At 36.7% G+C, this 101,507-nt stretch overlaps 7 protein-coding genes across 11 annotated transcripts; 4 read left to right on the top strand and 3 right to left on the bottom strand.

Moving 5' to 3' along the window:
- Positions 1 to 2,664: 2,664 nt before the first annotated feature.
- Positions 2,665 to 3,179, top strand: LOC117333309 (dynein light chain 2, cytoplasmic-like). The gene has a single exon (XM_033892546.1). The coding sequence runs from the start codon at positions 2,680 to 2,682 to the stop codon at positions 2,947 to 2,949; it is 270 nt and encodes an 89-aa protein (XP_033748437.1). The 5' UTR covers positions 2,665 to 2,679; the 3' UTR covers positions 2,950 to 3,179.
- A 7,323-nt stretch (positions 3,180 to 10,502) lies between these two features.
- On the bottom strand, positions 10,503 to 16,326 carry LOC117333308 (dynein light chain 2, cytoplasmic). Its single transcript, XM_033892545.1, has 2 exons — positions 16,141 to 16,326; positions 10,503 to 11,640 (listed from the first exon to the last, which is right to left on the bottom strand). The coding sequence occupies exon 2, from the start codon at positions 11,633 to 11,635 to the stop codon at positions 11,366 to 11,368; it is 270 nt and encodes an 89-aa protein (XP_033748436.1). The 5' UTR covers positions 11,636 to 11,640; positions 16,141 to 16,326; the 3' UTR covers positions 10,503 to 11,365.
- An 84-nt stretch (positions 16,327 to 16,410) lies between these two features.
- LOC117333307 (serine/arginine-rich splicing factor 1-like) lies at positions 16,411 to 32,555 on the top strand. Of its 4 annotated transcripts, XR_004533878.1 has the most exons (6): positions 16,411 to 16,676; positions 25,741 to 25,955; positions 26,070 to 26,242; positions 28,826 to 29,032; positions 29,814 to 29,973; positions 30,689 to 32,555. XR_004533878.1 is itself a non-coding variant. In XM_033892544.1 (5 exons), exons 1-4 carry the CDS (start codon positions 16,507 to 16,509, stop codon positions 29,027 to 29,029), a joined length of 762 nt encoding a protein of 253 aa, XP_033748435.1. In that variant the 5' UTR covers positions 16,411 to 16,506; the 3' UTR covers positions 29,030 to 29,032; positions 29,814 to 32,555. The 4 variants fall into 4 exon arrangements, 2 of the variants coding, with proteins under 2 accessions (XP_033748435.1, XP_033748434.1); XR_004533877.1 differs by having other exon boundaries at positions 28,826 to 29,973; XM_033892544.1 differs by having other exon boundaries at positions 29,814 to 32,555.
- Positions 32,556 to 40,145: 7,590 nt separating this feature from the next.
- LOC117333306 (serine/arginine-rich splicing factor 1-like) lies at positions 40,146 to 50,491 on the bottom strand. 2 transcript variants are annotated; one of them, XR_004533876.1, is made up of 6 exons: positions 50,248 to 50,491; positions 49,429 to 49,652; positions 47,787 to 47,959; positions 46,449 to 46,579; positions 45,814 to 45,987; positions 40,146 to 43,356 (listed from the first exon to the last, which is right to left on the bottom strand). XR_004533876.1 is itself a non-coding variant. In XM_033892541.1 (5 exons), exons 1-4 carry the CDS (start codon positions 50,406 to 50,408, stop codon positions 46,472 to 46,474), a joined length of 666 nt encoding a protein of 221 aa, XP_033748432.1. In that variant the 5' UTR covers positions 50,409 to 50,491; the 3' UTR covers positions 43,414 to 45,987; positions 46,449 to 46,471. The 2 variants fall into 2 exon arrangements, 1 of the variants encoding a protein (XP_033748432.1); XM_033892541.1 differs by lacking the exon at positions 40,146 to 43,356 and having other exon boundaries at positions 43,414 to 45,987.
- Positions 50,492 to 53,618: 3,127 nt separating this feature from the next.
- Positions 53,619 to 72,052, top strand: LOC117333642 (TNF receptor-associated factor 5-like). The gene is made up of 9 exons (XM_033893045.1): positions 53,619 to 54,850; positions 55,256 to 55,405; positions 57,448 to 57,499; positions 64,027 to 64,131; positions 66,956 to 67,195; positions 67,582 to 67,659; positions 68,004 to 68,231; positions 70,671 to 70,776; positions 70,933 to 72,052. Exons 1-9 carry the CDS (start codon positions 54,777 to 54,779, stop codon positions 71,259 to 71,261), a joined length of 1,362 nt encoding a protein of 453 aa, XP_033748936.1. The 5' UTR covers positions 53,619 to 54,776; the 3' UTR covers positions 71,262 to 72,052.
- Positions 72,053 to 78,264: 6,212 nt separating this feature from the next.
- LOC117333304 (fatty acid-binding protein 9-like) lies at positions 78,265 to 85,212 on the bottom strand. Its single transcript, XM_033892539.1, has 4 exons — positions 85,045 to 85,212; positions 83,489 to 83,658; positions 81,665 to 81,781; positions 78,265 to 79,963 (listed from the first exon to the last, which is right to left on the bottom strand). The coding sequence occupies exons 1-4, from the start codon at positions 85,124 to 85,126 to the stop codon at positions 79,904 to 79,906; spliced, it is 429 nt and encodes a 142-aa protein (XP_033748430.1). The 5' UTR covers positions 85,127 to 85,212; the 3' UTR covers positions 78,265 to 79,903.
- A 1,907-nt stretch (positions 85,213 to 87,119) lies between these two features.
- On the top strand, positions 87,120 to 94,354 carry LOC117333303 (fatty acid-binding protein, liver-like). The gene is made up of 4 exons (XM_033892538.1): positions 87,120 to 87,308; positions 90,143 to 90,312; positions 91,414 to 91,530; positions 93,722 to 94,354. The coding sequence occupies exons 1-4, from the start codon at positions 87,266 to 87,268 to the stop codon at positions 93,773 to 93,775; spliced, it is 384 nt and encodes a 127-aa protein (XP_033748429.1). The 5' UTR covers positions 87,120 to 87,265; the 3' UTR covers positions 93,776 to 94,354.
- The last annotated feature ends 7,153 nt before the right edge of the window (positions 94,355 to 101,507 follow it).

The following is a 101,507-nucleotide window of genomic DNA, read 5'->3' as shown; positions in this document are numbered from 1 at the left end:
CTCATAACATCAATGAAATAACGCAAACTTTACACCGATTTGTTAAATTATACCAAACCAGAAATCAAACGTGTGACTTGCGTTTAATGTCGGTCTATTTCGCCACAAAATAGGCTTTAAATCCCAGTGTGTTTCGAAACGCTACGAGGCGATGCAGCCAATATGGCGGCGAATTCGGTGTCACCTGGGTTTCAGAACGAGGCACTCTGATACTTCCGGGCATGGGTGATATTTGGTAAGATATATAGACTGTTACCAGTCTCCCTGATATACAAGTCTCTGAGGTAATCCGCTAAATATTTTGTTTTGTTTTTTGTAATGCGTGTGCGTTGAATATAGTTCATTTGATAAAATGTTGGTTAGCGAGGAAATATGCTGATATATATATTGTTTTTTCGGCATAGCCGTATAATATTCTTTTGACCCCGGATATGACGCGACAGGTGGCGTTACTGGTCAAGATAAGTATGTGATTGGTCAATGTAGCGGTAAATTATAATGCAAAATGCAGATATGCAGTTAAAAACGAAACAAAGTATCTTTTCAAATGACACATCAATAAAATTATATTCCTGATACACATGCATCCTATTATCACCAAAAATGATTCAAACTGATATAATTTTGTTATCCGTGCTGAAACGCATTAGTTCGTTAATTAATTTCACCAGCAGTTTTACATTATAACAACAAGCATTAAAACTATGACGTTGATCTTTTTTTAAAGATATTTGTTGATATGAATGAAAAATGAAGGATATCCTCCTGACAGTCGAACCGATTTCGTGTTTAATCTCATCGATGATAAGTTACCATTTAATTGCCACGTCTGATTCCTCTATGTTTGTTCCATATTGGAATTTTCCTCGTCTGCATTCAATGCTGACAGAAGAAAACAAGCATTATTCTAGTTGGACAATATAAACATGTATAGATCATAATAGGTGACGCTTATTACAGGCATAATGTATCGTTACTATTTTATGCAAAGCTCTGTTAACTTGTTAACTATTATGCGTTTTACTATGGTAGAGATATCCCCCGCTAAATATATATACATGTATATATATACGTGAACCTTCAATCAGGGGAATCTTGAGCTTAGATAATGATATCAACTCCTATACAATTACGTGTACTACGGAAACGTATATGGACCTCTACTTGTTGTGATAAATGTTACTTTGTCGACAAAAGGTATGTCGACTTGACTAGATCTAACTAAAAATGTCGTCAATTAAACGTCGACATCTTTAGATAATATCGCAACTTGTCGTAATAATTAAGTCGTAAAACAAAAATATTAAGGTACAGAAAGTCAACTTGATATGATGTCGATAAACCGAAGTCGATATTTTGCATCATTCATAACTTATCGGAATATTTAAGTCGTATAAATAAAAAAAATAGTCGCGAAAAATCGATGGTGGATATTTGGAATGCAATGCAATTAAAACATTAACTCATTTTGAATATTTAATTTTGACCTTGACTTGACCTCGTGCTTAGACCTTGACCTTGACATATTTTCTGATAACATGTCACAGAGAAAAGTAAGTCCCGACTATGAACTACAAGATGCACTGATTGTACAAGGAAAAAAAAACGAACGAACAAAGAGCCTGATTGAAAAGTTGTTTTTTTTTAATTTAATTTTTTTGGATTATTGACCTTGAATGAAGGTCAAGGTCAATGGAAAGTAACTTATTTTGTAGCCACTCTTACATGCGATTGTTGTGCCAAATATAAAATCTGTATGTGCATAAATGAAGGAGCTGAAATTTTCTTAGTGCATTTTGCCCGATTTTTGAATGTTGGCGGGGAAAACTTTGATTTCAAAGTGCCATATCATCCGATTAATTTTTTTTTCACATTCCAACTCAGTAGCGTTTCTCCGTAACAGATCCGTTGTTACACAATCGCGCGCACTGCCGATCAGCTAGTCGTCACTGTATCAAGTGTTATGATCTCGACATTATCCCACTTTCTTTAAATTGTATCCGTTTTCGTGACTATAAACTCTGAAAAGTAAAACATCAAAGTAAAGAATATATTTATGCGTTTTACTTAATGACAATAATACTAGAAACAGACAAAAATATTGTTTTTATCAGCTTATGAGGATTCGATTTTAATCGTGACCGACCATAGCTACATTTATCGTTTTCAACTCCAATTGTTAATATATCGACTCATTTCTTTTACATATTTTGTTTATTTCAAACACATGTTTACTTACCATTTATTGGTACTAACGATAATTTTATTGTTGATGTGCCGTTAAAATGTTATTATGGCAACAATAGTTAACTCCTACCGTTGTAAAGGGGAAGCCTTTATATGATATGATTAATCCCCGACGATGCCAAGCGCACTAACTTTATACAAATTCATTTGATGTAATAACGTTAACAAAATCCTCGATATACTTAGTATATGATTGTGCTATATGTCGTAAATGTTTATTTACTAACAGGTTATCAATGTATATATCATTTTATTAATATATACAACAGGTTATTAATATATATAACAGGTTATTAATGTAAGGTTATTTAATGTATATAACAGGTTATTACTGTACAGTACTAGGAGGGTGATTTGGTACTCAAACACTCACGGAGCGTTGACCCGCGCAGCCGTATGTATATGTATATTGGTTTCAAAATTTCAGTAAACATGTCGGAGAGAAAGGCCGTCATTAAGAATACCGACATGGCTGAAGACATGCAGCATGACTCCGTAGACTGCGCAACACAAGCTCTTGAGAAATACAACATTGAGAAGGACATCGCCGCCTGCATCAAGAAAGAGTTCGACAAAAAGTACAACCCAACCTGGCATTGTATTGTTGGACGTAACTTCGGAAGCTACGTAACACACGAAACCAAGCATTTCATTTACTTCTACCTAGGACAAGTCGCCATTCTACTCCTTAAGTCTGGATAAACATTTAAAAACATATCATAAGTGCTACACGTTAGCTGCTGGACGAAGTCTTATTTCTGTGACGGATGTATTCCACACTTGGACTTTTTGTGTCATAAACACAAATAATACTTGGGGTCAAACAGTGCTTACTGGTGAATTACGCTGTCAGGTTTTGTCATAATTTTATTGCTATGATATTATAAATATTATAAGGACACTTGTTGAAATATACATTAACACCAAGAAAATATGTTGTTTTGTGTTTTTAGAATTATCATTTTGCATTCTTTAACGTTTCTGATGATGTAAAATCTATGTAAACACCCCCGCCCAACCGGTCTATCTATAATTTATATATTCAATATCACAGAGATCTCGAAACAATTTATGGATTATGGAAGCTGACTAAAATTGATGATGGCTTTATCATACAGCATACTATGTTCACTACATCTGCCAACTTCAATTCGCATTATACGAGGGTTGTAAAACAACAAGGGAGATGTCACAAGACCTATGGAAAGCGTTGGCAGTAAGAAAGTATGTGAAAAGACATATCGAGGTTGTACTTGCACGTAAACCCTATTTTATGACAGGTTGTCACTAAAACGAAACACGTTTAGCAAGTCTAAGCATGCATATAATTACTAAAAGGTAATTTTGTGGTAACATCATATTAAAATGTTTTAAGTCAAAATTCTACCGGTTAATTGTATGTCGAAATGGGTCTAGTCGATGTGTGAATTTGAGCTTAGATTAGTGTTTTATTCATTTGTCATATTATTTGTTGTTTTGTGTTTTATAAGTAATAAGACACGCCTTCGCATACCTTCTGGATATATGCACAAATACAGCATCATGATTAGTTATGGAAGAGTGACATCATGGCATGAAAGGGCTCCCGGGACACATACCTTAGAGGGGACAAGATGAAACTAATCATATAACGTGATTAATGAACGAAATAAAATTTTACCACATAATGCATGGTGCTGAGGAATTTAGTTTTGTTCTCTAGATCAGAATATTTAAACGTTAGCAGAGGTTCAGAAGAGACATTTTGCACTAGAGCTCTCACTGTATAATATCTTCAGTTTGCAAATTAATAGAAAATAATGGTATGACGTCACAAACTGTTATCTATTATAATCATTATTACAAAATTTTACAATAAGGTTACATATTTATATCTAAATCAGGTTTTTAAATGTTGATGATTTCAGATTATTTAGCCTTTCTTTGTATCCGATTGGTTTCGGATGAAAAAGCCGTTATTGCATTATGCTATAGGTCGGCTTATTGGTAAATGTCTATCCTTCGTAGGATATTTGATCGCGATACAATATGAATGTTTGCGGAGGTTTTCAGTTTCAGTGACAATGCGGTAAATAACGTTTTCTATTCATGTTCCTTTTAACCTCCTACTCTTTTCTACTTTTTAATTAGATGGATCGCCCTGTTAATATTATTGGCACGTTCCACATCTTTTCCTGATAGTTACTAACTTCTGGTAAGTTGGTTTTTGAGAGAATGATGTTAGATATTTTTTCATTTTTTTTTAGGTTGGCGGTAGCTTGCGATAAATTTATTGTTTTTCATAATGTTCTCATTAGCTCTGAGCCATCTAATATGTTCATATGCTGTTTAACCGGTTATTTGATTTGAGGATTGCTGAGGTTGTATGTCATGATAAGTAGCAGTACATTTTCATCGCTTTTCTTTTTAGGTGTTTTTAGTTCCATTATACGAATTTCGGAGGCTTCTTTTGTCAGTTATCAGATTTATATATATTTTACTTTTATCTCGTCAACTTCAACATTTTCTATATATATATATAGTAACCGGACAAACCTATTTATGCAGTAACCAAACACGGAACAACACGTATTAATATAGTGACAAGTTATGGCAGTTGTTAGTTGAGAGGGACAAGACCTTTCGTTACAGGAAGAAGACAAAAATATATCTGTGCCTGTAGTGATTAGTTAATTAATGAGTGGATTCTACCAGAGGTATACAACTAATCATCCGTACAATATATACGATAATACTCCCTTTCGGTATAGGTTAAGATACGCGATAAGATTGATTTTACAGCTATGTGGTCCAACACAAATAACAGAAATGACGCTTCGTCCTACCAGGGCATATCGGTGTGGCTTGGGCTTAGTACAATATACAATACAGGACCCGTCAACAATGCCAGGGATCAAAACAAATGTAAGATACAGGCAACATCACCGAGGCTAGAGACCAATACAAATATACAATGAAGGTCACACCACTGATGCTAGAGACCAATACAAATATACAATACATGACCTATCAGTGATTCTAGAGACCAATACAAGTATACAATAAATGGCCCAATAGCGATTCTAGAGACCTATTCAAATACACCATGCATGACCCATCAATGATTCAAGACACCAATACAAATATACAATAAATGACCCCTTGGTGATTCTAGAGACCAATACAAATACAAAAAATGTATACGATACATGACCATCAGTGATTCTAGAGACCAATACAAATATACGATACATGACCCATCAATGATTCTAGAGACCAATACAAATATACAATAAATGACCCATCAGTGATTCTAGAAACCAATACAAATAAACAAAGACCCATTAGTGATTCTAGAGACCAATACAAATATACGATACATGACCCATCAGTGATTCTAGAGACCAATACAAATAAACAAAGACCCATTAGTGATTCTAGACACCAATACAAATAAACAAAGACCCATTAGTGATTCTAGAGGCCAATACAAATATACGATACATGACCCATTAGTGATTCTAGAGACCAATACAAATATACGATACATGACCCATTAGTGATTCTAGAGACCAATACAAATATACGATACTTGATCTAGAGACCAATACAAATATACGATACTTGATCTAGAGACCAATACAAATATACGATACATGACATATCAGTGATTCTAGAGACCAATACAAATATACAATACATGACCAATTAGTGATTCAAGAAACCAATACAAATAAACGATAAATAACCCATCAGTGATTCAAGAGACCAATACAAATAAACAAGACATGAACCATTAGTCATGCTAGAGCCAATACAGATACCAAAATCGTTCAGAGATGGCGTTTGCAAGGTTTTGCATCGTGTATTCACGTATCACTGCGTTCCTTTGAGGAGCAGACTATTTTCTGTGAAAGTTATGCACGTTTTGTCTAGAAATTAAAAAAAACTGCCTTTCACTTTCAGAGATGATGTTCTGTTTTGATCTACTAATCAAGGAAAACAGCAACTACAGGTATGCATCATGGAAATTAAAGCTATTGCTTGCTCCTCCCAAACAGACGCCATTTTCCGGAATGTTTGTAAATTCTTCCAGTAACGTCGCAACATTTTCCTCTATTAACCTGTCAGTCCGAGAAAAAAATAATTCAATAGGTTGACAATTCACGAGTTAGGTTCAGAAATATAATTTGAAGGGTTTTCAATGAATTAGTATTATACACCCTGTTAAACGTTGCCATCGTATTTTCGCTTATTCGATTTTGGAAGTTCAACGGAAATTTCCATTTAGGCATGCTCAGTCAGTCGATCTTGGTACACGTGCTATCAACGCCTAACGCTGAAGAGAAAATGAAGTTGAATTGACTAAAGATTAATCACTATGTGAGAAATGAACCCATAGAAAACAGAAAAAAGATCAAGATAATTCAGATCGAAAAATTGTGAAAGTTTTCAGAACTAAACAAAATCAAGTTTTCTGTAATTCTTGCTCGCAAACTTTGTGACGATTTGATCTAAATCTAGCTCCACCTTCTTGTAGAAATGTTATTATAACGTGGTAATGTTTGTCACAAATATGCTGAAAATCGATAGTCTACAACGTATCATGAAGTGTTCGATGGTATACAGTTCATCGAATGCATTTTTAATATACAAACCAGACCGAACAAACCTATGATGTAGGTAAACAGTCTAAAAGTAAATGAAAGCGATTTACTCTCACCTAGATTGATTATGGCAAAGTATAATGTTCCGGTGATTAAGTTACTGAAAATGAGCCTTGAAACACTTTTTTTGTTTGTTTTTATAAATGTCAAAGCATTGTAATCCCATGCCTGAAGTTCCAAGCGATAAGTAGTGTAGAAGATATAGTCCGGATAAGTAAGCGCGGAACGTCTGAAGGCACAGTAAAACTAACCCCTCCCCAGTTCATGGCACGAGGGGAGACTAAAAGAAATATCAACTGTCAAAAATTAAAGATGGCTGCCTATCGGCCTAAGGTATTTTCTTCCCAGACCCGAAATAAGTCACAACTAGGAACAAAACTCAAGCTTTAAAATATCCGCCCAGCAGTTCCCAAGAAATAGTAAAAACATAATCAATCAAAAACCAAGATGGCTACCTGTCAGTCATTTTGTTTTCCTGATCCCACTTAAATTTGGTTTGGTCCATTGTTAAGAAGTCATACTCAGTAGTGTAATGCAAGAAATAAAATCCTCTAGTTCATCTCAAACAAGAGGCCCAGAGGTTCTATATATCACTCACCTTGTTGGATTTGACCAAACGTAACAAGAGGCCCAATGGGCCTGTATCGCTCACCTGGCTCTACAGCAAAGCAGTTGATTGAGGTCATTTCTACAGATACTATGCTGATAACCAATATATTCAAATATCAGAGTAAGCTAGGTTTATTCATGTCAATAAGTTTTCTAGTCCTTCATTCCAGCATACTATTGGCCTAATATCGGGTCTTGGTGACTCTTGGCTATCACAAGATTTATAAATATTTCATACCTGTGACCTTGAATGTAGGTCAATGTCATTCATTTGAACAAACTTGGTAGCCCTACATCCTAGCATGCTACAGACAGGCCTAACATCAAGTACCTGAGCCTCTTGCTGTTTGAGAAGTTGTTTGAAGATTATAGCCTATTTGACCCATGTGACCTTGAATGAAGGCCAAGGTCATTTATTTGAACAAACTTGGTAGCCCTTCACCCCAGCATGCTACAGGCCAAATATCAAGTCCCTGGGCCTTTTGGTTATTGAGAAGTCGTTTGAATATTATAGCCTATTTGACCCATGTGACCTTGAATGAAGGTCAAGGTCATTTATTTGAACAAACTCCATAGCCCTTTACCCCAGCATGCTACAGGCCCAATATCAAGTCCCTGGGCCTCTTGGTTATTGAGAAGTCGTTCAAAGATTATAGCCTATTTCACCCATGTGACCTTGAATGAAGGTCAAGGTCATTCATTTGAACAAACTTAGTAGCCCTTCGCCCCGGCACGCTACAGACCCAATATCAAGTCCCTGGGCATCTTGGTTATTAAGGAGAAGTTGTTTGAAGATTATAGCCTGTTGGGCCCATGTGACCTTGAATGAAGGTCAAGGTCATTTATTTGAACAAACTTGGTAGCCCTTCATCACAGCATGCTACAGGTCTAATATCAAGTTCCTAGGCATATTGGTTATTGAGAAGTTGTTTGAAGATTATAGCCTATTTGACCCATGTGACCTTGAATGAAGGTCAATGTCATTTATTTGAACAAACTTCATAGCCCTTGATCCCAGCATGCCACGGGCCCAATATCAAGTCCCTGGGCCTCTTGGTTATTGAGAAGTCGTTTAAATGAAAAGTTGATGCCGGAATTCTTAATTCATTTTTAATCCCCACCACCTAGGGATTCTACCAGTCAAATATGAGCGATATTCATCGCTTCTTTACAGCAAAGCAGTTGTTTAAATCAATTTAGCCAAATCCACAACTTTTAATATCCGAGAGGTCAGTCCCACCATTTGTACAATTTTGGATTCTTACCCCATAGGAGTGCTACCAATCAAATATGAGACACATTCATTGCTTAATTTCAGAGAAGTTGTTTATATATCAATTTTGAAAAATTGAGCTCGCCCCTCAGGGGGGTCTGCCATTATGGCATAAGCTCACTGTTCTGCGGACAAATACTCTTTGTCGGGACCACATCTGGATAGAACTAGGGGAGTGTATCATGCGATAAAATCACTTGTGTCTGCCACAAGGACTATAGGTCAAATGCCATAAAAACTATATGTATATATACAACTATCAAGATACCTATACATGTTGACACTTGTTTGTTTGTTTATGTTTTACGGCCCATCGACAACTAGGGTCATTTAGGGCCAAATATACTATCGTTTTTCCTATTTTTAACGTTAAAATCAGATAAAATTTGTCATTCTTAAAAGCATTCGAATTGTATATTAAGATTATGATAAAAAAAGTTGGTTAAAAATCGTAAAATATATAAATGTACGAATAGATTATGTCAACTTTGTGATATAAATAGAACGTCAAGGAGAGTAACGTAAAAGACATCAAAGTCTATAAAATGGATCGATTTCTTTCAAGTAGCTAAATATTGTTTTCGAATCCACGGAACTGAAAAGGGTTCTCATATCCGGGACTCGAAAGTATTTATCGCGAATGTGCTTGAAATCGGAACATTCTATTAAAAAATGCTCCACTGTGAATTGAGCATCACATGCGTAACACACCGGTGGATCCTCTCGTTTCAGAAGGAATGAATGAGTAGGATATGTGTGCCCGGTACGAATTTTTTTTGTATTTCCTCGTACCTGTCAGTAATTAGTATCACTCTATTCACGTTAAAACCGCGCATTCTTATGTTGTGTTTCTGTCTTGTTCTCATTATGAACTCAATTATCTTCACAAATTATCATCAACTTATTGAATCTATGTGATGAAGTTAAGCAAAATTTCGTATTAAGATATAAATATTGACTTACCAGGCTATTGCAGACGACCGACACACAGGTCTGAGGATTGATATACTAGTATAAAAGTCGGAATGTTCCGGATGTACAAGATACAGTTTTTATCGTTGCCTTCAAGAAAACATTATCGGTTCGAAAATATACAGATATTTATCGAAATGAATATATAAATTCGTATTTTTCCCCTTTTTTAGATTTTGGATGTCAAAAAGTGGGGGGGGCAAAAAGATATGTTTGCCCCCCCCCCCCACTGAAAAAAGTGGGGGGCAATTGCCCCCCCTGCCCCCCCGCTTCCTACGCCACTGCCTCTCATGTAGAGTAAGGTTAATATCAGGTGTTTCGACAAGCCACAGTGGTACATCAGTTACGGTGTACTCGCCTATGTTGTCTAAACTGATGTTAAGTTCCTGAAGAAAGTTAGAAATTCTAATGCCAAATGTTGGTAAGAGTTTTTGGTTTTGAGTAAATATGTTTTGGTATTGCGGATTGACAACAAGGTCAAAAGCCGGATTTTTCGGGTTGGATTTCAATTGAAGAGAAAGTTTTTTCCTTCTGTCATTTAAGGATGGTTCATTTGCCTCTACATAAAGGCTCTGCACAGGTGTTGTTCAAAAAGCACCAAGTACTACTAGACGTAGTCCTTGGTTTTGGATAGGATCTAGCCGATCCATAACCGATGGAGCCATAGTCGAGTTTTGATCGAATAAGTGCCCTGACACTGTAGAATAAATCGCATTCATAACAATAGTCAAATATATAAAACTACAAACTCTATGTATGGTAACTAACTTGTATTCAAGACCTGGTAAAATACACTCAATTTTGAAGCACCAAATAAAATAATATAACAATCACAAGTGATGAATTTACACATTAGTATAATTAATAGAGAACAAAAACTTAATCCGAGTTGGCACGATTGATCAATACACTTTACAAAATAAAAGCACACAAATGTATCACTTCTAAGGGCCAGACTACATGTATTTAATACTGCACAGAACTAACTGATATCTCACATTCAAGAAATTCACTCATAATCATCATCCAACCTCACATAAAACGAAATTCACTCATAATTGTCCTAACATTCCAATTGAATTGATACAAGCCAAATGCACAAGGTAAAGCAAACCCCCTGTACTGTAATACAATATCAGGATGTGCAGTTATTTAATACATCAGTCTAGCCCAATCATAAAATAAAATATGCTGGGTACATAAAACATTGTGCACAGAAAGTTTGACAAAAACTCATTTTGGTCAACAGGTTGATTGTTTCATGCCTAATGCTGAGTCTGAATATTGAAATCATGATATCATAACCTTCACTGTCAATGAATAATGCAAATAGCAGTCAATGTCAACATATATCTTTGTAGTAACTTTATCGGATACAAATATTATTTAATAAGTGTAGGATATATCCTCTCAAATTTGAATACTGGTACTAAGAAAATGTTGTTTTGCTGTTCACATATATTATGAACTTAAATTTTAGGCTAGCAAAGTAAACATGTCAACTTTACACATAACAGATGGTGTAGTCATACAAAAATCTATTGAGTAGAAGTCGGTTGAAGAATAAAACACTAGGGAGATTTTTTTTCTGAATCAAAGTCAACAGATTTCCATATTTTCAGCCTGATTTGAAGAGTAGAATGGCGACTTGTCCTAGGTAGAAGTAGATGAAATGCTTGGTTTCATGTGTTACGTAGCTTCCAAAGTTACGTCCAACAATACAGTGCCAGGTTGGGTTGTACTTTTTGTCGAACTCTTTCTTGATAAATGCAGCAATATCCTTTTCAATGTTGTACTTCTCTAGAGCCTGTGTGGCACAGTCCACTGCATCTTGTTGCATGTCTTCAGCCATGTCAGCATTTTTAATGACTGCCTTTCTGTCAGACATGGTGACTGAAAAATAAGGAACAGTTTCCACTTATATACGGTATATATGAAGAGTAATATTGCAAAGATAATAAATACACTACAGTATGCGAAAAAAAGTCCTTACTCCCTAACATTCTAGGTGAAACTACAATCTTGAACTTGGTATAGCCCAAGCCCCTTCATAACTAGATGATTGGCCCAATATCATGACCCCATGCCTCTCGATTTTTTTAGAAGTTGACATCAGATGGACAGATGACCCAGATAGCAGACATACCTTGGCCAAATGTTATCTGTTGGTCAGTCTGTTTGGCCTTGCATTGGCCCAAGACATTGGTTGAACATTATGAACCCAACTGTTAATTTTCATGTGTTGGGCCAACACTGGCCAAATGTATTAAACTAACAATCATTTTTTCCATGCATTAACCAAAAGTTGATTTGTAGTAAAACTAACTGTTGTTGTAAAAGTCTTATTACTTGACCAATTATAAACAGGCTTTGTAAAGAAAAATATTGGTCAAAACAAAATTGATGAAGATTGATATCATTTAAAGAGAAAAAATATAAGCCCCTTCTCCTACTACACCTAATGATGCAGATCTATGCATGTACTCGATATATGCTCAACTTTCTGGTGTTTTATTTCTACAGCTGACTTAAGAGTTTGGCTAAGACCAATACAATTTAATTTCTCGCTCCCTTTTTTACGCTCAAGGAATCTGACAAACCCAGACTTTTTACAAGGTTCAATTTTTTATAATCATCGTTTTCTGGTCACGCGGATGTTTGAAGCAAACGGCTCAAAGTCTGTTCAAGCTTGCAAGCGGTTTTTGGAACCATACAACAACAAACACGAGGAAGGAAGTGATAAAGATCAAGAGCGGCACTTTGTGTGCTCGTTGTATGCGTCACCATTCATTACAGGGTCTGGTTTTACAAATTTGATGCAACATGGAGGTAGAAAGTAATGTTACTTTCATGCAAGTATACGATGGGTTAAATCAGCAGTATCACATCCAAGAAATTCTCATTTTTTCTTGCCTGCCTTCCTCCCAAAATAACTATTTTATCCCCATCGATGTCAGTTTTAGTATGCAATGAACTTGGAATGCGTTTTATTGTATTTCTAGTTTAAAAAACAACATCAAAACAAAAGGCAAAAACCCCTTCTCGATTGTATAACGAAATATAAGGAAGGCTTATGACAAAACAAAACGAAAAATGAAATTCGCAATTTTGGTAAAAAACCTAAGACCTCTCCATCTGTGAAGAGTATTTGATTCTTCCATATTGGAGAGTTAAAGAGATTTTTGAAATTTTAGTCAATTTGACCATGTTGGCCCCGCCCCACAGGGATCGGGACCATATAATTCACAATTTTGGTTGACCTTTGACCATGGAAGCTTCTTGCCAAATTTTATTGTAATTTGTTCAGTGGTATTGGGGTCGTCGAAAATGTTAATTGTTTATGGACGGTCAGGAGGCTAGAATAGGTCACTTGAGGCATGGCTATTTTTCACTAGTTTGGGATGGGGCCTTAATTTTTGTCTCATTTTGGGAGGAAAATTGGTGAATTGTGAAGGATTTTTTTAAGCATTGAACTGCTTTCATTTGGAAGTTATGTGCTGATGAATGCCAACTGGACAAAGGCAAATTTAATGAAGCGTGCTAGCTCTTCATGTTGAATTTGTCTTTGTTCAGTTGGCATTCATCAGCCCATAATATAACTTCCAAATGAAAGCAGTTCAATGCTTATAATTACATTTGACAGCGAATTTGAAAGACTATATCCAGGAATTTTACTCTGATAATGAATGAACAACTTATTATCGTCAAAGACGGAACAGCCTTTTCAACAGCCATCTTTCGTTATCGCCAACATGACAATTATGACGTCACTATAATAATGACTTCATAATAAAGATTTGGAAATTATGGACTCATAACTTCCAAGTGAGCTTGGTAAAGTTATATAGTGGGGCTGCAGTGTAAATGTAAATATTCAGGAATAAACTGCAAATTTTGGGAATTTGTCCTTAAAATGCAATCTTTTCGATTGGGAATGGGGTCCATTAACGGCCCCCAAAAACCTCCAAAAAAAAAACTTTGAGGCTTTGTCTTAGCCTCTCTTTTGACGCAACCTTAAAATTGAAATAGTTCAAAGAAGGGCAACACAACTGGTCGTTAAGTAAAATATCTATATCCTGATAGACTGATGTGACTTCATTTTCAAAAAAATAGCGCCAAGAAGATCAAGACAGCAAGGTTATGATATGATCGAACTTTATTATGTAGATCTAATTCATGGAAAATATGATCCCGATGCAACTGGCTTTTTAAGAATATATCCTCAACAGTGTTCACTGAGGAATCTTTTTTTTTACTACGAACTGTTAATGTGTAGAACAACAAACTATGAAATGTTGTGTGTGCTAATAATTCAAAATGTTTCAAAAAAGAACTGAATAGTCATGATCAATTAGGACAAACGTTGACTTTTCAGTCATACAAAAATATTACCGAATTGCGATAACAATTACGTACTATGTAACGAGTCTGACATAGAGGAAACAGAATCCTGTACCAGTGATTTAATTATCATTGACTTTTGCTATAAAACGATTTAATTAGATCTACATTCCCGACCAAAATATGATAACACATGTGATCTTCACATGTGACGTACCTCAGTTAGCAATGCTCAGGCAAAGGGAAGGTAACTCGTATCAATATCTTAGAAACGCTTTAAAACACGTACCCCAATTATAGGGTTTAGTATCCGGAGGATTTAACTGTCTTTATAATTCTGTACAAACGCACGAATTACCTAAAAATATCCATAAGGAATCCTATTGATTTAACTATGTTTCGTATGTTAAAATTGGCAAAAGGGTAAGGAATGCCAATTTTTCGAAAAACTGAATTATGAATATTACCGTGATTCCGGCCGAGTCAAACGACGTGACCATACTTAACTGGCTGTATTACTTAGGCATTTCTGATTTTTTGGGTATATAATATTATGCATGACAATCCCGGGAAACACATGAAAATGTCATTTATTCGAGAAGGGGGTCAATGAAAAACATCGTAAAATCAAAGATGCCTATATGGCGGTCGAAAGTAGCGCCGAGAGACCCTGATCACAGAGGTACAGTACCATACACATTTTGCCTCTAGTTTTGTATGGAATCCATTAGTTTGAATTAAACAGCAAACAATCAAATCAATTTAAGCATCAATATTAAACAAATGAAACGTTTACAATAACAGATGAACACACCACTTCATTGACGAAGACTCAACGTCATATCGAAGTCAACTTGACCTAGTTTTGAATATACGCATTTACAGACTTATTTTTTGTGTCAACTGCAGTTTATCACATACCAACATTACTATCATTTGTTTATATATAAAACACAATTAATTAAATTGTGTTGTAGCTACACTGAGGTGTTATTACTACCTCGTTAAGATATTTGAATCTATATACTTTCAGTTTCACTTGTTAAAAATTTAAGAAGGGGAGTAACTTCCACTTAGAATGGTCATAATGGAACATTTTACCTAAAATATCTTGCATAAAAATAGAAGAATGTTCTGTTTTTAGCTTGAATATTACAATTGGCCAATTCTTACACCATTTATACAAACAAAATCATATTCAACTTATCAAGATGCATGGAGTACGCGTTTTTTGTATATTTGAAAAAAAGGGTTGAACGATTTACCCAAAAACTACCCAAACACACCCAAAAACATCTCACAACATCAACACATTACATGGAAACACTGTTAGAAATTAATATCTATATATTAACGCATCAAATACAGCTATTGATAGCTTCTTTCGTTGACTTATCGGCGAGTAGGGTTTTGACGACGAGGGAGATAACTCTTACAAACAGTCATACAATAAAACCGACCACGTGGAAATAACTATACATATCCAGTTGATATCATGTTTATTCAGTACATAGTATGCCATAACAATTATGACATAGGTGAATTGCCAATAAATTGGCACAAACATATATAGTTACTCATAATTATTTTAGTATGTACAATTGTAGATATCGGTCAAGATCACAATACAGAGTTATCTCCCTCACCGTCAAAACCCTACTCGCCGGTAAGTCAACAAAAGAAGGTAACTGTATTCGATATGTTTTAAATATATACATACATATCATTTTCTAATGACGTTTTCATGAAATTTGTTGGTGTTTTTGGGTAAATCGTTCTGCCGAAAAAAAATGCCATTTCAGGACAGTGGATTTTCGTGTTTTAAATATCGCATAGAAAATTTGTTTTTTAACCGATTTCCAATCTGTTTTCTGTTTTGTAAAGACAAAACATAGATAAACAAAATAAGATACAGTTTATATAAACACATATGAAGGAAAAAAATGGTTGAGCATTGCTACCTCAGTATTGTAGCCTATGATTTAGATACATACATGCACATTGTTATATTTAAAAAAGAACTTATTAGTGGGGGAATTCGTTCATACAAACCTGTCCTTTCAGATTTCAACAGCAAAATTCGTCACACAAAAAATCGTAAGCTAAAAGTTTTGTCACTTTCAACTTGCCGGTTTTGGTTCTGCGTATGATGGAGATGATGCTGACATTAGCAACGTATCCACAAGGACGCTGAACCAAGACATTTCATTGGATTATTCCACGACATTAATTGGTTCAAGTAATAATAAATCTCTTGAGGCATATATCATCCCAGAAGGCACTTCTGCGGAAACATGCAATGTCAATTGTACGCTTTGATATTATAGCAATGCAATCAAACATTTGAAAGACCCAAGCCGGTCGTTGACGCCACGATCAAGGAAATCTGACGAATTCAGCAATCAAATTCCTTATAATATGTCGTCTAGAAGCGGATCTGATTCCAGAATTTATGTCGGCAATTTACCACCCGATGTAAGACAAAAAGATATCGAAGATTTATTTACAAAATATGGAAACATTCGTTACATTGAGTTGAAAAACAGACGTGGCCCACCTTTTGCCTTTGTGGAGTTTGAAGATTCAAGGTATGCACGTGCTAGCACAGGCCTACTAATAAATATAACCTTGTATCAAATTTTTGTATTTCCAATTACTCGAAATAGTTTAACTTTATCATTTATTCTCGAGACATTTCATCAAGTCAGAACATATTCATACCCTGCGGCAGGGTAACTCCTATAACATAAGAGGCCGCTGGTCGGCTCTTTTTCTATCCGATATGATTTTGCCGACTGCGCCTGTCAAAAGTATCTCGCAGTGTAAAACCTCTAACATTGTTTGAGTACGGCATGGTATGAAGTCCCTCACATTATCGACTGTAGCAAGCCCCAGCACGATATGATTTACACCGGGCAGTATATTACTATCAGCTACATGATTATAATTTTCTCGAATATTTTTGGTTGGTTTTTGTTTAACGTCCTATTAACAGCCAGGGTCATTTAAGGATGTGCCAGGTATGGAGGTGCAGGAAAGCCTTAGTACCCAGAGAAAAACCACCGTCCTACGGTCAGTACCTGGCAACTGCCCCACATAGGTTTTGAACTCGCAACCCAGAGGTGGAGGGCTAGTGTTAACATGTCGGGACACCTTAACCACTCGGCCACCGTAGCCCCTTTTTTCTCGAATAAAAAAAACAACATTAGGCCTACATGTATATAAGATATCTTATAACATAAACATATAAGATGTCTTATATAAGATTATATAATATATATAAGATACGGTAAACCTCAGATTAGTTCAAACACATGGATAGTTCGAACACACATTTTTTTTCTAGAAAAACAATATTTTTAGCTAGTAATAGTTTGAACTCTGGTTGTTTTATAACTGACAGTATTTCGGATAGTTAGAACTTGTCAAATGAGGAACGTAAAGTAGGATTTTTTTCAGCAAACTCCATTGAAAGCTCGCGACGACCGGCCCAGAAAAAATGCCCAAGACTTAAATTTGATCAACAGGCACGTTTAGGCTATTGGATTAATTTGTATGCGTGATCATTAGAATGCGTCTGATTTAATATATGCCTCATATTTTAGCGTTAATTCAGTTGTTTTTCCATTGCAAAATACACCACGCACTAGACAGCTGATTGCAAATTTAGGCCCCAACAATGTGTAAATAACCTGCAATATTTGTATTCACGCTGTTTGGCAAACTAAGAAATCATCCATGTATTTTCAAATATAACTAGTGTTACTTAGGGCGAATTTGTTCTCCTAAAACCAGTTTTAGTTTCGAACCGGTTCTGTAAACTCTCCATTTGTTGAGTAAACCAGTTTCAAACCACATTTAAACTGAAACCGGTTCATTCATTTGTTTCTGATAAACCTAAACTAGTTTATTAAACCATTCAAACCACCACCGGTTGTGGTTTGGAAGGTTTCGTTTCTGAAAACAAGATGGCGAATGTTGTCAACATGCAGAATGTGCTCTTGAAGTGCGCTATGTACTCCAAACTTGTCAGCTATGGCTTGTAGTGTCATTTGACTGGACAAATAAAATATAAATTATAAATATTAATAATTGTTTTCCCATTGGTATGACAGTGTTCCCTTGTGTTTGTCATTGCATTGAATTGTGGAAGTATGTCTTCAACATAATTTGGGATTCGGGGAATTTTTGTGCGTTCAGGAGGTATCAACGTTTCAAATACTGCTCTGAAGCATTTTCTCCCAAAGACACCATATTGAAAACTAGAATTTCGCATTTGTTTCTCAAGAGCAAACCAGTTTTAGTTTACAAACCGTTTTGAAAACCAGGTTTAAACCATAAACCCAAACCTAAACCAGTTTATTTGCAACAAATTTGCCCTTAGCATTATGATTATTTAATTGTGACTGGACATCTCTTAATTATTGCCAATCAAGGTATTGCCTGAAAACCTGCGACCTCGCGCTAGGTAAGCAGGCCACGCGAGGTGTTGCTTGCGGTGAAGTTGAAAGAACCTGCCGCCAGGTCGTGCTGAGTGACGTGATAAGCATTCATATCCGGATATGGCCATATTTAAAAGCAGACATGTTCTGACCTAATTTTACAGTAGTGCTTTCGTAAACGCAACAGGTTATGTAGACTATGCTTTCGATGTATTAAAGAGACCATTTATTACAATAATATAGTGATAGTTTCCGATTCAGATAAAAAATATAACCATGCAGAGATTATACTGTACAAATGGTAAACTTTTGTGTCACAAATAAAACGTGTACTGTACTGTTTTGGGGCCTATATAGCTACGCATTGCCCGAGCGGCTTAGCACAATAATCATCATAATTTTCACAGATATCGGCTTGGATAGTTCCAACTCGCGCTTATTTTCTGAAGCATAATTTCGAATAATTCGAACAGGTTAGTCAATATTTATTTAATTTTGTTCGAACTAACCGGAGGTTTACCGTATCTTATTTTGGTAAAAGACTGGATTGACATTGCTCCGCGAATAAATGACAACTTGGCTTGCCATATACATCACATGCATTTATGCTATTCTGTGACTAATTAAAATGATGTGTAATATAGATTACAAATAGTTGATATATGAATGAAAATCGAATGAAAGCCTGTGTACTGAAAAATTCCCCGTCGAAATCAGATATTGGAGAGAGTTTTTCCCTTTTGGAATTTTTCGTGCCATTATAAAATAGCAAATTAAGGTACTTTATATCTGTAATCCAAACAAATTGTTGATTACTAATAGTTTATTGTAGTCAATCAGGGCATCCAGTTGACCCTTGAATTTTAGCAATTTCAAAAGTCAAATCACTATTTGTCAGAAATATGAAGTGTCAAAAACTGTCAAAACATTATATCAAATAGACATGCTCCTTCAAAATCAAGAGTCAAATTTGATTTTGTAGAGTCAAAAACATACTCTCTAGGGTCTACTGGATGCCCTGGTCAATGTTAAATGCCAAAATTCTGTCCATCGTGTTTTGATCGCGATTATTGGGTATTTTTGACAAAAATCATAGCAAATTCGTCGTTTGACAGTAGGGCAGCCGGATAATATTGAGCATCAATCAAACACAGCAAGTTTATGAGATTAACGAATTACTGATGTGTATAAATGAAATTGCGTAAAATTCTGTGGGTATCATCATATTTGCGATAGTATGTTAAAATGCCATGTATCACTATAACACATACCCCACTGCCCAGCCATTTTTTTTTCTCTATATTTTCAGTGATTAGGTCCAAGTATTTACCTAGAGTGAAAGCACTCTAGGTAAATACTTGGACCTAATCACTGAAAATATAGAGAGAAAAAAAATTTAATTTTTGGTTTTATGATTAAACAAAGTCACTATATATTAGTCAATAATGTAAAATTTGGAAATAATACATTTTTTAATCAAGTATCAACTATTAAGTTTGTTTACATTAAATATGTATAGGCCTATAAATCAGTCATATACAAACTAGCCAATAACATTTTAAAAAATAATTTAAAAATTATATTTTTTATTATGACATGTAAGAGATTTATATAATACAAAATACATTTTAGTAACCATTTGACACCTAAATAACTTCATCTTCGTGGTACTTTAGCCATAAATATTTCTTCATTCAGTCGGTAAAAATGACGATCTGTGTTTTGACTTTGTCGGTGAACAGACCGGGCTAAGCCTTCTGTCGTTTCGGCGAATTCTCGAAAAATGATTCAATAGACTGCTGCTTTAGTTGTCGCTTCATGATTACAGAATGAAATTATAATCATCGGTCTTTTTGTTCTACAGTTCATGTTACTTTCGTTTTGCAAACTCATCATTTCTTCACAAACGCAACATCCATGTCACGTGTGTTATAAAGTAATCGGGGTCATATATGAGGTTGACTTTAATCGTCGAAGCCATTTAAGCCTTTATTCGACACATGACCGTTTTCAAAACACAAACACGCGGTTCGTGGCCTGATCAATTAAGCCATCAATTAATATTGGTATGATTGATATAATTACATCGGTTAATTCGTCGGGGTATTGGACGTCCAGGTCATTGAATGAAGTGTCAAAAGTCGCCCTGGCGTGTGAACAGGTAATTAACTGGCCTCAAGCTCTTACCTGTGCAGTAGTGCTGTGTATCGGCAACAATGTCACGATACGATACATATTGCGATACAGACATCATGATATGATACGTATAGCGTATACGTGAAATTGTCATAAATTGAAACAAATCAAACAATATTTAACGTTCAATCTGAAGTTTTAATGACACTCATTGAACACATTTTTAACAAAAACAGTAGAATTAAACAGATCTAAATAAATGTCAAATATAAACAGGACTCTTGAGACTTGTCACTGAAACATTGTCGACTCTGAATGTTATACCTTGGGTCAACAACGTGCAACAAGTTACAACTCATGGAAACATTCATTTCCACTGCCGAAAAAGGGCGCAGATCATTTATTATAAACTAGTTATCGATACATCATGTAGCATGTTTGCTATCAGCTTTTAAACATAGTGGTTTTCGGCTTTATTTGTGTTTAACCTGTCCACGGTTTTCGGTTTTCAATACTTGTCTTGCTGGTGGTGTAAAATTGTCAAATGAGGGTGATACCGATTTAACCCTTTGCCACATGCAGGTTATAACACTTCAGCACTCTGTGCTGATAGTGCAAAGATACATTGTTGCAATGCAACATTATTGCGCTGACTGAAATATACATACACCATCTCAATGGCAGTTTTTGAGAAATTAAGCTTTGTTTTGATTAATTTTTCTAAACCTAATTTTGATAGTTGTTTTAGGCTTTTTTAGTAAGTTACAATTATGTTCAGAATTTCTTAAATGTTAATTCTGTGCTATTTTCTTTATAAAACCAACAACACATAACCACGAAATCAGCTGTATACAAACAGAACAGAAAAATTTCAAAATATTTTGACAATGTAATTTATAATTCATTGAATTCCTGTACATGAAATGATTCAACATTAACTCCCAAATGAAACAAACTGAATTTTCAAAGTTTTCACAAGAATATTTCAACAGTTCAGGCTTAAGCCTAGAATATTTTATATCCGATGTCGCGACGAAGGAATGTGTATCCGACCATTTCGGGTCAAATCTACCTTCGTTTTTCAAATGCCGGCGAGCGTAGTTATTAGTGTGTCGAGCTATGGTGGAAACTGATTCTCATTGAAGAAAAGGTAGAAATAATCAATGGGACTTACAGTATCAACATCTAAAGTTTCTGGAAGTACTGGCCCCGTTTCCCTAACAAAATCATTTACTGTGATCGGCGAAAAATCTCGGTCAACATTACCTAATGGCGGCGGTACAACTAGTCGCCGTTCGTCCTCATTTTCGGACTCGTTATCTGTTGACAGTTCATTTAGAACATCGTTAAGATCAATATCTGACTCAATGTATTCAGGTCTAAAGCCATCGAACTCTAAATTATCATCATCGTCGTCAAAAATGTCGCGCAAAATCGTAGCCACAGCCGCCATCACGCCTCGTTGTTGTCACACTTTTCTACACTCATGACTCACACTTTCTAGGTTAATTTATTCAAAAACTTTCGTATGAATGACGTGTACAAATCTGATTGGTCGATGCATTGATATCTTCTTAAAATAGTATCAGGGATTTCCAGATAGGTGTCGCTCTCAATCACGGGATTTTCCATGTCTAAGTTTACCGAACCGGCATGGCGTCGAGAGGCGCTTACATTGAGATAACGTAGAGGCGTCGAGAAGCGCTTACATGGAGATAATGCAGAGGCGTCGAGAAGCGCTTACATGTGGCAAGGGGTAAAGGCGTCCAGAGGCGCTTACATGTGGCAAAGGGTTAATGCGAATTCAAGTTATTGTGTTCCCGAAATACGTTAACTCCGCCTCCCATTCTGTGAATACGGCAATACTAAATACTCTACTTCGATAGGTAAGTTCCATGTGCCGTGGACCCTTGACTTGTTTCAAGTCAACGAATATCTTTGATTTACAAGTCGGATGAGGTTAAGTACTAAGATATAGATATAGATAGAGAGATAAAGTAAAAGGGAATTACACATGGCTGTCAGCGTTAGCCATCGTCCGTATTTATTCATAATCATCAAGGCGCTCTGCATTGGCGACTTCATACAATCCGGTTACAAGCGTTTTACTGATGGTGCGCTTTGGTGCGCTCGATTCGCTGTATCAAATGTGTTACATGAACCCGCACCCATGCCGGCGATATTACGATACAGGGATGACTGTATCAATGTATCGTATCGCGGCACAAAACGAACATATATCGATACGTATCGATGTATCGTTACAGCACTACTGTGCAGTCAGTAAAACACTAAACAGTCGGCAGTATCTGGGGCTCACCACGGGTTAACAGAGTTTTGAATTCGAAGATCGGCGCCGCGGGGCAGATTTTTTTTTACTATGGCGGGTAGACATTTTACTATGGCGCTGCTCCATAGTAAAACAGCCCTTGGTGATCACTGCCTTGGTGAGCAAGGTCAAACAATCTGAATTTGAATAATTACACCAAGTAAGATTCACTTTCTTCACAACCATTACAAAAAAACTGGTTAAATATCTTTGATAATGTTTTTTTAATCGTAGTAGCTTCATCCATATATGGTCATAAATATCATACCGTATTTGGATTAGCATCCTCGCGAGTGTTATCCGAGAAGTATCATGGCAGATTATAATTACATACAGAGACAACTCTAAGTAGTATAATATTGGAATGTACAAATCAAAGATTTCCAGATGTGACGGTAGGCTTATGTTTAATTATACTTGATTTTACTCCAAAGTCACACAACATCCGTTATTTGTAGCATTTTTGAGGTTCATGGTTTTGCAACAGTGAACACTGTCGCATACTTGCCAACTTTTTAAAATTCTCATGGGGGGGGGTGCGTGAGAGACATTTTTGACCGCAAAACACATTTCACGCGCGACACAGTAGCCAAGTGGTTATGGTGTCCCGACACTTAATCACTAGCCCTCCACCTCTGGGTTGTGAGTTTGAAACCTACGTGGGGCAGTTGCCAGGTACCGATCATGACCGTAGGCCGGTGGTTTTTCTCTGGGTACTCCAGCCTTCCTCCACCTCCAAAACCTGGCATGTCCTTAAATGACCCTGGCTGTTAATAGGATGTTAAACAAAAACAAACAAATGATCAGTGAACTTCAAAATAAAATACCGAAAATGTCACAATAGATATCTATAGAGTACAATATAATTTCTGAATGAAGTATCAAGTGTTTCTTTTGATTTAAATTACAAAGACAAAAATACAAAACATTAAAAAAAGTCTGTATTCTATTAGCAGTGTACTCACTTCAACTCGGTGCTTTGTAGGATGGGACTTATACTTAAATTCTTAGTTTTAACATGACAGTATTTAGTTTAAGAAAGTGAGTATTTGTGGACATGTTTTTGTCTTTCAAAATGTGAATTGGGAAAGTTTCTGCCACAATAGGTCTCTGCTAATTGACACTAGGTATGCTGATGATACGGTAATTGAAATGACATGTAATTACCTACCGGCAATGCAACCAGGCCTTTGGTCTATATGGTCATTTAAAAAATATTGTGAATTTATTTCCTTGTGCTAATTATTTAAAGATCAGCCAATGTTTAAATGTAGTTAACATTTCAATAAGTGATCATGTCACATTAGACACTCGGTTGATATCTTTGCAAGTGTTGTTTTCACTTTTTCTGTCCAAGATATTACTTTGTCTGTTTACTGTCAAGTAGAGGACATTCAGCTTAATTGGTTTTAATTAATTGTTTATTTATCGGGGTACTGCACCCTTGCAGTCAGTGAAGTGTCAGAATTTCGTTACAGTCTGTGAACAGGTCAGTTAATTGACCAATGCCCCACACATACGTCTTTCACCAGCCAGCAAGCGTTACCTGTCATAGGCCTAAGTGACACTAACAAGATGAATAGGGGCTCCATACGGGGTTATCAAGACATATTCTCCAAAATCGGGAGCATACCCTATGTTTTATCAATACCATCAGGAGACGGGGCAGGGGGAGTCTGAAACCAGGAAATTGCCAACTAAATCGGGGAAGTTGGCAAGTATGCTATCGCCAATGGAAGGGAATCGTAGCTCTGACAATGACCATCTGTCAGAAATTGCCCCCCCCCCCCGTCGTCGTCGTCTAGAGCTACGTTATCGCAGCTTGTTAAATTATCACTTTAATCAGTTTGGGGAAAACTGCCAACTTCAATAGAATACCCAGATTCGCGATGGATTTTCTACTGAAAATAGACAAAATCGATTAAACAGTAAATTTTGAAATATAATTCTTAATGGCGATTTAAGTTACGACAAGGTAAATAATATTTTACTATATTGTTTGTTTATTGAAAGAAGCGTTGCCTACCTAGAAACTTGATGTTTCATTCCCGGAAGTATTGCATCAATTTTTAGCTCACCTGGATTAAAGGTCCAGTGACCTTATGACATGGCGCGGCGTCCTTCGTCAGTCTGTCGTCCGTCAACATTTGCATTAAATTGCTACTAGTCATAAAATACTTAGTGGATTTTAACCAAATTTGGTCAGAAACATTCTTCGGAGAAGGGGAACAGATTTTGCATTAATGGTGATTATGGCCCTCAAGGGGCCAGAGGAGCAGGTCAAATAGGGGAAATAGAGGTAATTCCTTTAAATCACTACTAGTCATAAAGTTATGAATGGATTTGAACCCAATTTAGTCAGAAACATCCTTGGGGAAGGGGAACAGATTTTGCATAAATGGTGACCAAATGGGCGGGGCCCAATAGGGAAAATAGAGGTAATTTCTTTAAATCGCTACTAGTCAATTGTAGTCATAAAGTTATGAATGGATTTGAAGCCAATTAAGTCACAAGCATTCTTAGGGGAAGGGGAACAGCTTTTGCATAAATGATGACTCTAACCCCCAAGGGGCCATAGGGGTGGGGTCAAATAGGGGAAATAGAGGTAATTCCTTTAAATCGCTAACAATGACTTTCTGCTTATTTTTTATTCTCTATGTTAAAACTACAAAGTAACTCTTCTTTAGAAATTTTCCTCTCCGTTCACATTGATACAAATTAAATTCAACTTCAATAAACCTTCAGGGATGCTGAAGATGCAGTTAGAATGAGGGATGGCTACAACTATGATGGATACACACTAAGGGTCGAGTTCCCTCGAGGATCAAGAGGTCCCCCAAGTTTTGGTGGAGGCGGCGGCGGCAGGGGAATGTTTGGTGGTGGTGGTGGTGGCGGAGGAGGAGGAGGAGGTGGCCGAGGTCCACCCTCCAGAAGATCCGAGTACCGTGTCCTTGTTTCAGGTATATAGTGGCATGGTAGAATTAAAGAAGAGCAATTTACTGTATCTCTTTGAAGAATTGTTAAACTATGAACCCATGAATTTTATGATAAACTATTAAAATGATTACTTTAAGGACTTCCTGGTTCTGGCAGCTGGCAAGATTTAAAGGACCATATGCGTGAGGCAGGGGATGTGTGTTACGCTGACACATACAAAGATGGCACTGGTGTGGTGGAGTTCCTACGGAAGGAAGACATGCAGTATGCTGTACAAAACCTTGATGACTCAAAGTTCAGGTCCCATGAGGTATTATCATTTTATTTTTTAGCTCACCTGGACCGAAGGTCCGGTGATGAGCTTATGTCATGGTCCGTTGTCCGTTAACATTTGCTTCAAATCGCTACTAGTCGAAAAGTTCTTTAATATTGGATTTTGACCAAATTTGGTCAGAAACATCCTTGGCGGAAAGGGATCAGATTTTGCATAAATGGTGACTGACCCCCAATATGGGAAATTGAGGCAATTCCTTTAAATTGCTACTAGTCATCAAGTTATAAATGGATTTGAACCCAATTTGGTCAGAAACATCCTTGGGGGAAGGGGAACAGATTTTGCATCAATGGTGACTCTGACCCCCAAGGGGCAAAAGGGGCGGGGCCCAATACGGGAAATAGAGGTAATGCCTTTAAATTTCTACTAGCCATAAAGTTATGAATGGATTTGATCCCAATTTGGTCAGAAACATCCTTGGGGGAACGGGAACAGATTTTGCATAAATGGTGACTCTGACCCCAAAGGGGCCGGAGAGGTGGGGCCCAATATGGGAAATTGTGGCAATTCCTTTAAATTGCTACTAGTCATTAAAGCGACTATTCGGGGAAGAAATAGGTCAAAGTTGAAAAAACAGCAAATTAATAAAGAAAATACTCTCTTATGAAAAATTCCGACTTAGTTTTGGCGATATGTAACCCCTAGAATTAAAAAATAATAATTTTCAGGGGAATCCTCTCACTGTCGAATGACGAGATAAAATGCAAATTTCCCGCTTTGGGCGCATGCGCAAGAATCTAGGTTTGTAGAACGTAAACAGAAGCGACAGAAACATGGCTTCCGAAGCCAAGAGATATCGGCCTAAAACTGTTACGACTTCGGCAACAAAGCGCCGTATTTGAGTTGACGTTATATGCATGTACACATGTATAACATATTTGTAGTTGAAACAAGTCATTACTGTAAGCATTCACCTCATCTACTCATATCCTGTTAAATCAATAACACTATGTCATGATTGCTTCGCTAATATATATATATATATGCCTAAACAACTATTATTCTAGCCTAAAGGAATTGATCGCGATATCACCGGTGACGATGACATAAAGATTACCCCACATTGGCCCCCATCTCGGCATCGGACGCCGATTGACACCGATTTCAGTTTTTATTGTTGTTATTGCATGTATTAAGTCATATGAAAAAAATCCTTAGGTATAAATCCCACACATGCATCATATTTGACATGTTAATGAAGTATTTACGTACCGTGTTACTGCTTTGACTGCTTGATGAATCGGACATCTCTAAAAATTCACATGTTTCTGTTGATGTTTTCTCACTGCCTCGTTTTCGAAATACCACGTGACTTATAAAAATAGATATATGTTATATTAAGACGGGGCTTTTCCCGAATTAAATTGGTCAGAACTGGACAATGCAAGCAGAACTTGACCATCGCGTTGCTGTGATAGAACTTTTGGAAGACCAAATAATGTATCTAGACTAAGTTTATTTCCCCGAATAGTCGCTTTAAGTTATTAATGCATGTTGTAAACTTAGAGAGTCTGGACTTCATTATTTCTTAAAAGCAGTTGGGATCCCCAGACTATAACCAAATATAGCATTGTTTGAGGTTGACAAACAAAAGGAATTGAACATGAACATTATTTTGACATTTGGTCAAATCCAACCAGGTGAGCGATACAGGCCCCATGGGCCTCTTGTTTTTTTTGCCTATTGCTATTACAACCTGGAATCCTGTTTGATTTTGATTTCACCTACAAAAGATGCTTTATTTGAAACAAAAGTAAAATTGAGCTTTCTTTTTATACGCCCGACGAAAGACGAGGCATATTATGTTATCATGTTGGCGGGCGGGTGGGTGGGCAGGCACATATGGTGTCCGGACCATAACTCCAATACTACTCGACCCAGGCTCTCCATACTTGACACAAATATACATATTGATGAGCCGGAGTGTCGCATACCAAAATCATGCCCCTTACCCCCATATTTGCGGAGTTATTCCCCTTTGATGATTTTACTTGTCCGGACCATAACTCCAGTACTACTCGACCCAGGCTCTCCATACTTGACACAAATATACATATTGATGAGCCGGAGTGTCGCATACCAAAATCATGCCCCTTGCCCCCTTATTTGTGGAGTTATTCCCTTTTGATGATTTTACTTGGACACGTATGGTGTTGAGCTCTCCATACTTAACACAAATATACATCTAGATGAGCCGGAGTGTCACATGCCAAAATTATGCCCCTTACCCCCTTATTAGCGGCGTTATTGCCCTTTGATGATTTTACTTATCCGGACCGTAACTTAATACTACCCGACCCAGGCTCTGTATATTCTGTATATAAACATGTGAACTAATTATACTTCATTTTAAAGCATTACAACCTGTGAAACTACCCCCCTTCCAAGTGTCAAATATTGCGGGCGGATGTTGTGGCTCTCCAACGGGCCCTTGTTGTATATGGAATCTGATGTATTGATTAGTTTGGTAGTATTGATATCTTAAACTGTTCAATCTAACCCTAACAATAGTTATGATATATAAATACAATTTCAGAACAATGTGTTTTGATGTTTCAGGGTGAAGTGTCATACATTAGAGTGAAAGAGAATTACAGTAGTAGTAGCAGCAGCAGCCGTCGCAGTCGGTATTCAAAAAGCCGCAGTCGAAGTTTAAGCCGCAGTCCCCGCAGAAGAAGGTCCCCAGGCAGAGGGTCCCCAGGCAGAGGGTCACCTGACTACTCCTCTGTACAGCGAAGGAGACGATCTCGGTCACGATCTTGAATGGTCTGTTGTCTCATATCGTCACCATACTGCATTAACAGGGTGTGGTCATTATGTAACTTCATGAAAACCATTTTTTGTCAGTAAAGTATGTATTAACATTTCTTAATTGGTGACTTTGGCATCAAGTCATTACATTTTAATATCTGAAATAAGTTCACAATAGCATTCAAGAACCTGAAGATGATTTATGATATGTTGTAATTTTTTATTTAACCTGATGAGAAAGGGAATCCATCTGTAAACAGGCCATACCAATTAGAATCCTGCATATATCGTGTTTTAAGCTCCCAAAAATAAGGAAGGACAGAAAACAGTCATTTTACAAATTATTTATTTGGCAATCATCAAAAAGTAACAAATATCATTACAAAGGGCATTCATCTAAATAAAAGGAGAGATATATATCTCAAAATTTGGAAGCAAAATGTCTCCAATACTGTTTAGTACTATGTTTTGATGTTTTACAGGAGCAATATGTTTTTTCTTGTTTTCTTATCCAACATCAAGCAAAAACAAAACAAAACTTTTACCCCTGAAATTTGTGGTCTGTTTGATAGTGTCAGAAAAGACCAGTTTGAAGAATATCAAAAGTACTAGTGTTGCATAAACTAACAATTTACAAATTTGGATTTCATTAGAAGTAAAAGTAATGCACTGTATGTAGGAGGGGGGATAAGCGTAATCATGAGTGTTCTTAAAGGAGGAGTGCCTTATGAAATTAAAGATTTCACAAGTGACTGCTACTTGTACAATATTTCACTATTAATCATTTCTTACACAGTTATGAGTTAACAGTCCAGCTGTCAATTATATGCCTAAGGGTTGTCCATAACCGTTCTGTGCGATCAGGGATGTGGATCATGGAGTTGGTCGCTTCCAATTGGATATGATGGAGGCAGGGAGTGACCTTTTTCTCCAGACATCCATTTCAATTATTGGAGGTGATTTTTGTATGCATTATTAATTGGTATTGTGTTGTTTCTTGATACAAGTTGCTATCTTTACGTTTATAAAATCATATTTTAAATATTCCATTGAAAATAGTTGACTGTCCAATGATTCAGACAAAAATATTGAATTAGTCATCTTTAATTATGAATTTATCATTAACCCATTCAGTTCAATATTAACAAGTTTGTATATTTTGTAAAAAGCAAGTAGGTAAACTTTGTGGTCTTTGGTGGATAAATTTCTTATTTACTGGTATAAATGGTATCATGCATTTGTGAAAATAGTGGAAATTGAAGGACATAGTTTTGACGATAGATGGACGTTGATTTTATTTGCTTGAAACTTTATCAATGTTTTGTTAATTATTACACACAAAAACTCTTAAAAGCTTTATCTTCAATTTTTTAGGATAATTTTGAGTGTGATGTTATTCTACATTGTTTGCAGGAAATATAAATATTAAGAAATTTAAGATTGAATAAATAAGAAAGAATGATTTATGACAAAAATAAAAAAATATTCAAAGTGTTCAGACATTTGAGCCCCTATTAAATGCTCGATTTCCCTTATGAAAAGTAGAACAAAAATTAATTATTAAAATTTTCATAGTCAAATATCTTTGCATATTATAATTCCAATGCTCGCTCTGTCATACATTTTGTAGCATTGTTAAAATGTGTCTCTTTGTATTTTTCAACACTTAAGGTTTTGAAGTTGGAAGGAATGGGATAAATATTGGATTGGATGGATTTAGGATAGGGAAGTTGGATAAAAGATGGATTTTGGACCGAATGGAGATGGGAGGAAAATAAGTTATAAGATTTTTCCCCTTGAAAATTTGGAAATAATTTGGAAAGATTGGAAATTTAATGGATATGCCCATAGGACCGAATGGAGATATTGGAAAGTAATTAAGGATGAAAATAAGTAAGGATTTGGAATTTGTTTGGATTTAGGACCGAATGGCGATGGAGGAAAATTAAAGGATTTTTCTCCCTAATTTGGAAAGATGGGAATTATATGGATATAATAGGACCGAATGGAGATTGGAGGAAATGATATAGGATGATTGGTAAAGTTCAAATAAATGGATTTTGGACTGAATGGAGGTTTGAGGAATTATTTGAGATTTATTTCTCAAGTATTGGATAAAGTTTCAAAAAATTGAAAGTAAATGGATTTGGGAGGGACCGAATGGAGATTGGAGAAAATTATTTTAAACAACTTTTATGTTCTGAAAAAAAAGGTATGGAAAATATGGATTTGGACCGAATGGAGTTTGGAGGAAATGTTGTTTTTTTTTGAGAATATTGGAAAGACATGGATAAATGGACCGAATGGAGGACATTGAAAAATTGAACATATAAGTTGAGCTATATTTATGTTGATATTTTATATGTAAAAAGAAGTTCAGATGGAAAGAAGATTGGAGGAATTATTTGCTGGGTTTTATATACTGATTGCTGCCATAGGGATAGAGAAATATTGTAAAAATTGAAAATGTGGATTCCAAATTGTGTTTAGCATGAGACAATATTTAGGTTTATTAGAAAAAGTTTTTCCATTTAAATCAGAAAAATAGAGGTTAAGGCATAAAGCGAATGTTTTGGGAGGGAAGTCTAGATACAGATACTTTGTGGGCAATTCAGAGGCCATGACCCGACGCCCCGGGAACGTACTGCACACTTTGTGTGTACACGGGTGTATTTATAAAAAAAAAACAAAAAAAACGGGTGTATTCCTACACCCCCTCACTCCCTACTCTCTCCCCCCCCCCCCCCCGTGACCATGAAATTATAAGGTATCATTTTATTTTTCTTATCTAGTTGAAATGGGGCAAACAAGGTTGTTTTTTTATTGTTTAGAGGGAAGCTATACGATCACATGTATATATCAGACAGGATTATTTTCTCCTTTTTGTAAAATTTTGATGTTCACTTCTGCCCCTTGTAACCCATTCCCTTTTTAGCTTTTTTTTCTTCTTTACTATGCAATGATGTCTGATATATATTAATATTACTTTAATAGTTTGCTGCTTTAATTTTCACTAAACTTTGGACTTATTTGATACTAAAAAGGTGTTTTATCCTTGAAAATGTTTTAATATTCATATTGAGTTATTTTTTAGTGACATCCTACTTCATAGTTATTTTTGAGAGATGTTAAAATGGCCAGGATAAGATGAGACAACCATGGAAAGCCTGGTAAAAGTTTCTACTTTTCTCTGAAGAATGGCTTTACCAGATACAGATAATGCTACGGTACGATAAAACAGACTGTGTGTATGCAGGATTCATGGATGGAATAAAGATGAATTATGGAGAAATTCTGGAGTCACAGCATTCATCCAATGTATTTTTTTTTTTATTTCAGTTTTATTTCTTAAAGAAATGCATGGCTTGTTATTACATCCACCATTGTGAGAAAATGTTGTGCATTTTTAATATAAAGTCATTTTCATGCATCTTTTAAATGTAATTGTTTGACAATGTCCATAAATCATCTGTCATGAAATTCGTTGTTTTATCATTAGCTTCATGCTGTATAAAATAAAGAGTATTTTATGGAAATAGTTGTTTTGTTTTCTTTAAAGGCCCATGAGTGGCTGTTGTCTTGAATGAAGGTGGAGTAAATTAGAATATTTGATGTTACTTACACATTGGTTATAAAGCAACCTGCAAACAAGTGTTTGTAGGTCGGATCGGTTATTACAAATCAGGAATTGCATGTTATTGGAAAGTAAGTCTGAATTACGTAGTATCTAGACAAGCCATTCGGGCAAGGGAATGTAAAATCTTAACCTGCAGTTGTGACCTTTATCTTCACCTATGTCAGGCCTTATACAGATGGTGGAATATTTTTTGAAATTCGGTTTTAGAATCAAATTGTTTGATAATATTCCCAATATCCATTATACACCGATTATGCAGCACAGGTCAAGAGAATATCTAGAGAAACATTACATATTTGTAACATGTGACGTAAAGAAACTTTTATTTGATAATTGATCAGAAAAACAAAATGGCTGACAACCATCTTCGATTTTGGGCATTGAAGATTGTTATTGCTATTTCCTGAAAAGTACTGGAGGGGTATCCTTAAAACTTTCGTGTAAGGTTTCTTTTTTATAACTAGTTGCGTGTGCCATTTAAAGTTCTGGAAAAGAAAATTGCTGATCAGCAGCTGTCTTGGATTTTGAGAAATTTTAGGAGGGATGACATGTAGGTTCCACTAATTCTTGTTATCAGATTGTTAAGAGGAGAAGTAGAGAGAGAAAAGCAGTCTGACGGAACCAATAAAGATAAGTCAACGATGGGCACCAAGATCCCTATGTAGTCATTGGTCGACATAGAATTAAGTCGTAATGACTTATGTGATGTAACTTGGGTTTTGCATTGACCTTGTGGCGATACACGACTTCCATCTTGTTGCGCAATGTACTGAATATTATTGGCACTACAAATAGGTTCTAAAAACACGCTGTCTTATAGTTTTGACAATTATTTACAGATTTGATAAGTCAATTGACATGAGCTTAGGGGGGATTGCACTTGCTTGTCTCGTCCATACCTCCAAGGTTTTAAAAGCACAGTTAAGTTGTATATGCATGATGTTCAAACAATTCATAAAAACGATTGTATGAATTTCCGTGGGTGGTTTCGCCTGTTTTTAAAGCAATTAACACGCAGAGATCACTGAATCGCCCTGTTACTGAATAAAATCATATTCATCTTCATTTTGTTGTCTGGTATTGGGCATATAACAAAATCGTCTTAATCCTGGAGTATTATTATTTCTACCAGCTTCAATGGCTAAACAATGCGCAGATAGACGTATCTTAGTAAGACAAATTCTAAATCTTTTAGGAATATATTTAGTAAGATAAAAAGGTAGTGTGACGATGTCCATAAGATGTTTATAATATATATGACATATTGAGGATGACTCTAATAAATGTTATAGGTGTTGATGGTCAAAAAATATCTGCTTTATGGCTGGCAAAATATTGTCGATATAGCTTGCATACATTTGCTGGTTTTCCCAAACATATCCAAAACCAAGCGAAAAAGTTCATTTTTAACAAAAGTTACCTAGTTGAAACAATTTCTTTTATTACAATTTCTCAAAAATCCATATGCAGGATTTAAAATACAACTGTGTGTAGTAACTAACTTAAACCAGTACTTATCCCGAGTTTCCTGTAATATTGAAGTGGAAAACGACCTAGTTCACAATAAACCATCGCATTTGAGGTCGATTTTTATTTTTTTGTAGAAATGTGTGTGGACTTTTTCAATGTCAATTGCCTTTGGCTACCCCATATCTCGCAATCACAGCTTAAAATACTTCCAACATATGTATCGAAAAGATGAAGCATAGTTTCAATTTCATGCGATAACATTTTGTAAAAAGTGCAAACATTGCTTTCCGCCCCTTATTTGATAGCTGTATTTGAATATTGTTGAATTTATTATTAAATTCCAGACTTAATCCTAAATATATGTGAAATCATTTACACAAGCAAGATCACTACCCTGATATGTCCATTTCTCATTGCATTGCACTACTCAACCCTTTTGAAAAACAACTGAAGTTTTTTTTTCTATACTTAAACTCGGTTTCCATTGGTTTGAATTACCTTTCTAAATTACCGAGTAGATCTTGCAAACCCTTGACAGTCTCCGAAAAAAGTACCATATCGTTAGCGTAAAGCATGAGAAATAAACCAAGGTCTTAAAAATCGTGTTGTGAATTACAATGCGATATAAAGAAAGAAAAAATGTATCCGGGGAAAGACTTTCCCCTTATGGAGGAAGCCGATCTTATTATCGAAGAAATCAAGAGATGCAACCTTACACACGATTTTACGTGTCCATATAAAGTTTTGATCAAATTAAAGTTTTCCTCGTATTCCTAATTTTGATAATTTGTACCACAAACTTATACGATCAAACGCGGTCAAACGCTTTTTTTAAAATCAACTAAACATTGTTAAAAGACTGCAATTATTGAATGTAATGCAAAAATAGCATCACTTGTACTCATTCCAGGACGAAACCCGAATTGTGCATCAGATATAATGTCACATATATATATATATATATATATGGGTTCAAGTTTGATCAACCCTCTCCCTTCTCTGTAAGCGCCCTCTTCTGAGTAGATATAGGCTCCCAATTCATCGTCCTATAGTAATGACTTGTCCGTTCCTCCACATATTTTGTTCCGGCGGATACTTTTGATATTGTTCATTCGGGCTTGGTTGATTTATACGGGAGTTTTGAGATAGAGAAAATGACGTAAAATTACGTGATGCGAGTACAATGATCCCACAAAAACATGACGTCACAATCACCGGATGGTGGGACAATCGGGAAATGCTATTCTAACCACGTAATATTACGTCATTTTCACTATCTCGAAGCTCCCGTATTGTTTGCAGTAAACTCCCGTTATTGATAACCTTGGAGCCATATAATAGGTCCTCGGACTTCCAACTGTAGGCCTATACGTCAACAATATTCGAATGTCACACATTCGTGTCCTGACATGCCATTTGCAATCTCTTATTGTCCATTCGTTATTTTCACATTGATACTTAGTAATATTTTTTTTCTTCTGATATCAACAATTTCCAATTTCTTAACAGCAGAAATCAATAATTCATTTTGATTTCTTGATATCAGAAAATCGATTTTTGATATCAGAAAACGGCAATGCATATACGTTGGTCTATCCTGAAACCGGGAACAACATTGGAAATATGGAACAGAGATGTAGAGCTATACCCATTTAAACATACATGTAGGTATCTGTTTTCAACATTGATTAATGAGTAATATCCATGATTTACTTGGCGACTATAGGTCGATGTGAACTACTTGGAGATGTATATACCGTACAGGTTTACTCAAATCAAATGATCAGTTATTCGACTACATGTTGTGTAAATTAGTTTGCCTTCTTGGTTTTTTTGACCCTCAAAATTTATAGATTTCTTAAATGCATTCCGTTGTTCAAATTTTAGGCTAGATCATTTTTATACATTATTATGCGACACGTGATCATACTTTATGTACATGGAACAATGTACATTGTCCAGTCATCCGCATCTAAGCCTGGTAAATAATAGCCGCAATATACCACTCAATTAGAGAATCGTTCGGTTGAGTGTTAGATCAGCAAGCCAGAGATCTAGGGTTCGATCCCCAAGATACATGCATTTACATTAAATTGATTAAACTTTTATTACTCATGCGCTCTGGTCAGCTGGTTACTACGGATGTATGCTATACGGGGTCATTTAATCAACCTCTAATATTGTATCTCAACAAATAAATAAATACATGGTTTAACTCAGCAATCCTTTACTATTCAATAAGACTACCTTAGCGTGTCGATTTGAATGGGTGTTTTGTGACTGTTGCCCATGTACAGGTATTTGACGAGTTCTAGATGCTTTCGCTGCAATATTCTCAATGTCACAGAACAGATTATTTGTATCCATGTCCCTAAACCATGATATAATTATGTTCCATTCCTTCAGTTTTATATACCGTTACGTCGCGATACACAATATTCATTTCTGAATATTGAATGTCGTATGTCGAGCTGCATGGCATTCATTCTAAAGTAACCTCGTTGGCCATGGATAACATTTGAATGTTGAATGTCGATCTATACGACATTCAAAATTACCCTCGTTGGCTAGTGAAAACATCTTGACGATACGGGGGTCAATTTTCAACGTACAGGGGCATCAAAAGGGGAACTTTGATGGTTATTTTGCTTTAAAACCCTACTCCGTTGGGTGGATTACATCCAAATTTGGTATGAAACATTATTGGGGGAGGGCAATTATATTTCATATAAATGAGGCTGGTCTGACCACTGGGGCCCAAAAAGGGGGCTGTTGATTTTTTTTTTTAATTTAAAACCCCGCTCCTCCTTATAACCGTTGGGTGGACTTCATCCAAATTTGATGCGAAACATTATTGGGGGAGGGCAATCATATTTTATATAAATGAGGCTGGTGCGACCCCTGGGGCTTGAGTTGCAGGGCCCCAAAAGGAGAACTTTGCTGAAATTTTGCTTTAAAACCCAACTCCCAAACTCCTCCTTTACACTTGGGTGGATTACACCCCAATTTGTGGCGAAACATCATTGGGGAGGGCAATCCTATTTTATATAAATGAGGCTGGTGCGACCCCTGGGAACAGAGGGTGGGACCCAAAACCATTACAGATGTCCCCAAACCTCCCCACAGTCATACCATTGTGTTCGGTATCCCTCATAACCTATCTTTATCAATTTTCACTTTAATCTGACAATTTCCTAATTTTGACCAATCAGAGGCCTCCATTTTGTTACCATGGCAACCACATCGCGTTATGTGGCATCCCTAACAAGAGGCCCATGGGCCTTAACGGTCACCTGAGATTTGAAATATTTCAGTTTATTTAATTGACCCTTTTTGGCCCCACCCATCAGCCCCTAGGGGTCAGTCAGGGCCAATATGTGCATGTCATCAAACTGTCATCCCATGCTGATAATGTTAACCAAGTTAGAAAGAATTCCAATCGAAATCAAATAAATTAGAGTCAAAAATGTGATTTCCCTATATAAACTCTAGTAAATTTTACCCCCTCCCCAGGGGCAAACGTGAGACCCAAGGGTCATGAAATTCACAATTTTGGTAAAATACCTTAAGACCCTTCCATTTATTTAGAGTATTTGATTCCATCAAATCTGAGAGTAGAGAAGAAGATTTTTGAAATTTCAGTCAATTTGACCCTTTTTAGCCCCGCCCATTAGCCCCTGCGGGTCAGTCAGGACCAACATATGCATGCCATCAAAATGTCATCCAATGCTGATAATGTTTACCAAGTTAGAATGAATTCCAATCGAAATCTAACAAATTATAGTCAAAAATGTGATTTCCCTATATAAACTATAGTAAATTTTACCCCCTCCCAAGGGGCAAACTTGAGACCCCAGGGTCATGAAATTCACAATTTTGGTAAAGTATCTTAAGACCCTTCCATCTATGAAGAGTATTTGATTCCATCATATCTGAGAGAAGAGATTTTTCAAATTTCAATCAATTTGACCATTTTTAGCCCCGCCCATTAGCCCCTGGGGGTCAGTCAGGGCCAACATATGCATGCCATCAAACTGTCATCCAATGCTGATAATATTTACCAAGTTAGAATGAATTCCAATCGAAATCTAACAAATTATAGTCAAAAATGTGATTTCCCTATATAAACTATAGTAAATTTTACCCCCTCCCAAGGGGCAAACTTGAGACCCCAGGGTCATGAAATTCACAATTTTGGTAAAGTATCTTAAGACCCTTCCATCTATGAAGAGTATTTGATTCCATCATATCTGAGAGAAGAGATTTTTGAAATTTCAATCAATTTGACCATTTTTAGCCCCGCCCATCAGCCCCTTGGGGTCAGTCAGGGCCAACATGTGCATGCCATCAAACTGTCATCCAATGCTGATAATATTTACCAAGTTAGAATGAATTCCAATCGAAATCTAACAAATTATAGTCAAAAATGTGATTTCCCTATATAAACTATAGTAAATTTTACCCCCTCCCAAGGAGCAAACTTGAGACCCCAGGGTCATGAAATTCACAATTTTGGTAAAGTATCTTAAGACCCTTCCATCTATGAAGAGTATTTGATTCCATCATATCTGAGAGAAGAGATTTTTGAAATTTCAATCAATTTGACCCTTTTTAGCCCCGCCCATCAGCCCCTTGGGGTCAGTCAGGGCCAACATGTGCATGCCATCAAACTGTCATCCCATTCTGATAATGGTAACCAAGTTAGAATGAATTCAAATCGAAATCTAACAAATTATAGTCAAAAAGTGATTTCCCTATATAAACTATAGTAAATTTTACCCCCCCCCCCCCCCCCCCCCCCCCCCCAAGGGGCAAACGCGAGACCCAAGGGTCATGAAATTCACAATTTTGGTAAAGTACCTTAAGACCCTTCCATTTTTGATGGGTATTTGATTCCATCATATCTGAGAGTAGAGAAGATTTTTGAAATTTCAGTCAATTTGACCCATTTTAGCCCCGCCCCTCAGGCCCCTAGGGGGTGGGGACCATATAATTCACAATTTTGGTTGACCTTTAGCCATAGAAGCTTCCAGCCAAATTTCATTGAATTTGGTTTAGAGGTTTTGGAGAAGAAGTTGAAAATGTAAATTGTTTATGGACGCAAGACGGACGATGGACGACGGACAAAAGGGGATTAGAATAGGTCGCTTGAGACTTTGTCTCAGGTGACCTCAAAATCCTTATGTACCAATTTTTACCTAAATTGGAGACCAAAATCCAAAACGGCAATTGGCTCTGGCGGCCATCTTAGATTTCCGATCGCGAAAATAAAAACGTGTGCACACCCTCTGCCTCTAATGAGCATGTCTCAAGTTTCATGAAGATCCTCCCAGTAGTTTCTAAGAAAAGTGATGGAAACCTCTTTGGCAGAAGTAATGAAAAGAAACAAGAATAATAATAAGAAACGGAACAAAAACATTACCCCAAAACCTTTAAAGAGGATTTGGTGCTAAAAAGTTAAGTTAACAAAATGGTAAAATGCAAATTTTTTCTGTATGATTTTGCCATAACATTACTCCTAGACATCTAATGAATTTATAAACCAAATTAAAAGGGTGTGAGGTGTATACTTTTGGACTAAGAAGCTTTCCAAAAACTGATCCCAAAAAGTTTTGGGGTGGGACGCCGACGCCGACACAGATGCCGGGGTGACAGCATTAGCTCTCGGTTACTTGTAACCGGTGAGCTAACAATACATGATCTTATTTACTGTAAATTAACAAGATCCTGTTGCGAGTAAATCGTTTTCGAAGTACACATCCTTTAGCAGCCATAACATTTCTTAACGGACATGATTAAGATCTTAAATTAACACATCTTTCAATCTTGAGACCTTATTTTTATAGTTACATCATTTCCATTAGGAAATCCGGTCAATATTCTTAGTAGTTACATCATTTCCATTAGGAAATCCGGTCAATATTCTTAGTAATTCTTAATACTGAAATACACTGTATACAGTAATTCCAAAACTGGCTTCAATGTTTCCTATTCTTTACAATAAATAATATCTCCAAAAGATTTTGATGCATTATAAATGGTCTTTATTACAGAAGGCTTTTCCGGTCATCCTTTTCTGATCCTTAAATAGTAATTTGTGTCCTAGAACTTTTCATTACCACACAATTTCTAACAAGAGGCCCAGAGGGCCTGTATTGCTCAGCTGGTTTATTTGAGCAAACATCAAAATAATGTTTATGTTCCATTTGCTAATAACTTTATTTGTTGATGTATGATTATTTTGTTGGGATCTCAACTGCTTCAAAGATATAACCCAGAAACAAAGTAGAGATCCAACATGTTTGTAATTAAAGCTATAAGTCCCTTGGTGTTGGGAAAGACCCCTGGGCCTCCTGGGGATGTTACCACTGAAATCATCAATGTCAATCATTGCTTAGTTCCAGAGAAGTCATTAATATAAATATTGCCAAATAGACACCCTAGGGGGTCAACCTCACCATTTACATTTTTTGAATCCCCACCCCCTAAGGATGCTACCAGTCAAATATGATAGATATTCATCGCTTACTTTCAGACAATTGATTGTTTATAGCAATTTAGCAAAATGTACCCCTTTTGGCCCCGCCCCTCATGCCCTCAGGGGGTCAGCCCCACCGTTTGTACAATTTCGTTTTCCTACCCCATAAGGATGCTACCAGTCAAACAGGAGCGATATCCATTGGTCAGTTTCAGAGAAGTAGATTATATCAATTTAGCCAAATTGATCCCTTTTGGCCCCAGCCTGTAGCCCACAGGGGGGTCAGCCTCATCATTTGTACAATTTTGAATCCCTACCCCAAAATGATGCTACCAGTCAACTATAAGTGATATCCATAGCTTAGTTTCAGTGCAGAAGTTGTTCATATCATTTTAGCCAAATTGACCACTTTTGGCCCCGCCCTCAGGCCCCACCATTTGTAAAATTTAGTATCCCTACCCCATAATGATGCTACAAATCAAATATGAGCGATATCCATTGCTTAGTTACAGAGAAGTCGTTTATATCAATTTAGCCAAATTGATCCCTTTTGGCCCTGCCCCTCAGCCCAATCATTTGTACAATTTCTAATCCCCACCCCATATTGATGCTACTAGTCAAATTTTTTTCAATTCTGATAAGCAGTTATGAAGAAGTCAATTGTTGACTGACTGACGGACAGACGAACGGACGGACAGACAGATGCCACGGTATGTCATAAGTTCACCTTAATCCTTTGGACAGGGCGAGTTAAAAAATTCACGGAACTCATTTTTGACATTTCCTTCAGTGATCCCATCAAAACCCTGTACAGATCCTAGAAGCTTGACACACAAGATCCAACAGAAATCCCAGTAATATATGGTCTATTAGTAATCCAAGATTTGTCAGCTACATGTATCCTATCAATTCTAAGCTAGATGTATCCAAAGAATCCTCAGCAATCAGATCAAGATCTGTCCTTGTTCTTAGTTATTTTAGCTCTATTTTCCTCCTAAGATCCTTCGGCGATCCTAGTAATTCTTACGTTCCCCAAGATCCGAGCAAGATATCTTGGCATTCTCTAATAAAATCTAAGCTAGCTGTTTCTGGAGATCCTAGCATAATCCGACTAAAGAGTCCTAGTTATCCTAAGCTAGATGCATCCGAAGATCCGAGCAAAATCCGCCAGCTTTCCCAGTGATCTAAACAAGATCCATCTGAAGATCTGTGCAAATATGTCAGCGATCGCAGTAATTCAAAACTAGATGTTTCCGGAAGCGGAGATCCTATCAAGACCTGTCAGTGATCTTAAGTAAGATGTTTCTGTTGATCCTAGTTATCCTAAGCTAGATGCTTCCAAAGATCCAAGCAAAATCCACCAGTAATTATCATTTAAAGCTAGATGTTTCCAAACTTCTTACCAAATCTGTCAACGATCCTAAGTTACAAATGCAGATGTTTCTGTTGATCCGACAAATAATCCTAGTTATTTTCAGCTAGATGTTTCCAAAGACCAGAGCAAAATCTGCCAGTGATTTTTATTTTCAGCCTGATGTTTCCAAAACCTTGGCAAACTTTGTCAATGATCCCAAGTTACAAATGTAGATGTTTCTGATGATCATAGCATGGTTAGACCAAGATTCCTAGTTTATATAAGCTAGATGTTTCCGATGATCCTAGCAAAATCTGCCATTGATCCTAAGTTAGATGTTTCTGAAGATCCTAGCTATCTATACTACAGGTATCCCAAACTCCAAGTGATCTCTGCCAGTGACTAATTATTTAAGCTATTTGTTTCCAAAGATCTGTCAGCATTCCTTACTATTTTAAAGTAGACAATTCTGAAGATCCAAGTAAGACCTATCAACAATCTTAGCAATACTAAGGCAGACATGTTCTAAGATTTGTTATCAATCAGTTTGTGATCCTAGGAACTCTTAGACATATCCTAAGATCCATCAGTGATCCTAGTAAGATCCTGTAGTGATCCAAGAGAAAGGGTCTCTCCTAGATCTTTTCCTCCTACTGTGATCCTATAGCAATCCTACTGTGTACTCGAGTAGTCCACGCCTGTACACAGCCTGATCCTATAGCGATCCACCCTTCCAAAGATCCACAAGATCCTATAATTTGATATTGGATTCAGTTTTCCAGGGGGATGTTTTCCAAACACAGACAGGGTCCAGAAGGAGCTATATTTTTCTTTGCGATCAAAAAAATTATGTTCTCATAAAATTTGAATTTGAATTTTTCAAATAAGATCTTTTCAGAGAAAAAACATTATTTTATGAATTCCTGAAGAGTTGTTTTAGAATAAATACATTTATACTAAAGCAGCTTGAAACACAAAAACTTTATACAGGCAATATAAAGTTTTAAGAATTCAATAAACAATATAAAGAAAAATATGGTTTTCTCCTGTTTCCTTGTTTCCATCTCTCCCTGTGCTAGTTCCCAAGAGCTCTCCCATTTGTCAAAATTTTGATAGAGTTGATTCCTGAAATTTTCCCTCTTTTCCAAAGAAATATGATTTTTGCGAATACTGGTAAATCCAAGAGTGGATCCAAACAGAATTTTATCCTTATGGGACATTTTTTCCGCTATGTTGATCCAACAAAGCTCTACCCCGCAATCCCAAGGAGAGGTTCCAAAAGATTCTATCCGAGTGGAATATGGGGAGGACAGTATTTCCAAAGATTGAATCCAATACCATTATCTCAATTTGCTTCCTCTGAGTGAACTCACTCCTTCCCGAGTATTACAAGCTTAGACCTTGGAATCAACAAAGAAAAAGAAAGTAAGACATTAATTCTTTTTAATAATATACACATCAAAAAGCATGAAATGAATAGATATCTGAAAAGATATCTCTATTAGAAGATTGAATCTCCAGAAGATTGAATCATTGTCATTAAACATAAAACTTATGCAATAAAAATGACTAAATCTCCATAAAAGTAGATACAATACATATTCAAAACTATCATTTCTTCCAAAGTATGAACAATGCTTTACTTAATGCAGAAAAAAATACATGGAAATGTTCACATGCAAGAGGAAGATTTCTACAAGAAACTTAAAACACCCCCTTTTTTCTCCATATTTCATATATTCCGATTGTTTGTTCTCCATGCTATTTTTTGTTTGTGAAAATCCATTCATTTACATGTTTTGCAGACATTTGTATCTTCTTATATTTGTATCAAGCATCAATTACTTTGAATCAACAAGCTAAATACTGCAAATTTAAAACAATATTTTTGTGCCTCATTGGCCTAAATTCTTAAATGATAAAATATTTAAAACTAACCATGACACACTCCATCACTACATGTAATAAAGTCACACATTCCAAAGCATGTGTTCATCTAAAGCTAACCATTTTACTGCAGTCTACCTTTTTAAATTTCATAGTTTCAGAGGCTGAACAAAGGTCATTCTGCATTTTCTTCTTCTAAATTAGTATCTTTTCTTAAATGTATGATGTTTTAATGTCCAGAAAATTAACTTGTGCTCAGAGTCTTAAAAGTTATAATTGAGAAAGATGTCAAATTTTGAAATACTATATATAATGGCACCAAATTTTGACACAAAATTAAAATTTCATCAGATTAATACCTCAGCAGAACTTTGTTCTAATAAGGTCATCTCTGTAAAACTAACAAAATCTTGTTTTAACAATAACATTTCTGTTTATGAAATGTAAGTCATAGACACTTTAATGTAAATCTGATGAAAGATATTTTTTTTAAATAATTTTTTTAAAACATGACTTCGAAAAACTATATGTATTAAAGCTGTTTTACTCACAACTGGCTGATTTTAAAGCTTACAAAAGACACAAAATAACTGGATGTGACCAAGCCAAAACCAGCTATCAATAAATCAACAAAATTTAAAAACCTGGACAGGAATATGATTTACTGCAAGTTAAATATATGTTGTAGAATGAATGTGGATAGGTAGGAACTAAAAAATATTTTACATGGTTGTAAGTTTTTTTTCCACATTAAATCATTTCAATCTGACTAAATTACACAAACTTATAACAAGAAACAAAAAACATATTAAACCATGCACTTATGAAGTTATAAGTTTACCATATACATATATATATATATATCCGACATTTTAAAACACATGCACTGTATATAAATGATTGATGATGTAGTGTAGCCATAAATGGGTCCCATTGGGCAAGTACCACTCACCTACTTTTACCTAGCAATTGAATAGAGAAATAGACTTTGCTCAGATCTATTACAAGGGTCATAATGACTTTGTTGGAGTAAAATCAATTTGTGAAAAATTAACATGAGTAAAGGGGGGATAACTGGTACATAAATTCTTAGGTACTGTGTCGGACACTGTTAAAATGAATCAATACATCAATGATACCTCCATGACACTTTGTGTACATGTAATTACTCTTTTATATTTGAAAACTTTGATACTGATATTGAATCACTTATTGGCATGATAAACAGGTACAAAGTCAAACTTGTTATTAAACGACATTTCTGAGTACCAATCAAGACATTCCCATCCCAACCCATTTCAATTAATTGGACTTCTGCCTATGACAAAAGAGTTTCAAAACATTCATTTACAGTGTACATTACAAATGACTTTCCTTTTGACCCAAGGACACTCCACACTTAGTTTTATACACTTTTCCCCGAACCAAAGTCTTTTAAGGGTGTATCCCATCCTGTAAGTAATTTTGTTGCCCCAAGAAGAACCACAACCTTAACATGTACAGTATTGAACTTTCTTGGCCCTAGAATGCTACATGTCAAATTTTAGTCCCCTTCCCTCCAGCCATGCAGGTGTATTGTCAGAATATTCAAAAGAAAAGTTGATGATAGACAGACGACAGCTCATTTGGCTCTTTTGGCCTGAGGAGCTAAAATTGCTATATACAAATTTAGAAATTTCACAGACAAATGAACAAACATCGGTAAAAGTCTGATTCCAGAAAAAAATGCTCATTTTTTGCTGCCATAAGTAGTGACCTTGAAAAAACCCTTCTAAATACCACCTTTGCAGGTTTTATTGAAATTGAGACAGATCAAATACCTTTACATTTTCACACTGTAAACCCTATTTATTTTCTTTAGAAAACTACTTAATTTCCCACATTATTGTTTCAATGTTTTAGACTCATGCTTTGATAGCTCCGTTTTAACATAAAATTACAACACAAAAAGTCTCCACCTAAGATCATACCATAGTCTGAAGCCCTCCATTGCTTAGAAAGTGAAAAGTCTTTTATGTCCAGGGATCTCACAGAGCAAAAGCCACCTCTCCTGTGAGGAAACATGGAGTGCTCCTTGTATATGTCACATTACTTCTTATTTTCCTGGCTTTCCACCAACTTCTCAAAATGAATTTTACCAGCACCTGTAGCAAAAACAGATTACATCAATTAAATGCATAATTTCAAACAAATAGAAACAACCTCCATTTTTGTCAGTGATTTTGCTATTCCATTTTTTTAACGGAAGTGTAGAATTAGGAGAAAGGGGAAAGATTGGATGTGGCATTTTGTACCCAACATAAAAATATCAGATTTTAAGATTGTGGAAATTTTAATGAATTCATGAGGAAATATAATTATATACTATCGGGAATGGGGACTTAACCATTTCCAAAAGGTAAAAGGACAAATTTCAATTTTGATGTTTGTTTATAATAGCAAAAATGCTTTTGCTGAAAATATATTGGTTGATGATAATCTGGTCTTAAAATGATTTCTAAAACACATATATATGGAGGATAACAGGGCCAAACAACTGTTGTCATCAACAAATTAAAAAAAATTCTATAAATTATCTTTTTCTTTGCAAAGAAATGATTTATACTTTGCTGTACTCTGTTGATCACTCTATGATCGTGATCGTGACCGGTCGTAACGTGGAGATGATCCTCTTGGACTGCGACTACGAGAGCGACCTCCTTTGTCTTCTTTTACACGCACATATGATGTCTCTCCCTGATAATGAAAAATGTCATGTGAATGAAACAGAGACATAAATTGAACTGAATGTAGTATGTCACCTAATCAATTGGAGACCGCTAATCAAACAGCAACTTAGGTTTTTTCCAGATAATATCCTACAATAGGGCTTCAGAAATGTGTCTTACTAGATGATATTGTTTTAATTAATGCACTTTCCTTGATGGTTCTTGTTTGACAAACCTGTAGTTCTGTTGGGTAGATAATTTACTAAAACTAGTTGTCCCGGAGTTTTGAAAGCATTAGATAGATGGTAAACAATGCTTTATGCAAGAATGAAACCAAACTCATAGGGCATGTTGACTAAGGTTAAGACGCAGAAAATCCTCACGTGAAACACGTTCCCAGAGATATTATGGTCATTTGTAACTGTGTGAAGTTTGATTAAAATCCCTTAAGAAATGAAGCCACGATAGAGCAAAACAAAAAAAGTAAAACATAATTTATGTTACAACTATGTGTACGCTTATTGTTGATGAAGTATTAATCCATTTATGCACAAACTGGTGATGGACACATACCTCTTAAATAAAATTAAATCCACACAAATTCACTTACAACCTACTGTAATCAAATTCTGGGTCACTAAACTGGCATTGCATTTCCGGTTAGTATCAAATACGGAACACAAATGACACATAATTAAACTTTCACATCGTTTCGTCTATTGCAACTCCCAATTTGGATAAACCAGAAATAACCCAGAGAGGTCACAATCAAAACAAGTAAGGCGTATATTTAAGTGGGACCTACGCTTAAACAACAAGAAAATATAATAATCACTGGTTTTTGGATACAGATATGGACAAAAATTTTGTAACTGATTTTTACCATAGCTAAATAGAATAAGGTAGGACACATCGTAGGAAGTGTGAGAATGATAACTTTTAAACGATTTTAATTTGGTGTGTCACAGCAACAGGTCCTATGTACGTTGGTAATTAAAGGTTACACGACAGCCTGTCAAAAGTTTCCTGTCCTGTTAACCTCCAATATTATTGGAGTAGTATGCAGTGCAGACCATTAGAGAAAATGTAGGTAAGCAAGATTATCTACAAGATTATACCTTCCTCCATATGATCAAATATTTTTTCAGAAGCCATTTGATCATATATATTCTTTTAAGTCTACTTCATATACAATACAAGTTTGAAATATATTACTGCAGTTAAAAGATTCCAACCTCATGTGATCTAAACTTGGTGTCATCCAGTTTCCTGACGGCATATTTCATATCATCATGGCGTAAATACTCCACTACTCCTGTTCCATCTTTGTAGACATCAGCATAACAAACATCTCCAGCCTCACGCATGTGGTCTTTCAAATCTTGCCAACTTCCTGTAGGTGGTAACCCTGTTTGAAGAAAGAAAATATGGTATGGTTTAAATAACAGGAACGTTAAATAATGCTAGATTCATATTTGGGTTAAATATGGCTGCAAAATAATCCATACTGTGTAAATTTTGCATTTAAAGTAGGTAGGGTCAATCACAACAGGCAAAGGAGACCTCAATGGTTCATCTTTATTGGTCTACCCGTTTTGCCTTTTTGAGGCTTCATCAGGACACAAATTAGAATTTTAGGCTCCTAACGTATTAAAATTTTAGTACGTTAGGAGCCTAAAAATTGTAATTTGTGTCCAAGGCGAATCACCCTGCATATCTCCGGATATCCAGCTCAGGGACCCAGGAACCCAGTACTCCAGCCACTAATAAACTCACCGGCGTTGGCTCTACACCCCTTTTCACTTTTACATTTAAAGTGTCACCATAACAACATTTTGCATTCAAGCAGCTCTGGTTGATTTCACTTTAGACACCTTTTGAATGGATTATTTCATGGCACCATCCCTACAGCAATCATAGTAAAGATTTCCTTAATAAAAGTTCACTTTAACACAATTGATAACAAGAGACCCTGTATCGCTCACCTGGTTTCATGAAATATGAAACAAGAATGATGCTTAAGTATATTTGCCACTGGAATTGCTATGTCATTATATCGTAAGCATTTTATATGGGTACATGTACATTGGTTTTATTGTAATTCTTTTGGCCCCACCCCTCAGCCCCCCGGGGGGTTAACCCCAACATTTGTACAATTTTGAATACCCACCCCATAACCATACTACCATACAAATGTGGTTTTTATGTCAAAAAGTACAATTAATCCATGAAATGAAATTGACTTTTAAGCCCAATAGGGATTGCTACCACACAAATGTGAGTGATATCCATTGCTTAGTTTCAGAGAAACTGATTAAACCCTTTTAACCCTGCCCTCTGCCTCCCAGGGGTGGTCAGCTCCTTCCTTTATACAATTTTGAATCCCTACCCCAAAAGGATCGATGCTACCAGTCAAATATGAGCTATATCCATTGCTTAGTTCCAGAGAAGTTGTTTAAACAAATTGACCACTTTTGGCCCTGTCCCTCAGGACCACGGGGGATCAGCCCCACCATTTGAACAATTTTGAATCCCTACCCCAAAGGGGTGTTACCAGGCAAATATGAGCAATATCCATCGCTTAGTTTCAGAGAAGATGTTGTTTTTATCAATTTAGCCAAATTGGCCCCCGCCCCTCAGCTTCCCGGGGGGTCAGCCCCACCATTTGTACAATTTTGAGTCCCCACCCCATATGGATGCTTTTAACCAAATTTGGTCAAATTCTGATCGGTGGTTATGAAGAAGTAAATTGTTGACGGACGACTGACGCCACGGTACGGCATAAGCTCACATTGGTTCTTCGGACCATGTGAGCTAATGATTGGTGAACATGCCTTTATGACATGAATGTGTCAATTTGTAAACCTCTCTGCTTACCTGATACTAATACTCGATACTCTGATCTACGTGAAGCTGAAAAGCGGCCCTGTCCAAAGCTGCCTCTGCCACCTCCTCCACCCATACCACCACCTCCTGAACGTTGTTGTCCACCACCACCACCACCCATTCTGTATCCTCCACTTCCACGAGGAAATTCCACTCTCAGGTTGTAGCCATCATAGCCATATCCATTTCGAGCATGAACAGCATCTTCAGCATCTCTGTATATGAAACATGATCAAGATTCTTAACAACTGACTTAAAAATGTCAAGCGTAACATTCAAAATAAAATCAGAATGCCCCCCCCCCCCCCCAACAATGTTAGAGGTTTTACACGGCGAGTTACTTTTGACAGGCGCCGTGTAACCTCGTCGCAGTCGGCAAAATCATATTCGATAGAAAAAGAGCCGACCAGCGGCCTCTTATGTTATAGGAGTACCCCCCCCCCCCCCCCCCCCCCCCCCCCCCCCCCAAAAAAAAAAATCAAAGAAAAGGTCAAAACCTGGTTGCACAGTCCAAGTCTTCTTCTGTCTCTCACCTGCCTTATGATGTAAAATCTGATGGCGTGACAGCAGTGAAGATAAGTCAATGCGTTTTACGTCAATCGGAAGGCGAGAGACCTAGGAGACTCGGGACTTACCTGGTTAGCGATCATGAAACTTACAACATACCCGTGTTGAGTAATGTTCATTCTACAAGTACCAAGGCTACTCTGACCTTTTAATAGTCGAAAATAACAAATAGTAGTGCTAAAAGGTTAAATCTAACACATTCAAGCACGTTTCCAAAACAAACAAAATCCATTATTTCTCAACCTTGGATCGGAAAATTCAACGAAAGCAAATGGTGGTCCTCTCCGGTTCTTTAAGTCGACGTAGATAATTCTTCCATATTTTAAAAATAAATCTTCGATGTCTCTTTCGCGGATGTCTGGTGGTAGATTTCCGACGTAAATTCTGGCGTCTTTATACGACATGTTTGCTGAAAATAGTTGTTTCACTTTTCAGTACAAGCAACAAAGGTAGGGAAGCCGATAGCGTGGGCAATAATGAAAACGAGGCTGAAGGTAATATCGAGAACCAAAAGGTCAGATATATCCGGATATTCAAATATTATATGAATACTACAATTATTGAAAATCATTAAGTACTATCGCTAGGAAAAGCTATTATTCCGATGAATAAGCACCATTATTAAATTTTATTGTTGATCTGAGGTATATTATGACAGAGATATGATTCTGATTATGACAACTGTATACGCTCTTGTCTACAATATTTAATTAGATGCGTTTAATTTATTCAAATTGGATGTGACATGTACTGTAGAGTAGTGATATGTTCTAATTTCAATTTCAAAATATTTTATTGTCAACACAACAAGTATAATAACATGTTTTTTGGGGTTTTTTTTTACATACAGTATCATAAAGATTTGGTGTTGGCAAAAGGGATTGGACAACAGGCTCAGCCTATAGGCCTATTTAGTCCTTTCCTATAGATTTCCAGTTTAATGAACATATGAGTATTACAAAATGAGTATGTAGTAGGAAAATATTAGAAGTTAATAATTGATATATATAAACAAAGAAAACACATTTTCACTCACTCTCATACTACTATGTACTCATGATGTATTTAAAATAATTTTAATTGTTTGAACTTTTATATAAACAAATGAGTATATAGACATAAATATTACTTATAATTTTTAAAGCGTTTACCTTTTTTTCAGGTATGAACTAGTGTTGGAGAGTATGATTCTATTTAAATCAGTTGGCAAGTCACTGACACCATATAAAAGAATTTGAAGATTGACATATCCTAGAGTTCTAATCATTTGATAGAATTCATATATCATGTTTTTCAGACGTTTTGCATATAGTAAATCGGAGTTTGGTTTTTATGAATCAGGAGTACCAAAAGAAGGTAAAAAATCACCATATACAAAACATAGTTATTTTTTTACTGCCAATCTGCCGGGCGCAAGTTTCAGTTTTAAAAGGTTTTTCATGCAGTGCATGACGATCTCAAATGAGGGGTTTAGTTAATCTGTAATTTTAGAACTGTTTGTATAATCGCGTAGTTCTCGCTCACCTTTGCTAAAAAAAGATATGCTTGAACAATATTTTTTTTTTTTTTTTTTTTTTTTTAACTTTTTTTGAATTTTTTTATTTTTCAAGATTTTTTTCATAAATACAAAACATTTGAAACATATATGCACACACATTCTCACTCTTACACCCACAGTAGCTATACTCATGATTCATCATCATCATCATACATAATCAAACATCATCATCATATCAGCATCATCATCTTTATCATCATCTTACTCCTCATCATCATCGGTTCATCATCACCACCATCATCACCATCATCATCATCATCATACATAATCAAACATCATCATCATCATCATATCAGCATCATCATCTTCATCCATTCATCATCATCATCATCATCATCAAAAGAATCACACTTAATCATCATCATCATCTATCATGATATCATTATCCATACATAAATTATTATCATTTTTTTCATCACAATAAAACATCATCATCCTTATCATCACACAAAAAACATCATCTTCATCACGATTATTTTAAGCTTGAACCACAAGCCTCACATCTACTTACATCATTTACATATTAATTAACATACATACATAACCTAACCTAAATTTATACAGAGTGAGAAGGAAGCAGACAGACATACCATCACACAGACAAGACAGACAGATAGACACAGACAGACGCACCATTACACAGACATACACACACACACACTTCGACACCGACAGACACACACATAGACGCACCATCACACAAGACAAAACAGACACACGCATAACCGGACACACCATCACACATAGAACGCACACACACAAAGACAGACAAAAATAAACATGACTGAAGCATGGGAGAAAATTTCTTTAAATGGTAAAAATAAAAAGTAATGGAAAGGAGCTAGAACAGGCGATGTCAGTCTTTGGGGACCTAAAGCTATATATGCAAAGAGGAACTATCTTTTTCAGATGACTATAAATCTAGAACAGGTTTCCATTTCTTCCAATTGAGTTCAAATTGCCTTTTAATTTTCTCACTTTTACTGTAATTAATGTATTGTTGAATAGAAAAATGATCTTTGATGACATTAATAAGTGCATTAAGATTTAAAGAGTTGCTGAGACATCTAGTTTTATAAATATAATGCTTGATAAGAATTAAAATTTCGTTATCAACATTACTGCAGTACTGTGATACTATACCAAACAGGAAGGATTCTTTATTGTAAGCAAACGGAATTAAAAGTATATCAAGTAGTGCTTCAAATCTCTGTAATAGTGACTGAACCTCTTGACATTCCCATAAGCAATGCACTATTGTTTCACGCTCCATACAACATAAGTTACATAAAATACTAGGACTTAAGTTTATTTTAAAAAGGAACGTGTTTGTTACCAAAATATGGTGTATAATTCTCACTTGGAACCACTGTAATTTAGAACTTTTGGTAACTATAAAAGGAAGTTTGAATATTTTGGCCCATTTATTTTGATCAATAATGAATTCTTGGTTCCATTTTCTTGTTCCAGTAGGTATGGATATTGGCGCAATAAGGCATTTGTAAAAATCTTTTGAACCCTTTTCACTCTTAAAAAATATGTCAAATAGAAAAGGTATAAAAGGCTGTTGAGGTCTTTGAATCAGGTAATCAAATTTTTTCAAAAAGCGCTTGATAGCTGAAACTAGTCCATGGTATTGGAGAAAATTTGTGTTTATAGTTCGAAAATTATGTCTGAACTCTTCAAAAGAAAGAAAAGCTAAATCATCTGAATCTTTAATTAAATCATTTATTGTTAATATGCCCACATCAAACCAGTTTTGATAAAAAACATACTTATTGTTTACCTTGATATCATTATTATACCAGATGGGTGATTTTAAAATTGAGTCTGGTTTTGGAAGCCTAATAGAATCTGAATTATTAAGCCTATTTAATGATTTAAACACATCCCTCCAAAAAAAGGTTTTACAATTGGATCTACACAAATCAATATATTCCTTTCCACAGTTACATAGTTTTCTAAAATTAACATATGTATTTAGCTTGAACAATATATGATAAATTATGAAATATATATATATATTTATCTATATGTTATCAGTTTCTGTTGATAGTAAACGGCTGTCCCTTTATTAAGTGGTACATATCAAGATTCTACAGCCATTTAGATTGTTTAGTATTTAATATTCTAAAATTTTGAAGCAAACAAAGCTCGAGGAATGGACCAGTTTGTGTAGTAGATGCAGATGTAGTAAGTATATATTGCCTTCCTTGTCTCAAACTGTTATTGATACAGCTGATGTAAAATATACATTTTGTATTTGTTGGGAAGTCATTGGAAACGAGAAAACTTCATGCTAACACTGAATTGAACACTATTGCGACGTGATCAGTCGTCAATCAAACATATATTACGTCACACGAATGTCAGTCCTTTATGTGTTTGTAAATTTCACCCTGGGCAGTTTAATAACAATATTGATCATATGATGACATATCGCTACACATATAATTACATGTTACCCAGGTCAATGAAGTCGTAAAGGAACAGAAGCATAAACATAAAATATGTAATGTAAACACATCATGTCCCTCATTGCAGGAGCTCTCGACATACTGTGTATTAGGAGGACCTGGAACCCCTCCCCTATATAAAGATATAGTCTTTATATTCAAATTCATCTAACGAGAACTATTCACGTGGTACATTGTATCTATAATTGTATTGGAAATTTGCACCTGCTCAATTTCGCAGATAAATCAATAAGAATCAATACATTAAACACACCATCATTGTCGGTCCACTTTCGACATCAAATGGATTGTAACATATCAGTCAATAAGTTAATACTGAAGTTTATTTATGGTTTAATTCTTAAACATACATCTTTAACAGATGTTTGTAGCCCGTTAAATGGTTGCACTTCCTTACAATAGCCGTACCAATAGACCGAGGCTCCACTGGAATAAGAATCGTTTTTCCTTTCAACTTCCAAACATTACTTGAACCTGATGACTTTTACCTTGAAATGTTTTAAACATGTCTGTGTATTGGATTAGTGTTTCTAGTTGCGTTGAAATTGATTTGCCAGTATTTTGCTATGTTTGTTTTGCCTCTCCAACCAGCAGGGATCGAGGTGGAGAACGGGAGAACAAGGACACGGTTCGTATCCGGCGTGTTCTGGAGGATCCTCTGAATTACTGTCCTTTTTACCAAGACAGGAACACTGGACACGTAGTTATACATTACTGTAATCGTCCTCACTGTCAAGATGAATATTGAAGCCGACGACGTGCTGGAGGGGAGAGCGGGGTCGAGATTATTTATAGACGGACAGCTATTTGCGTGAGTACAAGGATTAACTGATTGTACTCGTTTGTTGCTGTTGTTGTTCTTTCAATTATATTAATAACTTTTCGGGCTAAATCCATTAAACCCATGTAGCCATTTTCATTTATCCATATATCCACATGCATTCAATTTACTATTAAATGTATTAATCAACCTTTTAAATTATCTTTTCTTTTAGTTACTTTTGAAATAAATTTGCACGTGTATAAGTTAATTAATTGAATTCATATTTCAAGCATTATGATATTTACAATAATTACTGTCTACACGAATAAAAAAAAAAACAATGGGGACAAAATTATTTTAAAGAAACCACCAGAGGACGGACGTGGTGCCAGAAAAAAATGAACATGGAAGTATTAGAACGTTTATTAAGCCTGTAATTATAAATTTTCTCAGGGAAAACAGTCGAAACCTTGCATACAACTTCACCTCCCCCTTGGACAGTCAGTATGAATGTCCTGTATGCAGTGACGTACTACAACACCCAGTCCTCCTGGAAAGGTGTGGCCATAATTGCTGCGCATCATGTTTACCAGAAATAGTAAGGTATACATTTCTACTTTGCTACTGATTGTTTAACGTACATTTTTTTTTACTTTGCTACTGAATGTTTCACGTACAATTGTACTTTGCTACTGAATGGTTTCACGTACATTTTTTTAAATTTTGCTACTGAATGTTTCACGTACATTTTTTACTTTGCTACTGAATGTTTCACGTAAATTTGTACTGTGCTACTGAATGTTTCACGTAAATTTGTACTGTGCTACTGAATGTTTCACGTAAATTTGTACTGTGCTACTGAATGTTTCACGTAAATTTGTACTGTGCTACTGAATGTTTCACGTAAATTTGTACTGTGCTACTGAATGTTTCACGTAAATTTGTACTGTGTAATTGAATGTTTCACGTAAATTTGTACTGTGCTACTGAATGTTTCACGTAAATTTGTACTGTGCTACTGAATGTTTCACGTAAATTTGTACTGTGCTACTGAATGTTTCACGTAAATTTGTACTGTGCTACTGAATGTTTCACGTAAATTTGTACTGTGCTACTGAATGTTTCACGTATATTTGTACTGTGCTACTGAATGTTTCACGTATATTTGTACTGTGCTACTGAATGTTTCACGTAAATTTGTACTGTGCTACTGAATGTTTCACGTAAATTTGTACTGTGCTACTGAATGTTTCACGTATATTTGTACTGTGCTACTGAATGTTTCACGTGTTTGTACCTTCAGATCTCAGCTGATACAATTTATCTGAATTACACGTTCATACACCATTGATTTAACATCACTTGGTTGTGTCTCACAACTAATCATCAAACCATAACAGTAAAAATACATACGTGTAATATTTTAAATGTAGTACACATGTATGTCTTCAATTTATTGGGGCCGCGGTGGCCGAGTGGTTAAGGTGTCCCGACACTTTAACTCTAGCCCTCCACCTCTGGGTTGCGAGTTCGAAACCTACGTGGGGCAGTTTCCAGGTACTGACCGTAGGCCAGTGGTTTTTCTCTGGGTACTCCGACTTTCCTCCACCTCCAAAACCTGGCACGTCCTTAAATGACCCTGGCTGTTAATAGGACGTTAAACAAAACAAACCAAACCAAAAATCTTCAATTTATTACTTCACTTACAATTAATGGTTATATTGCGAGAATCTTTTCCAGAAAAAGAATTAATGCCTGATTTCACTGGGGTCTGCTTCTGGATAGTATTGATAGAAACAAATTAGCTCCTACTCCTACTATTTTGATATAACTCCTACTATTTTGATATAACTCCTACTATTTTGATATGGTAGGAGTGGGAGCTGAATTTTTCTATTATTACTAACCAGAAGCAGACGCCTTTGCTGATTTCAAGGTAAAGTGGTGATTCCCAAGCATTTCACAAAATCTCTTTCATCAAGACAATGACAATTGTTTATTCTCATAAACAGTACAGTGCAGAGAATATGAACATTAACAAATGAATAACAATGATACTTGTAAAACAGGATGGACATCAGTATTGTGAATTAATCATCTCATTTATATCAATAATAAATTTAGTCCATGAAGTAAGTTCATTTTGAGTTACGAAATTGAATAATGTTTGAAATTTAAATGCATTTGGTTTATCATGATAATATCTAGACAATATATTTCAAGATATGCACACGTTGTTGTACTTCTAGCTACCCATCTGAGTGAAAATACCAGTACAGAGTAATTCTTCACAATCACCCGGAGTTGTACCTCCTTGCCATAACACGACACATGAGAGGTGTCGTAGTTCTATGATTTCACTAGAAAAATATGAGAGGATGATATGTGATATGCCACCGAGTGTTAAGTCGAAAAATGAAACTCTCACACGCTGTTGCGATCATGATTGATTTAAATGGATGAAGCAAAACGAGACATTGAACGTAAAATGTTCCAAACATTCGAAGTATTTAGTTTTATACCTTGTCCTTACAGAGAAACACACCAAACGGATGGCGCGGAAAACAGTACCTAAAGTGGGATGTTATTGTTCTAATGACAATGGGGATACCCCTTTTTTAAGTTTCCCTTTTTTTTTATTTTAGAATTAAATCTGTCTGTCCAATAGACCAGAAGCCTTTCGATCGGGAAACTGATGTAAGTATTATATTTCGACATTATGCCGTCTAAGATTACGAAACTGGAATGATAAATTGATGTTACCGTAGCTGCCAATTGTCATATCCGATATATATTGATTCATAAGAGTGAAGTCGATATGATACTCTGTTTAACAATTATAGACGATAAGGTCTCAACATATCTGTTGAACTGCGTACATTTGTAACATAATTATTGCAGCTATATTTCTAAAAATATTTGTCAATTGTTATATTAAGTCCAGATTGATAAAGCTATTGGTTTACTACACCTCTGTTATATTATAATATTTGTTCAGACCAATTTAGTTGTGTCTATTGTTTAGACCAATTTTGTTGTGTCTGTTGCTAAACCAGTTTCGTTTTGTCTATTGTTAGGCCAATATCGTTGTATCTATTGCTTAGAACTATTTCGCTGTGTCAATTGTTTTAGACCTGTTTCGTTGTATCTATTTTAGACCTATTTCGCTGTGTCTATTGTTAGACCTATTTACATGTAGTTGCGTCTATTGTTCAGACCAGGTTCGTTGTGTCTATTATTCAGACCAGGTTCGTTGTGTCTATTGTTCAGACCAGGTTCGTTGTGTCTATTGCTCTCTATGGGTTTTATTTGTGACCTTCACCGAGACGTATACCTAGTTAGACCTAACAGAAGAAAGAGATTCATATGTACTACTAACGCCACACCTGTTTAGGTGTGTTCGCCTTTCTACAATCCTTTCCGGTTGCTGGGTGGTAAGATCTGTTGTCAGATTCCCTGTGTTTTGCCATGCTTGTAAATAGTGACGCTGGGTCAGAATAAACATACGTATTTGATGTTTACTCAATATATACCAATACCCAAATTTTACCAAATTGCTCAAAGTAAAATTTTGGTTACCCGGGAATAGGTCAATCGGCACACGATAAATGGCTGACGTTTTCCTTTCCTAAATAACAATTTATCCGGGGTTTTTTTCTTAGAATTCAGTGAGAAATTTGGGTTTTAAGGTATAATTGAAAACAAAAATTGTATTCAAGTTTATCTAATTTTGATGTAAACATTTACATGTAGGTATACACCCAGTGAAGTCAGACCCGAAGAATCGTAGCACTACTAACATAATCACATGACTCATTAATATGCAAACCATAAATCGCACAAAGGTTACAATTTATCCGGTACAGTATCCATAATCGTTATCTGACTGGATCTCTCACATCCACATGTTGCATTCCTGTTTTGTCTGCCAGTGATCGATGTTTCTTGAACAACCTGATACTGAGAACTACTAGCTGGATTATCTATAACATTTTTCATTTATCAAACGACTCTTGTATTGAATTGACATTGTTTGTAATTCGAAACAAAATAGGAAACAATTAACTACCCTTTTAATACCTACGGATGATCGATACTTTCGCCTTTAGGTTTCAGTCGACAAGATAATACAGCGAGAAATAGACCTGCTTGATGTCAAGTGCTCATTCGTCAAGAAAGGCTGCACTTGGTTCGGCCAGTTTAAGGATTTGGAGGTAAAATATATCGAACATTACGTTGTGAAATTCTGATAATTAGTTTGCCATCTGCCCTTTTCGGTTACGAAATTTTGTCGGTCTCTGAGTTGAAAAAAAATGATTTCCCTCTCTTTCCTTCTCAGTCGCATATTGTGTAAAGATAAATCTGTCAAATTGCAAGTGAGGTTACCTCCTTATTTGTTTGTAGCCTTGCCATATTTTCATTCTCTATCCCCAGTGCATGCGACTCTTCCGCTGTCTATTTCTATGTTGATATCACCCCTACTGAGGTAGGTATATCACCCCTACTGAGGTACGTAATCTTTACGTGACCTTCTGTGTTGATATCACCCCTACTGAGGTACGTAATCTTTACGTTACCTTCTATGTTGGTATCACCCCTACTGAGGTACGTATACCACCCCTACTAAGGTAGGTAATCTTCACGTTAACTTCTATGTTGATATCACCCCTACTGAGGTACGTATACCACCCCTACTGAGGTACGTAATCTTCACGTTACCTTCTATGTTGGTATCACCTCTACTGAGGTACGTATATCACCCCTATTGAGGTACGTAATCCTCACGTTACCTTCTATGTAGATATCACCCCTAATGAGGTACGTAATCTTCACGTTACCTTATATGTTGATATCACCCCTACTGAGGTACGTAATCTTTACGTTACCTTATATGTTGATATCACCCCTACTGAGGTACGTAATCTTTACATGACCTTCTGTGTTGATATCACCCCTACTGAGGTACGTAATCTTTACGTGACTTTCTTTGTTGATATCACCGCTACTGAGGTACGTAATCTTTACGTGACCTTCTATGTTGATATCACCCCTACTGAGGTACGTATATCACTCCTACTGAGGTACGTAATCTTTACGTGACCTTCTATGTTGATATCACCCCTACTGAGGTACGTATATCACCCCTACTGAGGTATGTAATCTTTACGTGACCTTCTGTGTTGATAGCACCCCTACTGAGGTACGTAATCCTCACGTTACCTTCTATGTAGATATCACCCCTACTGAGGTACGTAATCTTTACGTGACCTTCTGTGTTGATATCACCCCTACTGAGGTACGTAATCTTTACGTGACCTTCTATGTTGATATCACCCCTACTGAGGTACGTAATCTTTACGTGAGCTTCTGTGTTGATATCACCCCTACTGAGGTACGTATATCACCCCTACTGAGGTAGGTAATCTTTACGTGACTTTCTTTGTTGATATCACCCCTACTGAGGTACGTAATCTTTACGTGACTTTCTTTTTTGATATCACCCCTACTGAGGTACGTAATCTTTACGTGACTTTCTGTGTTGATATCACCCCTACTGAGGTACAGTACGTAACCCTCACATGACCTTCTATGTTGATATCACCCCTACTGAGGTACGTAATCTTTACGTGACCTTCTATGTTGATACCACCCCTACTGAGGAACGTATATCACCCCTACTGAGGTACGTAATCTTCACGTTACCTTCTATGTTGATACCACCCCTACTGAGGAACGTATATCACCCCTACTGAGGTACGTAATCTTTACGTTACCTTCTATGTTGATATCACCCCTAATGAGGTACGTAATCTTCACGTTACCTTCTATGTTGATACCACCCCTACTGAGGTACGTATATCACTCCTACTGAGGTACGTAATCTTTACGTGACTTTCTATGTTGATATCACCCCTACTGAAGTACGTAATCTTTACCTGACCTTCTGTGTTGATATCACCCCTATTGAGGTACGTAATCTTTACCTGACCTTCTGTGTTGATATCACCCTTACTGAGGTACGTATATCACCCCTCCCGAGTTACGTAATCTTCATATATCCTTCTATGTTGATATCACCCCTACTGAGGTACGAAATCTTTACGTGACCTTCTGTGTTGATATCACCGCTACTGAGGTACGAAATCTTTACGTGACCTTCTGTGTTGATATCAGCCCTACTGAGGTACGTATATCACCCCTACTGAGGTACGTATATCACCCCTACTGAGGTATGTAATCTTCACGTTACCTTCTATGTTGATATCACCCCTACTGAGGTACGTAATCTTCATATATCCTTCTATGTTGATATCACCCCTACTGAGGTACGTAATCTTCACGTGACCTTCTATGTTGATATCACCCCTACTGAGGTACGTATATCACCCCTACTGAGGTACGTAATCTTTACGTGACCTTCTGTGTTGATATCACCCCTACTGAGGTAGTATACCACCCCTACTGAGGTAGTATACCACCCCTACTGAGGTACGTATATCACCCCTACTGAGGTACGTAATCTTTACGTTACCTTCTATGTTGATATCACCCCTACTGAGGTACGTAATCTTTACGTGACCTTCTGTGTTGATATCACCCCTACTGAGGTACGTATATCACCATTACTGAGGTGCGTAATCTTTACGTGACCTTCTGTGTTGATATCACCGCTACTGAGGTACGTAATCTTTACGTGACTTTCTGTGTTGATATCGCCCCTACTGAGGTACAGTACGTAACCCTCACGTGACCTTCTATGTTGATATCACCCCTACTGAGGTACGTATATCACCCCTACTGAGGTACGTAATCTTTACGTGACCTTCTATGTTGATAGCACCCCTACTGAGGTACATAACCCTCACGTGACCTTCTATGTTGATATCACCCCTACTGAGGTACACAACCCTCACGTGACCTTCCGTGTTGATATCGCCCCTACTGAGGTACACAACCCTCACGTGACCTTCTGTGTTGATATCACCCCTACTGAGATACGTATATCACCCCTACTGAGGTTGGTAATCTTTACGTGACCTTCTGTGTTGATAGCACCCCTACTGAGGTACGTAATCCTCACGTTACCTTCTATGTAGATATCACCCCTACTGAGGTACGTAATCTTTACGTGACCTTCTGTGTTGATATCACCCCTACTGAGGTACGTAATCTTTACGTGACCTTCTATGTTGATATCACCCCTACTGAGGTACGTAATCTTTACGTGAACCTCGTGGTTGATATCACCCCTACTGAGGTACGTATATCACCCCTACTGAGGTAGGTAATCTTTACGTGACTTTCTTTTGTGATATCCCCCTACTGAGGTACGAAATCTTTACGTGATTTTCTTGTTAATCACCCCTCCCGAGGTACGTACTCCCCTACTACCTTCTTGTTGATATCCCCCTATGAGGTACGTTTTTACGTGCCTTTTATTTTGATCCCCACCCCAAAAACCCATCACCCCTATATACAATTTTCCACTTCTTTTTTGATATCCCCCCAAAGAGGTACGAAAATCTTTACCTTTTTTTGAAACCCCCCCTCGGGTTTTAATATCCCACTGAGGTCGTAATCACCCCCCCCCATTTACGTAATCTTTATACCTTCTGTTGATCACCCCTATTGAGGTACAATTTTTTACGTGATTTCTTGTTGATATCACCCCTATGAGGTACAAAATCTTTCCCTGCCTTCTGTTTTGATTCCCCCGATTAAATCTTTCGGCCTTCTTTTAACCCCTTTTTGGGGGGGGATACATGGTTCGTTTTCCCTCGTAACCCCCCCCTAATTTCCTCTTACTCCTTTTTTTATCCCCCCTTTTTACGAAATCTTTACGTGACCTTCGTGTTGATATCAGCCCTACTGAGGTACGTATATCACCCCTACTGAGGTACGTATATCACCCTACTGAGGTACGTAATCTTCACGTTACCTTCTATGTTGATATCACCCCTACTGAGGTACGTAATCTTCATATATCCTTCTATGTTGATATCACCCCTACTGAGGTACGTAATCTTCACGTGACCTTCTATGTTGATATCACCCCTACTGAGGTACGTATATCACCCCTACTGAGGTACGTAATCTTTACGTGACCTTCTGTGTTGATAGCACCCCTACTGAGGTACGTAATCCTCACGTTACCTTCTATGTAGATATCACCCCTACTGAGGTACGTAATCTTTACGTGACCTTCTGTGTTGATATCACCCCTACTGAGGTACGTAATCTTTACGTGACCTTCTGTGTTGATATCACCCCTACTGAGGTACGTAATCTTTACGTGACCTTCTATGTTGATATCACCCCTACTGAGGTACGTAATCTTTACCTGACCTTCTGTGTTGATATCACCCCTACTGAGGTACGTAATCTTTACGTGACCTTCTGTGTTGATATCACCCCCTACGGGTACTATATCACCCCTCTGAGGTGGGGAAATTTTCGGATTTTTTTTTTGATTCCCCCACTGAGGTACTATCTTACGGCTTTCTTTTTATATCCCCCCTACTGAGGTACAGTACTACCCTCACAGACCTTCTATGTTGATCCCCCCCTAGAGTAGTTCTTTACGTGACCTTCTGTGTATATCACCCCTACGAGGTGTATATCACCCCACGAGGTGGTAATCTTTCGTGCTTAATTCGTTTTTGCAATCACCTGATCAGATAACTTACGTGACTTCTGTGTTTACCTCTATTACCTAATACTAACTCAAGACCTTCATGTGATACACCCCATGGGACGTTTTTTCCTCATTTATACCCCCTTGTAGAATTCATGTGAGAAATCTTGGTTTTAGTATATTGAAAACCAAATTGTAGGTCAGTTTTATCTAATTTTGATGTAAACATACTGATAAGGTAGGCTCGGTACATTTACATGTAGGTATACACCCAGTGAAGTCAGACCCGAAGAATCGTAGCACTAATAACATAATCACATGACTCATTACAATTTATTCGATACAGTATCCATAATCGTTATCTGACTGGATCTCTCACATCCACATGTTGCTCTCCTGTTTTGTCTGCCAGTGATCGATGTTTCTTGAACAACCTGATACTGAGAACTACTAGCTGGATTATCTATAACATGTTTCATTTATCAAACGACTCTTGTATTGAATTGACATTGTTTGTAATTCGAAACAAAATAGGAAACAATTAACTACCCTTTTAATACCTACGGATGATCGATACTTTCGCCTTTAGGTTTCAGTCGACAAGAGTATACAGCGAGAAATAGACCTGCTTGATGTCAAGTGCTCATTCGTCAAGAAAGGCTGCACTTGGTTCGGCCAGTTTAAGGATTTGGAGGTAAAATTATATCGAAACATTACGTTGTGAAATTCTGATAATTAGTTTGCCATCTGCCCTTTTCGGTTACGAAATTTTGTCGGTCTCTGAGTTGAAAAAAAATGATTTCCCTCTCTTTCCTTCTCAGTCGCATATTGTGTAAAGATAAATCTGTCAAATTGCAAGTGAGGTTACCCCCTTATTTGTTTGTAGCCTTGCCATATTTTCATTCTCTATCCCCAGTGCATGCGACTCTTCCGCTGTCTATTTCTATGTTGATACCACCCCTACTGAGTTACGTAATCTTTACGTGACCTTCTATGTTGATATCACCCCTACTGAGGTACGTATATCACCCCTACTGAGGTACGTAATCTTTACGTGACCTTCTGTGTTGATATCACCCCTACTGAGGTACGTAATCTTCATATATCCTTCTATGTTGATATCACCCCTACTGAGGTACGTATATCACCCCTACTGAGGTACGTAATCTTTACGTGACCTTCTATGTTGATATCACCCCTACTGAGGTACGTAATCTTTACGTGACCTTCTGTGTTGATATCACCCCTACTGAGGTACGTAATCTTTACGTGACCTTCTGTGTTGATATCACCCCCACTGAGGTACGTAATCTTTACGTGACCTTCTGTGTTGATATCACCCCTACTGAGGTACGTATACCACCCCTACTGAGGTACGTAATCTTTACGTTACCTTCTATGTTGATATCACCCCTACTGAGGTACGTAATCTTTACGTTACCTTCTATGTTAATATCACCCCTACTGAGGTACGTAATCTTTACGTGACCTTCTGTGTTGATATCACCCCTACTGAGGTACGTATATCACCCCTACTGAGGTACGTAATCTTTACGTTACCTTCTATGTTGATATCACCTCTATTGAGGTACGTATATCACCCCTACTGAGGTACGTAATCTTTACGTGACCTTCTGTGTTGATATCACCTCTATTGAGGTACGTATACCACCCCTACTGAGGTACGTAATCTTTACGTTACCTTCTATGTTGATATCACCCCTACTGAGGTACGTATATCACCCCTACTGAGGTGCGTAATCTTCACGTTACCTTCTATGTTGATATCACCCTACTGAGGTACGTATACCACCCCTACTGAGGTGCGTAATCTTCACGTTACCTTCTATGTTGATATCACCCTACTGAGGTACGTATATCACCCCTACTGAGGTGCGTAATCTTCACGTTACCTTCTATGTTGATATCACCCTACTGAGGTACGTATACCACCCCTACTGAGGTACGTAATCTTCACGTTACCTTCTATGTTGATATCACCCTACTGAGGTACGTAATCTTTACGTGACTTTCTGTGTTGATATCGCCCCTACTGAGGTACAGTACGTAACCCTCACGTGACCTTCTATGTTGATATCACCCCTACTGATGTAGGTAATCTTTACGTTACCTTCTATGTTGATACCAACCCTACTGAGGTACGTATATCACCCCTACTGAGGTACGTTATCTTTACGTGACCTTCTGTGTTGATAGCACCCCTACTGAGGTACATACCCCTCACGTGACCTTCTATGTTGATATCACCCCTACTGAGGTACACAACCCTCACGTGACCTTCCGTGTTGATATCGCCCCTACTGAGGTACACAACCCTCACGTGACCTTCTGTGTTGATATCACCCCTACTGAGATACGTATATCACCCCTACTGAGGTAGGTAATCTTTACGTGACCTTCTATGTTGATATCACCCCTACTGAGGTAGTATACCACCACTACTGAGGTACGTAATCTTTACGTGATCTTCTGTGTTGATATCACCCCTACTGAGGTACGTAATCTTTTACATGACCTTCTGTGTTGATATCACCCCTACTGAGGTACGTAATCTTTACGTTTCCTTCTGTGTTGATATCACCCCTAATGAGGTAGGTATATCACCCCTACTGAGGTAGGTAAATCACCCCTACTGAGGTACGTATACCACCCCTACTGTGGTAAGTAATCTTCACACATCCTTCTATGCTCACCTTTATGTTTCTCCCCATTACTCACTGTACTTTCTATAAGTGAATTTATCCCGACTGTTGTCTTTCAAGCTGCATGTTAGACACGTTACCTGGTTGATAGATATATATTTTTATTCACGGGATTTTTTTCTGGTGGCGATATTGTGTCCTATGTCCCCCCATTCTATGTCCCATTCTTTGTCCCATTCTATGTCCCATTGCAGCCCTTCTTTTCTCTGTTTCACTATTTCTCCGTCTACCGTTCCCTTTGTAGGTTCAAATTTTCTGCCTCTAATTTAATGAGGTTTCTTACCTGTCGTTTCATTGTAAACACAGGTACGCTCATTTATTTTCTTGTACTTGTCTACCCTGCTCTGTACTATTGAGATAACTTGTTACCGCTAACACCACCTTTTCTATAACACGTCTTTCCGTTTTGTATATATATTATTTGTATGTTTCCCTCGATCAAGCAATAAGAAATTGATGTAATTATGGGGTTAATCCTCCGCATGTTCTCTATTTCCACCATTGTTAGTTCTGTTTTGGTTTTTTACGATTTACCCTCTGAATTTTCACATATTTTGCCCAAAAATCACTGGCGAGTCTAAGAGATATCTCTGCAATGCATCTCTTTTTCCATTTTATTTGGATTCTGTATCATGTAATACAATATTATTACATTACATTATTATATTGATGAATCCATATTTAAAGGTATTAATCACTTGTATGTGTTTAGCTTAAGTAGCGACAATGATGAACTGGTTTGACGCTGCATTGCTGATAACTGTGTAGGTTTCTATCGATATCTCTTTGCCATAGGCTCATACCGATGAATGCGTCCATAAACCAATTGCATGTCCACGGAAATGCGGGGCAAATGTCGAAAGGACAAATCTTCGACGTCATATTGCAGAATTTTGCAAGAAACGGGAAATCCGATGTGAGTTTTGCAACATGCCGATTCTGGCTGAGCGAGAAGATGACCATCTGATGGTTTGTGGGAAATATTTGCTACCTTGTCCGAACGGATGCCGGAAAGGGGAGGTTCCAAGATCTGAAGTAAGTTAAATATATTGTAATAATTTCTAATGTCATATGTCGGTTTGAAATGTAACAACCGTAACCGTGAGGATAAGGACGTTTTCAGGGTAAAATAAGATTGGAAAAAAAATGAAAAAAAGAAAAAATAAATAAATTTAGAAATAAAAACTATTAATCAAATAAAATTAAATAAAACGATAATGTACACGTATATCGAATGCCGTTGCTGTATTTGCGCCGGCTCATCGCAAATTAAGTATTCCCGATAAAATAAAACCGTAAAAGTAATGCAGTTGGTTCTTTGTTTTTCACATTCTCTAATTCTGCTTGGTTATCAAAGTTAGTTATGCTGTTTATATCAAAACCAATGTAAATCTTATTTACCACAACTTTGTTGTTAACAGATGCAGGATCACTTGGACAATAAGTGTTCCAAACAGGAAATCCCTTGTCCTTTCCACCAGGCTGGGTGTGATTATGTTGTGAGTATCAATACTGTTTGTTGAGTGGGACAACTATCACGAAATTTAATCTTTTTTTAGTAAGTAATTTACACCTACAATACTGGTTAATCTACCACGTGCCAGTCATATTGCCAGCCAAGTTTATGTTACACATTATCGAGTTTTGTATTAAATCTTGATGAGGGTTGATCACTTGGTATCCAATTTCAGGTTTCATAGTTTTCTTGTGGTGTTTATGTGTATTTTTATTTTTTTTCATATTTTGAATCGATTTATGATTTTTTCCAAACTTAAATCTTGATATACAAAAAGTACGAAAAGAAGATATAATCTTCTATTAATTTTTCAACTTTTAACCCCAGGATAGGAGAAAGAATATGCATAAACACATCAAAGAGGATCCTATCCAACACCTTGGAATGGCTTGTGACATCATTATTCATCACACAAAGATTCTGGCAGAGACGGAAAGGACTCTAACCAAAAATGCTGGAAACATCCAGACTCTAGAGAAAAAAGTCGACACACTTGAGAAGTTGTATGGATGTCAGTTAGTTTGGAAGATAGAGTCATGGGATGACAAAGTTCAGGTATGGTTTATAGACAAAAATGTACCTTGTAACCACTACGTACACTTATTTTGAAATATTGTATTATAATACGAACTCCTATACTAGTATCATAAGGGAACGCAAATCAAAGCAAATTCAGTCGTAAACATTTGCGTTATTGCAACGGAAACACGTATTGCCATAAATTCAAAACAAAAACACTTATCTGTATTACCGCTATCAAGAAACGTGTTACATAATATAGGCTCGTTATGGAGGGGCCGCAGCGGCCGAGTGGTTAAGGTGTCCCGACACTTTATCACTAGCCCTCCACCTCTGGGTTGCGAGTTCGAAACCTACGTGGGGCAGTTGCCAGGTACTGACCGTAGGCCGGTGGTTTTTCTCCGGGTACTCCGGCTTTCCTCCACCTCCAAAACCTGGCACGTCCTTAAATGACCCTGGCTGTTAATAGGACGTTAAACAAAAACAAACCAAACCAAATTTTGTTATGGAGGCACTGATTGATAGGACGCAGTGCTGAATGTCGCTAGTTCGAGTCCCGGTATGAGCGCTATGTTGTAACATTGAACCAGATACTTTACTCCACTCAGCCGTAATTGAGTACGTGATAGAACAGTAAAAGACATGTCGTTTGTAAGCTGATATGGCTAAGGGCCCAGTAACAACGGTTAATAATTTGTGTACCACTTTGAGACGGATATGTTGCTCTTGTGTATATTGAGCAAGGGCGGAAAACTACATGGGTAGACTGGGGTTCGAACCCGGGACCTCCGAACACTAAGATGCTCTAACGATTGAGCTACCTGATCGCCGATGATCGACCCCGTCCAGTTTCGCTACACTCTTCCCTCCCTTTCAAAGTCTTCGACCCCAAAGACCCAACAACTCACAACCCAGGTTCGGGTATCCCTTTGTCAAGTGTTCACCTCACATGAAACAAGGTTCGGTCACAGGCACCAAATATAGTAGGAGCGGAAAAATGCACGGTCAGACCGGGGTTCGAACCCTGGACCTCTAAACACTAGCCGGATGCTCTACCGATTGAGCTACCTGGTTGCCGATGATAGACCCGGCCCAGTTCCGCTACATTTACAGTACAATATAACAAACCTCGTAAATACACGAAAGTAAAACGTTAATTGTTTCAATACTTGATGCTATCTAATTAAATATGGTTGTCTTACCCATATAAAGAACACTGAAATCTCGTTGACAACTTATATTACAGTGTACAATGACTAATAGAATCTTTCCCTGCCTTGGGGGTGTGGCAAATAAATCTCGACCAGAGGGAGAATTCATGAATGTCCAAAACATATTGAAAACCAATATTATTACACAAGAAAACATAAGTTTAACATTAATTGACAATATTTATTCAAAAATACACTACAATAAGTGCTGTGGATATTTCTGGCTAGGCGATTGGGTGCCGTAGATCATGAGTTCGAGGCCCGGTCAGGGCACGAGTCAAAAAGTTGTCTTCCTTCGTCATTTGTGTTGCTAAGTTATACTACAATAAGGTATCTATAATACTATTCTGATGTGAACAACAGTATATGTACATGTTATCATTTCATAAAACTTTATGTCTCTTACGCATATTTAACATTAAATAACAACGCTGAAACTATAGTGACGTCACTCAAAAAGAAGTTCCAGAAGTACTTCTGGTTCAGAAGGTTAGCGTGTGCAATCTGTGTTTTATTGATGACCATATATTTCAAAATTTAAAATCAACTGTCCAATCTTGAAAAAAAACGAATTTCTTGATACTTCCTTTCCTCTATAGCCTTACTATGGAAAAGTACAGAAGATTACTGAGACCAAAACTAAGAAATAAATAGGAGGCATATGAAAAAAACGTCACTTTCAAAATCGAACTGCTGTCACACCTGTTCGAATTTAATTACCATTGTTCCAAACATTAGGATGAGTTATTATGTCATACAGACATCTCCAACCTTATTCAGATAAATCAAATTGTTAGTGAAAAAGAATGTTCTCGCGTTGCGTTCAGTTAGGTGTGGGATATTGAAACTTTTCATGCTTTATATTAAGTTATGACCGATGGCGGTTTATCAAATTATTCTTATTCCGACGGAAGGAACATTGACATTTTGGCAGTATTATTACATTTGTACTGGAAGCTTTACGTTAAAATACATTTTTGAGCTAACTGCATTTTATGCACCTTGGCGATATAAGATACTCGATGTCATGCTAATATATTGTTTTATAATTAACTCAAATTTGAATACGTCAAGTATATTTATAATAATTATACAGAAATGTCGTTTGATAGCGACGTAGATTTAAATCAGCATGACATTTGACACACCACACAAGGGTATATGACAGCTCTGGAATGAAAATTGTTTTTTTAAAGCTTCTCTTCTGGGTCTTTTGTTAAAATCCTATTAATTAATCCATACTAATGAATATTTTGTGATTTAGGAAGCCAAACTTGGGAAGAAACCTACTGTATTTAGTCCCCCATTCCTGACGTCACGCCATGGTTACAGGATGGCAATGTCATTGTGTCCCTATGGCGACGGAAGAGGTGAGATTATGAGTGGACATACCTGATGTATCGACCTCTTTGAAATTATCACAGAACATATAATTATATGTATATTTAGCATTTATTTGTTAACACATATGACATGTTAATATGAGAATATTCATAATTATTTTCTTTATTCGTTTTCTTTTGTAGCCAGAGGAAAATTTTTGTCAATTTTCATCTGTATCTGCAAGGGTGAATTTGATGCCTTGCTCACATGGCCGTTTTGTCACAGAATATCCTTTACACTTGTCGATCAATGCCAGGACCCCGCAGCCCGAAGGAATATCAGCTACATCATCAGTCCAAACGTCATCAAGGACAACAAGGCTTTCCTTGGGCGCCCCGTTGGTGACAGGAACGCCAGCTATGGTGCTCAAAAGTTTGTGGAGTTGGACGTCGTGAAGACGATGGATTACGTGCGGGACGACACTGTGTTTGTCAAATGTACGATTGACAGTGAAACAATGATTAATCTGTAACATTTTGTACTAGCGGACTCTTGGTTTGAACCCTAATGAACCGATTCTATTAGGTGGTAATTTCGTTCTGTTACCTCTCAGAGTTTCCGATGATATAAGAACGAATTTTGGATTCTGGATTTGGCCTTGATTTGACCTAGATTGCTGGTTTTGTTGATGAAGAAGATATCACTTACCCGGTTGGAATACCATATTAAAACAGATTAGATGAACGATTAGCGCAGCAACAATGATTGCCATACAAACCAATGTAGATCAGTTATAATTAGCACAATCACGACTTAACTGCACGCTTTCAGCGTGATATAGGCTAAAATCAGATTATCACTAAACTACGTACATTTACATTATATAGCCTTGTTCTTTTTGTCATTTGATGGTATATTCGAATATAATTTATTCGTGTAATTCTATATTTTGTCGGCGTTTTATCGAAATGGATTAAGAATTACAATTTCGTCTTTTTTTAGAGTTTCTTATCGAATCATTTCTTCATCTGATGGTTACATGAGCAGTGAAAATGATGTTATAAAACCAAACTTACCATAACGAGCTAGGAAATAGTGAACATTAATATATATGCAAAGAGAACTGTTGTATGATTCTTTGCACAGATCGTGGACAAGTTTGTTGAAAGAAAAATGATTTTGCGTTAAATACATGTACATACTCATGTTCGCTGTAATTCTCCTTATACCTCCGAATCACTTTCCCTATTCTGGTGTCATTTAGTACCAGAATTAGGCATAAATGGTTCCTGTAGAGAGAAATAAAGAGGACATGTTGATTCGTTTTATGTTTGCTTTCCATTGTTCTGCGACATATTCTTGAATTAGTTATCACATTTATCAATTCATATAAGAGAAATGCTTATTAAAACAAGCTTGTTCTGGGACAGGCAATAATCTGCCCCAGATTAGTGGAGCAAGATCCTTTAAGATTAAATCAGTGGGGTAGGATTCCCTTAGAATTAATCAAGCAACTTCATGACCCTGATTTTGATAGCATCACAAGCATCCCTATGACCTAGTTAGCCACTGCAGCTGACACGTCATTCAGTAGGAACAGAAACATTTTCATTCCGAATCCGTCTTTTATCACACCTGCCCTTTATTTTCAAACGTTTTGAAAACAGAAAAACATGTTACCTCAGAAGTATAAAAAAATGTTTCAACGACACAGAATATAAATATAAATTGAAAGAATCCATGTGCTTCTAGAGTTCTTTTTTTATTGTCAATATCATGAATTAAAAAGTATTACCTCGATATTCACTGCGGACCTGCATAACAATGTCCGCCATTTTCACGACATGGTTGACGTGACAGACCATCTCAGAAAGTTTTTAGCTGAAATAGAACTTATTAAACGCAGTGAGTAATGGTTTATGCTTGTCGAGTGTTAAATAATGTTAGCGGCATCTGTGTATACCAATAATTATATTGTAAATCGTATATTTTTCCCGTTTGCAGAGATTTAAGTGATTGTTGACATCGGAGGCGTTGCATACCTGTTCTTTTTTTATAGTAGATACTCTTATTTTTTCTATGGTATTATATCTCAGTTTACTGTCAGAACTTCAGACGCCTGTGCTTTTATCACCACCATCATAAGCCATTAAGCCATGGGAAAGACCCCAAAAAGACCAGAATAGGCGCGGCGGGCCCCAGACAGGTTCGCTGAAGAAAACGAAACGGCGGAGACAAATTCCAAACAACATGCTTTGGACAGTTTGGTGAAAAACAACCCGGAAAACCTCAGGAGTCGCTTGAATATATGAGGGATATCAGGCTGGCGGCAAATAGATCTGGTTAGATATGACGAACAGTACCTTATCAAAAAATTATATATCCAAGTTCTTCCTGGGGGTGATGGATAGTGAGCTATGGCTTCTGTACGTGACGTCACAAAGAGCAAATGCTCTAACCGGACAACTGAGGGCAGGTAATGAGGATGTCTCCAGGGCGTAGCGCACATGCAGGTAATGCTTCTGAAGGTCACGAGGGTAACAAAAAACAGGCCGTTGTCGATATAGACATGCCTGTTCTGTATGTGGGGGACAACATCCGCAAACACAGTGTAGTTAGAAATCCAACGGAAACATGTCTACTCAAGCAAAACATGGGTTCACTGTTTTCTTTAGCGATGTCTCCAATAAATCTGGCTCCTTTGACAAAGCTAACTTATCCCTATCATAACGTAGCTAAAGAACTTTTGGATGGATTTCAATATAGTTTTCCTTTACAATGTAGTGGTCCGCGTGTGTCAACGTGTGATCAGAATTTAAAAAGTGTCAAAAGCGATTTAGAAACAGTCAGAGCAAAAACACAAAAGGAGTTATTAGCAGGGATGATATGTGGCCCACTCAATAATCCATCATTACCCCCCCCCCCCCCCCCCCCCCCCCTTTTTTTGGGAGGTTGTTGGTTTGGTGAAAATTCTTGTTCTGTCAAATACACTAGTGTAGACGATGCAGTGAACTTGTTGCAAACGTTGTGGTGCATTGTTGGGTAAAATGGATATAAAATATGCTTTCGGACTATTATCAGTTTCTCCGGGTGATTTTGATCAGTTAGGTTTCCAGGTGGACGGTTTAATATAAATACCTTTCGATGGGGGCTAGTATTAGTTGTGCTCTTTTTGAGAATTTTTCTACTTTCTTCGAGTGGGCAGCCAAACAGGATACAGGACAGTCGTCAGCGTCCTTGTTACACTATCTTGATGATTTTTTTATTTGGAGGGGGGTGGGGATACATCAAGGTGTATTGAGTATATTATGACAATAAAACAGTGGGTCCATGTACTGTCCTTACACTCTTAGGTACAGACAATATGATACTTAGGCTTCCTTTGGATAAAATGCTAGAACTGAAAGAAAAGATCTTGAGCATTTTGTCACTTAAAAGATTACGCTCGCAAAACTCCAGTCGTTGCTTTGCTCTCTTCATTTTGCATGTCGTCTTGTTAGGCCCGACCGGGTTTTTAGACGGTTATCGATGCCACCAAAGGAATTAAACAACCTTATTACAAGATAAGTGTAACATGAGGCTTGCTTTCCTTGACGGGTATAATGGGGTGACTGTAATGCCCGACCGACTCTGGACAACGAATGAAACATTGGAATTATTTTCAGATAGTGCGGGCGGGAAGGACAAAGGTTTTGGTATCTATTTTAATAACAGTTGGACTTTTGGCCCATGGCCACTTGAATGGTGTGACAACCCTATCCTTAGAAATATAACCTTTTTGGAATTGGTGCCAGTGTGTTCCGCCCTGGCTAAATGGGGATAATGGGTTTGCTAATAAAAAAGTCTTATTCCATATCGACAATAAAGCTGTGGTAACTATAATAAACAAACAGTCGGCAAAAGACCCTCTAGTTATGGTGTTAGTCCGTAAGCTTGTGGTGAGCTGCTTTAAGGCTAACATATTTCTAAAAGCTGAGCATATACCTGGGAGTGTAAATATAATTGCTGACTCAATTTCTCGCCTGCAGTGGGACAAAATCAGACTTCTGACCATAGAGGGTGACCCTAGTCCAATTCAAAAACCATCCCACATCCGGCAGATCTAAATTTAGAAGTTGGTAGGCTGTTAGATAACTCTACTGCTGTAGGAACTTGGTCCAGTACGAGCATTACTTAAGTCTGTATAAGCTTCCTGAAATGTGGCCGGTACCAGTAGACCAATTATGTATACAGCACTGTGCCAAAAGTATTCACGGAAACGGTTGCGGCGTTGTTCAACGTTGCGCTATCGCCGTTGCGTTTTGGGATCGTTCTTTGTCCAAAATTTTATGAACACCTGCGTTATCGTGGAAGAATGGCGCGTGCCTTGACGTCAGTTTCTGTCGTCTGCGTGTCATCGCACAGCTGTCATCAGACGTAAATAAATATGGGTCGGAAGTCAGCTGAGTTGTCTCCTGACAAAAAACAAGTCATTGTGGATCTAAAACACGAAGGACAACGAGTAAGTGGAATTGGCAGTTTGTTAGGCATACCCGAGTCTACATGCAGGTCAATTTTAAAGAATTTAATTCAAGGGTAAGCACTGAAAACGCTTGTCGATCGGGAAGACCAAACCAAAGTTGAACACGTGGATAATTACGACTTTTGCGGGTGGCAAAAAATGACCGTCAAGAAGTTTTAAAAGATGTTACCCTTTAATTTAGTATTGGAAATGCTCCAGAAAATGTAAGAGAACTGTTCAACGTACTCTTCATAGAAATACAATTTTCGTGTTGTGCGGAAACCCATGGTCTTAAAAGAGGTCAACCGAAAGAAGCGACTGACATGGCGTTTAGAAAAAAGGCGATGGACTGTAAATAAACAATGGAAAAAATGTTATATTCAGTGATGGATCCCAGGTGGTGATAGGACAAAACAACCGGGTTTACGTGTGGAGATCGGCAAATGAAGTGTCGGAAAGGGATGGACGATTTCTGTTATGGTGTGGGGGTGCATCTGTCTGGACGGGGAACTTTGTGTCATGTACAAGGAAATATAAATGCTCAAAAATATATTGACATATTAGATGAACATTTATGACCAGTTTTAGCCCATCATTTTGCTGACCAAAGATATATGTTTCAAGATGCCAATGCCCCCGTCCATAGAGCCCATATAGTGGGAAGATAGAAACATGAAAACGGTATCCGAGGCATGTTATGGCCAGCTCAATCACCGGACATCAATATTATTCTCATATCTGGCTCAAAATCAAAATGGAACTGCAAAAACAGGCCGCCAAAATCAACACTCCCAATGAGTTGTTCCAATCTATACTCGCCGTATGGCAGAATGTATCCTCGGAATATGTGCAATCTTTATTTAATTCGATTCCCAGGAGAGTAATGGCATGTATACGTTCCAAGGGGCACCTGGCCAAGTATTTCAAACAGCGCTTCTTGTATTCCAAGCGAGACAACTCGCACTAAAACGGCGGCCATTTTTCCGCGAATACTTTTGGCACGGCGTTGTAGCTTATCTATTCTGAAATCAGCGTTCCGCATCCACCATCAGAACATACATTAGTGCAGTGAGTTATGTACACAAGATTAAGCGTGTTGAAGATTCAGCTAAAAGTTTTATTATTTCAAAGCTATTAGAAGGTGTTCGCAGGGGAGGGAATAGACCAGACATTCGTTCCCAAATTACAAGCTCCTTGCTAAAAGTGCATGTTAGGGGTGATTATACTGGAATCAAAAACAGATCAAAGAAGGGCCTCCCACACCTTGTTGTTTAAAAAGACTAATCTCACACAGATATGTCCTATTTTGGCCACGAAGGCCTACCTTAACATGAGGTCAGAGGGTGTACTATCAACACAAATGTTCCTTTATTTTAGGTAGGTGGATATCCGGAGCTTTTAGGTTACTCTTACATTCGTTTGTCAATTCTATAGCATATTGGAGGCAAAGTTTTGCAGGTCATCGCACATAGATTTGGATTGCAAATTGGGCATCTGTCAGACCTGGGGGACCATCCCTTGGGTTTCAGCGTACAGGTGTTTTCGTGCAATGGCATAGAGTTTCGGGTATTAGATAGGAACAGCTCAACGCTAAGATGGAGCAGTTATTGCAGATGGCGCCACCTCCCTAATATCTCGTTTTACATTTAGGGTCAGATGACATGGTGTCTGTGCCCTGCAAAGAGTTTTAACTGATATTAAATGTACCATCCTAAAGCTCGGAACTTTAACTACCCTCGCTACGATAGTGTGGTCAGACATATTGTCTCGTTGTTATTGGCATGAAGCGAATAAACCTGTCAAAATAGAAGAGAAAAGAAAGATGATTGATAGTAAAGTTAAAACAATCCTCATGAAAGAACAGGGTCTTATAATCCGTCACCCAACTATTTCGGTGAAGGAAGTGTCGCTATACAAGTGAGATGGGGTCTATCTATCTGCTTCGGGTAATGGTGTGTTCTTTAATGATATTCAGGGTGATTTAGAAACATTTGTGTCCAACCCATCTGTAACAGTGTTACCACTTGATTCTTAATCTCATATGTGTTCTGGGGAGGAGGGGTGTCCCATAGCTAAAGGGGCGAGGGGGATGGGGTGGGGGTGTTTTGCTTTGGGTGAGTCGGTTTAGACCATCTCATGTGGCGGGATCCTGGGGATTTAGACTCGAATGCGAGCATTGTTGATTTCAACCCAGTTCTAGGTTAGGTCTCATCCATGATTTACCATGGGGGGCAGCAATTTTTGTCCACTCCCGAGAAACCGGGTGGTGCGCCTATCTACTTCACCGGTGTTCATATTACCACTGTGGAAAGGTTATATGTTATTTAATTTACCCTGGGGACAGGGAATGGACACATGAAATATATATACATGTATATTGAAATAGATGAACAAATTGTGGTATAAATTAACTCTGGGTTGCTCTACTATTGCTCCCACTCAAAAGCTCTAGCTACTTTGGGGGCATGGAGCCAACCCGTGCTACCTGGGTGGCGCTGATGTGCCATTTATGTATTTGAGAATACAGGCGGTCAGATTCTAAATTCTTAGGATCCTGCCAGACATCGCTATAGCCAAATATGAAGCAAAAGCTGTAAGGTATGGATACTTGGTTAAATGTAAAGGTGCTGGTCATGGATCAATTAAGTTAATAAAATTAAAGTTGATTGGTTTTCATTCTTATTGTCTTGTTTTAAAATGATTTAGGAGCTACGATATCTGGATCGGTCAGAGCGCCGGCCATGTAACCTCATATGAAGATCCGAGGTGCGTGATTCGACACTCCCTACCCTTGTCAATTTGTCGGTTTGTGTTTCTAGAGAAGCTGAGCATCGTGGTTGTGTCCTTGGGATAGACACTTTACTATAACTGCTCTCGTGGGATGCGACGGACCTCCCGTATGTTGTTCAGTAACGTAGTTGCAAACTACGACCAGGAGGCCCTGCCTCAAAATGACCCTGGCTGTTCACAGGGCAAAAAAAATCCAGCAAACTTTCAAACGTTTGAGATTGGAGAACATAGCAGCAACGAGTAATATTTATTTGTGTGATTTATTATTCTTTGTAATTACATCAAGCTAGTTATCAAAACAATGCTAAAACATTTCAGATGCAGTCCTATCGACCCTTCAATTCCTCCGTCTCTCCAAAACAGTGATACATTGTCTGAATATGAGGTTTTTCTTATATGAATTTTACTAGATAGTTTATGAATGCTTGAAAGTTAGTTAGTTAGCTATGAATTCTTAACGGTACATCTACATTATTAAAGTCATTAGGGCCTAACATAATGAGTAAAAAATAGGCAGAAACGAAACAACATCAAATATTTAAAGTTAAACGATGGAAAGATGCTTTAATGATTGTAACGTTTCGGAATAGTTACGACAACGGTAATTGTGAAATGTAACTGAAAGATACATTCAGCACGATTGGGGCCCTTGGTATTAGAAAGATAGGTTGGGCATCGTCTATGATCTTCCCTTACAATTAATAATTTCATACTTAAAGGTACTGCCATTTGTGTAATTTGTATGATACATTTAAGACATTAACTATATTTACAATGTGTACGGCAGTAAGGTATCGTTATAACAGTTGCACCTCCGATACTAAACTATATAAGGAACCTATTTGTAATCTCTTTCTGATGATACTGTCTTCTCAACAATGCTTAATATATGTTGTACATCCATTTTCTATGTTCCTGTAAACAAAAGATATTCACTAAGGATGACTAGATATCCACTAAGGATGGTGAGATATTCACTAAGGATGACTAGATATCCACTTAGGATGGCGATATATTTACTAAGGATGACTAGATATCCACTTAGGATAGCGAGATATTTACTAAGGATGAATAGATATCCACTAAGGATGGCGAGATATTTACTAAGGATGACTAGATATCCACTTAGGATGGCGATATATTTACTAAGGATGACTAGATATCCACTTAGGATGGCGATATATTTACTAAGGATGACTATATATCCACTTAGGATAGCGAGATATTCACTAAGGATGACTAGATATCCATTGAGGATGGCGATATATTCACTAAGGATGAATATATATCCACTTGAGGATGGCGATATATTTACTAAGGATGACTAGATATCCATTGAGGATGACTAGATGTCAACTAAAGATGACTAGATATTCACTTGATATTTGATATTCCTATATGTAGAACATAGCAGCTATTTTTAAGAACATTCAGGGAATATAATTCTTTTTTGTATATTTTGTTTAATTAACTATACAATACTGGAACTGTTTGGAGATGTTTGCCTGATGCCGAATCCATTACGCAAAAAAGTTTGTTAAATGGAAACAGTTTTTAACTACATGTTACAGGTGAAATAAGTATGACAGAATAGAGTACATAGCTGACATATGATGTAAGATAGAATGCATGCATCCTTTTGATCGCGAAAATCCCCCACGCGTATTATTTTGATATCAAGTTCGTAAAAATAATCCCAAAACCAAAAGCTGCTAAAATGGAAACTCCAATGGAAGTGTTTGGTATATACTACCTTCACAATGATAAGTACATTAATAATCATTACAATGCGCAATTCTCTTTTCGCAAATTACATAAACACATAAAATCTGATTTTATTATGCGTACAATTTCTACAACAATTGAACAACAGAATTTTCATCTCACGCAGTGGTAACTCGCTCGAAATAACGTTTGCACACCACTTTTCCGCATTCAATTTGCTGAAATGAAAATGAAAAAATATCATGAAAACACGTAACTAAAGAAACAGTTACTAGTACATTTGACGGTATGCATAAACTTGTATTCTGTTAAGTACGGTGCCTGATTTGAGCCATTTCGTCCTTTCGAGTGTTGCCCCGAAAAGACAAAAATTAAATATCTTCATTCTCGTGCTTTAGCAAAATTTTAATTTCGCCAAAAGACGAAAGGACGAGCATTAAGATATTTACCGTACTTAAGTAAAATAATCACGGACAAGGACATTAGTCAGGCGCGTCAGCTGAAAGGCCGCAAGGCCGTAATAGCGGACGTAAAACCCGTTAAATAAATAAATTCGCCAGTTATATAACACGAAACATAAGCTTAAGTATATACTCATCAATGCGGAGTTTAAAGCCACATACTCCCAAACAACCTTAAATTCTAGTTGCACACATGTATTAATGGCAATCCAAGATGCTCATTCACGCTCTCCTAACATTAAAATGACCACTGGCCTGGACGCTTGACCGGGGGAGTCCTCGAGACATCAGTGTATAAAAAATAACTCGCCGCATTTATATTTATCGCGAGATTTGTCACGGAGCCGAGAACGAGGCTATAACAACGTGCGCTGCACATAAACTACACACATGGCCGTTGTTTACATATCGAGCATACGTGAACTTTGCCTAATAATGCTTTCATTTAAACATATTAACAGAATATTCGCGTAATAACTGAATAAAATAAACAAACATATATATATAGTTTACATTTAAATACTTAATTTTTAAATGTAGCAATATGCATACAACAAAACATCGATAAAATTTTAGATCGGTGAATTGACAATGTTTAAAAGCTAACCAGCAATCCAATAGACGTCCGGCAAAATCGGAATTCAAGTCTATTTCCTTTTCTTTTCTCGCTAAATTCTAACGAATCATTTCCTTTCCTAAGGAAATACTCGGGTTTTGCCGATTCCACTCACTTTCGAGTCTTTTTTTGGCAGAATCTGTCTGCGTTTTCCCAGATCCACGCTTTCGGCGTTCCGCCATTTTGTATAGACTGTAAAGACCGGCGTTGTATTGTGGGACTAATTTTCAGAGAAACTTGGTCCGGCAGCCACAGTTATTATTTTGGGGGATTCCCCGTATACTTTCATAAATACACATTTTCTTTCAGTTTCTGATTCACGATAATCTGTTAGGTATGTATCAAGTCCGAAAACTGTAAAAACCTCAAAATGTAAACACTGATATATATGTTTCTTCGGGAGTATGTGGCTTTAAAACAACACTATCATATCGACTTCTTACTCAGATCTAAACGAACGAATGCTTTGTGAATGGAGTGGGGCTAACTGTTATGGTTACTTTTCAGTTGTTGTCGGTTGGTCGAAAACACTAGCAGATCGGAAGTTGTCGAGATTTGTTAATTCTTACGACAGAATTTAAAACTGTTTCGTGAGATTTCGAGTAGAGCGTTATGTAAGTATATAACTAACAAATGTACTATCAAAATAGGCTCTGTTGTAATGCTATATATAACTGTAAAAGTGGGGGAAAGTACAGGGTGACCTTACATATGCTCAAGTCTTTTCAGGATATTTACCAATGATTTGTACTCTTTTGTAAACATCGCAGATTCATCCCAATGAGACGAATAAATAATAATAAAACCAACTTTCTATGTATATTACACAGGTAACAACTTACTACCAATAGCTCCTCTCCAAAACGCCCCCTGTAGACTGTCTGAGGTTTTACGGTAGAATCTGGATCTACGGGGGTGTTGGTGTACTTGATCTTACCGTCCTCATACACAGCCACACACTGGGAAATGTAATATATAGATAAGTAGCTCATTACAGAGGTGTACTCGATCTTACCGTCCTCGTACACAGCCACACACTGGGAAATGTAATAAAGTAGCTCATTACAGGGGTGTACTCGATCTTACCGTCCTCATACACAGCCACACACTGGGAAATGTAATAAAGTAGCTCATTACAGGGGTGTACTCGATCTTACCGTCCTCATACACAGCCACACACTGGGAAATGTAATAAAGTAGCTCATTACAGAGGTGTACGCGATTTTACTGTCCTCATACACAGTCACACACTGGGAAATGTAATATATAGATAAGTAGCTCATTACAGAGGTGTACTCGATCTTACCGTCCTCATACACAGCCACACACTGGGAAATGTAATAAAGTAGCTCATTACAGGGGTGTACTCGATCTTACCGTCCTCATACACAGCCACACACTGGGAAATATAATATATAGATCAAGATAAGTAGCTCATTACAGAGGTGTACTCGATCTTACCGTCCTCATACACAGCCACACACTGGGAAATGTAATATATAGATCAAGATAAGTAGCTCATTACAGGGGTGTACTCGATCTTACCGTCCTCATACACAGCCACACACTGGGAAATGTAATATATAGATCATGATAAGTAGCTCATTACAGAGGTGTACTCGATCTTACCGTCCTCATACACAGCCACACACTGGGAAATGTAATATATAGATCAAGTTAAGTAGCTCATTACAGAGGTGTACTCGATCTTACCGTCCTCATACACAGCCACACACTGGGAAATGTAATATATAGATCAAGATAAGTAGCTCATTACAGGGGTGTACTCGATCTTACCGTCCTCATACACAGCCACACACTGGGAAATGTAATATATAGATAAGGATAAGTGTAGCTCATTACCGGGGTGTACTCGATCTTATCGTCCTCATACACAGCCACACACTCGGAAATATAATATATACGTACTCGATCTTACCGTCCTCATACACAGTCACACACTGGGAAATGTAATATAGATGTACTCGATCTTACCGTTCTCATACACAGTCACACACTGGGAAATGTAATATAGATGTACTCGATCTTACCGTCCTCATACACAGTCACACACTGGGAAATGTAATATATACGTACTCGATCTTACCGTCCTTATACACAGTCACTCACTGGGAAATGTAATATAGATGTACCATCTAAATCCACTACTATATCAGTGTTAGCACTGATATCGATATTCTGTCATACTCATGAAATGTAAGTGAAACTATTCAATTTCCTCTATTTTCTATTTTAAATCCCCCCCCCCCCCCCCCCCCCCCCCCCCCCCCCCCCCCCCCTTTATATATAATTGGTTTCCCCAAACTCCCTCCTGGTCCGATATGATAGTTTTACATTAATATTCGTCATTTACTTATCTATTACTGGATATTTATTTAGATGTGCTATTCAAATGTATGTCCGTTATAGATTTGTAGTGGACCTGAAGTCAGATTAAAAGCCGGGAAAACCAGCCTAACGATTAACTGGCATATACGTTTTAAATTACCACCTTGACTTTGGACATAGGGATAAATAGGATTATTAAACACTAAGTATTTCGCAATATTCAAACCTAGTAATAATAGACACTATAGACGGGAACATGTCACCTCAGACAAGGTTACACGATGGTAATTATCAAATACCAGATCACGTTAAAATACCTTCATTTTTGTGCCTTCCATCTCTTTTTCAAATTCCTCATTTAATTTGAAATTTTCCACTTTGTCTCGTATCCCAGTTTTCTGTTCTATGGTGATTGTCTCTTCATCCACAGAAATAATAGTTGTAGGCTTCGCTAATGCTGCCATCTTCCGAATCAAGAAATTCACTCCTAAAAATATATCATAAAAATTAAATCCAAAATATAGAATATTTACCCATTAGCCAGTATAGTTGTAATGTCCAAAGATCAACGGTTTTAAGCGACTGCTGAAATGTTTGATATTCAGAACTGCAAAATATATTGGACAGTGTGGCATATCAGAGTACCATATATTCTTGTGGTAATATTTCATTGACGGGTAACGTCCAACAAAAAAGAATTAAAAAAAGAAATTAATGTACACATTTGTCATATAAAGGCAAATATAATTCTTATCGAGAAAAGACAAAAGCGAACATAAAAGACAAACTGTCACAATTAAAAACATATTCTCGTCTTGAAGTAAGACATTTTATTGCAGTATTACTATATTGCTATATAGTTTTTATTGGTCACAAAATCATCGCATTAGAATTGATATACTTCACGTTAGTCAGACAGCCACGGTTTTGTATGAACGTTATGGATTAGATGAAGAATGTATGTAACAGCCGCGGACCCCTTACTTTACCTTGAACTATTATATCGATCTCCACACAAATACATCCTAGATTTGTACAACACACTGGACGGTCTTTCTTTAAAGAAATTGACTCCTTTTAAGCAGTAAAGAAATTGCAGCGAAAATTCCTTTATTAAGCTATCGATCGGGAAAACGGGATTAATACCATTCATATAAGACCACGAAGTAAATAGTTTCGGAATTTACGATGACACGTGTTGATTTAGGACATAAAGCTTTAGGTAATGAAAAATTGAATTGTCAATCAATGTATTTGTAGAAACATATTTTGGATTAAAAGCTGTTTTGTATACGAATGCAGTCTTAGTAACAAAATGTGTTAGATAGCATAATAGTTCAATTCTTTTTAATGGTTCTATCGTAATCACAGTTGGTGATGTGTTCGATGGAGGGATATTATTATCAAGGAATGGATATATCACCAAAATGATAATTGAAATCATTATATATATGCAGTTTATTGGATGATTTTCTTGTTTGCGAAACCAGCAAGTCGTCCATGGAGAAAATGTTTGAGAGATTGTCCCAATTAGTCTTCGAGAATGTCATCAATCTAAGAAGGATATTTTGAGATAGGAAATGAATGATGAAACGGAAATGAATAGCTAACTACCGTCTCTGTGATGTTTGTTTAAACTCGGTCAAACGTACAATGTATTGGCCGAATAAAGCTGCTGATATACACATACGTTAGCCACATTAGACATGTTTATATACATATAAACCCGATATAGTTAGTGTACGTAGTCACACACTAGATCGTATACACATCTATGTATGTAAGATTGACAGTAACCGTACCAACAGGAAAACATCTTCCCCTGTTATAGGTTTTCTACACATATTCATCACATCCCGATCATCTCACCTACCGACTTCCGCAAGGAATTCCTCGAAGTTTTCACTTCTGACCATCTTCCATGTTCCAACAAACTTCTCTTTGATTTCCTCCATTGTATCACGAGCGATGGGTGTCCGAGGCTATCTACAATGTATTATGCGTTAATTCACTCCGACCAGCTCAGTCGCTGCACAGAATGTTAACCCCTGTCTTTAGCAGAGGCGTATGTTATCTTTCAGCAGTGAGATACGATCGATTTAATACGGATTTCAGACATATATATCTATATGAAGAATGTCAACAACGGACAAAAATATTGCATGTATACGGCCTATATACATATATTATCTATCTTTGGGCCGATGGCAACAACTTAGATCACTTTTTGAGATGGTGACTTAACCTTGATTTGACCTATATTTGTATGGCGGGTGTCGTCGTGACCTAGATTTGTATGGCGGGTGTCGTCGATGAAGCAGAAGACGCTTAGCATTCCGGAATGCTCGGTCTTATTCTTTAGTTTTAAAAGGCTCTCCATCCAATGTGCTTCATTAATACATCTATTTCGAATAACCATGTATTTCCAAACATCCCACTGACACATTTGTTTCTGTAATAGATTGGAGAATCAAAAGACCAATTATTCTGTAACTCCCTCGAGTGAGAAATGACGCACTAGGGGATGCCTTACCTACTGGGTAAAACGAAAACGTCCTCAATCAGATCAAATGAGATGACCCATTCTTTCCTCTTACAACGTGCCTTCTCAAACTTCATCCCTAAAAATAGCCATACCCTAGATTGTTTTACTCAGATATCTAATACCCCGTCTGTAACATTCACTTTTCAACTTGTAATGGACTGGACAGTCACAAATTAGCGACCTTTTATATTTCACACTCTACTACCTGGCTTAAGGGACATTAACATCATCCGGAGTTATTGAAGCGATATAATCATATTCTCAACTTTCACACTATGTGTACTAATGACTTATATCAAATCACCATGTATAGAACCAGATCACGTTCCAGAAGAGCGGTTTAAATTAGTGATATTAATGCTGAAATTGATATAATAAAGTATTCCCTCATTGTCAAAGAAAGTTACTGCTAAAACCGTTTGTCACCATTTATTATACTAATTAGGGTCTTGGTCTTTCGACGTTAAACAACAATTTACAATTATGATTATAATGATAAAAACTATGTTTAACAACAATTGTAAAACCAGATATATTAATCACACCTTTTGGTCCAGATGCAAACGCGACAGGGGTCTAAACCGGAGTACACGGGAAAGCGCGGTAAATCAGTAGTCACGAGATCCCAATGTTGCATCATGACATTAAGTAGTATAAAATAACACCTTCCCACAAAGATTCGACGTCTTTTATTACATTAGTGAATTCACTATTCCATGTATTGTTTGTTTGAATAACTTAACAAGCTTAGAGTAAATGTTTAAAACTGTTTTATTTGTTATTTACAGGTCCGGCATAAGGATTGCCATCGACACAGGAATCAAGCCATTGTGTACCACTTCTGTCAATCTAAACAATGCGAGGCTAATTCAATATCTATTTATCCTCGTTTGGCAGTGTTATAGAATATTTAAATGTACAGAGGTGTTTTTTCTATGATGGCCGACAAGAGACTGAAAATAATACATCAACTTTCATATCTGTTTGTTCCCGGTACACTTTTAAATATGTAATAAAAAGATAAAAAGAAATCACATCTATTTTACAACAGATAATTGCATTATTGATGGCACACAAAGATTCGAGAAAAATCAATAATTTCGTAGCATGTGAGGAGCGCGATACCTTTTCGCCGAATTCCTACGTGTTTCTGTACCATGGCTGTTTTCGGCCATTATTTGGTAGAGACAGAACTCAAAATCAAAGGGTTTATTTCACTTCTGCTTTTACATCGTTTTGTACTAACGATGGTGATGGTACACAAAGAAGTGAGTTTTCATATCTTTGTGTACCAAAAGAAGGGGTACGTACCATGGTACAAAAAGCTGGTACATATCATTTCGTCAGATTCTTGTCATCCATCTTAGTTTGTAGACCCTATCATGCTATTGTTAAGAGGATCATTTAACGAAACGTTAAACATGACCAACACACACGAGACCTAGGGTGATAATCTAGGCTGTCGCGCGGACTGCTCACTTAACAGGCTACTACATCTTTACAATGGCTCTGGACGATATTAAGGAAACCCTTGGTCGGGAAATGGAAAATGGACAGAAGCGAGAAATTTGACGAATTTTTAAAAGAAGTTGGTATGTTTTGCCTAAATTTATTAATACACTTTAAAACAAATAAGACGTCAACTTTTTTTTTGCAATGCCTCTGCCATGTATTATAACATGAACACTGGTTATATAGATAACTATCGTCTATATATCGTACAATACAAGTTAGGAGTCACAAAAATACTAATGTTGTGCAAAGTTGTTATATGTACTTACAACGCTGAAATATACACAATGTCAAAAAGCTTACTGATGCTGAATAATCAAGAAAGTGTTTTCATTGATTAGGTTTCTGGTTATGTTTGTATGCATATTTGACTTTGTTTCCATAGCCATACTTTTAAATACCACGAAAGAAAAGTTAATCATCTTAAATCTGTTTAATCTATCTTGCCGGTTTTAACTTTAATAATTACATGCTTGGTGCTGGGACTTCATACATAGATTATGGGTATTTTTTCTCTTCTATATTTCTCATCACAGAAAACAAATCAACGTTATCCAAAAATGCAGCTCGTGAACAGCTACTTTGGTTTGTAATCGCAGAACTAATTAGACATGTATACGCCTACCTACATCAGATACAACGTGGATGAGGTATACATCCCGTGGTCGTATTAAATGATGCATTGGTATCAGATACGGCCAAAAAGTGTGATGTCCCACATAATGACCTGAACATGAGGTCCCAATCAAATCAGTATCACTTTAAACACTCGTATACGTGTATTGGACTTATACAAGGACGAAAGCTGACAGTCGAAGGTTCAATATGTACACTGGTGATGTGTGCATATAATTATCTCGTTGATAGGTATTCAAGGATTTGTTTGGTTGGTGTGTTAATATTTACTCAACATAAATAAAAATCGACAGCCAGCTGTTATAAAATACTTCGCACGACGTTTTAGACGATTTCAATGCCTGAAGCAATACGTTATTTTTAATTATCTACTAGAAAAAATAATTGTTTTTTTTTTCAGTTTTGAAATCTTTTTTATTCATCCTTTTACATATAGTATACATACCGGTACATATATTACATGGTATAATAATACAGACATATCATTACAGCAGTAAGATGTACAATAGAGAGAAGAAAAAAAAGGATTGGCTGTTTTTTTGGAATACAGAGACAAACAAACAAACGACCTTCCACTCACGTTTTCACTCATTTTAATATATTGCGTATATAGGTACAAAAAAAGAAAAACTTTTGACTTACTTTTAAGTACATGTTATGATATGTGTGAAGAAGATCTGAAAAATTATTCACTTATATGGACCATTTTTTCACAAAACTATCATACTCCATGTTGTTTTTGTAAATTACCTCCTCTGTTTTTAGATACATATCTAGTTCTTTTATGAATCCATTAATACAGGGGAGACAATTTTTAATATTTTGTTTATAAATATGGAATTTTGCTATTAATACTAACGTATTGAGATATTTGACTTCTTGATCTTTATGTTACTTTCCCAAGATTACATCAGTAACATGTAATTGTAAATTAGTTAAAGTATTATCATATAGCCATACTTTGAAATCTTCCCAGAAGATTGCTACTAGTCTACATTCCCAAAAAATGTGGACTATAGTTTCCGTATGACGGTTACAAAAAGTACATAATGGAGAGTCCTTTATGTTTATCATATGTAGATATTTGTTTGTACTTATAATCTTGTGTATTATTCTATATTGAAACCATCTTAATTTACAGTCTATAGTGCATTTAAAAGGGATTATGTTTATTTTTTTCCAAAAAATAATTGTTGTTTTTTTTAAATTAGCCGCTGCTTTGTCCTAATGATATTATTTGTATTTTATAAGTCGTATATGACATGAGATAGTTCTATGTGAAGAGAGATGAAATGACAACGTACCGTTTTTGTAGGTTTATCATATGTATTTGTTTGAAGAGGTTAATTCTATTCTTGTATGAAGGGGTTAATTATATTCTTCTATGAAGGGGTTAATTATATGAACATGTATGAAGGGGTTAATTATATGAACTTGTATGAAGGGGTTAATTAGATAAACTTGTATGAAGGGGTTAATTAGATGAACTTGTATGAAGGGGTTGATTAGATGAACTAGTATGAATGGGTTAATTATATGAACTTGTATGAAGGAGTTAATAAGATGAACGTATATGAAGGGGTTGATTTAATGTACTTGTATGAAGCTGTGAAACGAACTATTCTGATTACATTACCATCCTATGTTACGTATCCAAGTGATAAAGTGATCGATATTAAATTGAAAAACAAATCTCCTTTTAGCACATAATTGAGAGACTTGGCAATGGAACCTATTGATATAAGTCTAATAACTTGTTTTTCTCTACCCCTGTTCACTGCGTAAGATTATCAAGTAGGCCGTATATTGTAATTTCAAGGTTATACCACAGGGGCTTGGCACGATTTTCCAAATGATAGTCCATATATATATGTATATAGTATACACAGGGGCTTGGCACGATTTTCCAAATGATAGTCCATATATATATGTATATAGTATATACATATATATATGGACTATCATTTGGAAAATCGTGCCAAGCATATACATATATATATGGACTATCATATCATATGTATATAGTATATACATATATATATGGACTATCATTTGGAAAATCGTGCCAAGCATATACATATATATATGGACTATCATTTGGAAAATCGTGCCAAGCCCCTGTGGGTTATACAATACAGTTTATGATAGTGAATATGAAGTGAATATGAAGCAGCAGCAGCAGCAGCGGCAACTATGAAAACCTCTCCTAAATAAACTAGTCACAATTTATGCTATGCAGTACGGCATATTAAGCTGTCCTGTCAACTTTCATTCACAGGTGTTAACATGGTGTTACGGAAGTTAGCGTCCCTAGCGAAACCAACGATGACTATATCAGTCGAAGGGGAAATAATTAAGATTATCACAGATATAGCGGTAAGGAGAGAGGAAGATTCCTTTAAACTGGACGAGCCCTTCGATAAGGAGAGGGAAGGCGAGATGTTCCGTGTAAGTACGATTCTCAAAGAAACGCAGTCTATTACAGCATAATTGTTGACGAGAGGTGAGGTTTTATACAAGGTCACATGTTTTTAAGACCTAGGAGTCTTACAAACTTGTCTTTCTCTCATAATATTAAAAAGTTGTATCAAAACGTATGCAAATTCTTGGATTTTTTTTACCGTAAATATTTATAAATATATATCTCTGGTAAGGACCATTAGACTACTTCATTAGGATATGCTCACCGTATTATTTATACACCAACAGTCAGGGGGCCGCGGTGGCCGAGTGGTTAAGGTGTACCGACACTTTATCTTGCACTCCACCTCTGGGTTGCGAGTTCGAAACCTACGTGGGGCAGTTGCCAGGTACTGAATATATTGGCCGGTGGTTTTCTCCGGGTACTCCGGCTTTCCTCCACCTCCAAAACCTGGCACCTCCTTAAATGACCCTGGCTGTTAATAGGACGTTAAACAAAACAAACCAAACCAAACACCAACAGTCGAAATGACTTTTGTGCTTGAAGGCAGTTTTTCATTTCCATCGCCATTCTTGTTAAGCTATATGTAATCATTTTAATCTTCCTTGGCATTTGTTTCCTTTCAACATGTAATCGTGGTCTGTTTGACTTCTTCTTTTGCAGAAAGGGTTGGTTTTTAAGATCTGATAAAATGTCTTCGTTCTAAGATTTTGCAATTTAGTAGATTAATGTCCGGAAGAGCTTTGAGAGACAACAACCCATCTGTCAACAACCCGTTGAGTTGATTGTATTTTGATAGGAATTCTGTTAAACTCCTCATGAAGACAATATATTTTAGATGTACTCACTATGCTTCTTTATGCATGCCACACTTTTCCTAATATTGTTTGTATGTATTTATCTGTGACATTTTTATACACTTTTGTTATCAATTCTGTAATTGGACCCTTGAATCTGTTGAATTGAAATAAAAGATAAGATAAAATGTATCAAATATTAAATTTTTCAGAACAACCTTTGCTAGATATATTTTGGAGTAGGAGCAATGGACTTGATCATCACTCTGTATAATTGAAAAGAAAGTAAAATCAATTCTCTTTGATGTAACTATGCAATCTTATTTCTAGGGATGTGCCACGTGGGAAGATGGTAAATTAAAGATGACAGGAACACCATTAGACTCCAGATCCAAAATGAAGGCCCCGACAATATACAGGGAGAAAGTTGGTGAAGAAATGCTTATGGTAAATACATTAAAGACTTTTTTCTCACATTCACCAGAATAATAAAAAAAAAAACATTTTGATAAATCTTGTAGAAGAGTACATACATCTGCAGTATGCAATATGATGATGAGTTTTTAATATACTGAAGCATAATGATAGAAACAATAAACAATAGAAGAATTATTTGGTACATTCAATTTTGGTTTGGTTAAGTTTATTTTTTTTAACGTCCTATTACAGCTAAGGTCATTTAAGGACGGCCTCCCGTGCGTGCGAAATGCATGCGTGTGGTGAGTGCGTATGTGTTTTGTTAGGCTGCGGTATGTTCGTGTTAAGTCTCCTTGTGAAAGGCCGGAACTTTTGCCGATTTATAGTACTATCTCACTGAAGCATACTGCCGAAGACACCCAGCAGCATACCCCACCCGGTCACATTATACTGACAACGGGCCAACCAGTCGTCCCACTCCAAATATGCTCAGCGCTAAGCAGGAGTAGCAACTTCCATTTTTAAAGACTCTGGTACTTGTTTCGGCCAGGGGACAGAACCCAAAGCCTTCCTCACAGTGGCGAACGCTCAACTAAAGGCCAAAAGTGAGGCATTGTCGAGGGAGACATTAGGAAGAACAAAGTTGAAAGAAAGAAGAGAAAAGATAAGATACCAAATTAAGTCGCCTCCTACGATCATGCAATGGGGCAGCAGGTACAATTCTTACGCCCGACCTGCAGGGCAAGGTACATTCAATACGGAGGCAATCAACACGGCCATGATACGTATTGTTATCCACTCGTGGCGTGAGAAGAAGAGGGTGTTTGGAACTTGGGCTCTCAAATGTCCCCTCCAGCTAAAATAACAGAAACCATCCCAATTTACAGAGGGCGCCACATGTATATCACGACATAGATGACACAAGTCCCTTCTCATCTCCTTAACAAGTTCCGTAATACCCAAACGACGTTTCGATCTACCGACTTCATTTGTAGTATTAATGCTATGAAAATTGATACATGTGTTTGTATCTGTCACTTGTTGTATGAGTAAGCATATCAAACAGCTGGGGTTATCAATAAGATGACCGTTACTGTAAATAAGATGTCCATCATACTCGACCAGACTCTTTTTTGTATTCTCGTTAAAGCTTCAAGTGCTGGTTTAACTCCAGATTTCGTCCTGACGCGAGGAGATGAGTGTCAGATAGCATTTCTTCTGTTTCTATTCATGCTTTGATATAAATCATTATTGCTGCTATATGCTATAGCATTACAGTATTAATAGGTTAACAACGATTTTATTTTTGAAAAAAGAAAGTAAATTAAAAATATTGATATTGTAATATGAAACAGAGTTAAGGTTTGGAGAAGCATGAAGGTTAATCTGATTTCAAACCGACTCGCGAGACTTTTGTCTATGAAATGCTCATTCCATACAATTGTTTATAGTTGATTATTTATGTGCACTAGAACTATATAATAAAATACAATGTACGTTTCAACCAGTTCGCTTGATATCAGTGATTGTTATATGTTTACATTTTAGCCATTGCATGATCGTAAGAGGCGACTAAATTTGGGATCTTATCTTTTCTATTCTTTCTGAACAACTTTCTTCTTCCTAATGTCTCCCTTGACAATGCCTCACTTTTGGCCTTTAGTTGAGCGTTCGCCCCTGTGAGGAAGGCGTTGGGTTCTGTCCCCTGGCCGAGACATACCAGAGTCTTTAAAAATGGTAGTTGCTGCTCCTGCTTAGCGCTCAGCATATTAGGAGTGGGACGACTGGTTCGCCCGTTGTCAGTATAATGTGACCGGGTGGGGTGTGCTGCTGGGTGTCTTCGGCAGTATGCTTCAGTGAGGTAGCACTATAAATCGGCAAAAGTTCCGGCCTATCACAAGGAGACTTAACACGAACATACCGCAGCCTCCCAAAACACACATACGCACTCACCACACGCATGCATGTCGCACGCACGGGAGGCCGTCCTTAAATGACCTTAGCTGTTAATAGGACGTTAAACAAAATAAACCAAACCAAACCAAAGTTTACATTTTAGCATTTTAATTTGCGTTTGATGTTTTATTTTCTGTGGACGTTGTTTTAATTTGGTGTTGTGATTCAAATTATCTACGGGCTGTAATACAATACAATATAATACGTCACTCGGTAATAATTGTCCCATAGTATCGTACTCAGTATTTTGTCTTTTTTGTTACAGACAATGTGTGTCGGTGACGTAGTATGTAAAAGATACTTTAAGAGATTGGAGTAACACAGAAACCATCTGCATAGCAGACACCAGTTGGAATTCAGTGACGCATTACACACACTTTTATTGCCAAATTGGAGGGTGATGGTGTATATGAGGATATCTCTGAAATAGTGCTTATTTGTCCCTGTATTCCCGTACATATAATAAAGAAAACTGCGAAAAAAACAAGCAAGCAAAGAAATATTAGCAGAATAGCATTATATTCGTTTATGTGGAAATGATATTTTAGCATATAACGGCAGAATATGATATATAGTCCTTCCTCTCACTCTATATCAATAACAGTGGACTAAATTGGACTTCATCGGTACTGCATAATTTGACCGGTTTGCAGAGAACTCCAGATTGTAGAGTCTGATTTTGTATCAATACATGTACAATGCAGTTATCATAGTTGTGTTATGTATGTAATAATGTAAACACACAAATCTTGAAACTGCGCTTTATTTCATCTGTAGAAAAGCAGTGTTTATTTCAATAAGTGATTATATATATAAAATATATACAACATATGTAAAATGTTAAATTTAAATCATTATATTGCCAACTTAAATAAAATTTACGATATTTGCTTGAAAACATTTGACTATCTTTTGCGTAAAAACTCGCATCCTTCTTAATCATCGAACCCTCTGTTATCCTTTTCTTTTTCAATTGACCTATAATTCATAATCTTTTCGAATTTATTGATGAGTTCAGTAATGTCGTGCTTACCCTCTGTAGTCCACATCATATAATTTTCATTTTCCTCTTCGATATCTGACTCCTTATTTGTTTCCATATCAACTGGTTGGACATTGCCAAATGTATCTTCCCATTCAGAGTAAGTCCTCGATTCCTTGTTGACGTTGTTTAGGGCAAGTGGCGGAAACATTTGTCATCGTCTACTTATATCCTCAGGGAATTCCGCAGTCGGACAGTTGGACATTTTAACCAACCGACAAGAACCAACAAAGTCATCGCTAAACAGTGGACTAGAACTGGATTAGTCCGGATTAAACATAATTAAACTACTACAGATACTAAAGAAATATTCGAGATCAAATTATTCGACCGGTTATAGACTAAGATGCGGATTTGACAGAGTTCGGTTTAGACAATATCCACTATAGCATGCATGATAAAGGATATTTTCATCTTTATTCAAATCAGATAAAGACGTCTGTTGACCGATTGCAGAGGAATACGCTGCACGGAATCATTTTCCTAGATTTAGATAACGCTATTCTACCAGAAATGAATTCCCAGTTTCTTTTTTCGGGAAGAGAGTTGTTAATATACATTGGGGTGTAATACAATGCTTTACCTGTATTGGTATTTACACCTGGCCGAACAAATACTGTGTGTATACATTTAGGAAAGTACAAATGTTTCTACAAGATTTAATAATGTATTGAAAACTGTTAATTTCACAATCAAAAGACATAAGGTTTGAATCTCCAACACGTGACATATCAATTTAACGCGCTGTTATGTTATTGTAGTTCGTACTGTATTATGTCCGTAATAAATATATATACCAATAGATTAGTACATGTACATAATATGCATAGGCCAAATTCTAGTTATAAAAATTGTATACATATCATTTACTAATGGTATCTGTATAAATACAAGATTAGAATTCAAATACAAGAACAATTTAAAGTAGTCTTTGTTCAGTGATTTTATTCTTCAAATCAATCACTATAGACAAATAGACAATAAAAAAACCCAAAAACAAAATCAAAATTGTTTCAATGTTTTATGATAGGTGATAAAATGCCAACAAATCAATAATGATTGATTTAACTCCTCTTCAAAGAAAATCAAGACTATCTGATGACGACATTCCTTTTACGTATTACAGCGAGTGATAATGATAGCACATGGTATAAATATTGTACGTTAAGACAAATTGACATATTTATCCTGTATATGTCAGTTACATCTCTATTTATCTAGTCTTATGAGATGTAGGCAACATGCCAACGGTACATATTCATTCTTTGTAAGCCAACATGAAGATTATAAAGTGAAAATTTAACTCCGAAACATTTGTAGACTTATAAATATCAACCTACTTTAACTGTAGATAACTCTTATGCACGACTTATAATAATGATGATAGAAATGATATATACAAATGATTTTTGATGATCTGTGGACAATTTACTTGATTCAGAGGTGATGGTAACGACAAACACCGTCTCAAAGGACCTTCGATAGGTCAATAGGTTACATTGTATCTGTACACTGTCATGATCCTAACGACACGGCACTATCTTTCAATACCATCCCGTCTCGGACACAGGGGCTTGGCACGATTTTCCAAATGATAGTCTATATATATATGTATATAGTATCGATACTATATACATATATATATAGACTATCATTTGGAAAATCGTGCCAAGCCCCTGTGGTCTCGGATATCTAATCTAAAATATGTCGGAAAAACTATGGAGCTTTCTTTAGTTCACTGATGCGAGTCACGACCAATGAACCATGATAAAAGTGTAGGAAACTTGGGTTTTAAAGACAATCTGTTAGTAGACAGACAATTTGACCAGTAGTTTGAGGGGACATGCTATTTAATGGTTATAACATTAGGCTGTTAAGAGTGAAAATCAAGCAGATAGAACTATGTATTCTTAGACTGGACTAAACAATTCTAACATAAAATAGACAATTTTACGTTTTTTCCTAGTCTTTCTGCCAAACAACAAAACTTAATTTTTTATGATTCAGATAGTTCCCGATTTTATCCAAGATTTAAGAAAGAAAAGGATAGTTGAAATTATGAATGGCCGCATGTGCTTTTCTTTTTCTTTTTGTTATTAAAATATATTGTTTCCACGGTTTTATTCTATCTGCGAAAGTTTCTGAAAAAATGAAGTCCTTGGATAATAATATCATTTACTGCAAGTAAAACAGTAGCTTTGTATGCACTATATAAAGGTGCATGCATGCACGTGCTACATGTATTTCATTCATATCCAAAAGCCTTGCAATATCAGCTACTGTTTTGCATATTGTGGACATGGAAATGAATGTGGTTTTGTGATGTTTCTCGCCAGAATTCTCCAAAAAAACCCTGATAGGTTGACATAAAACAGGCACAGGATAAAACACGTTAAGGTAAGACAATTATTTATCTGTCATGAAACGAGAACTTTTACTGAAAACGACAACATTTCTCCATTGTTTTATTCTCTATTAACGTAAGTGAGTAGCTATTTTTGTGTGAAAATGTTTCTATGCATGTTTTCTGAATAACCTGTTTTCGACTGTTGGTGTCGGTCATTGCTCTCGGCAATATCCCTTAAAGACGGCCTCATCTATGTGAAAATGCGTGTGTGTGTATCAGCTTTCTTATTAAATCATACTGCCGAAGACATCCACTAGGATACCACTGCAGATCACATTATACTGACAATGGGTGAGCAAATCGTCCCAGTCCCAAAGTACTGCCTGCTTAGAAAAAGTAAAAACTACCAATTTTAGAGACTCTGCATGTCTCTGCCAGAGGACAGAATCGAAGGCCTTTCTCGCGTGGTCGAACGTTCAACCTCAACGCTAAAAGTGAGGCAGTTTCAAGGGAGACACAGACATCAGGTTTAAAAAAGAGAGAAAAAATAAGGTAAACAAATTCTAAGTCGTCCTCTACGACCATGGGGACAGCAAGTACAGTACTTAGCCCCTACCTACAGGGTGGTATCTACAAAGCGCAACTGAGAGTTGCGATTTAGTGTTAAATCAAATATGTTTTCATTTTCCGGTGGTTTTAATGTTTAATTTTCGGTCATCAATTAAATGAAATTAAAATCTAATTAATCTAATAGTTAATATTGTTGAAGAATGTCTTTGTTACAAAGATACAAATGGGTATCCTATGGGAAACACATGATATTCATTTATATCTACCACTCTGGTTAGCCCGGTCGAAAGGGTAAAGTGTTGCTAAGGGGACGTGAAGAAAACCAATATGGGGTTATGTAAGATCTGGTCACTGATTGGTCAGCTAATGTTAGGGCCCGCATACCCTTCCTCATTCAGCAGCCAATGTAGATACCATCGGTATCCACAAATTTTGTCAGTTTTTTTTTATAGCCATCCACAATATACCCGTTCTTAGCTGATTCTTAGTAGTGCTTTTGGTAACCTCGCTTAGGCTAGCAAACACTGCTTAGGCGATATTGGACTTAAGTAGTAGGTGCTTCAATTGTTTTTTGAATACAATAAAGGTTAAAACGCGATTTGATTGGGTGCCCTGGGATTCCAGGGCGCGACGGTTTGAACACGCCTGTATCCGCCAAGGGTTCGTGTAGTGTAACGTAATCGGAAGCCTTGGCTAGCGAAGATGAATAAAGGTATGTTTGATTGTTTTGTTAGTTTGTATTGTTTATTTTTATTATGATTTGTGCTTTTGGTTATGTTTTTGAGTCATTTGAATGGCTCTAGTGTATATATTAAATATTGAATATTAAATATGGCACGGTTCTTTCTGACCTGTCATGCACTTTTTGAGATCATGTCCTCTCGTGTCTGTTCATATTCAATCGACTAAACAGAACATCCATATTCAGATAAAGTGATACTCTCTCATGTACAAATAGCAACAACACATCAACACATATCATTACCAAACCACATTTATATACAATGTTCGCGTGCAAATAATACAACAGACTGTCACCTGTAAACATACTTCTGACAAAGTCGATTTACTGTTCTGTACAGTTTTAGTGCGATATCACGACCATACGAAGGATTTTCAAACACTCGTGACTGAGGCAGTCATTCTAAAAAATCTAGTCAGAACCCATCTGTGATATGCCAGCTCGGTCTGGTCACCTACAAAACAGATCATATGGAACAACAATAGAAGGTTTGACAAACAATTACCGACATGATAATGTATCATACCCTGGACGATTGAATAAAAAACGTGAGCTACAGAAGGATAAGTGGAGATGTGCATATATATATATACTTATGTATTTATAAACATTGTGATCCAAGAATCCATATGATCTAATTAAAGATTCGTCAGTTTGATGATCATGTCAGGGGATCGCTTCATGGTGTATGATATGGGTGAACAACAGTGGTACGTCCCCTATGGCTAACTGTCGTTAGTGTCCCTTCTTGAAATGCAACAATGAATACAATGAATTTGACAACGATAACATTAATTCGTTTTTGATTGCTGGATATTAGACGGTCAGGTAAAATGAAACGGTTTAAAATGTGAATAAGGCGATAAATTAAAAAATAAACACCTAAAAACAACCCACACACCAAACCAACACAAAAAAAAGAGATAATAAAAAAACATCAACAACAACGATTTAGCGTGCTTTGCTTACACGCACTTTCGTTATTAATAATGAAAAAATCACTAGTTAATACAAATTTACCCAATTAGTGTTCATATTGCATATTGATATCATGCCAGGGGAGATAACTTCGTGTTCTTCATACAAGAATCATCTTCTATAGATACACTGTATAGTGTACCCTATTACCCGAATTATAAAAACAAGCAGTGATTAAGAAGACGTTTCAGGAAATGGCTGGTGTATGGACGACGGACGGACAAAGGACGCCACGCAAGGCATCAGCTCACCTTGTTCCATCGGACCAGGTGGGCTTATAATGAAACGTGTAAATGAAAGTTAAGCTAAAATCTAGAGTTGTGATGTCGGGGTTATTTCCCCTTACTCGTTGTTTTCCAGACAGGCAGAGCAAGTACGCAAGTACGTTCAGCTGTGAGTGTGGATCGAGTGAATTACTACTTGACGGTCTTTTGACGTCAAATATGGTAATAGAAAATATACAATATTCGAAAGAAAATATATTGTTCGAGTCTAATCGCCAAACAATATGATGAATAACTACGCTTTTCGTATTTTGCTCGCTACGATATATGATTATTTTGAACAATAATTGTCCCCTTTTTCGTAAAAGCTCACTGTTAAAATCGGACGACACTACAAGAGCGTTCACAAATGTTCAATTGTTGTGTTTCAAAAAGAACGGATGCTCGATATTTATTACAATCGGAGAAATCAATGTTTGCATACGATCACACGACAGCGAAATCTGTATAACTAGGTGGAACTATTTTGTACTATCAATGATGAAATTATGAGCAGTTTTGTACAATCAGCTGGAAACTCATTTCGTACTGTCAAATGTTGAAATTATGAGCAGTTTACACACATACGCACCCACCACACGCATGCATATCGCAAACACGGGAGGCCGTCCTTAAATGACCTTAGCTGTTAATAGGACGATAAACAAATAAAACCAAAATCAAATTTTGTACAATCAGCTGGAGCTGGAGGCATACATTATCCGATGTGTAAGGTTCCATCTTTGCATGTTATCAGTTTTACTACCACCAAGCCATATTGACTGACATAATTTACCATGCTATAAATATTATAACTCGGAACTAAAAACATAATTTTGACATTTTAAATGTTCAAAAGTTTCATAATAAATAGGATGAATTCATATCCATGAATTTGAAATATAAACTGTATTGTCAACAGTGTGAGTAGGGTATGTGGAAATGACGGTAAACATGATGATCGAATCCGATGTCACCGCTTCGCAACTCACAGCTAAACATAAAAAACTGAAATGTTTCAGCTGATTGTACAGTTCAATTATATACCGCGCGTTTCGTAGATTAAAAATATGGTCTTCATATGTTTTATTTCATAAACAAATAACATAATTTGAAATAGAGTGTAATTAAATGGTTCATATTCTTGTTGTTAGCAAGATTCGTTGATTTAAGATATTATTAATAATATTCCATGTATGTCCATGTATGCTAATTCCAATTACTAGTAAATAATCATTACAATAAAAACAACAACAGTATGTTGTAAATATCAAACGATGTTGCCATTACATTATGACGAACTAGGCGGTTTACGTTCTTACTTCGACTTGCTTTAAGGAGTATGATCTGTATCTTAAACTGCAATGTATATGTTAGATTATAGAAAGATATTGGAGTTATTTTTGTGACCTTTTCATTCCATTACGATAGAAGGTCCAATGTCTTATCTTGTGGAGGTATCTGTGTTTGTCATACATCAAATATGATTTTATACATTTCAAATACCAATTGTACTTTTACCTGTCAGTGTGAATGAAGATTTTGATCGCATTCAATGAACTATTTACAGATTAAACCAATAACAGTTGGATTGCATTGATCTACAACCTGCAAGTTTCTATAACGGCATAATATGTGCAAAACGTCTCTTCGAAACTGTTAGACTTATACAAAAAATGAGCTTCTAAATGTTGTATGTCTGTATGAGTAATCACAGTATTTTTTTTCATTTTAAACTAAAAACGTGAGTGAACCAATATATGTCTTAATGTATCTTATCTTTCCTTACTAGTGTTGTGGAAAACACTTTAACTGTATGCAACAACCATATAATGCATTTTGATATTTTAACTTCAGTATATGATTTTATTAGCGTGATCATATAGCTATGGTAGCAGTGTACAGTAAAAATGCCAAATTCTGAAAAATATGGCACATGTTTTAGATATGTAAACATTGCCAGTTAACCTTACATATAACCTCTAATAAAGTATATATATTTGAAATCTGTACAACATTTGCAATTTTAATAGAGCTCTGAAGGATAAGTAAACTGATATTTTCTGTGATTTTTAGAGCTGTGAATACCATGGTAACAGCTTAAAAAAT

Source organism: Pecten maximus, chromosome 8 (genome assembly GCF_902652985.1).
Source record: "Pecten maximus chromosome 8, xPecMax1.1, whole genome shotgun sequence".
Classification (NCBI taxonomy): domain Eukaryota; kingdom Metazoa; phylum Mollusca; class Bivalvia; order Pectinida; family Pectinidae; genus Pecten; species Pecten maximus.
The sequence above is the reverse complement of the archived record's forward strand: the minus strand, read 5'-3'. Positions and strand labels throughout refer to the sequence as shown.

Excerpts from the sequence above, each read along its gene's own strand:
- LOC117333309 (XM_033892546.1), top strand. The coding sequence starts at position 2,680 with ATGTCGGAGAGAAAGGCCGTCATTAAGAATACCGACATGGCTGAAGAC.
- LOC117333308 (XM_033892545.1), bottom strand. The coding sequence starts at position 11,635 with ATGTCTGACAGAAAGGCAGTCATTAAAAATGCTGACATGGCTGAAGAC.
- LOC117333307 (XM_033892544.1), top strand. The coding sequence starts at position 16,507 with ATGTCGTCTAGAAGCGGATCTGATTCCAGAATTTATGTCGGCAATTTA. Across the intron at positions 16,677-25,740 it reads GTGGAGTTTGAAGATTCAAG|GGATGCTGAAGATGCAGTTA; the intron begins GTATGCACGTGC and ends ATAAACCTTCAG. Across the intron at positions 26,243-28,825 it reads CAAAGTTCAGGTCCCATGAG|GGTGAAGTGTCATACATTAG; the intron begins GTATTATCATTT and ends TTGATGTTTCAG.
- LOC117333306 (XM_033892541.1), bottom strand. The coding sequence starts at position 50,408 with ATGTCGTATAAAGACGCCAGAATTTACGTCGGAAATCTACCACCAGAC. Across the intron at positions 49,653-50,247 it reads GTTGAATTTTCCGATCCAAG|AGATGCTGAAGATGCTGTTC; the intron begins GTTGAGAAATAA and ends TTTCATATACAG. Across the intron at positions 47,960-49,428 it reads GTATCGAGTATTAGTATCAG|GGTTACCACCTACAGGAAGT; the intron begins GTAAGCAGAGAG and ends TTCTTCAAACAG.
- LOC117333642 (XM_033893045.1), top strand. The coding sequence starts at position 54,777 with ATGAATATTGAAGCCGACGACGTGCTGGAGGGGAGAGCGGGGTCGAGA. Across the intron at positions 55,406-57,447 it reads TGTTTACCAGAAATAGTAAG|AATTAAATCTGTCTGTCCAA; the intron begins GTATACATTTCT and ends TTTTTATTTTAG. Across the intron at positions 70,777-70,932 it reads TCCCTATGGCGACGGAAGAG|CCAGAGGAAAATTTTTGTCA; the intron begins GTGAGATTATGA and ends TTTCTTTTGTAG.
- LOC117333304 (XM_033892539.1), bottom strand. The coding sequence starts at position 85,126 with ATGGAGGAAATCAAAGAGAAGTTTGTTGGAACATGGAAGATGGTCAGA. Across the intron at positions 83,659-85,044 it reads GGAATTCCTTGCGGAAGTCG|GAGTGAATTTCTTGATTCGG; the intron begins GTAGGTGAGATG and ends ATATATTTTTAG. Across the intron at positions 79,964-81,664 it reads TTGGAGAGGAGCTATTGGTA|CAAATTGAATGCGGAAAAGT; the intron begins GTAAGTTGTTAC and ends TTTTCATTTCAG.
- LOC117333303 (XM_033892538.1), top strand. The coding sequence starts at position 87,266 with ATGGACAGAAGCGAGAAATTTGACGAATTTTTAAAAGAAGTTG. Across the intron at positions 90,313-91,413 it reads GGGAAGGCGAGATGTTCCGT|GGATGTGCCACGTGGGAAGA; the intron begins GTAAGTACGATT and ends TCTTATTTCTAG. Across the intron at positions 91,531-93,721 it reads TTGGTGAAGAAATGCTTATG|ACAATGTGTGTCGGTGACGT; the intron begins GTAAATACATTA and ends TTTTTGTTACAG.